The sequence below is a fragment of the Onychomys torridus genome, chromosome 9, assembly GCF_903995425.1.
Source record: "Onychomys torridus chromosome 9, mOncTor1.1, whole genome shotgun sequence".
Taxonomy (NCBI): domain Eukaryota; kingdom Metazoa; phylum Chordata; class Mammalia; order Rodentia; family Cricetidae; genus Onychomys; species Onychomys torridus.
Genome location: NC_050451.1, coordinates 41,237,501 through 41,359,396, shown reverse-complemented (window position 1 = coordinate 41,359,396; position 121,896 = coordinate 41,237,501). Strand labels below are relative to the sequence as shown.

The following is a 121,896-nucleotide window of genomic DNA, read 5'->3' as shown; positions in this document are numbered from 1 at the left end:
CTTAATGTATGTGGATCACAACTGTAGACAAATCACATGAAGTATGTTGATTCTGAAGTTTGTGTTTTGATCTAGAAATTAAGATTTTTTTTAAAAAAAAAACATGCTTTGGTAAATTCTTTGGGTATATTAGGCATGCATACAACGTATGTCAGCCATACTCACTCTCCATCTATCTCCCCGCAGATGCTGGGATTTTGAGCAAGGAAGGCGAGGATGTTTCCGAGAGCAGGGAGAGAGGTCACTTTTGGTAGACCGCACAGCTGTGGTGGTTAAGGATGGATTTCTGTTAAGAAGAAGCGGTGTTGGGAGAGGGCAAGGCCACTAGATGGCAAGACAGCACCAAGGACAAGTTCACACAGGCCTCCACTGTGTTTTCTCTGGGGAGGTTTGGCCCTGGGGAGACAGAGCTGTTCACTTCTTTGTTGAGGTGTCAGAACTTCTGGATAGAGTATTGTGTCATGCTGCTGTAAATACACAGGCACAGGCAGACAGACATGTGCGTGTGCGTGAGCACACACACACACACACACACACTCACACATATATACACGCACGCATACACACATGTGAATACATAAAAAGAATCCACATTTTGTTTTTCATACTTATTTATTGGGTGGGGGGAGGAAGAAGAAGAAGGATAAAGACAGAGCTATGAGGTGACGAGGTCAGAGGACAGGTTGTGGCAGTCAGTTCTCTCATTGCACCATATGGATACCAGGGACTGAGCTCAGGTCGTCAGGCTTGATGACAAATGCTTTTGCCCACTGAGCCATCTCCTTGGTCCCAGAACCCATGCGTTAAAGTAGGCCATGGACCAAGTTCGTATTAGCTCGGTCCAGTCCTGCCCCTGGAAGTGCAGGCTCCGGGTGGGAGGAGGGGGCGGGAGGCTGTAAGCTCATTAAAATTCTTAGCTTGGAGTCCTTTGCAGATTTCCATTCTCCCCAAGTGTGATGCTTCCAAACAATGATCCGAACGGCGCTGTTTTCCTGTCACGGTTCTCCTACTTGCTTCTGACTCTGCTATTCTGGGCTTTCCAGAAGGTTGCCTTCCTACTGGGTGTAAATGAGATAAACAAGGCTCCACTGTCTCACCCCAAAGGGACAAGGCACGGAGCTTCAAGTCTGCACACAAAAACTGAAGCAGGAAAGTAAAAACCCACAGTCTGTGAAGTTCAGGTCGGAACCCTTGTCTGGAATTTGGCTTTAATTTTATTAGCCTACACTAACCAGCCAACTTGCAAGATCGGCTTCATTTTGCACTTGGTAGGAGGATGATTTTACCGCTTTGTGTTCATTGCTTTCATGGCAAAAGGAGGAAAAGATGAGAGAAGGAGGATAAGGGTAAGAAGGAAAGAAGGCAGAGTCTAAGACGGAGGGAGGAAGAAAGCCTCACCCTGACCTTCCGCGGTTACTAGTCACTGCTGTCGGCCCAACTTCTTGCCTTGTGCTTGCTCTGTCTCTCTGTGTCTGTCTCTCTGTCTCTCTCTGTCTCTCTCTGTCTCTCTGTCTCTGTCTCTGTCTCTGTCTCTGTCTCTCTCTCTCTCTCTCTCTGTGTGTGTGTGTGTGTGTGTGTGTGTGTGTGTGTGTTGTTAAGGTTAGTGTGGGTGTTAAGAAAATTCCAGCAGTGCCAGGTGGATCACTGCCTGTGTCCCCACAGGACAACAGCTGCTGCTTCCTCTAGCCTTCAGTGGGAGGGAGCAAAGGGGTGGGGAGAGAGAGGCTGGGCTTGGATGAGCGCCCACCCTTCAGAGCCAAGCCTTTCTTCCGGAGTTCCACACAGCCTCTAGATACCAATGGGAAGCCCATGGGAGAGTGTTTCCCTCCAGACAGGAGCAGATCCAAGTTCTGTCAGCCTGATGTAGATCTTGGATAAATAAGGGGAATAGGCTCATTTTTATATTTGGAGAAAGTGAAACATACTGCAAAGTCAGGGTCAGCTGTGGGACTCTTTTCAGGTCTTTGGATTCCCATGACCTTTCCTGGAACAGCTGTGGGTTTGGAGGAGGCAGCCTTGACCAAAGGTTAGAATCCTTGGCTCCCAGACCTTTAGACAAGCTAAGACATAGGAGAGAGGGACTTGGTCTTAGGGTGAGGTTATCAGGTTGATCTGTGCCCTAAGCCCTTTCCAGTGCCCCACTCCTTAGTTATAGCCAGAATAAGTTCCTTAGCCCATACTCGGGCCTACCACTGTCTGGCAGACCTTTCTAGCTTTGTCTCTGACTTTTCTCCCACTTAGTATCTTAGCCATGGGCAGACATGATTTTCATAATCTTTTTCTTTCATGCTACTGAACTTCTAACTGGAGACCTGTACACATGTGCACACACCTACATTCAGACACATGTACACACCTACACATAATTTAAAAAATAATAAAAGTAAATCTTAAGAAAGAAATTGTTACTGTGGAATAATCTTTTTGAACAATGTGAAAACGAGTCCCGGAAACACAACTGTAGGGAAAGTGAGTGTGAAATGCTCAGCCCTAAATCTTACATCCATGTCATGACCTCTTCCCTGCAAGGCTCTGGGAATATCAAGGATATAAGAGCCAGCCATCAGGGAGCTGCTGGAAAATGCTGTCTTCTGCACAGGACAAAGCTGTTGCTCTCAGGAACTCACAGCAGCTGTGGCTGCCTCCACGAAATCAAGTCAGCCAAACTTCCAGCATGAAGGAGAAGAGGCTTATAAAGGCCCACCTCTTACTGAGGAGCTGTTGGCAGTTGATGGTTGCTGGGGGGCAGTCAGTTTTCTTCAAGGGTGTAGCTAGCCCCTGGTAGGGATGCCCATGCTCCTAGATATCCCTACACCCATGCATGAGTGGCACTAATTGGATTTAGTAGATTATTATTATTATTATTATTTATTTATTTTGGTTTTTCAAGACAGGGTTTCTCTGTGTAGCTTTGCGCCTTTTCTGGAACTCACTTTGTAGACCAGGCTGGCCTCGAACTCACAGAGATCCGCTTGCCTCTGCCTCCCAAGTGCTGGGATAAAAGGCGTGTGCCACCACCGCCCAGCCTAGATTACTTTTTTTTAAAGGACTTGGTATAGAGATGGGATCAAGGCAAGGGCAGTCTGGGAGGTGTTGGTGGGGGGATGGGGCAAAGTATGGTCTACATACATGTATAAAATCTTCAAAGAATAAATTAAAACACTTTTTTAAAGATTCATTTATTATTATGCATATGGAAGAGGGCACCAGATCTCATTACAGATGGTTGTGAGCCTCCATGTGGGTGCTGGGAATTGAACTCAGAACCTCTGAAAGAGCAGTCGGTGCTCTTAGCCTCTGAGCCATCTCTGCAGCCCAAATTAAAACATTAAAAAAAAAAATTCTGTCATAGTAATCACTGGAAACCCTGTGGAGACGAGTCCCAGAGGCTTAGTCTAGAGGGGTCTCTGGGTTGGTGGCACAGGGCTGTAGATTTGTCATTAGGTCTGCTTAGGGAATAAATAAGGCTCTGAAAATGACAAAGTGAATTAATGTAGAACCTAGGAAACATGTTTCCAGTTACCTGTCTACATATTCTTTAAATAAAATAATTAAAAGGCATTTTATATTTATTGTAACACATTATTCACAGCCTTCTGAACTAAGGGAGGTGTTATGTCATCTTACAGAAGATGAGACAAGAGCCAGGAAGTGAACCCCTTCCTCTATAATGAGCTTTTAGATTTTGGAATCTTGTGTGCACAGGTGAGTAGCGGTGGGTGGAGGGACTAGAGAGTGGAGATGTAGGAGGTGACAAGAGCAAGGAAAAGCTCCAGCTGCAGCCTGGAGGGAGTAGGGTTGAGTTGGCATGGCTGAAACCGGGACCGTAGACTTTGTGGTTGACGTCCTTAAAGCTTCCACCAGCCAGACTTAGACGCCATCCTGCAGCCTGAAGGACAGGCCCCTTGCCTCTGCGGGCTTTATCCTCACTTGTCTGAATTGTGCACAAACCTCAGGGGAGGTCTTCTAAGCCGAGAATTCTGTAATGAGACCCCAGGACTGTCCTCATAGGCACTGGTTATGGGATGAATGGGGGAAGAGGGGAAGAGGAGACAGCATGGGGGCATGGGTGTGGGATGCAGCACAAGGTGGGAAGCTGGCGGGGATGCAAATGCAGATAGAGACACAGACAAGAGCCAGACCATGACAGTCTCGTGTCCTATGAGATGCTGACTGGATTATATATTGAAGAAACGTGAAACCGTTGCAAAGGGTTAAATAAAACAGGGAATTTGAAGATTGTTTTTAATGTGTACAAGTATTTTGGCCTGCATGAATGTGTGTGTGTGTGTGTGTGTGTGTGTGTGTGTGTGTGTGTGTGTGTGTATATCACCTGCATCCCTGGTGATAAGGCCAGAAGGGTGTCAGATCCCCTGGAACTGGAGTTACAGGTGGTTGTGAGCCATCGTGTGAGTGCTAAGAACCGACTCGGGTCCTCTGGGAGCGCAGCCAGTGCTCTTAACTGTTGAGCCATCTCTCCAGCTCCATGGAAACTAATTTCTTTTTGGAAGTTGAATGAAAGGTACTGAGACTTAGTGGAGCTGAGTGCCTTGTGTCCAGGTAAAAGGAGAGGCTGAGCTGGGAAAGAAGTTTGCAAGAGAGGGATAGATTTGGGGAGAATATGGCTTATGCATACTGAGAAATCACCGCAAGCCAGGTACTGGGCAAAAGCTCATGACTTACATTGTCTTGAGTTCTGATACCATCATGAGGCGTAGCATTCTATCCTTATGAGCAGATGAAGCAGAAGCTTGGAGAACTCACGTGATGACACATGCTATAGAAACTATTGAGCCTTGATGATTTTACCATCATGCCTTGTGGTTGACGGTTAGGGAGACAGAGAAGCTTGTCACAGAAAACTGAGGAGCATACATACAACCATGATGGTTAATGTCAACTTGACAGGCTCTGAAATCACCTGGGAGATGGGATCCTGTGCATGCCTGGAAGGCACAGTCCCGATGGCATTAATTGAGGTGGGCATCACTGTTTCCTGGCTGGGATGCTGAATTGTGTGACTGGAGAAAGGGAGTTGAGCACCAACATGTGTTCCTTCATACCTGCTTCCTGACTGGATTCTATGTGACTGCTGCCTTGACCTCCCCACGCTGGTGGCTCTCCTTGATACGTGAGCCAGAATGAACTCTGCTCCCTTCAGAGGCTCTTGTCAAAGCTTATCATAGCAACAGGAAAATAAAGACAATGACACATGACACAGAAGAACTAAGTCTGAGGAGAACAGATTTAATTATGGACCCTAGTTTGTGCAGCCAGAAAGAGCAAATCCAGAGGACACCAATATGTCTCTCTCTGAGACCAACTCCTCTGCTGGGGGGATGTCTTTCTGTACACTGTGACTATATGTTGTTCCCATTGGTTAATAAATAAAGCTGTATTGTCCTATGGCAAGGCAGCTGAGAGGCAGGCGGGAAAATCCAAGGAGAGAGAGACAGGAAAGAGAAAGGTGAAGTCCGGAGAGATGCCAGCCACCACCAATGGAGAAGCAACATGCCAACAGACCAGTAAGCCATGGAACACGCGGCAAAACATAGATGAATAGAAATGGGTTAATTTAAAATGTCCGAGCTAGCTAGCAAGAGGCCTGCCATAGACCATGCAATTGGTAATTAATATTAAGCCTCTGAATGATTATTTTATAAGTTGGCTGCAGGTCGGGGATGGGAGGTAGGGAGGGGGGCAGGCAGGACCCGAGAAACTTTTGATGACACTCCTCCTTCCCGAGCTCCATGGTGAGCCCCAGAGCACCCGGTGCTCTGCCTACTGACTCCTGTTTCTGCTGCTGCTGAAGGTGAAGAGGTTCTCCTAAGAGCAAGCCCAAGGAGCTCGATGGGGCGATACACACCTGTGTTTCCAGCACTCAAGAGGCTGAGACAGGGGGATAACCAATTTGAAGCCAACCTGGGCTACATAGTGAGACCCATGTCACCAAATAAAACCCTAAAATGTGCAAATGTGGAGAAGGCCTGTGGGACAAAAGGGCTAGACCTAGCAGGTTCTTGGGAGCTAGGGTGTTGACTTTGATGAAGATCCAGACATTTGATAAAAAAGCTGAGGAACTTGTTAGCCCTTTTCTCAGCAGGACAAGCTACCACATACCAGCCAATACTAAGAATCTAATCTGGCCAGGTGGTTCACATTCTCTCAAGTCCCAGGTAGTGCTCTCAGAACCAACCTGCCAACTTTGAGGCTTCAGAGGCAGCATGCAGAGATTTCTAGCAGGGCTCTGGCCTGATAGGCCCTGAGTCATAGGTGCAGGGTGTTGGCACAAGCAGCTGGGAATTGATGAGGACTGTGGGAAGTCCTTGTGGAGGTTCTTTGTTCTCAGTCTGTCATTTCTGTGGGAAGTGCCCATGCACATGGCCCCCGGTGCTTATAAGTGGGATGAGACATTGATGAACCCTTGATCAAAGGTAAACACTTTGTTCTTCAGCAACAAGATGGTTCTTTCCTTCCCACTTTGCTGAAAGCAGGACCAGTGGACCAGAACAAACATCAAAGAAGATCCAGGGACTTAGGGGTTTCTGGCCAGGAGGTTGGAACTAAGTGTTCTGAGGACACCAGAGAGCAGACCAGACAGCAATGTGTCTTTCCTCCTACCCATCTAACCCACGAAGCACAGGGCTTCTTAAACTCAGGGGACGCTCCCTCCTTCCAGACTGGTCTTTATCCAGAAACCTTTTTAGCCTCATCCCACCTCTAGACTGTAAGTGGCCTTAGGCAAGGCACACCTCTGCCTCCTACTCTCCTCCCTGACTTCGGTTTCTTCCTGCAGAGCTTTCTGAGACTGCCACTGCGGTCTATTCTCCATTCCTTCTGTATTTACCAGAAGGGGTGCCTGGAAACAGGGAGAATCCAGCAGCGTCTCTCACCCAAGGACCCGCTGGACCTCTGATTCTGTGCTCCAGCCCAAGGACTGGGTGAGACTGAGACTCAGTGGCGAACCACGAGAGAGAAGGGTTAGCTGTAGATGGCTGGTCTGAGGGGTGGCCTTGAGCAGGTGTCTCTCTGGAGTGTCAGGATTTGTAAGTCCCTGAGCAGTTCTTAGAGGACAAGGGAGGCATATAGGGGAATTGGGAGAATACTGGCAGCTCTGGGAAGGGTGGACAGTCTCTTTAGGCTGAATGTGTCTCTAATTACCATAACTTTGCCAGCAGAAGGCATGGCACGGGATGTGGTCTGGCTCCTTTTCCTCCAGCTCGTCTTTCGGCCAACTCTGGTGATAGGCATCAACATGCAGATGGCCATCAAGAACTTCCGCACCTTACACATTGACTACCCCATGGTTAAATACCCGAAGGGTTTCCACGGGTACTGCAATGGCCTCATGGCCTATGTGAGGGGCAGAGTACAGGACTGGTTCTGCCCTAAGATCCACTATGTGGTACACGCCCCCTGGAAGGACACCCAAAAGTTCTGCAAATACAGCGAGAGCTTCTGTGAGAACTACAATGAATATTGCACCCTCACTCAGGACTCCTTCCCCATTACAGTCTGCACCTTGGACTCTAAGCAGCCACCAACCAGCTGCAGCTACAACAGCACCCTGACCAACCAGAGGCTGTACTTGCTCTGCTCCAGCAAGCATGATGCTGAGCCAATAGGTATCATTGGCATCTACTAGGGACTTAGCTCGCAAACCTGTCCCACCTCGTACAGGTCTCTACATGCCACCCCAAAGCCTGTTCCCAAACTCGGAATCTGGCTGCATGTCTTCCTGACTTCTGAGGCAGAGCCTTTGCCCCCCTTCAGGTTCTTTTCACCTTCTCACCACCCCCACCACAGGCCTCCCTCTCCCAGTGACAGTAAAACCCACCCAAGAAGCGGATGGTGTCCAGCTGGCAGAGCCTGTCTAGCCACTGGGCCAGATCCCGACGTCTGGATGGAGGCCCAGGTCCCAACTCACACCATAGCAACAGGCACCCAGTTCCAGTATTTCTCCCTTTCCCTGTTTTGAGTGTCCATCTCCCACATTTCCCTTATAATTCCTGCCACTCTTCAGCAAAAGGAACCTCCCTACGACCCGACCCGGAGACCCCTCTGTCTCCAGCCTGCACTTCTCTGTGATCTCCCCTTCCCTAAGCCTACCCTTCCCCCACCTCCCTCACTGTGGAGTGTTGCCCTACACTCCCAACCACTCATAGCCTTGCTGCCTACCTTCTCCCGACCTCTGTCATCCCTCCTTCCTTGGCCCATCAGCATCTCAAGTTATCTTTTCTGTTCTTCCCAAGGTCCCTTAGTCCCCTTTCCTCCCTCATCTCTACCCAGCATTTCCCAGACTCCAGGGTCTGTGCCACTCAGGTGGCAGATGATGAGGCTGGCCCAATTTCCAGTCCTATAAAGTGGAAGAACCATGAGGGGAAACCAGGCAAAAGGTTCGGGAGCTCCTTTCTGTATTGACTTCTTGTGAATCTGTAACCATTTCCAAATAAAAAGTTTAAAAACACCTTCAACTCAAGTAAACTTGTGGTTTACTTCCCTTCCCTGCTTTTGTTGTCCTGGTGACCACCCATCTCTGACCATCCTTCGGAACTGCTCTTAGCAGCTGGAAAGTGTCTTCTGTTCTGTGGGCATAACAATGGAGGTGGAGGAGGGTAGAGACCTTCAATCCCAGCAGGTGTCTCTATGAGTTCAAGGCCAGCCTGATCCAGTGTACCAGGCTTCCAAGACAGCCAGGGCTTCACAGTGAGACTCCTTCTCAAAAACCAAACCAACCAAACAAACAAACAGAAAGATTCTCTTTCCCCTGCTAGAAAATACATTTGTGATTTGTAATAGTGTTAGGCTCCTCTTCCTGGTTTTTTATCTATCTCCCAACAAAACTTGGATTCTAACAGAGCAAGTTGGGAGACACACTGAAGGCCCTAAGAGATTATTTGGGTCATGGTATGTCAGATCAAGAACTATGCCTCCCTTTGGGGAGGTGGAAGGAATGGAGGCCACTGATGTGTAAACACAGTAAGTAAATGTTTTTTCTTCTGCATCTGATTTAACTCTTACCTCCAAATGCATTACCCAGTCCTGTTTCGCAGGAGCAGTTGCCAAGGAGACAACTACGTTATGGTTAGTATGCACGAGGCTTAGTAGGGAAAGGGTCCATGGCTGAAAACCCTGGCTCCTTGGGCTTTCTCTTCTCCCCTTCTCTGTCTATGGACCAATCTGGCCCTCACATTCATGAGACGGAACTCACTAGATGCTGCACACACGAAGTTTATTATCTCCTAGGGTTCCTGGTGTGAAGAACCCAGAGTCAGGAAACTAGCAGGTGAAGACGGCTCCTCTCTACTTGCTTTTTTGGTCATAGGTGCCGGCCCCCTTGTAGCCGCTCACATAGCCTGAGTTGTCCGTGGTCTCTTCCCGTCCTTCGATGCCCTTCCCTTTGCCGCTCTCGTCAAAGCGCTCCTTGTGGGTTCCAGTGTACTTACTGGTGTCTGTCAACCGGTCGACGCCGCCCACTGTTGTTGCTTTCTGCAAGCCAGGGGGTGGGGTGGGGTGGGGGTTGAGCCTTCCTCCTTTTCCTGCGCTACCACAGCCCTTCCCCACACGCAAGGCACATGCTGGGGGTCTTAGAGCCGTAAGGCCCAGGCTGGGAGCACTGGCGCTGCCTCTGGCACCGTGCTGCCTCCTGAGGCCCAGACACAGCTGTGGGCAGGAAACCTTGAATGTATGGAGGAGGAGGAGTCGGGGGAGCAGGCACCGAGTTCCTCCAATGCTAATGTGCCTCCAAAGCCGCGGAAGACTGAGGCGTCTAGATCAGACTTGAGACTTGAAAGCCAGTCTAAATCCCACTAGTGAAATAGCCATGCTGTGCCTAAGAGTGTAGCCAGTTGCATCTGGAGCCAGTCTCTCTTTCCATGCCCCAGTCCTCACCTCCGGAATGACTGCAAGGGTGCTAAAGTCTTCCAGTACAGGCTTTGCAGTCTGTCCCCTGAGTTACACTGCTGACAGGCCTCGGAGCCCTGAATCGGACCCGGGGCTGGAGCAGTAGTCTAGGGAAGTGGAGCTCCAGGCTGGAGATGAAGAATGCTATCCTGAAGGCAGGCGTGGCAGCACACACCTGAAATCCTAGCGCTTGGAAGGCTGAAGTACTGAGATCTTTAGTCTAAAACTAGTCTGGGTCACACAGCCAGTTCCAGGCTAGTCTAAGGTAACAGAGTAACGTCCTGCTAGACAGAAAGATAGACAGACAAGAAGGGAAGGAGGGAGGGAGGGAGGGAAAAAGAGACAGGAAGGAAAAGATCAGACAAAAATGAAGACCGTTACTCACAGTAACACCAGTGGTGGCGGGGTCCTTGCCTTCCATGAGTTTATAAATATTTTCCAAAGCCTCATCTAGGCTCTTCCCCTTGAAGCGCTTTTGGCCCAGCTCCTTCATCGCCTCTTGAAACTGCTGAAAGTTGATGGTTCTGGCATTCTTGGCCCTGGCCAGTCAGACAGAAATCCAGTAACTGGGGAGTGTGAAGTCATTGCCTCCCAACATCTACCTTTTTCTTAGTCAGGCATGGCCTCTTTTATCCTGCCAATGAATCTTGAGAATAGGGATCAGGACGGTGCCTGGCACCTGCCAGATGCTCCTTTTGAATCTTCCACCAGAAGAACTGTGCCATCTGGCTGGGCGGTGGTGGCGCATGCCTTAAATCCCAGCACTCGGGAGACAGAAGCAGGCGGATCATCTCTGTGAGTTCGAGGCCAACCTGGTCTACAGAGTGAGTTCCAGGACAGGCTCCAAAGCTACACAGAGAAACCGTGTCTTGAAAACCACCACCACCACCAAACCCAAAACAACAACAAAAAGAACTGGGCTGTGACCAACTATCTTTTCACTTCACCCCCCAGCTCTGGCCCCTTACTTCACTTTGCTGAACACAATGTCCACATCTGTGGAGGTCACCGCCTTGCCATCCATGATGCCGCAGTCTTTACAGAGTTTGGAGAAGTTCTTGTTGGTAATTTCGGTGCCGCTGCTGGATGTGTCTCCGAAGACAGCAAACCGGTGGAATGTTTTTTCTGCTTCTGAGGCCATGGTGACTGCAGGTGGGGCTGGGGAGGACAGAGAGTAGAGGAGGGGACTGGGGAGTGAGGGGATGAGCATGGTACACTGCGGCAGCCCCAGGAACACTGGTCCTCTCCCTGCTGCTTCCCACTGTCTTCCTCAGCTTTCCATCGCACTGATGCAGCTCCGGCACGAGCCTTCCCTCCCCAGCACCTCGGATCCCACTGGCAAGCTTAAACTCCCGTGCTTCAGTAATCCTCCCTCCCGGCCTCCCACTTTCCCATACCTGGGTGTTTGTGATTTTTGGTTACAAGTGTGTGCAGCTATGTGGGAGCCAGATGACTGGGAGGAAGGTGTGGTAACAGGGAGACAAAAAATGAGTGAAGACAGCAGAAAAGAAACACTGTGATGTCACAGTGTAAGGTGACATCACTTCTGGCTTGGCTGTCTTCCCTGCTGGCATCAGAAGCAGAGGTTGACACGTCAATGTCCTGCCTTTGGGGGGTTGTCCAGCCACGCATTGAGATGAGCAAGAGCGTCAAGCTGTGTAATGGCTGTGTGGAGTCACGGCTGGCAAGACAGGACCTTTGAACTGAGCACACTGCCAGCCTGTTGGCATTTTCAGATGATCACACTCCCCTGATCACTTCCACCCAGTTTACTAATCTTATGGGTTCTGGCCTCACTATGCCCTCATGTGGTAGAATCCCCTTGGCCATGATGCCACAGTCTTTACAGAGTTTGGAGAAGTTCTTGTTGGTAATTTCGGTGCCGATGCTGGATGTGTCTCCGAAGACAGCAAACCGGTAGAATGTAGTTTAGCAACTAGTCTAGTCCCTGAAACCTCATCATGAGCACCCCAAGTCCTTCTTAATGCCGTCATGTTGGGAGGGAGGATTTTAGCACGTGCACTATGGGGAGAGCCACGCACCGAGGCATCTGGGATGCAGTTGAACACTGCCCTCCTGCCTGTCCTCCCAGCTGTACTGATCAGCATGCAGAACCCCTCTGGCTGTGGAAAAACAACCGCAGCAGGGAAAAAGCAGAGAGCCTGGAGTATAATAGGTCTGTATAAAAGTAGTGTGGAAGGTACCAGAGAGCAAGTCTCAAACTCTCAAAATCCCCCAGATGTTTCTGAGCAGTCCCAAGTGTCCCTTAATGGTTCTTTTCTGGACAAAGGCCCTGTAAGAGATGAGCTTCAGGGATCCCATTGCAGATTGGTCGCTCTCTTGTCTTAGATAATCAGGCCCTAATTCCTTTAAACAGTCTGTAATCTTATGACTTCATTACTGTCAGAGGGGGTGGAGGTGGGGTGGGGTGGGTTGGCAGCGCATGCCTTTAGTCTCAGCATTTGGGAAGTAGAGGCAGGTTGATCTCTGAGTTTGAGGCCAGCCTGGTCTATAAATAGACAAATAAATAAATAAAAATAAATAAATAAATATTCCTTTTCATTCCTATTCTTGCATCCTTATTCAAATCGTTTTGCAAATTCATTTTATGTATATAGGTGTACTGCCTGCATCTATGTCTATGTATCAAGTGTGGGTCACGTCCAGGGAGACCAGAAGAGGGTATCAGAAAGGCATCAGATACCTTGGAACTAAGTTTACAGACAGCCAAGAGCTGCCATGTGGGTGCTGGGAATTGAACTCAGGACCTCTGGAAGAGCTACCAATGCTCTCAACTGCTGAGCCATCTCTCTAGCCTGATCCAGTCTTTTTACTTCACATCTTGAGGATTATCTGGGCCTCTTATCTGAGGCTTCCAAATGACCACTTTTCCAAATTCAATACTTTGCTCATTTCTACTCCACAAACTAGCTCTATTACCCTTTTCCTATTAGTGTAGTGCTCCCCACACAGGATTTTCTATACTCTATTCCTGCTCAAGAGCAGATTACAACAGGTGAGTACAGTGACACATGTCTGTAATCACAGAACTCTGGAGGCCAAGGCAGGAAGATGAGTTCAAGGCCAGTCTTAGACACATGGCTAGTTTGAGGAATACCTGATACCTTGTCTTGTAACACAAATCTTAAAAGGTCTTATAATAATAATAATAATAATAATAATAATAATAATAATAATAATAGTAATAATAATACAAACCAGAGCCAGATATAGGGGTGAAAGCTGAAAGATCAGAGAAACAGAACAAGCCAGCCACATTCTTTTTTTTTTTTTTGAGACAGGGTTTCTCTGTGTAGCTTTGCGCCTGTCCTGGAACTCGCTTTGGAGACCAGGCTGGCCTTGAACTCACAGAGATCTGCCTGGCTCTGCCTCCCAAGTGCTGGGATTAAAGGCGTGTGCCACCACCGCCCGGCGCCTGCCACATTCTTATGTCTACAAAATCCTCAGCTTCAAGAGCAGGAGTTCCTGTTTCCTCACGCCTTAGACACCTTTCGTGTCCTGCCATATTACTTCCTGGAATTAAAGGCGTGTGTCCTTCCCAGGCAAAGACTTGAGATCTCAAGTGCTGGGATTAAAGGTGTATGCCACCATGCCTGGCTCTCTTCCCATTGTGGCCTTGAACTTACAGAGATCCATCTGGATCTCTGCCTCCCAAGCAATAGGATGAAGGGTATGTGCACCACTGCCTGACCTCTCTTTCTAACCTAGTGGCTGGCTCTGTCCTCCAATCCCCAAGCAAGTTTATAAGGGTACACGATATATCACCACTCTGTCTCACAGAACGACTATGCTATGACTCAAGAACAGTCAGGACTGAAGAGATGTGTCAGTGGTTAAGAACACATAATGCTCTTGCAGAGGACCTGGGTTAAATCCCCAGTACCCACATCAGACAGCTCACAACTGCCAGTGATTCCAGCTCCAGACAGACCTGATGCCTCTTTCATGGGCATTGATTGCACTCACATGTATACACTCACTCAGACACATAAATAAAAATAAAACATCTCAAAAAAAAGCATGGCTCTTATTGGCAAATCTTTTTGCCTAGCAGTCAAGGGTGCAACTTGGCCCTAGTCTATCTCACCAAGTGTCATCCACCTCTCACTAACGCTGCTCTTAGCTGGGGCCCCAACAGCATAGTAGTGATACACTGAAGAGGCTACCTGGTGGAAAGAAAATAGTCCCCGGAGGGGAATGACTCTGGAGGGATTCACATCCTAGGTGTGTTATCAGCTGGTGGCCATGGGCAAGTCATGAATATTTCCGGGCTTCAGTTCCCACGACTGTACAGTTAAGGACAACAATACAGCGTTGGGATGGCACATATGACCACTCATACTCTTCAGGGTAGCTCTTGTTTTCTGCCTATGCTTTCTCTTCTGCTCTCTGCCTGGAGAAGACAGCCCTTTCCTCCCACTCAGATATCCCATTTCTCATCTGGGTGGTTCACCCTAGCAACAAAACCCCTTTCTTCTGAATTATAGGCACATATGGCTCTAACCCTGTGGGCTCTAGCCTCCTGGGGTTGGGGATTTCAGTACTGCAGAGGTGTAGTTGGAGCTTTTCTCCAGGTTCCACCAAACCCCCGTGGTCCCATAACCCACGTATAAAATAATCATACAGACACTTATATTATTTAAACTGCTTGGCCATTAGCTCAGGCCTACCATTGTCTAGCTCTTACTCTTATATTTAGCCCATTTCTGTTAGTCTATACTTTGCCACAGGGCTTGTGGCTTACCAGTGTCTTTACATGTTGCTTCTCATGGCATCGGCTGGCGGTGTCTCTCCCCTCAGCCTTCCTGTTCCCAGCCTTCTCCTCTTCCTTGTCCCGCCTACCCTATCTTTCCTGCCTGGCTACTGGCCAATCAGCACTTTATTTATTTTAACCAATCAGAGCAACACATTTGACAAACAGAACATCCCACAGCACTTCCCCTTTTCTTTTTTTTTAAAAAAAAGCAAGGTTTTAACTTTTATATAGTAAAATTTTAGATAATAAAACAATTACCAAGCAAGAATTACAGTTACAATATTAAAGAAGATATCTTATTTATCTTATATTTGTGAGTCTAAGGTTTTATATCTAACTTATCTTTTATTATAACTGAGGAAATTATAACTATCTAGTCTTTAACCATATCAAAGACCTCAGAAGGATATAATATTATCTGAGAACCAGGAGAAGGATGTAAGCAACTTTTGGGAGTCTTGTAGGGTAGACAGAGACAGCTGGCAGCCTGGACAGTCACCTAATGTTCCTTTGTAAAGTTGGGGCATCTGTCTTCAGCCCACAGGGCTAGAGTCTCTTGGTCACTTTTTTTTTAGTGTCCTGTAGAATGTCTGGCAGTTTCCTCTGTGAAGCAGGAACCTGAAGGACCATTTTGTCAAACAAAGTTTAGTGGTCACCTTTCTATGGGTCCTGTATGTCCAGTCGATCAAGCAGTCCAGGCAAGAACAGTTTCTTGCCCAAATGGCTATTTTTTGCCAAGGTGAAGATAAACTTCATATGAAGTGTCTTCAATACCCATCCTCCTCTCTGAAGTAAATTGGTGCTGCCAGGAGCAGATATGTCTCACTGTCCAGAAAGTCTAAATTTTAAAAATATTTTAAATGCCATATTCTGTAGACCTTTAAAGTGTTTGAAGATTACCTGTCTATCTGAAATATCTCTGTGTATACCTAGAAAACTTAACATGACTATAAGTTTGACTACCATAGAAGACTAATTGATCTGTATTTCTTAATTATCCATTACAATCTAAATGAGTTGCATAAACATAATACCTCAAATGAGAGTAGAAATATATTCACAGTATAACAAAATTAACTTTAAGTTTGTATCAATAGACTAAAATCTATACCAATGTAAGACATTTTAAACAAGTTGTTGTTCTTTAAAAGTAAGTTTATTAATCTCCCCTTTCATCCTACATCTATATCATATGCTCTTTTTTTTTTTTAAGAAAGAGATCACATTTATAATCAACCTGATTTAAATAAAAATATTGGTTTTTCTCTGTCCCACATCAGAGGTTCTTCTGATCTGGGACATAAGAATCTCTTAACCTTTTTTTTAAACAATATGCCTGGGTTTAGAGAAGGAGTGAGCCAATTCCATCTTTAAAACCAGCTGGGAATTTGGGCATAGTTTCTCTTACTACTTCCTGCTGGAGGGGGGGGGGCGCTGTATCTTATGGGGACATAAAGAAAATTTTAGGATTATGGAGTAGTCTGTGAGGGTAAACCTCTGGGCCAGTTGCCTTGAAACCATTTTGGATGTTGGATCATCTGGGCCATGGTGTCATCAGAGACCTTTTAGGTGGTCTTGGCTGATCAAACCTGATGTATCTTAATTTGGAACAAATCTATAGCCTCTGGCTTTTTGTAGAAACAAAAGCAGAGACTCTTTTTTAAAGCAACATATCCTTATATCCAAATTTTGAAGTTAAGGTATCTTTAAAATTTATATATTTGTTTAACTCAACAGCTTTTACGATTAAATCTTTTTTTGTAGTTAAAAATCCCAAAGACAAGACAAAACAGATTCTCTGTGTAATATTCATCTTTGTAAGATTGAAACACTGTTGTGGCTGCTGGCTCCGCCCACCTCAGCTTCCCAACATGGCAGTGGTACAGTTTACCGCCAGCTCTGGGTCTGGAGCCATGTGTTTTATCAACTATCAGAAGCAGTTCTATCAAAGCAGTGCATAGCCCAGAAACTTTTTTGTTTTTTTAACTATGCAAAGGCTAAATCCACCATGTAGTAGAGTAAAGTGCCGCTTATAGACTCCTCATTCCCACCACACTGCATGTCAGACGCACATGCCAGGAACCTGCCATAGTAGCTCAAACCAGCAGGCTGTCGCTAACTTGAGAGAGACAACTGGGAAGCTGCTTTTAGTTCCGTTTTAGAATCTTGTTTTTTAGGTTTTAAGTGGAAACTCTAGCCCCACATTGGGCGCCATTTGTAGTTGGAGAGCTTTTCTCCAGGTTCCACCAAGCCCCCGTGGTCCCACAACCCACGTATAAAATAATCATACAGACACTTATATTATTTAAACTGCTTGGCCATTAGCTCAGGTCTACCATTGTCTAGCTCTTACTCTTATATTTAGCCCATTTCTGTTAGTCTATACTTTGCCACAGGGCTTGTGGCTTACCAGTGTCTTTACATGTTGCTTCTCATGGCAAAGGCACATATGATTGTCAGAGTACTGCAAAAAATTACTTTCAAGTATTTCTTAATTTCTAATTTGTTCTTTCTACATCAGGGGTTACTAAAATCATCCTGGGGAAATGAAATCTCTTCTCTCCTAGTGGAGAGCAGTGGGGGTCTGCTATAAGACTTGTTCTCAGCCGGGCGGTGGTGGCACACACCATTAATCCCAGCACTTGAGAGGCAGAGGCAAGTGGATCTCTATGAGTTCGAGGCCAGCTTGGTCTACAAAGCGAGTTCCAGGAAAGGCACAAAGCTACATAGAGAAACCCTGTCTCGAAAAACCAAAGGAAAAAGGAAAAAAAAAGAAAAAAGAGAAAAAAAAGACTTTTCTCTCTGTACACTGATCTCATAGACTGTTTTCCCTAGCCTTTTCCTTCTTTTTAAAAAATGATTTATTTATTTTTATTTTATATGCACTGATGTTTTGTCTGAATGTCTGTGTGAGGGTGTCAGATCTCCTGGAATTAGAACTACAGACAGTTGTGAGTTGCCATGTGGATTCTCTTCAATTGAACCCGGGTCCTCTAGAAGAGCAGCCAGTGCTCTTAACCACTGAGCCACCTCTCCAACCTTTTCTATATTTGTATGCTTCCTCAATCACTGGATCACAAAACTGACCAAAGCATACCAGTTTTTAAAAGTTCATCTATCCAGTGGTTCGCATAGTGCTTGTGGTTGAAACTGTCGCTCAGCTGAAAGCACAGTTCGAAACTGCTTTTGGCCCAGATATTGTCTGTCTTGAGCCTGCCCTGGTGGTAATGCACAGAACAGAGCCAGCCTTCTTTGCCTCAGCAGGAGCTGCCTAGAGACCCCTAGGTCTAGGGAGTTACAGATCTCAGTGGAAATTTCCCACCTTCTGTCCTCCCCAAGCCCCTGTGTCTGGCCCTTATCAGGTTCCCCCTGAGTCATCCTGACCCAGAGACGAATTTAGATGCTGGAACCTTCCAGTCTATCCCTCCCCCTCTCTGAGTACGTCTAAATTAGACACGTGAAAGAAACCTGCAGGCTGAAGTGCTCCGTCCAGGTCCTCCTGATCTCTACCTGCCACCGGGGCTGTCCAGTTATTTCTTATCTTACGCATCTCTAGCTGTGATCTCAGCTCCAGCATTCTCTTGTCCAGGAGAGCATTAAACCTGCACGCTGGGGCTAGGCAGAAAGCTAGTGCCGGGTTCTGTGCCAGTTTCTGGGCCAATACTTACGAAGGGAGCAGAAGAAAAGAGCAGATGAAAACTTGAGGCTCCATTTGGGGGTATAGGAAGCTCTTTAGGTCTAGGGTGTTTTTTTGAAAGCTGGATTTGAGCCTACCCAGGTCTCCTCCTCCTCCCTCTTGGCCTCTCCTTCTTTCCAACAGACCTGCCAAGTGGGGATGAAAGGGGCATTGATGTTCCTTGGGGAGGGGGGTTGTGGGTGGTGAGGGTAGTTCCCAGGCAGGGGGAGGGCAGTTTTGGGGTCTTAGGGGGAGCAGTCTGTGCTGGTGTTGCAGTTGGCAGCTCCTGTTCCATTGGACATTGTTTTCAACTGGCCTGGCGCCCAGCCCCCGAAATGGCAAGTCTGGAACTAGGCTGAAGGGGGATGGGGTAGGGTTGATCCTGGGAGCAGGGGTGCGAGAACGAGGCCATGTGGGGAAATTCAATCTGGTTGCCCAACACAACTTTCAGTCTCCACAGCCGTCAACTATTCCACTTCAGCAAGCCTTCCTTTAAAGAGCACAAGGGAGGATTGTCTCCGATGTGACTCTTGTGGAAGTCTAGGATAGGGTGGTAAACCCACCTAAGCACGAGAGTCCGCCCAGGAGACAGCAGCTCAGGACAGAGGCATTTGCAACAGGGAACTCCAGCCTTTCGGAGCAGATCTCGCCCTCTTTTTCGGGGGTTGGACTGGGAGGGGTTAGCGCCTCAGCCACAGGGTCTCTTGGGTCTCAGCCCAGGACATCGAGTCCTCCCCAAACCCTTACTCCACCCCTGCAGGGTTAGCTCCGCCTCCGCGCCTGTTTACACAGGAGTCAGAGCCCTTGGGGGGTCCCCGGCCCCTCCCCTACACCCCTCCCTACCCACCCTCCCGCGTTGGGGCCTTGACCCGGGAGTCGCCGTTGGCCATCATCTTCCCCCTCCTTCGTTCACCCTCTATTTATAGCGGCCCCCAGCATTTCCACACCCCCCTCCCGCTCCTGCTTGTTGTCCAACTTCTCACAGAGCGGCCGGAGAGCAGGCGGCGGGACTCGGCTGAGGAGGTACCAGCACCCCATGCGCTCGGAATCCCTGCGCCCTCGACGCCCTGTCCCCAGACTCGCTGGCACCACTGCCCCTACCTGCCTGGAGACCGGGTCTGAGCGGTGGCCCTCGCCCACCTCCCCCTTCCTTGGCCTAGCTCTCTGCTTCCGGGCGGGCGGAGCTGAAATCTTGGGACGTGGGCACCTTGGGTTGGCCTCCCCGCTCGATCCGTGGCCGCCACTCAATCTGGGGGGGCTAGGAAGAGAGCCAAAAGTGAGCCTGGCAGAGCCAGGTCACAGTAGGGGGCGCCGCTGAGGAAGGGCGTGGGGGTCATTTGGAGGCTTATGGGGTCCCCACGCACAACCCCACTTCACGGGGCTCGAGGTCGTGGGGAGCAACCGGAGGAGAGCCTGCGAGCATCTCCCGCAGTGTGCTCCCTAGCCTCCCCCTCTCGCCCCTCCCCGAGCGGCCTGGGCGAGGTACCCTGGCATGTTTATGGGGGTCGGGGCGGATCTACAGGGAGATGGCCCAGGGGCGGGCCCGGGGCGGGTCTGTAGGGAACCAAAGCTTAGGGCGGACCTAAGTCAAAGGCAAGTGAAGGTGGCAGCGACCGCGGCGGCTGCAGCAGGTAGGGGGAGGGGCAAGCGCGCCGCTGGGCTGGGAAGGCGCGGGCCCAGAGGGTGGGCATTGTGGTCCTGGTCCCCGGGCTGCGGCTCCTCCGGGGAAGGGGCTGGCTGGCCAAGAGAGGCGCTCCGCTGCTGCGCACAAAGGCGGAGGCGCTGCAAAGTGCAGGACTTTGTTTGGGACGCGCTTGAGATGGTGTCCCCGGTCCTGGGAGCTACGTGTCGGCCGTGCGAGGGTGTTGGTCCGGAGGAGGACGGGCTGCCAGGGACTCATAAGGACAGGTTTCGGGTTCTGGGAGCGGCCAGTCACCAGTCCTACCCATCCTTTCCCGGCTGGCACATGCAGTCGGGGAAGTCCGGAGGTTACCGGACCGCCCCGTTCCCCCTCCGCTTTCTCCACTAGACCTCCAATTAGACTGGGTGGAGGAGAGAGAGAGAGAGAGAAGGCATGATGCTTGTTTGTTTTTAAATGGTGGAGGAAAACGTCATTCTGCACTACCCTCTTATCAACCGAGAGCTGTCAAAAACTGAGTAGTAACCGACCGGACAAGGTCACATGGTCGTGGCAGGAGGGTAGGACTCAGAGGTCCTGACACTGGCAGGCTGTCGCCATGTCACCGGCGCGGACCTGCTCGTGTTGCCCCGCATGCCTCTCCAGCTTGTATTGATTGAAGCTTAGAGAGGACGTGTTCTCTGGACTCAGTGGAGATTAGGGTTAGTGACCCTGGGAGTCTGGGTCTTGGCTGTGTCGGTATGTCCCTAAAAGACCCAGTCTGTCTCCCATGTCATTCACCTCGTTCCTGTGTTTTCTCGGACCCCAGAGTCAGGACTAAGAACCCTGACCTCTAGTCTCACCGCACCCAACCAATAGGAGCTCAGTAAATTGACCCCCCCCCCCCCCCCCCCCCTAAGCTTCAGGCTTCTTTCTTTGCAAGTCCGTACAGGTGCTCTGCTGCCCTGTAGACCTTTCAGTGTTGATGTACGCCCATTGTCTTGTACTTTGGAAGGGAGACGTTGGTTGGATTGGATATCTGTGTCCCTCTGTTGAGCACTTCCAGTTGGTCATTGCTTTGGTCATTTTTAGCCTCTTGAGATGCTGACATTGGAGCTATAGTTGAAGGTCATAGTCAACTGTGAACTCTCACTGCCCTGTCCCTTGGTACACTTAGAGTGTACCCAGTCAGTGAGCTACGGCAGAGTGTGGGGTGTCCCCTAAATATAGCTTAAGAAACTGGAGCCACTTTGCTTCTCCACCCTAGTGTTTCCCTCCAGGATAGGAGAGGGTGCTGTGGAATATTCAAGAGGGAGGATCGCCCCCGGGGTGTGAGTGTTAGAGGTGGAGGGCAGCCGAGGGGCTGGCAGTGGGAAGAGATGTGCTGTCCTGATTCTGTCATCTTTGGCAGCCCTCTTAGTTACCCTGGGAGTGGGAGAGTGGGGGAGGGGAGCCAGAAAAGCCCTCTGTGTTGGAGTCTTCAGCTCTGGGTTTCCCCTGCACCGGCACTGACCTGGGCTGAGGGTACAGAGAGAGGTCGAGTGAGGTTGAACAGTCTCCCAGTCTTACTGTTTTCTTCTTTGATTTTTTGAGACAGGGTTTCTCTCTGTAGCCCTGGCTGTCCTGAAACTCATTCTACAGACCAGGCTAGCCTTGAACTCACAGAGATCTGCCTGCCTCTACCTCCTGACGAGGTAGAATTAAAGGCGTGCACCACCACTGTCTGGCTGGTTTATGGTTTTTTTTTCTTTTCTTTTTTTTTTTTTAAAGATTTTATTTATTTATTATTATACAGTGTTCTGCCTGCATGCTAGAAGAGGGCACCAGATCTCATTATAGATGACTGTGAGCCATCATGTGGTTGCTGGGACTTGAACTCAGGACCTCAGGAAGAGCAGCCAGTGCTCTTAACCTCTGAGCCATCTCTCCAGCCCGGTTTATGGTTTTCTTAATCCTGCCAGGCCACCATGGCAGAGCTGCAGGAGGTGCAGATCACCGAGGAGAAGCCGCTGTTGCCAGGACAAACGCCTGAAACTGCCAAGGTTAATGGTGACTTTTTGACTTCCCTGCCTCTGTCCCACACTCTGGAAAACCCCGTTGCCTCCAGCTTCCCCAGGCCCATGGCTCTCAGGCTAACACACATCCCTCCTTTATCCATCTCCTCCGTCGTCTCTTGTCGTAGACATTGTAAACGGGAGCCCAGACCTGGCTCGTCACTAACCTGCATCCTCTCCTGTCTCGTTCCTGTCCATCTTCTGTGTCTGGTGTCTGTTGGTCTCTCTTTGCCCACCTCGTTGTGTCTTCACTTGTTATTTTCTGTGCTGTGTGTCTGTGTGTGTCTCTCCAGGAGGCTGAGTTAGCTGCCCGAATCCTCCTGGACCAGGGACAGGTAACTGTGGGGCCAGGGCCAGGGCGGGAGGGCGAGCTCTTCTCTCCCCCAATATTGAGAGGGCCCCAATCTGGTTCTTTACAGCCCCCCCACTCCCCACCTTTCTCTCCTTTGAGTTTCTTAATCCCCAGTCTTTCATTATTTTCTGCCCTCCAACCCAGTTCCACTGTCGTGGTTTCCTAGGAATCCATTGATTCTGTGTTTAGCCAACTGTTCACCTCTTCTTTCTGCCTTTCCCCCTTTTTGGAAATTTTCTCCCTGATGGTAACCTTTTTTCTTACAGACTCACTCTGTGGAGACACCTTATGGCTCTGTCACCTTTACCGTGTATGGCACCCCTAAACCCAAACGCCCAGCGATATTCACCTACCATGATGTAGGACTCAACTGTAAGACCCTCGTTTCTTCTCCTTTCTGGAAAGAGGCAGGGGAGGGGGCAACCCAGTGTGTCTGGGGGCGGTTGTCAGTGTGGCCAGCCAGGGAGCCCAGTGACACACCCGAGAGAATTTCTCCTCGGCTTTAGCAGGCATCAAAGCAAGAGAATGGGCTGTGGCGTGAAGATAGTTTTTTACTTCTGATTTTGTTGTTGGGGGGAATGTGGATTCTCTTTAGATAAATCTTGCTTCCAGCCACTGTTTCAATTCGGGGATATGCAAGAGATCATCCAGAACTTTGTGCGGGTTCATGTGGATGCCCCTGGAATGGAAGAGGGGGCTCCTGTGTTCCCTTTGGGGTAAGAATTAGTTCCTTACCCCTTTTTATAAGCAGGGGTGTGGTGAAAGGGAGTTCACAGTGCACTCTGGAGGAGGCAGAGAAGACTCTGGCAGAGGATATGGAGCTTACTCCAAGGAAGAGATATATGAGGGCAGCTTGGTAACCTCAACATTTCTCTCTTTTCTTTTTTTTGTTTTTTTTTTTTTTCTTGAGACAGGGTTTCTCTGTGTAGCTTTGTGCCTTTCCTGGAACTAGCTTTTTGTAGACCAGGCTGGCCTCGAACTCACAGAGATCCGCCTGCCTCTGCCTCCCGAGTGCTGGGATCAAAGGCGTGCGCCGCCAACGCCCGGCTCATTTCTCTCTTTTCTAGGTACCAGTACCCGTCTCTGGACCAGCTTGCAGACATGATTCCTTGCATCCTGCAGTACTTAAAGTGAGAAGCCCTGGCAGTCCTTCAAGCCAGTTTTCTTTTCAGCATAAGGAAGCCTTAGAATGTGGTCACCATGGCTCCTGGGCTAGCTCTGGTCCCAGTATAACCTTCCTCTTCGATGCTTTTCACCGTGGTCATTAGGAGGAAGGGCAGTGGGCTTGGAATATTGACTGGAACTATCAGAGTGGTCCCACTACTAAGTGAGAGAAAGGGGATGAAAGGGCAGCTTCTCTGATCTGGAAGTCAGGCAAGAAGAGGTCCAGGTGTCTCATCCCCGAGGAACAAGATAGACCTGTCTTGGGCTCCATTCCTGTCTTCCTTAGTCACATTTGTACACCGGGAGCCAGGTGTGTAAGACAGAGGGAGACGGAAGATCAGCCTCACAAGGGCCCTCCTGGCCTGCAGAGGAAGATACTGATTTTGGGGTGTTGTCTTTCTCTCTCACATTTATTTATTTTTATTTTATGTGTATGAGTGTTTGCCTACCTATATGTATTCATTGCCACATATGAGTGGTGCCCACAGGGGCCAGAAGAGAGTATTGGAGCCCCTGGAACTTAAGATATGGATTCTTGTGAGCTGTGATGTAGGAGCTGGAAGTCCAGTCTGGGTTCTCTACAGGAATAGCAAGTGCTCTTGACTGCTAAGCCATCTTGCCAGCCTGATTCCTGGGATCTTTTCTTGGCTTAGCTTTTCCTGGGCACACTGGTCCTCAGTGACTCTGGTTTACCTCCTTGCCTGTCTCCTCCATCCTTCCAGTTCAGGAACATCACACCTGTTTCATATTTTGCCTTAAAATCCATAGTTCCCGTTCCTCTGTGGAATCAGGATTGAGAACAAGTTTGAACTCATTTCCGGGAGTTGAGAATGAATAAGCTGTGTGTGTAGGAAGAGATGTGCTTCTTTTCATGACACTAGTTCTCCAAGAGGAAGCTGAGCCTAGACTTCAGGGATCTACACTAAGTACCAGGCATTCGTGGGGCCTTTCTTTTTTTACTTCCCCAAGGGGAAAGGCTTTTGCTGTTCCCTTTTGTGGCTATGACCTCACCTCAGGAAGGATGGTGAGGAGTTTGAAGAGATTGGGCTGTGGCAGATTTTGGCTGTCAGAGCCTGTGATGCCTACATTTCCCTTTTACAGTTTCTCTACAATAATTGGAGTTGGTGTTGGAGCTGGAGCCTACATTCTGTCAAGATATGCTGTAAGAAGCAAAAATTGCCAGGCTGGGGAGTGGAGGTGCCCCATATTAGAGAGAATATTGTAGGCATGGTCCACACTCCTGTAATTCCAGCATTTTGGAAGGAAATAGGGAATAGGGTGGAGAGTATATGTCATCTAGGAGTCCGGGGTGGGGCTGGGGGGTAGGTGGGGCTCAGTGAGGCAGAGACACAGGAGTGCCTGCTTCTGATCTCCCTGTTATCCCTTAGCTGACCCACCCGGACACAGTTGAAGGTCTTGTCCTCATCAACATTGATCCCAATGCCAAGGGCTGGATGGATTGGGCAGCCCACAAGGTTTGGAGGGGCTTTCATTCTGACATCTAGGGTGGGGACACTGCCACTGTAACTGAACAGATTCAGACATTGAGGGAGGGCACAGTGGGGTACAGAAATGAAGCTCTGTCGCTTTGCCCGGGTCTCTTTCCCCACAATATGCTGAACTTGTTCGCCTGCCCTGCAGTTAACAGGCCTTACCTCTTCCATTCCGGAGATGATTCTTGGACATCTTTTCAGCCAGGTAAGTGGTTGTGGAAGGCGGAAGAAGTAGAGGTGGGTGACCAGCAGGGACCTGAATGTTTTGTGTGCGTGGGGGCGTGGCTTCCTTAGCTGGGATAGGCTCTGGGGTGTGAAGATAGTTTCAGCCATGGTTGGCTTCCTTTTCCAACCCTACTTCATCTCTTCTGTGCTTCAGGAAGAACTTTCTGGAAATTCTGAATTGATCCAAAAGTACAGAAATATCATCACACATGCACCTAACCTGGAGAACATTGAGCTGTATTGGAACAGTTACAACAAGTGAGTGGGCTGTGTGCACTCAGAGAGATGGAAGTGGAGAGAGGGTCGTGTGCAGTGTGCAGGGCAGACAGGGGTCCGAATGCAGCTTCAGGACAGGAGCAGGGGGATCTCGAATTTTTTTTTAAAAATATTATTTTATGTGCATTGGTGTGGGGGTGCCAGATTCCCTGGACCTGAGTTACAGACAGATGTGAGCTGCCATGTGGGTACTGGGAATTGAACCTGGGTCCTCTGGAAGGGCAGCCAGTGCTCTTAACCACTGAGCCATCTCTCCAGGCCCGGATCTCTCATTCTTGTGCCCTTCCTCACCCTGAGCTGCTTCTGACCAAAGATCTAGGGCACAAGTGATTATTGGTGATGTGCTTTTAGCATGTGCCTGCCAGCTTCCATGGTCTCCCCTCCTCCTATTTTAACTGTGGGGGATCAAACCCAGTGACTTGTGGATAGATGTTATGCAGGTACTCTACCACCAAGCTGTAATCCCAGCATTCGGGAGGCAGAGCCAGGCGGATCTCTGTGAGTTCGAGGCCAGCCTGGTCTACAGAGCTAGTCCAGGACAGGCTTCAAAGCTACAGAGAAACTCTGTCTCAAAAAAACAAAAACAAAAACAAAAACAACAACAAGAACAACAAACAGGGATAGGGGGTGGGGATTTAGCTCAGTGATAGAGCACTAGCATAGCAAGCATAAGGCCCTGGGTTCAGTCCTCAGCTCTGGGGAAAAAAAAAAAAAAAAAAAAAAAACTGGATGTAGGCTTTTTAGGCATTTTAAAAAGGCCGGGCAGTGGTGGCGCATGCCTATAATCCCAGCACTCAGGAGGCAGAGGAAAACAAACAAACAAACAAACCGAGATAGCTTCCTATGGAGGAGGTAGCTTATCTAGATAGACAGCATTGCCCATCAAAAACAATTTCTCTTTGAACCCTCTCCAGCCGTCGAGACCTGAACTTTGAGCGAGGTGGTGAGACGACCCTCAAGTAAGACGTTGGTAGATACGGCTTTGCCCTGTCCCTGGACTGTCCCTGGGTAGCAGCACCCTTAACCTTTGTAGAGAACTCACCTGTCTCTGACTCCCTTCTGTGTAGTGAGTTGCCTCCCTTTGGGCCCTCCTGCTGAGGCAGCTGGAGAAAGGCGCTGGTTCCTCCTTGGAGCCAGACATTTCTCCAGCTGCTCTTCTGGGAAGTGGTGGGTGAGGAAGGGCAGGGCTCACTGCCTCCTTCCCGACCCTGTGCCTCTAGGTGCCCTGTGATGCTGGTGGTAGGAGACCAAGCCCCTCATGAAGATGCCGTGGTCAGTAGTGACTTTTGGGGCAGTGAGGGAACGTTGGGGTCAGGAGTGGATCATGCCAAGGGGCAAACTCTGGGACAGCTTTAGGAGTTTTTATTTCTATTAAGAGTGTGTGTGTGTGGGGGGGGGGGTAGGGTCTCTTGGAGGGGAAGGGCTGTGGGGAGGGCAAGCTCATTCATCCAACCTCTTACTTATTCAAGGTGGAATGTAACTCAAAACTGGACCCCACACAGACCTCGTTCCTCAAGGTTAGTAGTCCTGCTCCAAGCCTTGTTTGCTTCCTGGCCCCCTATCCGGGACCATACATACTCTAAACTCCCTGCCTCTAAGCCTTGAGGGTTCATGATGGGTCACCGAAGAAAAGAACAAAGGGACGTAAATGAGGAAGTTGGTGGGAAAGAGCCCCGTTCCCTCTGCATGGGTCATCTGATATGTCTGTGTGTCCTTCTTTTCTGGGTGGCTCTTTCCTGAGCAGATGGCTGATTCTGGAGGTCAGCCGCAGCTGACTCAGGTGAGTACCCTGCCAACCGTGGAATGGGGGAATGGGATGAATTATTAGTGTCCCTGCTGTGGCCTTGAGCTTTCATGGTGTCTAACCATGTCTCTCTGACTCCCCTCTCTCCTTATCATATGCCCACAGCCAGGCAAGCTGACTGAGGCTTTCAAGTACTTCCTGCAAGGCATGGGCTACAGTGAGTATTGGGACAGAGGCTACTATGAAGAAGGGAAAGGATGGTCGTGATGAGGGTAGACCCATTTTGGATAGACTCTTGGACTCACATTTTCTTACAAGTCAAGCTCACTGACTCACTTTTTTCTTCGCCTAGGCACCCACTTGAGGTGACCAGCTCCCTTCCCCATGCATCTCTGATGGCTGGCTTATCATTCTGTTTCCACAGTGGCTTCATCCTGCATGACTCGCCTGTCTCGGTCTCGGACAGCATCTCTGACCAGTGCAGCGTCCATTGATGGCGGTCGGTCCCGTTCCCGCACCTTATCGCAGAGTAGCGAGTCTGGGACTCTCCCTTCTGGACCCCCGGGGCACACCATGGAAGTCTCCTGTTGAATGGTCCTCATGGCCCTGGTGTGGGAACCCAGCCCTCACCTCCTGCAGCACTAACCTGAGAGGTGTATCAGGGCATTGGGCCAGAGTAAGCAAGGAAAATGGGCCGATCATGCAGGGAGATGACCTTGATCTTTAATTGCTACCCTAATCTTGACCTTTAACCTGTGATTTCCTTTATCTCTTAGGAGAGATGTCCTAATATCTCTTAGAGATCCAGGCCCCCTAGATTATCCCCTCTCCCGTTTTGGTGTTGAGAAGTCTTGGTCTTCTCTCCCTGACTTAGGTGTCTGGAGGTGAGGAATAATAAGCAGTTATAGCTGCCACGGGGCCTCCATCACCTCCTCTCCTCATCCCATATTTGCAAGGGTAGGAGAGTTGTTGGTGTGTGTGTGTGTGTGTGTGTGTGTGTGTGTGTGTGTGTGTGTGTGTAAGGGTGGGAGATGGGGAGCTCCATTCCCCAAAGCTGATAGTGGCTTTGCCTTGACTCTTCAGGCCTCTGAAGGCAATGGGCCTACATGAATGTCTGGCGGTGGGGGGCTTGCTGGTGGGTCAGTGGTCCTTAAATGTGACAGAAATGTCCAGCATGTAAAAGGAAAGCTAGAATGGGGGTTGGTGGACCTTGAGTAAGAACAATGGCAGGACAATGGAGCTGGGGCAGTAGAGTGGGGCCTGCGCCATTTGACTGCACTAACTTTGGTAGCTGTCAGAGTGGGGCTAGGGGAGAGAGCTTAGGTCAGACTGCTTGGGGCTTGGCATAAGGGTGGGAAGGGCTGCCTCGGGCTCTGACCATACTGTTATGTGTAGAGCATGACCTCCTGTCTCCCACAACTTCTGCTGTGACAATAAACTGTAGAGGAAACTGAGCAGCGTTATTAATCCTGGTCTGAATGTGCCTGCAGCCTGCCCCTTTCCTGCCCTCTCCTTGCTCCTCTTAAAGTGCTGTAACCTGGGAGATGGCTTGTGCAGTATAAACACTTCACACAATGTGATCATGGGATCCAAGAAAATGATATTGGTCTTTCTAGTAATAATATTTTTAAGTTTGGGAAAGGGGACTATTGAAGACATCCTTTTTTTTTTTCTTTTCTTTTTTTTTTTTTTTTTGGAGCTGAGGATTGAACCCCGGGCCTTACACTTGCTAGGCAAGTGCTCTACCACTGAGCTAAATCCCCAACCCTGAAGACATCCTTATTATTTGTGGATCCTTGAGAAAGACTAGGACTTGGGAGATGTCATCAATATCATGCTCTTTAAGAAAGCTGACTGAGGGGACTGGGAAGATGGCTCAGTGGTTAAGAGCACTGATTACTCCTCCAGAGGACTGGGTTCAATTCCCAGCACCCACATGGCAGCTCACAACCATCCATAATTCTAGTTTGAGGGGACCCAACGCCCTCTTCTAGCCTCCGAGGGCACTAGACATTGGGAAGACTCAAGAAAGTCACAGTAAAAGGGGACTTCCTTTGAGGATTTTATTCACTGGTGGAATCCAGGGGATCTGGTAGCTAAACTATGCATAGTTCTCCAAGAGCCTGTTAAACAAATATGAGTAACAGTCAGTGGAGATTCAGATGTCTTGTAGCTGTTGTAGGTTGATTCTTGGGCTCTTGAGGCAAAAGGAGGAGGGGCTGGGGAGATGGCTCAGAAGGTAAAGTCCTTGGGCAAACATGAAGACCTGTGTTCAGATCCCTGGTACACAGGGAAAAGCTGGGTTTGATTGTGCACCTGTAATCCCAGTGCTGGGAGGCAGAGACAGGAGGGCACTTGGGTGCTCACTACCTGGCCTGTCTAGCCAATCAGTGGACACCAGTTTCATTTGGGACCTAGTGTTGGGAGAATTTTCGAGGGTTTGGAACTAAGCAATATCTAGTCCCTCCTTACGAGGTCCCAATGACAAACCAGAGTTCACCCTGGGAAACCAACTAAGCTTAGAGACTGTGGGTGACCTACGGCAGGCCGGCACACTGGCAGGTCTGCACCCAGCATTGGTGATGACTCCCCATTGCTGTTCAGATGGGGATCTCTCTTAGTCTTCCAAGGCCTCATGGAATCAGTACAAAAATGGTTGGGTGGAGTGGCTGGATTCTCAGGTGGGGGTCCAGTGACCCTGCTTCCTTCCTATGTGTCAACACACCTAACTATGAGGATCTTTTGCAAGCATGTGTGACGATGGCGACTGTTTGATTTAGAGGGTTGTGCTGGACAACACCCAGTCTCCAAAAATTAGGTGTAAAGTGATGGATGAACACACTCAAAGTCCACCTCTGGCCTTCACATATACTTAAACACTTAGGAGCACACAACACACACAACACACACACAAGTAAAAATGAGAAAGCACTTTATAGAACTGTCAGAAGGAACAATGTGGATAGAAAATTATGGGGTTATTAAAGTTTGCTTTATGGAAACCTCATTTGTACCATTTTCTCAATGACATTGACTTGTCATCAAGTGCTCACATTCAGACATGGTAGTGAGACCGGCTTATGTCCTCGATGCTGGTATTTTTTTCTTTTCCTTTCTTGGGCTGGGGATTGAACCCAGGACTTTGTACATGCTAAGCAAGTGCTCTACTACTGAACTATGGCCCAACCCTTAATCCTATTTAGATGTCGTCGGCCGTGTCAGAAGAGGGTTAGAGTTAGCTGCTGGATGGGGGTTAGGTCAGACAACAAAGATTGCTGAAATGCCACACTGAAGGAAAGCAAAGCGTGGCTATAACCACTGGGCTCATTCAGCAAAACACGAGGAAAAGGCGAAGGACTAAGGCCTCAAATAGCCTTTACTGGTATTGCTGCTCTTGTGTATTATAGAAGGGAAGACGGATCTTTGCTTGGTGTCTGCCTACAAAGGCCATGCATGCTGTTAGCAGAGGGATTTTCACAATTGGGAACAAATTTCAGTAAGTGTACATGTACCTGCATACAGCTATAGATGTTTCTGCTCCTCCAGAAGTCTAAGGTAGGAGAAAAATGTTCTGCAGGAACTGGGGGGAGGGCATTTACTGTCCTAGATTGACCTTATTAGTTGGCCTGCCATGTTCTAGTTCATCCATGGAGACACAGTGCCCCCCTGTGGTCAGCAGGGTCCTTCATAACTTTACCTGGCCCCTCCCTTTCCATGCTTTACAGCCCCATTGTTCTTCATAGTTGAGTCTAGCCCTGTCCCGAAATCCAGGCCTGTTAAGAACTCAGAGGCTCAGGGGGGCGCGTACAATTTGACAGAAGCAGAGTCACAAAGTCCCTGCTTACTCTCTCCTCTTTAGATTTGGGATTCCTTTTTTGAATCTTGTTTTATTCCCAAGGAATGTAAATGTACACCAGACTTTAGGGGCAGGTAAGGTGAGAGAGTACTCAGTGAGAATGAGAAATCAGAAGAACAGAGTGAAAAGGAGACTTACAGTTTAAGTAGAAAACCTGGGGAGGTGGTGGTGGCACACGCCTTTAATCCCAGCACTCGGGAGGCTGAAGCAGTCGGATCTCTGTGAGTTCAAGGCCAGTCTGGGCTACCAAGTGAGTTCCAGAACAGCCAGGACTACACAGAAAAATCCTGTCTTGAAAAACCAACTAAACCACCACCAACAAAACCCCACCAAAACTAACACACACACACACACACACACACACACACACACACACACACATGCACACACACGCACACATACATACACACTTTTAGACATTTTTCAAGGAACAGTTGTAAGCGTCATAATGGCATTTTGGTCAGGCCAATATATCTATCATTGCATATGTGATGTTGGCTCCGTGAGATCCTCTTACAGACTCCAGAGCTTTCTTGGTTTGCATAGTGCATTCTCTAAAGTTTCACAATGACAAACAAGCAAGAAAAAAAAAATCATCTAATGTATGTTTCTCAGAACATATCCCCATTGTAGCATGAATCTTAAAAGTTCTTATTAATAGGGGGCTGGAGAGATGGCTCAGAGGTTAAGAGCACCAACTGCTCTTCCAGAGGTCCTGAGTTCAATTCCCAGCACCCACATGGTGGCTCACAACCATCTGTAATGAGATCTGGCACCCTCTCTTGTACATAATAAATAAATAATTCTTTAAAAAAAAAGAATTCTCATTTCGTTTATTAAAAAAATTCTTATTAATAAAATCAAACCTGAGGCCAGTTATTGGGGTGAACACTGGAAGATCAGAAAAGCAGAACAAGCCATAGATTCCTCACCTCACCAGTTCCTCAGCTGATCCTGTTTCCTCAGACTGGAAGCCTCTGTGTCCTCATCCAAATGAATCTCAGCTGAACTGTGCTGCTCAAAAGCCTAAAACCTTAACTAGCCAAATGCTTCTAGTTCCTGGTCTTCACGCCTTATATACCTTTCTGCTTTCTGCCATCACTCCCTGGGATTAAAGGCCTGAGTCACCATGCTTAGCTGTAAAGTTGAACAGATGGATTTCTGCCTCTGGAATGCTAGGATTAAAGGCATGTGCTACCACTGCCTAAACTATATGTTTAATATTGTGGCTGTTCTGTCTCTGACCCCAGATAAGTTTATTAGAGTGCACAATATTTGGGGGAACACAATACTACCACACCCCATCTTTAAGCAATTATGATTATACCAACAAAACAGTGAATTATAGTAGGTAGGGTAGAAGTAAAAACATAGGGGAAATATTGGAGTAGGAGATAGCACTTTTAAAAAAGAGATTTAGGAATAACTGGAAAAGAGAGGTTTGGTGAGGAAATCTGGTGCCCAGAACAATGTAGCTTATTTTTAACTAGATGTCTCTGCTGGTAGACTCTAATGATGAGTCCCTAGGAAATGTAGAGCACGCTCTGTGTTTGACATACGACAGAGAAGAGTCACTAAGAACATAAAACAAAAAGTATTCCACAGCCAGGACTTTGTAAGCATCCCCACAGACTGCCCCTGAGAAATAATGCGTTTGCCTTTCCTTTGCTAGCAGCAATGGGCTACCCTCAGGTCAGCTAGGGAACTAGAAGGTGTCCACACACATCCCATTCCACTAAGTTCTGGCAGCTGTTCATTGTATCTAAGAACAAGGGACTATCCTCTGTTTTGAGGGAGACCAGTTACTCCACAACTTCTTCAGGGAAGGACCAGGAGGCACGAGCTACCCCAGCAGAGTGAGTCTGGGCTTTAGCTCATCCCTCTCTTTCTGTGGTTCTGGGGATCAAACCCAAGCCCTCATGCACACCAAGTTTTCAAACATGAGGATTCCTGGCTGACAACCTGCCCAGCTCCAGTAAACCCTCTCAACTCTGGTTTATTTCGCATTCTTCATAAGTTACCTTCCTGTGACTGCAACATCCAAACCAAACGAAACCTATCCCCCAGCCTCACAGCAAAGGAGAGGTAGGAAAGCTCCCAGAAAGGTTACTTCAGAAGACAGCGCATTGGTAGCAGAAATAGAGAGCTGGCTCTCTGCAGGTGGGTGGGAAGCCTAATTCTGGAGTGTTCTCCCTAGGTATGTACAAAGTCCACGCAGGAGTGACTCTGAGAGATGGTCAGAGGTAGTGTGAACTGAAGTTCCTGGAAAGAAGTTCACACACTGCACACTTTACGAGGCTGACGAACTGTTGGGAACTGAAATGACTGTGGCGAAGTTGGAATGTTGCAGGTCTGGTGCATAATTACAGTGTGTCCTCGGCTATCTTTAGCCCCTAGATAGCTATTCATTTCTTGCCTTTGTGTCTCATTTATACCTTTCTGACAACCGGGTAAAATCTTTTGGGATGAATTAATAAATCACCAACTTTCATTAACCCTGAAAACTAAGAATGTCATTAAACTGCATCTGAGGCCTTTGAAGTTTTAGTTTTGACTTATGACTTTGTCCTATTATGATATAAAAAAAAATGATGAATGCTGGATATGGTTTTGCACCCCTTTAATCCCAGTACTTGGGAGGCAGAGGCAGGTGGATCTCTTTGAATTTGAGGCCAGCCTGGTCTATATAGTGAGTTCCAGGCTAGCAAAGCTGCATAGGAAACCTCTGACTTAAAACGAACATACAAAAACCAAACCAACAACAACAACAAAAAAAACCCAAAAACCAACCAACTCATCCAAACAAAAGCAACTACAAACCAGGAAGCTGCCACCATGGTGGAACACGGAATGTAGGGTAACTTCAATCTTTTCTGGGCCACAGCCACGCCTATGTGGTCCCAGAGAAAACTTCCTCTGGGTTTTACATCATCACAGGAAGGTGTGAAAATTGTCCCCCACACACATTCCTGATTATCCCACTAGCCTGGATCCTCTTTCCTCCTCTTGAGGTCTCATGTTTCTAGTCATCTTCTGTTCCGGCCATCCTAAGGCTGCACCAGCCGCCGCCCGCAGCTGCCTGCCTTCTTTCTGCTGTGGTTCTTAGGCTGGTTCCTATTTCCTGTTGTTTTCATTTGTGCTTTCTGAAAGCAGTCTGTCCTTCTGTTGGTCCAGACACTCTCTCTGATTCTTCATCTGGTGTGCTCCAGATGGAGCCACCCTCTAGCTTTATGTCTGCTCTTGACACACTATTCTTCCAACTAAACCCTTGTCTGGCCCTGGTTGGTGAGAATTTGGGGGAAAAGAAGGAAATCGATTGGGGAGGAAAGAAAACATTGGTGGCTTTGGAGAGGAGGCCAAAGGGGAATCCAGAGTTCCTGGGAGGGACGAGGACAGAGAGCTCACGACTCACCAGCAGCTTGAGATACCGAACTCTACCTTATCTGCCTCAAATGCTGACAGCACCAGTGATCCAGAAACAGGGAGAGAGCCACAGCAGGCCAGGGCGCCCCTCCTTCAGGTTCCTTTCATATTGAGACACGTTCTGGCGAGAAGGGTAATTCTCTAGCTTCCATACAACCACAGCTCTTTCAAGTTACCCTGCCAAAGTTCTGGCAAGATCATTTCAATGTAAACATAGCAGGCCCTGATGACGTGCAGGACAGCTCTGTTCCTGAGGCTTGACCAGAGCAGTACCAGCCATTTCTAGCCTCAGGATTCTGTTTGGTTTTACTCAATAAGACATTAGCAAATCCGAACAAAAAAAAAAAATAGTTTATTTTAGCACCTTCCGGCTTGGGTCCCTGTAGATCAAAGACACAGCTGTCTGGGCCGGTCCTTTCCAGTTTCTACTAACAGCATGCTGGTTACTCAGCTCCAGGGTATTGTACAGTCCTTTGTACATTCCTTGCTTTGTCTGAACCCTGCCCCCACATACCTTACTGAATACCCTTCCATTCAGCTTCCTCAATTATGCTGCACACTCTCGGAGCTGATCTGGGATTCTAACATACAGGGTGAACTTGGCAGTTTGGGAGGAAAACCACAAGGAAGGAAAGACTATATGGAGCTTTTCATCCAGTTATAGGAAAGTGAGTTTTGAGGCCCCACTGGCTAAGAGATCCAACTATTTAGCTTTTCTGAATGCCAGTTTTCCCGGGTCACTAGAGGGATAATGTTGCTGCTGGAGTTGTGCAGGTGAGGTGATCTGTGTACAAACAGTGCCACAGCACCTGTCACGCTGCAGGAGTTCCCTGCCAAGGCCAGTGCACTGGCACACACCAGGTTCTCCTGGGCACCTCACTCCCTGCATCTACTGCTGAGAGGACACCAGGACAGTGCTCCAGGGAGAATGTCTCCCCTCCCCCTCTCCTGGTTTTGCCCACCCATTGCTTTCTCATGGATCCTGGGTTGTGGAGACCGGATTTAGATGTCTCACTTTTTCAGGAGGGGAATAGGGCAGAAAGGAGACAGAGACTGAGGCAAGAAGGATTCAGGAGAGTCTGTTCACGGTAAGGCTATTCAGGCTATCACATTGAAAATCACAAGAAGGGGCAAACTGGTGAGGGCCAGCGAGCTTACGGGCTCATCTTTCCTTCCTTGTCTCTTCACCAAGTGTGAGATGCCAGGCGAGGGCAGGGAGCAGTTACCCTGTCCCTCCTCAGGTCCAGGTGAGCTGCTTTGGGCACCGTCCTTAGTAGCAGTTGCTCAGGCAGGAGGAGAGCCACTAGGTGCTCACACCACAGAGTAATCACCCTAGGTATTTGTCTGGCGCCGGTCCCCCTCTGCAAACACTGGCTTTAATCCTTCAGCCTATGGCAGCCAGAGAGAGAGCAGCTCAGAGAAGAGCAAGAGTGTCCCTGAGGCCACACAACACTCTGTGTGAAAACAGGAACTTGGTGGGGATGACAGGCAGACACTGAGAGTGGGTGAGGTAGGGAGTGCAGGAAAAATGCCCCTGGTTTCTGGTTTTCCACGCCCTTCCTCCTCTAAATGCTGTTCTAATTCTCAGCTGCCATGGGTAAGGGAACAAAGGGCTGTTGAAGTTTTAGCAATCCTCCTATGTCTGGGGGGAATGGCCTTTGACCACTGAAATGACTACAGGTCCCAATTCTACCCACCTTCCCTTTCCCCTGTCAGAGACGTGATTTACAGCATGGTTGAAGGGAAAGGGAAAATGGGCATTTTATTACACACAATAGTAACTCTGGAGTGATGGTCTTGATACCAATGTTCCAGTTAAACAGGCATTCAAACAAAACATCCTTTCTAAGTCTTGAGCAAGAACAAGATCTCACCCATATAAAATCTGGGGTAGTCCGTACCTAGTAAATGCTCAGTCTCACTGAAAAAATGTCTGAGGACCAAAGTCAGTTGGGGTGTCCTCAGGAGAAGCCATCCTAGATAGGTCCATCAGAGCAGTGAGGAATCTCTCAGGCCCACAGTGCGATGAGAGCCATGAAGGCAAAACCAACTGCCACACAGCCATACTTGACCAGAGGGGCCTCAGGACAGGCCAGCTCCCGGGGCAAAATTTCTAGGAAGGTGACATACAGGAATGTGCCAGCTGCTACTCCCTCTAATAGAGCCTGGGCTAACCCCTGCGCTGGTCCTGAGGCCCCTCCAGCTACAGCCATCCCTAGAACTAGGCCCACAGGAGACATGAGGGCTAACAACAGTATGCAGAACACGGCCCACCATGTTCCAGTGCCGATCTTCAGTAGCCGGAGGCCTACACTGAACACCACAAGCCCCTTATGAGCCAGAACGGCAACACAGAGCTGTATAGTAGCGGCCACTGATGTCTGCAGTCCCACAGCTAGACCTTCAAACACCGAGTGAAAGGACAGAGAGAGCAGGAGAATGAGGGCACGCAGGGGACCCAGTGAGGGTGAAGGCACAGGCGGGTGCTTATGGAATCCAAAGGCATGGGTCCCTCCCCATTCCTCTTCCTGCACGGTGGATCTTCTAGCATCCCCATGACAGTACTGCAATGCCAGCGACTCCAAAAGGAAGACAAAGAAAAAGCCCAGGGAGATGACCAGCTCTCCATAGGGATACTCCACCTAGGAACAGAAAGAGGGACTGTGAGCCAGGCAGGGAAGCAGGCAGTGCCCTGGATGGACCCGGGTCAGGAGAGAGAAGACAATGGGGAAATGGGGCCACAGGACAAGACAGGGAACGAGGCTGAGTAGGCATGCAGAAGTGAGAGACCTAGAGGGGCTGAGGGGCCAAACGCCACCTGGGTTAGACACAGTGCAAACTAACGTGAAGTATGTTAGAGGGTCCAGGGCAGGACGGACAGAGTAAAGCAGGAGCTTTCTCTGAAAGTCCACCAACGAAGTGTTGGGCTGGCGCCTTCTTTCTTTACATGATTGGGGCTGAGAAGAGATTCCTGGTACTCCTCACAAATCAGAAGGGCATGAACGGTCCCTGGTTCTCTTCACTCTCCAGATAGGCGCTAATAGATACTTACGGAACTGGAAGTAGCATCATGAGAAGAATTTCCCTCACTTCCTGTACTATTCTAGGGAGACAGAAACAGAAATTAGACGCAGCGCTAACTCCTGTCCCACCCTTTCAGCAATCAAGCTTTCCTTGAAGCCCAACCTGACCACCGTCCACCCTTCTATCAACAGCTGCTGACCTACTACGCTCTGTGTGCTACCCGCTCTCTTCCCAGTCTCTGGAGATCATTCTGGCCCCATAGCCCCGTCCCTTGAGTTCTCTGCTACCCACCCACCTGCACCATGAATTTCTCAATTTCTGATTCAATTCCCTCCAGGGCTTCAGCAGTCATATGCATCAACCCTGCTCCCAGAAAGACCCCGGCAGAGACGCAGCCCAGGAGGCTGAGAACTCTGTAGTGGTGACCTAAGAAGACAGCAAAAGTGATTCTTCAGTTAGCAACGAGATAAATGGGAATGAATGAAAGCAGCAGAGGGCACCCAATGTCTTTGGGGGCTGTGAGAACCCGAGCCAGATGTCAGGGAAGGGCTGGAAAAAGTCTTGGTGTAAGGGACAGGGACAGAGTGGGGCTATACCTGTAGCTGCATCCATCTGGAACCATTTGAAGCAGATGGGAGTGAGGCCACAGCCCAGTGTGAGAACCAGAAGGGCAAGCAGGCAGCCAATTTTTACTCCCAGAAGTACCTCCATCTTTGGGGTGCGGGATAAGCAGAGACCTCAGAATGACAAATGCAGTGAGCCGCAGTTGAGGTGACCAAGGTGGAGTGTCCCTGGCGTGAAATCAGGAGACTGTTGATATCCTTTGTCCTGGCGGGTCTGGGCTTCCACAGCCCTGGGCGGCATAGCTGACTAGGGCTCAGCTCCAGGCTCCAGCCCTCCCACTAACTCCAGGCCCCTCCCCTGCCTCCCGCCTCCCTGAGCTTCCAAACCAGAAACTCCAGACTCCCTGCCAGGTGAGGCTCTGTGAAATCTTCCCTTCAGTGCTGTGACTAATCCAAGAGCTCTGAGGAGTCTTAGTTCACGTCTGGGGTTGATCTAACCTCAAATGGGACAATCTATGGCAGTCACGTCCCAGCTAATTGACGTGTGGGGCAATGTGGTCCTGCCGCAGACAGGACCGTTCATCTAAGCCTTCCATACTCTACCTTACCCCAAGTCTTACAGGCTGCTATGCTGATACTTGAACTGAACCCTTTCAGAGAGGATTTGGGGCCACTTGAGGGTAGAGGGGGTGGGGTTGAGCAGAGGGCTGCTACTCTTCTGTGGGAACTAGCTAGTGAAGGGATTCCCCTTTCCTCTAATTCCAGAAAAATAGCCCCAGGCCTGGAAATCTCCAGAGTGGAGATTCCTAGTGTTACCACATAGATATACTGTCCCCTTTTTTTTTTTTTTTTGAGACAGAATCATTGTGTAGACCAGGCTGGCCTTGATAAACTCAGATTCCCCTGCCTCTGCTTCTCCAGTGCGGTGATTAAAGGCTCGGGCCACTATACCCCAGCTGTCACCATTTTGACTGTGTTGTTCCTGTAATGAAGCCTGACCGATGAAAATGTCATTTGTTTTTTCCTGGTATGAAAGTTTAAACACTCCCCTTTCTCTAAAGATTAAAGAAACCCACAAACTTCAAACAAAAAGACTCAGGCAGAGCGTCTTCCTTTTGGTCAAGATAAGCTGTGCCATGTGCCTGTTGCTATTCCCGTAATTATCAACTGTTAAGCTCGTCATTTTTGTCACCCAGGACACTTTACAAGCTGGGTGTACAGAACCTCAGGTTGCTCAAGGTCCACCAGCTGTCCATCAATGCCAAGAGATCCAAGAACCCTGATTTTTATCCAAACCTGTGACGGTACCAACTTGCCACTTCTCCTTTGTAGCTCATAATTCCTCTGAGTGAGAGTACCCCTGCCTTCCTGGTGGGTGCCTCCTGACCGTTTCGGGGGTTTGTTAACATTTCCTGCTGTGAACTGGGGTTGTTCTAGAAAGGAAACCAACTAAATAAACAGAAGCATTCTGATGAGATCTAGATAAGGGTAGAGATGGAAGGTTTAGTTCTGAAGGGACCAACCTTGAGAGAGACAGGAGGCAAACTCCAGGGAGGGCTACCTTGGCAGAGAGACAGGGGTAAAGAAGTCAGCTAACTGCTAGTTCCCACTTACTAGGCCCACAGAAGCACAGGTTGAGACCTGGGGAGCCAGTTCTCACAGGGCCTGAGGTGTCCTTGCCCACCACACCAGCCATCTTTCAAGGAAGTGTCTCTGGTAGAAGCAGAGAGGTCTTACTGACTGACTGAGCGCTCAGCTTTCCCTTCATTATAGATAGGCCAGGACAACTACCCCCTGTATCTTTAAAAAATCATAAAATCCACCTCTGTTTGTAAAAAAAATTTATTATGAAAATTTCAAACAATTACAAGCACAGGGTACCAGCACTCTCTTCCTGGACACCAGGTAGCGTCGGCCTTGGCAGGTGTGATGGTAGGAGACACTTGCCACACACACATCCCTGTCAACTCTCGGTGGGCTCTTTAGCAGGGGACAGAGGAAATGAAGACGGAGCAGTCACAGGTAAGAGGTCTCCCCAGGAGCTGACTCGGGCACAGCGATACAAATCCCTAGGGCACGGGAAAGAGGTATTAACATGGGCTGTCGGTTCTTGTTACATTTCACAACTGGTCGTATCTCCTATACCTGCCATGCCGACGGGCTGTAACCACAGCATGCTGCATGTGCCCGTCTGGACAACAGAGGTGACAGTGTACATGGCGAGGCCGTTTAAGGACAGGCTGGGTGATACGGGGCCAGCGATTAGCCTCCTTTGGAGAACCCCTGGCCAGGATTACCATAGAGAACGTTTCCTCTTTCGGCTTCTTGTTCTGAAAGAAGAATATAAGGGCTGTCTAAAGGGAATGAACCTTTTAGCTCCCTTCCCCTTCCGTGCCCGAAGTCCTTTCTCACACTCTAGAAATCACACAGAGCTCCGGCTCTTCCCATACCTCTCTCTCTCTCTCTCTCTCTCTCTCTCTCTCTCTCTCTCTCTCTCTCACACACACACACACACACACACACACACACCTCTCTTTCATGGTCTCCCAGGCTATTTCTCCTTGTGCAGCACTCCGAGCATACATACCCAGCTGAAGGGGATCGGATGGTAGGCCTGGGAGAAGCTGCAGGCCAGTGACTTGGAGGCTGCCAGCTGAGGACAAGGAAGCTCATGGGGACACTGTGAACACACACAAGACCCGTCCATGGTGTGAGGGCTGGGAATGGGGAGAGAGGGGGCTCATCTGGCAAAGGTGCTTGCCACACAACCTAACGGCCTGAATCGGATCCCTTAAATTCCACAGAGAAGGAGAGGGTGGACTCCCGGAAGCTGTCTTCTGACCTCCACAAGCACACTGGAGCATGCACCCATGCACCCATGCACCCATATCATACACACAATGAAACGTAAAAGAAATGTAAAAGTATCTAGAAATAAAGACTTTAAAAGTACATGTAAAATAATACAGTGTCAATGGGGCCAGGAAGAAGGGCGCCCAGGAGCGAGGGGCCGGGAAAGCAGCGGCAATCACCTATAGAGGCAGTAAGGACAAAGGCGGGGAGAATGGGCTGCTCTTCTCGACAACAAGACAGAACAGGAGGAAGTGGTACTTACCGGGGCGAAGACAAAGCCAGGCTGAAGGTCCAAAGGGGACTTCTCTTTTTCCTGCAATCAAGGAAATACAGCTGAACCTGTGGGCGGTGCCTTCATAACCCAACCTCTGCACACGGAGAACCCAGGGCTCCTCACAATAATCCTAATATCGACAAGCCAAGTTCGTCAAGTTAAGCTGGCCACAGCTCTAACGTGCCAAACAATGACCTGTCTTCACGACAGCAGAAGGGCAAGGACTTGGCACTTGGTACTGTACTATGCCATCAGCAACTCAAAAAAATCCTCATTTGCACACAAATTTAAGAGTCTATATTGGCTCACACGGTTGCACTGAGACAAGGTTCTGGCATCAGCAACACCTCCCATCAGGAGTCAGCAAAGTAGTTTTTGAAAGGACCGAGGAGGAGGAGTTGGGGATTTAGCTCAGTGGTAGAGGGCTTGCCTAGCAAGCACAAGGCCCTGGGTTCGGTCCTCAGCTCTGGCAAAAAAAAAAAAAAAAAAGAAAGGACCGAGGAGTGAGCAACCCCTGTCTCTGAGGTACTTAACTGCAGTCTGTGGTGTGAACGTTGTCACAGACAGGAATATATGCACAGCTCCCAGGGCAACAGGTGCTGTGCTGGATTTGACCTAGAAATTCTCATTGGCCAACCACTTTGCTTATCATGAGTCACCATTACAAATGTGTGACAGTCACCAGCTCCCAAGGCAGTAACAGTAACTTAGGAGAGAAGGGTGGAGGACTGAGGAACCTCACCTGGAGGACCAGGTCCCTGGCATCCATGAGAAGACGGTGCCCAGCTTTTGTTCCGTTCTCCACCAGCACCTGTTTACAGACAGAGAAAACAAGCAGGCACTGTGAATCCCATGAATCAAAGGTCAGTAGCTCCGTCAGGGCATTGTGTAAAAAGAGATGGTCCCCCGAGGAAGTGCACAGAGACCTATAAAAGAGAAATACTATGTGATAACGAGAGGGCAAGGCGCAGACCCACAGAACTCGAGAGGAAAAGGATTTCAACTCACCAGAAAACGGCTCGTCTTACGCCACAAGTTCTGAACTACCTCAATGCGATCAGCCTTGCTTGGCAGTTCACTGAGGGCGAAGGCCGACACGACCACATCAAACTGGACCTGAGGACCCAGACAAGGGACGCAACAGACTTGACATCTCCCTATCCCAAAGCACAACAAATGCCTCGCCTTGAAATCCTCCTGACTGCAAGATATCACATTATGCAACCCAGCTTGGACCCGAATTAATGGTAATCCTCCTGCCTCAGCTCCTGAGTCCTGCGATTACAGGTGTGTGCCACGATGCCTAGTTTTAAATTTCCTCTATTGCTTCTTTATCTTCCAACACACCACGATGGATTTCAAGGCTGAAACCACAGCTGTCTATCTGCCACACTATGTCTGAGAAGAGCCTTCTTGCTACTTGCCTTGGGTGACACAGGTAGAAACTGTCTGAAAAAGACACCCGGGATACAGGGCTTCCCTGATTCTGAACCACCTATGGAAGAAAGATGAGGCAGCTAAGAGCAAACATGAACTTCACAGCCAGAAGCTTACAGTCAACTAAGAGACATGCCTCCGATGGTAACACCAGCCCAGAGGCGCAGGACTGTAAGGGAATATTAACAAGGTGGCCCACTAACCCCATCCAACCATTCCGAGTCCCACGAAGGCCTCTAACAGCGTTTCACTATAATAATGGAAGAAGCCCAGATTATCTTAATTTATAGCTTTCTCTTCTATGTCCCAATAACTCCTTTCCTAACTCCCTCAATTTTTGGGAATCCCTGGATTAGAGTTTTGTCTCACCTTTTAGTAGCTTTTCAGCCAAACCCAACATGGCAGCTGAACTGTCCACACACACATATTCACGGAGGCTCTGGCCCCAAGTACTGTGAGCAGCCCTGAGATGGCAAGATGAAAACCACCAATTTTTATAACACACAGACATTCCTCCAAGAGACCTACCTGCTTTCAATCCCACCCCGGGGGAATCAGGGCATTACATTCAAACAGATAAACTAACAGTGTTATTTTCTTAGTGCATTTACAACTTCTGAACTAAAAGGCAGATGATTAAAAAACTGACTTGTAGACAAAAAAATTTTGACTGGTATGTAAAATCTACTCCCCATACTAAATTGCTTTCTCTTTTAACCCAAGCACTGAGCCTTTTTCATGGGTTACTTCTTTGACTCCGACCCTAACACAGACATCTTCTTCTGCCTAGCCTAATCCGAGGGCAGCAACATTCTAGGCCCAGCTTTCTTGTTCTCTAACATCCCAGTTTCTTGATACTGAGGTGATATAGGAAATCTGACTCCCTAGAATTAGAAAAGACACGACTAAGGGGTTAAGAAAGTTATTTACCAGGCAACAGAACCAGTGCCACATCCAAAGTCCATCAATGTCTGTGGCTGGAACTCGGGAATTCGAGCCTGGATCTGGAGAAAGCACAACACCCCAGAGAAAGCTAAGTCAGTATGGAGAGCCTTAGTGGCGTTCAGGGGACCGTGACGGGGTTGCGATATGAATGCACTGTAGAAATACTTTGAGACAGGAAATACCTCAGTGATTCTAAACCTTTCTCAGGCCACAGAATTTTTCCCAAGGACAAATAGGATAAATTAATGTGTTCATAACATTCCAAGGACTCCTATCACAAAAGACTAATTTACAGATAATAAAACCAATGATAAAAAGGTCAGGTGGGAAGCTGAGAGACTTTCACCTCATGGAAGGCCCTGAAAACTGCCGCAAAGCCACTGTCCAATCTGGCCGCCATATATATCAGACTCAGCTCCTCATTATAGCTGAAAAAAATAAATAAAAAAAAAATATATATATCAGACTCAGTTCCTCATTATAGCTGCAATATATCTATATATCCCCACTAGGAAATAAACCCAGCCCCACAGTGACCCCAGAAAGTTTAGGAAATGAAAAATTTGCAAAGCACTCTTCTGGGTTTCACTTTCCAATACAGAGCAGTGTCCAGGGTGCGCTCTCAAACACAAGGTGACTGATTCTCTCAGTGGGCCTCAGAGTCAATGCTTCTTCTCTGTACCCTTTCCACCAGTCCTCACCTGAGCTTCTGCCAATGGTAGGTAGTCCTGCGCAGCGCCTGCAAGACTGCCCCTCGAAGTTGTTCCTCTGTCTGAGTGGAGTCTAGGGTGAGAGGGCTGCAGGTGAGGACCAGCGAGAACTGGTCAGATCCAGTGTAGTACACTGCCTACCCAATCCTCCTCCACTCCCACCTGAGAAAATGCTCAAAAGCTCAGAGAGGCCAAACCCAGAGAAAACCTCGGGAGAGAGTAAACCACCACCGTAGCCAGAGTGTATCAGACAGTATCCTGCCTCTAATAAGTACTTTAGTCAACTTAACCTATCCAAGTTTTGCTTCATAGCAAACAGAAGTCTGATAAAAATTTAAAAAGTTTTACATTTATGCATTGTGTGTGATTATGTCTGAGTCAACTCTTACCTTCAACCATTTGGTAGAAGGTCATCAGATTTGGTGGCAAGGACTCTTACACTGAGCCATCTCTCCTGCCCATGTGATAAAAATTTAAAAGCTAGAATAAGGGTATTTCTTATGGACATTTTCACTACCCTGACACTTAGGAGTGAGACACTCTCAATATTCCCAAAGAAAGGGGCTTGAAAGTCTAAGTCTCACCACTGTGTTGAGCTCAGTACCCCTTAGTAAAATTCTACAAACACCCACTGCGGTGGTTTGACTGAGTGTGTCCCCCCCCCCCAACCCCCAATTCATTGATTTGAATGCTTGGTCACCAGGGAATGGCACTATTTGAAAGTATCAGGAGGTGTGGCCTTTTTGGAGGAAATGTATCATTGGACGTAGGCTTTGAGGAAGTGTATCATTGGATGTAGGCTTTGAGGAAGTGTATCATTGGATGTAGGCTTTGAGGTTTCAAAAGACCACACCAAGGCCAAAGTCTCTCTCTTCCTGTTGGCTGCAAATCTGAATGTTGAACTCTTGGCTACTTCTCCAGCACCGTGTCTGAATGCATGCTGTCAAGCTCCTCACCATGCTGACAAGAGACAAAATCTCTGAAACTGTAAGCCAGCCCCAGTTAAAATGCTTTCTTGGATAAGAGTTGCCCCGGTCATGGCATCTCTTCACAGCAACAGAATACTAAGACAGCTACTCTGAACCAGGTATTGTGGGAAATGCAGAGGATACAAGAAGAATAAGGTGCAAATTTGCAATATGAAGTTCCCAATCTTGAAAATAATCTGAAATGTAATCATTTTCTACTCCTGAAGTGAGTTTCAGTACTTACTAGCCAGCCACCCATACGGCCTTTATTTTACCTGAATATACAGTAGTCATAATCTTCCGGACTTGAAGAGGTAGAGAAAAAACAAAAAATCAAGAAAACAAAAAATCCAAAGATCGAAATTTCTGACTTTTACCCACTCTCCAAGGGCAACCTCTGGCCCAGTCTACCTTCTCTTCTGGTAGGCATCGGATAACTGCTGTTACTACAACATCAAATAAGAAACAACAGCATTGATCTGATTTAAATCATTCCTTGCTCCTAACTTCTCACTGACATTTCAATCTGGTTTACTTTTAGTCTTACATCCTACCTTGGGTTTCCAGGAATTTTTTCTCAAGATCCGCAGCGCGTCTTTGCAACTCCTCGGGCTCTACGGGCAAATGTCGGCTCCAGAGATAGTTACTGAGCGCCTGCACCTGCTTCTCTATACCGCGGACGGGTCTCTCTGCGGCCACAGATGGAAAGACCCATCACTACGTGCTGGCCTCGTTTTGTCTCTTCGGTTCCCACTTCCCGCAGTTCCTCACCAAGCAGCAGTAACTGCGCGGCGTTAGCCAGCGCTTGCGGCAGCCGCACGTGCGGAAGACGCAGGATGCCGGGATGCTTACGATGGGGCGTCTTCCCCAGAAAATCGGAATTGTTGTCTACCTGGGACACACCGGGCACAAGGGCAGCGAATGCCTGCAGACCGCGAAAGAAACAGAAAGGGCGCAGGTGCTTGCTGCGGGAGGCATCGCCGAGGTCGCTCCTCCTCCGACGGATGTCTCTGGAAACCCAGCTCTCTGCTAGCAGAGGAAGGATGCACTTACTCGGGACTGGGGTCCTCGAAGGCTGCGGCACGATCTGCAGCACGTCAGTAGAAACTTCACCTCCTTGGCGGTAGCCATGGCTGCAGGACACACCGGAAACGGAAGTCCACGTGCTTGTGACCCTCAGCCCAAGTAGCTAAAAGCATCTTCCGTGGAACTTCGACCCGGACGGTATCAGCTAATGAGAAGAGGGAGTATTTGCTAGCAGCCAATAAGCGATTTCTATGAACATCTCTTTGCGACGGAAGCCGTACGTGGGAGGGGCTTAGTCACCAGAAGGGGCGTGGTCTTAAATTTGCGCCAGCCTGGGGGCGGGGACGAGCGGGGCAGGGGCGTGTTGTGGGCGGGGACCAGCGAGGGAGGGGCGCGTTGTGGGCGGGGACGAGTGGGCAGGGCCGGGGCGGGGCTGAGAGTTGGGTGGGCAGGTGAAGACAACGTGTTGACTTCCTTTGTCTTCGTTGGTGCTGGAGAATTCTGAGCCTTGGCTCGTTTCCCTGTGAAGGCGGGGGAATACCGTAACAAAAATCAGATTTAGGTGACCGGAAGCTAATAATTATTATAGTTAGCAATTTAATCAATATAAAGCCTAATTGATTTACTTTTTCTTCCATTTGTTAGTTGTCTTTCCGAGTACGCTCCAGGTTTTCTGTTAAGAACTTACACCGAATTCCCACAAACCCTCTGTTACTAACCTAATTTTTCGCGTGGTTAAACGTGCACACGATCATGAACTTATTAGGTGAATTAGACGCTGGGGAATTGAAAGTCCGACTTACACCGTTAAACAATGCATATACTGGGTCTTTGGAATGCAAATGAAGAATTTTATGCTAGACGTTTCAAAGTGTTAAGGAGTGGCATTAAAAAGGCCTCGCGGCGCTGTGAACTCCTGCTTCCTGGTAGGATTCCTGGCACCCAGCAACACTTGACACTGCTGTGGTTTCGGACTTAACCTCTTGGGGGTAGGAGAGTACCCTGCATAGTCATCAATCCAGATAGAATAATCACAGGACCACGTATGAGCAACTGTATTAGCTGGATCCTTAGATGTCTGGTTTGTATTTGAATCGTAGAGGTTTTATTTTATCAGCTGTGGAAATGTGCTATCTACTGCAATCCTTTTCGAGTTTTTCCTTTTCTTTCTTTTTTGTATTTGTGTGTTTGTTTTTTTTTTTCAGAGAGGGTCTCTCCATAGCCCTGGCTGTCCTGGAACTCACTATCTAGACCAACCTGGCTTAGACCTCACAGAGATCTGCCAGGCTCTGCCTCCCAAGTGCTGGGTTTAAAGGCTGTGCCACTATGCCTATGCCCAGCCTTCACTTTGCATTTCTTGAACTTTAGGTTGATGTTAAATTACTGGCTTGTGCTGAAACAATAACTATCATTGCCCCGTACAGGTCTGTCATGATAGAAGATTGACTGGGTTGTGTTGTTGTTGTTGCAGGTATCAGAAGGTAGGATAGAACCCCCGGGGCCTGGCATTTGACAGTGAGATTCTAGAGCAGACAGTTGATGCCTTCACAGGGTTGTTGTAATGACTAAATATGAAAATGTCTGGGTCAAAGTAACCCATCAATACATTTATTGCTACTGTTTTTATATGCACCTTTTGGAATTCAGAGGGACATGACTATATATTTAAGTTGTGATTCTTCATCCATATCATCTTGAAAACAGACATATAAACAAAACCCCAACAGTTTTGGGGCCAGGAAAGACTGAACACTGGGGAGTGAGAAGAAATCAGAGAATTGGTGGTGTCTGTGAATGGCACTCCTCTTTCCCCTGTCCAACTGCTAATAGAGATGTGCTTTCCTCCCCCTGCCCCCCAGTGGCCTACTTGGCATGGTTCCTTCTCATTGGAAATGTAACATCTCAAGACTTGAACGTGGTAGTTTGGATGGGAATGACCCCATGGGCTCAAATATTTGAATTCTTTGTTTTTTTGAGACAGGGTTTCTCTGTATAACAGTTCTGTCCTGGAACTCACTCTGTAGACCAGGCTGGCCTCAAACTCACAGAGATCTTCCTGCCTCTGCCTCCTGAGTGCCAGGATCAAAGGCGTGTGTCCCCACCTTGTGCTATGTTTGAATTCTTTGATCTCAGTTGGTTAGGAGGTGTGGCCTTGTTGGAGGACACAGTGTTGCATCACGTGGGGTGGGCTTTGAGGTTTCAGAGAACTGGTGCCATTCCCAGCATGCTCTCTGCTTTTGCTTGCAGTTCCATCTGTGAGCTTCCAGCTGTTCCTGACGCCATGCCTTTATTTCAAAAGCGTGGATGCGAATCCTCTGGAGTTGTTAACCTCAAGTCAACACTTCCTTTTACACATTGCTCTGATCACGGTGGTTTACCACAGTAGCAGAACAGTGGCTAACACACTGACTTAGATCAAAATGTGTGTGCCTTTTTGTGGTTGCTTTTTGTTTGTTTGTTTGCCGGAGCTGAGGACAGAACCCAGGGCCTTGCGCTTGCTAGGCAAGCGCTCTACCACTGAGCTAAATTCCCAGCCCCTGTTGTTGCTTTCTGAGACAATCTTGCAGTGTGGCCCAAACTGACTTTCAACTCACAATCCTGCCTCTGTCTCTGGAGTTCTGGGAGTCTAGGTACATGCCACTGTGTTCTTCTGCTTTGCTTTTGATTGTTTTGAGACAGGGTCTGACTGTGTATCCCTGGCTGATCTGGAACTTGATATGTAGACCAGGCTAGCCTCTAACAGAGATCTGTATGCCTCTCAAGTACTGGAGTTAAAGGTATGAGCTCTCACACCTGGCATTATCACCATATTCTTAATTCAAATTTTTGTTTAACTTAACTAAATAAATCAAAACCCTGCAACAGCATCATCCTCATGGATCCAGAATGCCCGGAAGATATATAAAACAACGAACAGAAGCCTTTGGATATTGAACATGCGTAATTAGCACTGAAATGCTATAAAGGGTCACTTCTGTGCCCAGCAATGGGCTGGAGCAGTAGCTCGGCAGGAAAAAGTGTATACCAGTCTTCCAGAGGATCCTGGTTCAGTTTCCAGGCCTTGCTGTGTAATCAGGCTGATCTCAAACTCAAGGCAGTCCCCCTGTCTCTGTTTCTCAAGTGCTGAGATTATAGGTGTGTGTGCACCACCACCATCAGCTACTTCTCCTCCTCCTCTATCTCCTCCTCCTCCTCCTCCTGCTCCTCTTCCCCCATTCTTCCTCCTTCCCCTCCCCCCTCCCCTCCTCTATCTTCTGTTGCTATTTTCCTACCACCCCCCACTATTTTTCCTTCTCCCCTCCTCTTTCTTGTCTCTGTCCCTGCTCCTCCTCATTTGACAGGGTCTTTCTATGTAACCTAGGCTGGCCTCGACCTTGTGACCCTTCTGTCTTTGCCTCTGGAGTGCTAGAATTTACAGGTACATGCTATCTGTGTGCTGGGAAGCTATCATTTGAAAAGAGAAGCCATATCATATAAATAATATATTTTCCAATAAATGTACCTTCTGTTTTTATTTCAGAACATCAATCGCTTTTGATTTTTTTTCTGTAAAAATTTGACTTATATCTCTTATGTAAAGCTCATCTCAGACTTTTGCTGCTGTACCCCCATGTTACAAGATTGTGCTTAGCTTTGGGGGGGTCAGGGCATGAGAAAGTGGTTCCATTCTTCAGAGGTCTGGGTAACATGGAACTGTGATGAGAATGTATAAGCCAACTCAACTGTTTTCTTTTCCAAGTTGCTTTTGATATGGGGTTTATCACAGCAATGGAAAAACCTAACTAAGACACCAGTTCCCGAATCTCTGGGGGTGGTGTGCTGTGGGATTTCCATGTAATCTGCAGCCCAGCGATGGACTCGTCCCATGGTGACTGGGATGCTAAATCAGAGAATAGTTTCCTTCAAGAGAAGTCAGGCCACTCCATGTGCCTTCTCTTGTAAGTAGTAGAGGCCCCTCAGCCTGAGAAACTGCACACAGAACCGGCAGACACTTACAGCCTCAGACCTGGGGAGCTCGGTGAAGTCCACAGTTACAGTGTCTTCGTCTGCTTCTTTTTCGTTTTTTTGTGGCAGGGTCTCGTTACGTAGCCCTGGATTTCCTGTAACTCACAGAGGTCTGAATGCTTCTGCCTCCTGAACTCTGAGTGCTGGAATTAAAGGGGCTGGAATGACTGAGTGCTCTGATCGAGCAAATGGAGTCTGCTGTGCAGTCTGGCTACCTAGGTGCTATAGCAGAAAGAGGTCATGTACCGCCCATGTTAGTGAGTTGTTTTTTTTTCAACTTGCAGAAGAGAGAACTTCAGCAGAAAAAAAATGCCCCCTTCAGATTGCCAGGGATGGGGGGGATTTCTCTTTCTTTCTTTCTTTCTTTCTTTCTTTCTTTCTTTCTTTCTTTCTTTCTTTCTTTTTTTTAAAGGAAGAAAGGGTTTTATTTTGGTTTTCCAAGATAGGGTTCCACTGTGTATCTTTGGCTGTCCTGGAACTCACTCTGTAGACCAGGCTGGCCTTAAACTTCAGCCATCTGCCTGCCTCCATTTCCTGAGTGCTGGGATTAAAAAGTGCCATCACTGCCTTGGCTGGGGGGGGGGCATTATTTCTTGATTAATGACTGATGTGGAAGGGCCAGCCCACGGCGGTAGGTGCCACCCTTAAGCGGGTGGTCTATGGCCTTTGCTTCAGTTCCCACCTTCAGGTTCCTGCCTTGATTTCCTTCCATGATGGACTGTCATCTTTGAGGTCTTGGAATAAACCCTCTCTTCTCCAAATTGCTTTGGTTGTGGTCTTTATCATAGCAACAGAAAGCTCAGCTGAGACATTGCTCTTCTGCAGAATGTGATATGTTCTACCAAGGTTAGGGAAAGAGCCCTTCCTGTAACCATAGGTTTGAGCCTGGGATATTTTACTTAAGGGAAAGGACTGGTATTTATAGCCAGAAGTTAATTAGCACTCATATCAGATGGAACTGCTTGTAACTCCACGTCCAGGGCTCCAATGTCTCTCACCTCTCTGGGCATCTGTACTCATGTGCACATTGCCTCCTTCCACATAAAATAAATCTTTTTTTTTTTTTTTAAGCTGAGGATCGAACTCAGGGCCTTACGCTTGCTAGGCAAGCGCTCTACCACTGAGCTAAATCCCCAACAACATAAAATAAATCTTTAAAAAAAGGGCGAGATGGCTCAGAGGTTAAGAGCACCGACTGCTCTTCCAGAGGTCCTGAGTTCAATTCCCAGTACCCACATGATGGCTCACAACCATCTATAATGAGGTCTGGCGCCCTCTTCTGTATACATGATAGATAGATAAATAAATAAATAAAAGGAAAGGAAATTTGGCTTTAGCCTTAGCAAGGTGTTGGAAAATGACATCTGTGTTATTAATGATTACTGTTATTCTGCATAGAGAAACTATACAGAAATAAGCATCGGAGAAGCTACTCAACTTTACTGTGAAGAAATGCATGTTAAACATTAGTGTGCAGTGTCATTGCTCTGCATTGTGAGTAGGTGTGAACTTCTTGTGATGTAACCAGAGCCAAGGGGATGACTATCTTCCTTTGATCCAGTGGTTCCAGTTTCGTCTACATAATTCTTTGTGGTAGATTGTTAAGTGTGAGCTTCATTCTTTTGCCCCCTCAGTATCATAGAAGACCTCAGCTCTCCCTAAGCCCCTGAAGTGGAGATCCTTGGTATTATAGAGGACCTCCGTTCTACCTGAGACCCTGAAGTAGAGATGGCTTCTTGAATATGAAAGACAGGACACAAGACAAAAGTCCCTTTATTTCTTATGTCCTTTCTACCTGGCAAGCACCCCTGGTGGGGCAGGAATACCTTCTGGAAGGGCCATGGACATGACTAATAGTTTGAGAATTATAAACTCAACAGGACAGTTTTTATGAAGGGCTTTAAAAAAGCAGCTTTGGAAAAGGAAGGAAAGCTTTGCCATGCCAAAGGGTAACATGAAGTTTGTTTTTATAATTTAATGTCCTCTGAAAATGGAACGAATGAAGAATGACCACAATTGTCTTATTGTCTCAAGGCTTTCAGGTTAAGAGGAGTGTGTTAAAAAGATCCTTGCTTGCCGGGCGGTGGTGGCGCACGCCTGCAATCCCAGCACTCGGGAGGCAGAGGCAGGCGGATCTCTGAATTCAAGGCCAGCCTGGGTCTACAGAGTGAGTTCCAGGACAGCCAGGACTACACAGAGAAACCCTGATAAAATGATATAAAATAAAATAAACAGAATAAGTGCTTGCTTGTCGTAAAGAGCCAGGTGGACACCAAACCGGGACCTGGGCAGCTGGAAAGCTTCTCAATAGAACTGTCACCAATCTGCCATGTGACGGGAGGCTAGCAGAAAGCGACATCTGCCTCAGGGACTGAGACAGCCCTTTGCCAGGAAGCATCCCCATTCCTTCCAGAAGAGAATTACATAGCTCGTGCTATTGATGGGCCAGGCATCACAAGTGAATATTTTGCATTAATTTCCTAGGAAAATAATGATTCCTTCATGAGCTTTTGTCAGATCAAGGTGGGAGCTTTCTTAATCACAAGAGAAGCGCTGAATCCTGGGGGAAGGAGGCCAGGCAGGGAGGGATGAGTTGGATGGCCGGAAGAGCCAAATAACACAAACAGAGCCTGGCCTGAGAGAGTGCTGGGCCATGGTGCACAACCAGGTGGTAAAGATTAGATGATGCCATGATTGAATCTTGGTGGCTCACTCTATTATTTATTTATTTGTTTGTTTATTTATATCTGTCTGGCTGTCTTTCTTTTGATTTTTTTGAGGGTTTCTCTGTGTAATAGCCTTGACTGTCCTTGAACTCATTCTTTAGACCAGGCTGGCCTGGAACTTAGAGATCTGCCGGCCTCTGCCGCCTGTGTGCTGGGATTAAAAGTGTGCATTTCCACCTCCCCGCCCCTGGTGCCTTTATAGGGAGAGAGACTACAACACACGCATGCCCTCTGTCTTTTGCCTTGTGATGCCTTGTATCACCTCAGGAGTCTGCCAGCAAGAAGGCCACCACCAGATATGGCCCCTCAGCTTTGGACCCTTCAGTGAGTCAAAATAAATTTACCCAGTCTGTAGTGTTGTGTTATTAGCAACAGAAAACAAACTATAGAGCTCAAGGCCAGCATGGTCTACAGAGCGAGATCCAGGACAGGCACCAAAACTACACGGAGAAACCAAAAAAAGAAAAAAAGAAAAAAAAAAAGAAGAAGAAGAAAGAAAAGAAAAGAAACTATAAACAAGGCCTTTTCCCATATGACCAATGAGAAAAGCCGGGCTCAGGGAGCAGAGATAGTTCTGTAGAGAACCTCAGAGTTAGGGATGCCTCCATTTATTTCCCTCACCTGCCAATCATGGGAGTCTGACTCACCCTGGGGTGGTTAGGTGTCTGCAGATCTGTCTCCCACACGCTGTGGGAGCACTCATTTAACTGCAAGCATGGGCAGCATCAGTTTCGATTTCCTGGAAGATAACAAGTTAGTACTCAGCCCCACCGCCTGCTCCTCACCACTGCAGGACACTATTGCATATTGGGAGGAGTCAGGTGTAATGCCGCTCCAGTTACAGGGTCCCCGCTCGTGATTTTGTGCGATCCTCAGCCTAGAGTTGGGTGAAGAAGGGTGCATGACATCAAGCCTGTGAAGGTGGAGAATTCTCACTAGAGGGTGGAGGCAGCTGTGGGGACTCATCTGTGGTCCCCGGGAGAAGAACCCGTGGGCAGCAGGCAGGGACGGGAAAGGGGCGGAGGGCAGTTAGAAGACGAGGTTAAGCGATCTCTTTCTTCCTCCGCCTTCCCACTCCTGTTTCCTTTCCTTCTCTCTCTCTCTCTCTCTCTCTCTCTCTCTCTCTCTCTCTCTCTCTCCCTCCCTCCCTCCTCCCTCCCTCCTCCCTCCCTCCCTCCCTCTCTCTCTCTCTCTCTCTCTCTCTCTCTCTCTCTCTCTCTCCTTTCCCTCTTGTCTCCTTGCTTCCTTCCCTTTCTCCTTTCCTCTCCTTTTCCTGCGGAAGTACTCAACCACTGGGCTACATCTCTGGCACTTTTTGTATCTTTTTATTTTGAGACAGGATCTTACTAAGCTGCCCAGGCAGGCCTTGAACTCGTGCTCTTCTTGCCTCAGGCTCCACAGTGGTTGGGATGACAGGCTTGGGGCACCGTAGGTTGAGCAGAATGAAGTAAGATTCTAATGCAAATGCCAGAGCTCTTTATTTCATGGGCAATTGGAGAGACTCACCATTGTCTGACTTTGATTAAGTGATTGAAACAGCCTGAGGCTCAGTTATCTCCTCATACAATGGGATTGTGAAATACTTGCTTTGATTTACAGGGACATGGGGAGATCTGAGGTAAAAGTGTAGGAAGCCGGCCAAATTATCTATCCTGACTGAAACAGGAAACCGGGGCATTCAAGGCAAGGGATTGCACATTCAGTGCAAACTGTAACGGCTGGTTCATTTTTGTTATTACAGCTCTTTTGATAACAGAGCTACAAGTTTACATTTCAGCAAGCAACCCTGATTAGCAGAACAGCATTTTCAAGCTTATGATGCATAGCAGTGTTACTTTTTTCCAGAAAGACATCTGAGGCATGGGAACGTCACTTGACCTAACTATTCTCTAGAAGTGGAGGAAGGCTGCAGGCATTCCTGTGTTCCGTCCCGCATTTGTTGGCATTCCAAATTCCCTCCATGAGAAATATGATCCCTGTCCATGTCATAAATTCGTTATATCCCCAGAACCGTAATTCAAATCCCAACATAAAAGAAAAACTTTCTACTCCCCAAAGCAAGTTGCAAATGCAGGCTTGGCATTTATTGAGTAATTCAGGTGAGAATCAACTGCCCTTTGGGATGGGGGAGTCTCTTGTCCTCTGCTTAGAGGGATGTGGCCCTTTTCTTGGGTGATAGACCCCATCCACTCGTCACCATATCTGGGAGCAAGAACCATGATCGGCAGAGGCTGGAGAATGACTGAGCAGACAGAGAGCTCAGAGCACCAGCTCCTGTTGAGGAGTATAGCTCAGTGCCCAGGACCCACAGCAGGTCATTCATAATAACCTATCACTCCAGCCCCAGGGGACCTGACACCCTCATCTGGCCTCTGAGAGCACCTACCCTCACAAGCATGTAAGCCTCCTGTGAATACACACACACACACACACACACACACACACACACACACACACACACACACACATTTAAAAAATATGATTAAGAATATTCTGGGGCTGGAGAGATGGCTCAGAGGTTAAAAGCACTGCTTGCTCTTCCAAAGGTCCTGAGTTCAATTCCCAGCAACCACATGGTGGCTCACAACCATCTGTAATGAGATCTGGTGCCCTCTTCTGGCCTACAGGGATATGTGCAGACAGAACACTGTATACATAATAAATAAACCTTTGGCTCGGTGGTGGTGGTGATGGCGCACGCCTGTAATCCCAGCACTCGGGAGGCAGAACCAGGCGGATCTCTGTGAATTCAAGGCCAGCCTGGTCTACAGAGCTAGTCCAGGACAGCTCCAAAGCTACAGAGAAACCCTGTCTCGAAAAACCAAAAAAGAAAAGAAAAGAATATTCTGTCCATGGCAGAGACATAGAAATAAAGAAGGACCACTGAAGATGGAAAGGAAGAGGGTGACTAGCCAGGTCTAGGATGGTGAAGAAGAGAGAGTAGGAAATGTGGGAGGAAGGAATTCTAGTGGAGGCATTTTGCATAAGGTATTTCTTTCTTTCCTTTAAAACACTTTTTAAAAAAAGTCTGGCAAGGGTTTATTAGGAAGCTCATTAGTCACAGTGAGTAAAAGCCATGAACAGAAGAACCAGCGTCTCCAGATTCGAGCCCTGAGTTTACAACACAAGTTAGAAGCAAGTAAATACCAAGGAGGACCCGAGGGTAATCTCCAGGAAGTCTCAGTTCTTACCCCAACCAGGTCACCCACACAGAGAGAGGACTTCATGCTCTCGAATCTGCTTGGTTAGACAGTGAGAAGGGACCTCCCCCAAACAGTCAATTACCAGGAGACTCCTTCCTTTCCAACCACCATCATGGGACACTTGTGCATGACATATGACACCAGCTGGGCACCCTGACACAAATGCTGAGCAATGTCAGGGAGGAGGAGCAAGCAGGGACATGTGTTTCTAGTTGGAGATCTTCCTGACGGCTAACACAAACACAGAATTCCTGCAGAAGGATTCTTGCAGCCGAGAAAGCTTCCTTTAAAAAAAAAAAAAAAAAGACAAATCACACAAATAAACCTGCCCCAAGCAACAAGACCCGTGGGATCCCATGGCCACCCTGACTGGAAAAGCAAACATTATTCATGACTGCCAGATGCCACCCAGTGTAAGCCCGTTTCTACAGTGACTTAGAGAACGTCTGTCCCTTGGCTCCTGGTGGTGAGGACAGTTTCCACAGGCCAGGTGCCTGCAGCAACCCCAAGACAGAGCCTGGCCGAGGCTGTAGCAGGCAACTCTTGCTGGAGCCTCCTCCGTCCTTCCCAGCAGGTGGTCAGACATCTTCAGTGACAGTGCATCTGAGGGAGCCTGGGCCCAGCCCTTAAGAAATGGAGTGTCGGTGTGACCTGATGGACCCGGTGATCTGCTGGGTTAGCTGATGCTTCATAATTGCAGACGGTCACCTCATGCCAGGGAAGCTCAGTCCACGCTCCTCTCAGGCCAGGATAGAAGATCTTCGTGGTATCTGCTCCATAGTTTTTTGAACTATGAATAGAGAGATGATAGACATTTGAACACCCGGGATTTTTTGTAGCACATTCTAATTCTCCTGTAATATCTCCGTTCGGACTGAAGGTCTGATCAGGTTCCCTTTGTGTATCATCAAAGGACATCTGTGCAATGTTCTTGTGCGGTCTCATCTCAGGGGGTGTGAGTCATCGTCCTCTTCCGTTAAGATGAGGCCTTTGAGCTTGACATTGCCCATAAGTGGAATATTAGACAGAAGCTCTTCATCTGCATCACGTTCAACAGCCTTGGAGCGGTCAGTCTGCTCCTCCCGGGGCTTGAAGATGGCGCATTGTTGAGGCCCCGCAGCCGCTCCAGATCCGTGTGCAGGTACAGCTCCAGCGCCAGGCTGCGCTGCTGGGGCTGCTTTTCTCGATTGGCAGCCACATGGTGACACTGCCTGCCTGCGACTCCCGGGAGTCAGTGCTTGCTCGGCTCCTCAAAACAGCTTTTTAACATTCATTCATTCATTCATTCATTCATTCATTCATTCATTCAGTGTGTGTGTGTGTGTGTGTGTGTGTGTGTGTGAGAGAGAGAGAGAGAGAGAGACAGAGAGAGACAGAGGCTACACATAGGCACATGTATGGAGATCAGAGGACAACTCATGGGAGTTGGTTCTCTTCTTCCATTATGTGGCTCCTGGGGATCAAACTCAGGTCATCAGGCTTGGTAGCAAGCACCTTAACCCACTGAGGCATCTCGCTGGCCCTGGCATTTCTTGACAATGAGAGGAAGGAGAAACCAAGAAAGGGACTGTTTCTCACTTCATGACTTTCAAAGATAGGGCTTCCACAAAGACCCTCCCCTTGCCTCTGCTCCTAGATCAGATGTTCTTCTAACCCAAACTCTGTGCAGACATGGTCATGCCTCTTTAGCATGCAGGATCTGGGACAATTTCAACCAGTGCTGTGATCAGGAGCAGAGAAGGGTCTCCAGGGTCTGCAAGCCCCCCAATACCTTCAAATACAGGAGAATAAATGACATGCAGCACTATACCTACCAGATGCTGGAATCCTTCAATGAACCAAGGAACTCAAGCTAACCAACACGTGGGTTTCTCCGCAGGGTCCCATCATGGAGAGCTGGTCTCCTGGGCGGCCAGGTCCTACAGGAGGCTGTCTAGGAACCTCAGTATTGATGTCCGCAGTGGCTGGACTGGTTTACATGCCCACCAGCAGTGGAGAAGGCTCCCTTCTGTGTGCATCCTCACCAGCATTTGTGGTCATGTGTTTCCTCGCGTTCTGAGTGGGAATGCCATGAAAACATCGCTGGCCTCAGAAAGCGCAGATTAAGCACAAGGCTGTCCTGCAGCCCACAGGCCACAGGCTTACTTTCTTGTTGCTTTGGGACATTTATTCTCTGTTGTGGAATAATCTTTTTGTACACTATGAAGACGTGTTTTTGCCAAAGGTGCCCTCTGATTGGTTTAATAAAGAGCTGAATGGCCTAGAGCTAGACAGGAAGAGGTTAGGTAGGATTTCCAGGAACAGAGAGGACTCTGGGAAGAAGAAAGGTGGGGTTGCCAGCACACTCAGAGGAAGCAGCATGGGCAGTATGGAGAGATGAGGTATCAAGCCACATGACAGAAATTAAATTAAATTTAAACAGATTAAATTAAGTAGATTAAAATAAATGGGTTAATTTAAGATATAAGAGATAGTTAGGAATAAGCCTAAGCTATAGGCTGAGCTTTCAAAATTAATAAGTTTCTGTGTCATTTGGGAGCGAGCTGGTGACCCAAAGAAAAATCTGACTATAATCCTCTTCTCCAAAAAATAGACAAGTCTAAGGGACATCTTTGCATCATGAGCCTCAGCTGTCTCAGTGGAGCAGACATAAAGAAGGAAAGGAGAGGAGTGAGGGCGTGTGTGCAGAGAACCTTGCTCTGTGGCTTAAGAGCAAAGCTTCTGGAGGCCAGACTGTGTGGCATCATTTTGACAGTGCCAGGGTTCATTTCACAAGTTCTGCAGGGTTTGGGATTTCTGTTCCCACAGACCCTCTTCCCAGGCTCAGAGGGAGAATGTGGAACAGATGTTTGGCCATTTTATACATACATACATACACACACACACACACACACACACACACACACACACACACATATATATATATGTATTGTGTGTATATATATTAAAGAAGTATACACAGTACAAAGACATATTTTATGTGTTTATAAAACTACGTGTAAATTAAGTATGTACAATGAAAGCATGTCTCTCTCTCTCTCTCTCTCTCACACACACACACACACACACTCATTTTATTCATAGTTCCTGGGTTAAAATTTCCTTCCCAAGGCAGGCCATAGAAACTACACTTTCTCTTTTCTAAAATGGAACATCAGACCTTTAATCCCTCGCATTTTCTCTCTTGGAGCTAACCATAAAGAAAATTACTGGCTCAGTGTGGTAGTGCATGCATTTAATTGCAGCTCTTGGGTGGCAGAGGGCAGGTAGAGCTCTCAATTCCAGGCCATCTGGTCTGCAGAGTTCCAGAATAGACAGGATAACAGAGAAATCTTGTCTCAAAAACAAAACAAGGCTCAGAGGCTAAGAGCACTGACTGCTGGCTGCTCTTTCAGAGGTCTTGAGTTCAATTCTCAGCAACAAGATGATGGTTCACAACCATCTGTAATGAGATCTGCTGCCCTCTTCTGGTGAGTAGGCACACATGCAGACAGAATACTATATAAATAAATAAATCTTCTGGAGGAAAAAAAAGCCGGGCAGTGGTGGTGCACGCCCTTTGATCCCAGCACTTGGGAGGCAGAGGCAGGCGGATCTCTGAGTTCAAGGCCAGCCTGGGCTACAGAGTGAGTTCCAGAACAGCAAGGACTAAACAGAGAAACCCTGTCTTGAAAAACCAAAAACAAACAAACAAAACAAAACAAAACAACAAACAAACAAACAAACAAAAAATAAGAAAGAAAGGAAAGGAGGAAGGGTGGAAGAAAGAAAGAAGGAAGAAAGGAAGGAAGGGAGGGAGGGAGGAAGGAGGGAGGGAGGGAGGAAGGGAGGAGGGAGGGAGGGAGGAAGGAGGGAGGGAGGAAGAAAGGAAGGAAGGAAGGGAGGGAAGAGAAGAGAAAAGATAAAGAAAAAAAAGAAAACTTTCTGAACAACCATGTGTAACAGGGGGTGTAAAGACCCTTCACCTCAGGAGAGATCTGGCTGCACTCTCAGGAGAAAGGAACACTGTACAGAAAAGCCAAGAATGTGGACAGACGGATGTCTGTGGATTTCTCCACGAAGGCTTTTATCATCAGACAGCGATGTTTTGTCCAATCCTATTCGTACGTTGTCATACACGCTTCCGTCATGACTACGCAGTGAGGTCTCCACAAGAAAGCCAACAGGACTGCTGAACGCGTGGCAGTTCCTGAAGGGAGGCATGCTGGAGAGGGCATGGAAGGCCATGTGCCTGGCCCCATGCCTCACCCCATACAGCTCTCCATCCTTACATTGGGGGTATCTTCTATAATAAGCCAGGAGTTGTGCCACCCCGAGTTCTGTGGGCCACTTGAGGAAATAACTTCCTGAGGAAGGCTTTTCATCACTTCCAGTTTATGGACAGAAGCATAGGTAAAGTAACTGGTGCTCACAACCACGTGAGAAGTCAGCAGAGGTGGTTTGGGGGACTGAGCTCTCACTTTGTGGCTCTGATGCTGTGTCTGGGTAGGTAATAACAAGTGTGTTGAATTAGAGGCCAGTCAGCTGCTGCTGGTTGGGGATCTGACGGATTGCTTGCTAGGGGAGAGAAAACCCCGCACAGTGTTGCTGTTGAAGTGATGTGTGGCAAGTATCTAGCAGAAGAAAGTGACTTTGCTCACAGATGATGTTCTCTGGTGTTTGTTTTTCAGAGTCCAATTTTCTATCCTAAAAGTACTAAGTATTTAGTTTTGTGTAGCCTTTCATAGGTGTCTACATACATGCTTAGGTATTTGCATATGTAAAGACCTGTTGGTGTGTGTGTGTGTGTGTGTGTGTGTGTGTGTGCATGTGTGTGTGTGTATTCCGTTGTGTGAGTGTTGGGAGCTGGAGGATGGCAACACCAATACAGACTGTGTCAATGGCCCTGAGGAATCTGGAGGTGATTATTTTCAGGGGAGAGTACTTCCACCTTATCTACAATTTCACTTTATGTGGTTTCAGTTACCTATAGGAAAGCTGTGTTTTGGAAATATTAAATGGAAAATTTGCCAAGAAGATGGATAATTGTCAGCTTTAAATTTTGCACTGCTTTGAGCAGTGTGATGAAAACATGCATATGTCATCAATCAGGCTTTCCCATTCCCCCAGAGACCCGAGCCACCCCGTTGTTCAGGGTGTCACACTGTCTGCACTACTTGCTCTCCCAAGGCTGCACAGTGCTTGAGTCGGAGTGCATACATAAAGGCGTGTGTGTGTGTGTGTGTGTGTGTGTGTGTGTGTGTGTGTGTGTGTGTGTGTTCCATTGTGTCGAAATAATTTCTCAGCTTTAAGCTGTGCAGTGCTTTGAGCAGTGATGAAATCATGCTCTGTGTCACTCAGTCTTTCCCAGTCTCACTGGGGCATGAGTCACCCTTCCGTCCGGCCTGTCACCCTCTCTGAACTGCTTGTCCTCCCTTAGTTCAGACTGTCAGAATTGCTAGATCAGCTGCCAAGGCTCACAGTGCCTGAGTTGGAGCACCTTCTGTTTTCCTTAATGATGCTCCCTCTCCTGAGTGGGCCAGTCAGAGGGTTCAGCAGATAAAAGACTCGATCCCTGGAACTCCCATGGTGGAAGAAGAGAACCAAGTCCCACAAACTGAATACTGACCTCCACAAATGAGCTGTGATGCACGTGCATGGGGAAGTTACACACAGTCATACCAAAAAATGTTAAACCAAACAAACAACAAACCCCCCAATCTCCCGGGTTTAAGAACAGCTGCTGCTGGCTCTTTGGTTACGTCAAAGAGAAGCCACACTGTGCCTCCTTTTAGCAAGAAGATGAACATCCTTGACTTAAGAAGAACACCATTGTATGGTAACGTTTCTATGGGTTACATAATGAAGAGATCTATTTGTACACTTGTTAAGGAGATGAAAGAAAGCTGAAGACATAGATCTGTGGAAAGGAACTTGCCTAGAATGAACAAGGCCCTGGGTTCAATTCAAAGGCCCTGGGTTCAAAGAGAGAGAGAGAGAGAGAGAGAGAGAGAGAGAGAGAGAGAGAGAGACTCATGCTGACTTTAATGTGTAAAAGTTATAGCCGAAGCCTGAAATCAATACCAGCATGATAAGGTTCTGATGAGGGCCTCTAACACTACAGAGAACTACACCTTGCTGTACCTGCACTTGGTAGAAAGAGCTAGAAGGCTTCACTCTAATGACGACTCCCCAGAGTCCCTAGTTTGGGGATTTCTGATACCATTACATTGTAGGTTAGAATGTTTCTATAAGAGGAAAACACAGTTTGCTTTATCTTAGTCTAGGGGGGACTGAGAGCTGAGAGCAAAACTTCCCTGCTCTTGATATTTCTGGGGAGAAATGCTATCAAATGATGTTTGTTAGCCGGGCGGGAGGCAGAGCCAGGTGGATCTCTGTGAGCTCGAGGCCAGCCTGGTCTACAGAGCAAGATCCAGGACAGGCACCAAAACTACACAGAGAATCCCTGTGTCGAACCCCACCCCACAAAAAAAAATGATGTTTATTGATATACTGACCTCCCCAGGCCACAAACAAGTCCATTACTCTGGGTGGTTGGAGAGCTTACTCTTAAAACTGTTCTTCAGCCTTTTGGGCCACTCTCTAACGTGGACTATTGGGGTCCAGCCCCTCGATAGTCCTCTCCCAGGGTCTGGGAAGACTCCACAACCAGCTGATAATCTAATCTTTGACAATGTGAAATGACTCTACGTACACGCAACTCTTTAGTCCATGTACTTTATTTTTCTGAGTCCGTTCTCTCTCCACACAGCTTCTTCTCAGCTCTCACACTTAGCTCCTTTCTTGCCTGATTCTCTGTACACCTTTCTGCTGGCCCTTCATCTTAGTTCTGCCCCTTCTTGGTCTTTCTCATCTCGTTATTTCCCATCTTAGCGCCTCTTCATCCGTAGTTCCTCTCTATGATCTTCTAAGTTCTCTCTCTCATTCTTTCCCATCTCCTTAAGTTCTTCCCACCTATTCTTACCCACGCCGTTCTTCCCCACCTGGCTCTTCCTCATCTTCCGTCTCGTTCCTCTGGTACTCTCTTCTAGCCTTTCAGTCCAGTTCTTTCTCATCTCAGTTTGTTCCTCTCCAGTTCTTACCTACCTCGTTCCTCCATTCTCTTCTCTCTCCTCCGTCTTGTCTTCCTAAGTCTCTGAGGTTTACAGTTATACACCCATGCAATAGCAATGCCCTGGTTAAAGCGAGGTCACCAGGCTGGAATTCCCTCAGGGTCAAAGAAGGGGCAATAAGATCCACACAAAGAGCAGTAATTGCCAGCCATTGTCTGCAACCCAAAAGGGAAGAGGGCTAAATTCGGTTAATATCTGAGCAAGGAGGATTTTATGTGCTTAACTATAATCTTAGAAGTGGTTAGTTAAAGTGTTAGGAGTCATCAGTGATGTGTGAAAATAAAACTGCCTTCTTTTCCTTTGGGAGTGTACTGGATGCCTGGGGCAGCCTGAGTCAGCTTGAAGTCCCTCTAAGTAGAAACGCTTTAGTTCTGAGTTAATAGTTAAAGGTAGATCCAAAACTAGAGATACGACTTTGGAAAGGGAGAAAGTTAAGCTTAAGTAGCACATCTGAAAGGCCTTCTCAAAAGGATAGTCTGGATGCTTAAGTCTGTTCTTAGAGAGTACAGATGTATCTCTGATAAGATACTTTCTTCCATCTGGGGATGGTCCTGGCTGGATGCTGCTAATGACGATATTACAGAAAGGACTGAAATTTAGGTATCCTGGCTGCATTACCGCACAGAAGGTTATCTAAATATCCCTTTAATAGAGGGGAAATAGTGCCCAGTAAATGATGGAAAAGCTACGCGAGGAAGTCATAGCAGGAAACAGCCAATGATCAAAAGCCAATATCACCAAGATTCCTTGAGCCTTGACTTCAGGAAGGCCCTTGGCTTGTCTTAATCATCTAAAATCCCACTTCATATTTTTGCGTCTTGCAGCAACCCCCCCCCCCCCCCCCCCCCCCCCTGTGTGGCTGCCTATGCTATTAGACCACAGGAGGATATCTGGTCTACCCTGCTCTTTCACCCTCTACTTAATTCCTCTGAGACAGGGTCTCCCACTGAACCAAATGCTAGGCTGGCATCCACCAACTCCTTGGACATGCCCATATTTTCACAAATGACAGGGTCGAGTTATTGCTGCATGCACCCATACCTAGCTTTTTACATGGGAGCTGGGGATTGGAACTCATGTCCCCATGCTTGAGGAGCAAATGCTCTGATTCACCCTACTGTCTCCACAGTTCCTTTTGTGCTCAAGCTTCTTGTTGTTGTTTTGAGACAGGGTTTCTCTGTGTAGCCCTGACTGTCCTGGTACTCAAGTCTGTAGACCAGGCTGGCCTCAAACTCAGAGATCTGCCTCCCTCTGCCTTCTGAGTGCTGGGATTAAAGGCATGCGCCATCATTCCTGGCTTTGTGCTAATCTTTTGTTTTGCTCACATGTAAATATATTTCTATGTATTAAGCCATAACATAAGTCTCTGTATTTTAATATGTAGAAACTTAAGTTAAAACACACACACCTAAGTGTTGTGGAACTTTAGTTTAAAATGTATTACATTTGTTTATGCTGTGGAATATTTGTTTAATGATGCAAAGATGTGTTACATTCTTTTATATTGCATTTGTTTAACTCTGTGAAGCTGGGTTACTGTGCCTGCTTAAAACACCTGATTGGTCTAATCAAGAGCTGAATGGCCAATAGCTAGACAGGAAAGACAAATAGGTGGGGCCGGCAGGCAGAGAGAATAAACAGGAGGAGAAATCTAAGGGAAGAGAGTGAGAAGGAGAGAGAAGGAGAATAAAAGAGAGAGGAGATTGAGACAAGCTCAGGGCCAGAAGCAAGGCAGCCATCAGGCAGATACAGAGAGAGCAAGGAAGTAAGAAATGGAAAAAAGCCTCCAGGCAAAAGGCAGTTAAAGAGAAACAGGTTAATTTAAGTTAAAAGAGCTAGTCAGGACTGGATGGTGGTAGCACATACCTTTAATTCCAGCACTCAGAGGTGGAAGCAGTCGGATCTCTGTGAGTTCGAGGCCAGCCTGGTCTACAGAACTAGTTTCTGGACAACTAGGGCTGTTACACAGAAAAACTCTGTCTTGGGGCGGGGGCTAATCAGAATTGAGCCTAAGCTAGGCTGAACCTTTAAACCATTAAGTGTCTGTGTCATGATTTGGGAGCTAGTTAGTGGCCCAAAAGAAAAAGTCTGGTATACATACCTAAGGCTGTGCCAGTATTCTACAATTAGAAAAATCAAAGATTTGAACTAAATCCCAAAGCTTTTTACCCCCAGGATCCTATTCATATAACTAAGATCCTATCATGGGCTCAAATGTCACTATTACAGTTTGTGAAGTGACCCTTTGTATGCCATCTGTTCAGGGGAATCACTAGATTGTCGACATTTCCATCAGGGCTTCCTGTCCGGTCTGTGTAGGGACTTTGTAAGACATCTATCTGTGTACCAGGATGAGAGAGAGGAAGAAAGGGCCCCAGACCATCTTCCCTGGAAATGTACACATGGCTCCTTCTAACATGACCTCTCTTTAACTGTGTACCCCAGCGCTCCCTCCAACTGCAGTAGATGCTGGATGCCGCTGGAGTTGCTGGGTCTGAGAGGCAGTGCGCTTGCCTCCCTCCACTGTGTGACCAGGGGATACCTTAGGGAGGCATGGACGGATCGTTGATCCTCAGAGCAGGAGTCATGGCCACATAGAACTTCTTTAGAAGTGCATCATGGACTGTATTGCATCTGTATCCTAGAGGTAGAGCTGAGTAGTGGACAAGTGCTGCTAGTCTCCCACATTTCTTCTGGGGAACAGACTCTGACACAGACCAAAGTGGTCATGGCAGTGAAAAGATGTCTGAGGACAATTATTCTCTTATCAGGCGGGCAAGACAACTGGACATCAAACCTGATGACCTCATATGCAGTCCTGCACAGAAACAGACAACAGAGAACTGGCTGGAGGAATCTATCAATATGTTTGTGAATCACTGAAAGTGACTTACCGGTCACCTAACGAGAATACTGTCTAGAAAGTGAAGAAATGTGAGAAGAAAGAATCAGTTGTGGGTTGAATGAGACCCTGTCCACACCACCATCACCCCACAACCACCCTCACCCCACCACCATCACTTCCCACCACCCCACCACCTGCCACCACCTCCACAACCATCACCACCACCAATACTTTCTACTCCCCCACATCCACCACCTCCACCTCCACCACCTCCACCTCCACCACCTCCACCTCCACCACCTCCACCTCCACCTCCACCTCCACCACCTCCACCACCTCCACCACCTCCACCTCCACCACCTCCACCTCCACCTCCACCACCTCCACCTCCACCACCTCCACCACCTCCACCTCCACCTCCACCACCTCCACCTCCACCACCTCCACCTCCTCCACCACCTCCTCCACCACCTCCACCTCCACCTCCTCCACCACCTCCACCTCCACCACCTCCACCACCACCACCTCCACCACCTTCACCACCTCCACCTCCACCACCTCCACCTCCTCCACCACCTCCTCCACCACCTCCACCTCCACCTCCTCCATCACCTCCACCTCCACCACCTCCACCACCTTCACCTCCTCCACCTCCACCACCTCCACCTCCACCTCCACCTCCACCACCTCCTCCACCATCACCACGACCTGCCATCATCCTACTCTCCTACGTCCTGGAATTACAAACATGTGAAATCCCTGGTCCATATTCAAGGTGAGACAAACTGAAATTAGGTCTTTGAGGAGGTGTCATAGCATCTTCTAACAAAATTAATCTGCATACATTTTCACTATATTTCTCTACTGTTTGACAGAAATGTGTGTGTGTGTGTGTGTGTGTGTGTGTGTGTGTGTGTGTGAGAGAGAGAGAGAGAGAGAGAGAGCTATAGGAGCTGCTTCTCTCCCTCCTCCACGTGGGTCCCAGGAACTGGACTCACTGTCAGACTAGGCCATCAGCTCCTCCATCTTGCTGGCTCTCTTTTTCTATTCCTTTTTTATTTAATTTTGTATTTGAGTGTTTTGCCGGCATGGGTGTACGTGTACTGTGTGTGTGGCTGATGGCCATGGAGGTCAGAAGAAGATACAGAATCCAGCATAAACTGGTGTTGCAAATGGTTGCGAGACACCATGTGGGTGCTGGGGACCAAACCTTGTTCCTCTTTAAGAGAACAAGTGCTCTCAACCACCGAGTCATGTTTCTGGCCCCTCTTTATCTTGTAACTTGAAAATGTCATATTATTATTGATAAGGAAACAAATATAGATCTAGTTAGGCCCGAATGCAGACCTACTGGCATCCTGCTTTAACACCTTGTTCTATGGAATGACTTGATTCCTTTGGTGACCAAGCAATGTGGGAAGCCTTTTCATACACGACAAAGGTATAAAGATGGGGTGAGAAGCAGCCCTCTGGGGATACTTATGATCTCAGCAGATGGAAAGAAATACACCTGCTGTAGAATATTATTTTAAGATGTGTTACATTGGTTTATGCTGTGGAACATTGTTTAATGATGCAAACATGTGTTGCGTTCTTTTATGTTGCATTTGTTTAACTCTGTAAAGCTGTGTTTTTTGCCTGCCTAAAACACCTGCTTGGTCTACTAAAAAGCTGAACAGCAATAGCAAGGCAGGAGAAAGGATAGGCGTGGCTGGCAGGCAGACAGAATAAATAGCAGGAGAAATCTGGGATGAGAGGGAGAAGCAGCAAGGTAAGAAGGAGAGGAGGACATCAGGGGCCAGCCACCCAGCTACATGGTGAGACAACAAATAAGAAGGAAAGAAAGGTATACAGAAGCAGAGAAAGGTAAAAGTCCAGAGGCAATACATAGACAGGAAAATTTTTTTAAAAAAAGTTTTATTTATTTATCATGTATACAGTGTTCTGCCTGCACGTATGCCTGCAGGCCAGAAGAGGGCACCAGATTGAATCATAGATGGTTGTGAGCTACCATGTAATTGCTGGAATTGAACTCAGGACCTCTGGAAGAACAACCAGTGCTCTTAACCACTGAGCCATCCTTCCAGCCCTAGGTGGGATAATTTAATCAAGTTGGCTAGAAGTAGCCAAGCTAAGGCTTGGCATTCATAAGTCAGAATAAGACTCTTAATTATTTGGGAGCTGAGTGGTGGGCCCTCAAAAGAGCAAAGAACAAAGAGCCAAAAGAGCAATCATCATCATCATCAACAACAACAACAACAACAACAACAACAACAACAACATGTACTAGGTGTTTATCTCATTATTCTTTTGAGACAGAATCTCAGTTTGTAATCTATGCTGGCATTGAACTCACAGCAATCCTCCTGCCTTAACTTCCCAGTGGCTGGGATTTCAGAAGTGAGCCACCAAGCCTACTTATACCAAATGTTTATAATATCAGGCAAAGATTACATCTTGTAGCCACAAGTGTTTTTAAAAATCTTTTCAAAACAATATTTTCAGCTGGGGCACTGGTGGCACACACCTTTGATCCCAGCACTCAACAGGCAGAGGCAGGTGGATCTCTGTGAGTTCCAGGCCAGCTTGGTCTATAGAGTGAGTTCCAGGCCAGCCACGACTGTTTTATAGACAAACCCCGTCCCCAAAAGCTAAAACAAACAAACAAATAAACAAACAACGACAACAAAAATAATATTTGGATCAGTATTTCTAAAATATTCACTTTGAAAAATCAGATCTTGATTTTCCCTTAAAAATAGTTAAAAATGTGACCACATTAGGGCACCATTGTCACACTGTGATTTTTGAATTAGTTCCAAGTAGCAGCTCAGTCTTTGTAAGCACTTCTTAATCAGCAGCTCTCTGTAAAGCCACTCACCTAATGCTGGAGTTGCGTTTATGGCCACAGCAATGTCCTGAGAAATGACGTAGACCATCAGCCTGATCCTTTGCCATCCTTTAAAATTGTGTTCAAGAGCTATGTTCAAGAAATACCTCCAAGCAGGTATTTTCTGTATGGTTAACTGCCCTCCATTGCTCTAAATTACATCCAAATGACCCTGTTGACAGAAATAAGTTTGCTAAAGACCCATTTACCTGAAACAGGGACTTAATAAAAACACATGTGAAGGAATATACCCTGAGTTCTCAAGGTGATTTTTGTCTTTAGTGCTAAATATTGCTGAATGCAGGCTTGTTCCGTTATTTTATTAGCTTAAACACCAGATCAGTGTCAGGGAGGCAACTGGACTGTTGAGTGACGTCATTAGGCCATTATCTGTACTCACGGATGTTGTCAGATGGTAGTCTCAGTCTTCTGACTGATGTCAAGAGAACCGCTGAGGACATTGGTCACAGGGTTTGCTTCTCAAGGCCACTTTGGTGGCCAGCACTTGCCGCTTCCTAAGTTGTGGGCACTCCTGTGTGCCTGCACACTAGTTGCTGACACGGGATGCCATCCTCCAGCACCAGCCCGCACACAGCTTTCCCTGACTCGGTGCACTTGCAAAACCACGAGAGGAATTTTATACTAACATGGTCCGGGTTAATCCCAACGAACGGAGGAGACTGAGGTGAGCTCAAAAGCCATTTGGTGAGACAGGTGGTGGAGATGGGACATGGGAAAATCAGGGTAGACCTGAACTGGAAGCTTCTTCCCTGCTGGCTAGGTTTCAAGGTGCCAGGTGATGTGCAGGCCGCTAGGGGAAGGCAAGTCACTGATGGGCTTGGCTGTGAACTGTGGAGCTGCAACACCAACCTCCCAGGCAGGATGTCTCCACTGGTGCAATAGTGTCCTGACTGTTGAGGGGCAGCTGCTGCCTTCTCATTGGATCTGGGGCCTGTTCCACAGGAGGGAATTCCTGCCTGCTCTGCAAACATCATCAAAAGCCTGTGTCTGGGGAAGTCACAGGTTGGCGGGGTGCAGAATCAACGATGGTATTTTACTAACTGGACACGCTGTCATGCTGCCTCCTGAATGCTTGTGTTTATGTCCATAGATTAGCACTGCTGTCAACCTTTGTCAGAATGGCTTTCTGCAGTGGCCACCAGTCAATGCAGAGATTCAACCTGGACAAAGGGCTGAGGATGAGTGACCACTGAGTGCTCAGCCCAAATGGGACATCTGTATCCTCCCGCTCAAGACTCAGGGAACACTGGGCAACGGGTTGGGTGGGAGGAGGATAAGAGCCAGAGTGTGACAAGGAGTGCCATGAAATGCTGTCCTCTGGACAAGGCCATGGACTCATGGACTCACAGCAGCCGTGGCTACCTGTACAACATTGAGCCATCAATCATCCAGCATGAACAGGAGAATGACTCATGAGGTCCCCCCTCTAGCTGAGGTGCTATTGGCAGTGAGTGGCCGCTGGGGAGCGGGGAGCCATTTTTCTGCAGTGGTGTAGCCCCTGGTAAGCTATCCCAGCTTCCACTAAATAACCCCTCAACCATGCTCATGCGAGCAGCCCTTGTTAAACTTAATGAGTCGTTGAAACAAAGAGAGACATGAAAATAGGTGGGTTCCTGTTGGGAGGGAAAAGGAGATCTAGAGGGAGAGAGGAGGGGGAGAGAGAGAGGAGGGGAGAGAGAGAGAGAGAGAGAGAGAGGAGAGAGAGAGGAGGGGGAGAGAGAGAGAGAGAGAGGAGAGAGAGAGGAGGGGAGAGAGAGAGAGAGAGAGGAGGAGGAGAGAGAGAGGAGGAGGAGAGAGAGAGGAGGGGGGAGAGGGAGAGAGAGGAGGGGGAGAGAGAGAGAAGGAGAGAGAGGAGGGAGGAGAGAGAGAGGAGGGAGGAGAGAGAGGGGGAGAGAGAGGAGGGGGAGAGAGAGAGGAGGAGGAGAGAGGAGAGAGAGAGGAGGGGAGAGAGAGAGAGAGAGAGAGGAGGGGAGAGAGAGAGAGAAGGAGAGAGAGGAGGGGAGAGAGAAGAGAGGAGAGAGAGAGATGGAGAGAGAGAGAGAGGAAGGGGGAGAGAAAGGAGGGGGGGGGAGAGGGTAATGGAGGATGAATATGATCAAACATAATTATATCATTAATGAATTGTCAAAGGTGAAATAAAAACATCAAAAACAAACCAAGGAGCAGCTCCCCAAATAGACGACAATGTATATTTAAGAAAGATAGCCTTCTGTTAAGGCTATTACAAGCCTTTTACAGCCTGGAGGAGAACACAGCACCTCCCCCCCCCCCCCCCGCCCCCTGTGGTGGCTGCCTATGCTTTAGACCACAGGAGATATCTGGTCCTACCCTGCTCTTTCATCCTCTACTTAATTCCTCTGAGACAGGTCCTCCCACTGAACCAAATGCTAGGCTGGTCATCCACCAATCCTTGGACAATGCCCCATATTTTCCAATGACAGGGTCGAGTTTATTGCTGCATGCACCCATCCTACTTTTTACATGGAAGCCTGGGTGATTGGAACTCATGTCCCCTATGCTTGAGGAGCAAATGCTCTGATTTCACCCTACTACCCTACTGTCTCCCACAGCTCCTTTTGTGCTCAAAGCTTCCTTGTTGTTGTTTTGAGAATAGGTTTTATCTGTGGTAGCCCTGACTGTCCTGCGTACTCAAGTCTGTAGACCCAGGCTGGCCTCAAACTCAAGATCTGCCTCCCTCTGCCTTCTGAGTGCTGGGATTAAACGGCATGCGCCATCATTCCTGGGCTTTGTGTGTCTAATCTTTTGTTTTGCTCACATGTAAACATATTTCTATGTTAATTAAGCCATAACATACAGTTCCTGGTTATTTTAATATGTAGAAACTTAATGTTAAAACACACACACCTAAGTGTTGTGGAACTTTAAGTTTAAAATGTGTTACATTTTGTTTATGCCTGTGGAATATTTGTTTAATTGATGCAAGTGTGTTACATTCTTTTATGGTGCCTTTGTTTTTAACTCTGTGCAAGCTGTGCTACTGTGGGCCTGCCCTAAAACACCTGATTGGTCTAATCAAGAGCCGAATGGCTAATAGCTAGACAGGAAACAAATAGGTGGGGCCGGCAGCGAGAGAAAATAACAGGAGGAGAAACTAAGGGAAGAGAGTTGAGAAGGAGAAGAGAAGGAGAATAAAAGAGAGACAAGCTCAGGGCCAGAAGCAAGGGCAGCCATCAGCCAGATATAGAGGAGAGCAAAGGAAGTAGAATGGAAAAAAAGCCTCAGGCAAAAGGTCAGATAAAGAGAAACAGGTTAATTAAGTTAAAAGAGCTAGTCAGGACTGGATGGTGGTAGCAACATACCTTTAATCAGCAACTCAGAGGTGGAAGCAGTCCAGATCTCTTGTGAGTTTTTGAGGCAGCCTGGTCCTATAGAACTAGTTTCTGGATCAACTAGGGCTGTACACGAAAAACTCTGTCTTGGGGCGGGGGCTAATCAGAATTGAGGCCTAAGCTAGGCTGAAACCTAAACCATTAAGTGTCTGTGTCATGATTTGGGGAAGCTAGTTACGTGGCCAAAAGAAAAAGTCTGGTATACATACCTAAGGCTGTGCCAGTATTCTCAATTAGAAAAATCAAAGATTTGAACTAATCCCAAAGCTTTTTAAACCCAGGATCCTATTCATATAACTAAGATCCTATCAATTGGGCTCAAATGTTCACTATTAAGTTTGTGGAAGTGACCCTTTGTATGCCATCTGTTCAGGGGAATCACTAGCTTGTCGACATTTCATCAGGGCTTCCTGTCCGGTCTGTGGTGGGGACTTTGTAAGACATCTACTCTGTGTACCAGGATGAGAGGAGATGGAAGAAAGGGCCCCAGACCATCTTCCCTGAAATGTACACATGGCTCCTTCTAAACATGACCTCTCTTTAACTGTGTACCCCACGCTCCCTCCAACTGCAGTAGATGCTGGATCCGCTGGAGTTTGCTGGTCTGAGAGGCAGTGCGCTTGCCTCCTCCACTGTGTGACCAGGGGATACTTTAGGGAGGCATGGGACGGATCGTTGAATCCTCAGAGGCAGGCGTCATGCACATAGACCTTCTTTTTAGAAGTGCATCATGGCACTGTAATTGCATCTGTATCCTAGAGGTAGAGCTGAGTAGTGGACAAGTTGCGGCTAGTCTCCCAATTCTTCTGGGGACCAGACCTCTGACACAGACCAAAGTGGTCATGGCAGTGAAAAGATGTCTGAGGACAATTATTCTCTTTAATCAGGCGGGCAACACTTGGGACATAAACCTGATGACCTCATATGCAGTCTGCAACAGAAAGACAACAGAGAACTGGCTGGAGGAAATCTATCAATATGTTTTGTGAATCACTGAAAGTGACTTACCGGTCACCTAACGAGAATACTGTCTAGAAGTGAAGAAATGTGAAAGAAAGAATCAGTTGTGGGTTTGAATGAGACCCCTGTCCACACCACCATCACCCCACATACCACCCTCACCCCACACCATCAAACTTCCACCACCCGCCACTGCCACCACCTCCACACATCCCACCCCAACCAATACTTTCTACTCCCCACATCCACCACCTCCACCTCCACACCTCCATCTCCACCACCTCCACCTCACACCACCTCCACATCCACCCTCTCACCTCCAACCACGCATCCACCAGCCTCCACACTCCACCTCCACCACCTCCACCTCCACCTCCACACCTCCACCTCCACCACCTCCACCACCTCACCTCCCACCTCCACCACCTCCAACCTCCACCACCTCCACCTCCTCCACCACCTCCTCCACCACTCCACCTCCACCTCCTCCATCACGCTCCACCTCCACCACCTCCACCAACCACCAACCTCCACCACCCTTCACTCACCGTCCACTCCACCACCTCCACCTCCTCCACCACCTCTCCACCACCTCCCCTCCCACCTCCTCCATCACCTCCACTCCACCACCTCCACCACCTTCACCTCCTCCACCTCCAACCACCTCCAACCTCCCTCCACCTCCACCACTTCCTCACCATCACACGACCTGCCATCATCCTACTTCCTCCACCCTAAAACCCGTCTGGAATTACAACATGTGAATCCCTGGTCACCACTATTCAGGTGAGACAACCCAAGCTGAAATTAAGGTCTTTTTGAGGAGGTGTCATAGCATCTTCTAACAAATTATCTGCATATATATATATATACTATATTTCTCTAACTGTTTGCACAGAAATGTGTGTGTGTGTGTGTGTGAAATGTGTGTGGTGTGTGGTGTGTGTGAGAGAGAGAGAGAGGACGAGAGAAGAGAGCTATAGGAGCTGCTCTCTCCTCCTCCACGTGGGTCCCAGGAACTGGACTCACTGTCAGACTAAGGCATCAGCTCCTCCATCTTGCTGGCTCTCTTTTTCTATTCCTTTTTATTTAATTTTTGTATTTGAGTGTTTTGCCGGCATGGGTGTACGTGTAACTGTGTGTGTGGCTGATGGCCATGGAGGTTCAAGAAAGATACAGAATCCAGCATAAACTGGTGTTCAAATGGTTGCGAGACACGCATGTGGTGCTGGGACAAAACCTTGTTCCTCTTTAAAGGAACAAGTGCTCCCACCACCGAGTCATGTTTCCTGGCCCCCTCTTTATCTTGTAACTTGAAATGTCAATATTATTATTGATAAGGAAACAAATATAGATCTAGTTTAGGCCGCGAAATGCAGACCTACGTGGCATCCTGCTTTACACTGTTGCTTTGGAATGATGACTTGATTCCTTGGGTGACCCAAGCAATGTGGGAAGCCTTTTCATACACGAAAAGGTATAAAAGATGGGTGAGAAGCAGCCTCTGGGGATACTTATGATCTCAGCAGAATGGAAAGAAAATAACACCTGCTGTAGAATATTATTTTAAGATGTGTTACATTGGTTTATGCTGTGGAACATTGTTTAATTGATGCAAACATGTGTTGCGTTTCTTTTTATGTTGCATTTGTTTACTCTGTACGCTGTGTTTTTTGCCTGCTAAAACACCTGCCTTGGTCTACACTAAAAAGCTGAACGCAATCCAAGGCAGGAGGAAAGGATAGGCGTGGCTGGCAGGCCAGACAGGAATAAATAGCAGGAGAAATCTGGGATGAGAGGGAGAAAAGCAGCAAGGTAAGAAGGAGAGGAGGGACATCAGGGGCAAGCCACCCAGCTACCTGGTGGAGACACACAAATAGAAGGAAAGAAAGGTATAACAGAAACAGAGAAAGGTAAAAGTCAGAGGCAATACATAGACAGGAAAATTTTTTTTAAAAAAAGTTTTATTTTATTTATGATGTACAGTGTTCTGCTGCAAGTATGCCTGCAGGCCAGAAGAGGGCACCAGATTGAATCATAGATGGTTGTGAGCTACCATGTATTGCTGGAATTGAACTCAGGAACCTCTGGAAGAACAACCAGTGCTCTTAACCACTGAGCCATCTTCCAGCCCTAAGGTGGATATTAATCAAGTTGGTAGAGTAGCCAAGCTAGGCTGGCACTTCATAGTCAGAATAAGAACTCTTAATCTATTTGGGAGGCTGAGTGGTGGGCCCTCCCCAAAGAGCAAAGAACAAAGAGCCACAAAGAAGCAACATCATAATCATCAAACGAACAACACAACAACAACAACAACAACAACAACATGTAGCTAGGTGTTTATCTCATTATTCTTTTGAGACAGAATCTCAGTTCGTAATCTACTGCTGGCATTGAACTCACAAGCAATCCCCTGCTGAACTTCGCAGTGGCTGGGTTTCAGAAGTGAGCCACCAAGCCTACTTATACCAAATGTTTAATAATAATCAGGGAAAGATTACATCTTTGTTAGGCCACAAGTGTTTTTAAAAATCTTTTCAAAACAATATTTTCAGCTGGGCACTGGTGGGCAACATTCCCTTGATCCCAGCATACCAACAGGCAGAGGCAGGTGGATCTCCTGTGAGTTCCAGGCGCATCCCCGCTTGGTCTTATAGAGTGAGTTCCAGGCCAGGCCACGACTGTTTTATAGACAAACCCCGTCCCCAATTGCTAGATCAGCTGCCAAGGCTCACAGTGCCTGAGTTGGAGTACCTTCTGTTTTCTTAATGATGCTTCCTCTCCTGAGTGGGCCAGTCAGAGGGTTCAGCAGATAAAGACTCGATCCCTGGAACTCCCATGGTGGAAGAAGAGAACCAAGTCCCACAAACTGAATACTGACCTCCACAAATGAGCTGTGATGCACGTGCATGGGGAAGTCACACACAGTCATACCAAAAAATGTTAAACCAAACAAACAACAAACCCCCCAATCTCCCGGGTTTAAGAACAGCTGCTGCTGGCTCTTTGGTTACGTCAAAGAGAAGCCACACTGTGCCTCCTTTTAGCAAGAAGATGAACATCCTTGACTTAAGAAGAACACCATTGTATGGTAACGTTTCTATGGGTTACATAATGAAGAGATCTATTTGTAAACTTGTTAAGGAGATGAAAGAAAGCTGAAGACATAGATCTGTGGAAGGAACTTGCCTAGAATGAACAAGGCCCTGGGTTCAATTCAAAGGCCCTGGGTTCAAGAGAGAGAGAGAGAGAGAGAGAGAGAGAGAGAGAGAGAGAGAGAGAGACTCATGCTGACTTTAATGTGTAAAAGTTATAGCCGAAGCCTGAAATCAATACCAGCATGATAAGGTTCTGATGAGGGCCTCTAACACTACAGAGAACTACACCTTGCTGTACCTGCACTTGGTAGAAAGAGCTAGAAGGCTTCACTCTAATGACGACTCCCCAGAGTCCCTAGTTTGGGGATTTCTGATACCATTACATTGTAGGTTAGAATGTTTCTATAAGAGGAAAACACAGTTTGCTTTATCTTAGTCTAGGGGGGACTGAGAGCTGAGAGCAAAACTTCCCTGCTCTTGATATTTCTGGGGAGAAATGCTATCAAATGATGTTTGTTAGCCGGGCGGGAGGCAGAGCCAGGTGGATCTCTGTGAGCTCGAGGCCAGCCTGGTCTACAGAGCAAGATCCAGGACAGGCACCAAAACTACACAGAGAATCCCTGTGTCGAACCCCACCCCACAAAAAAAAATGATGTTTATTGATATACTGACCTCCCCAGGCCACAAACAAGTCCATTACTCTGGGTGGTTGGAGAGCTTACTCTTAAAACTGTTCTTCAGCCTTTTGGGCCACTCTCTAACGTGGACTATTGGGGTCCAGCCCCTCGATAGTCCTCTCCCAGGGTCTGGGAAGACTCCACAACCAGCTGATAATCTAATCTTTGACAATGTGAAATGACTCTACGTACACGCAACTCTTTAGTCCATGTACTTTATTTTCTGAGTCCGTTCTCTCTCCACACAGCTTCTTCTCAGCTCTCACACTTAGCTCCTTTCTTGCCTGATTCTCTGTACTCCTTTCTGCTGGCCCTTCATCTTAGTTCTGCCCCTTCTTGGTCTTTCTCATCTCGCTATTTCCCATCTTAGCTCCTCTTCATCCGTAGTTCCTCTCTATGATCTTCTAAGTTCTCTCTCTCATTCTTTCCCATCTCCTTAAGTTCTTCCCACCTATTCTTACCCACGCCGTTCTTCCCCACCTGGCTCTTCCTCATCTTCCGTCTCGTTCCTCTGGTACTCTCTTCTAGCCTTTCAGTCCAGTTCTTTCTCATCTCAGTTTGTTCCTCTCCAGTTCTTACCTACCTCGTTCCTCCATTCTCTTCTCTCTCCTCCGTCTTGTCTTCCCAAGTCTCTGAGGTTTACAGTTATACACCCATGCAATAGCAATGCCCTGGTTAAGCGAGGTCACCAGGCTGGAATTCCCTCAGGGTCAAAGAAGGGGCAATAAGATCCACACAAGAGCAGTAATTGCCAGCCATTGTCTGCAACCCAAAAGGGAAGAGGGCTAAATTCGGTTAATATCTGAGCAAGGAGGATTTTATGTGCTTAACTATAATCTTAGAAGTGGTTAGTTAAAGTGTTAGGAGTCATCAGTGATGTGTGAAAATAAAACTGCCTTCTTTTCCTTTGGGGAGTGTACTGGATGCCTGGGGCAGCCTGAGTCAGCTTGAAGTCCCTCTAAGTAGAAACGCTTTAGTTCTGAGTTAATAGTTAAAGGTAGATCCAAAACTAGAGATACGACTTTGGAAAGGGAGAAAGTTAAGCTTAATTAGCACATCTGAAAGGCCTTCTCAAAAGGATAGTCTGGATGCTTAAGTCTGTTCTTAGAGAGTACAGATGTATCTCTGATAAGATACTTTCTTCCATCTGGGGATGGTCCTGGCTGGATGCTGCTAATGACGATATTACAGAAAGGACTGAAATTTAGGTATCCTGGCTGCATTACCGCACAGAAGGTTATCTAAATATCCCTTTAATAGAGGGGAAATAGTGCCCAGTAAATGATGGGAAAAGCTACGCGAGGAAGTCATAGCAGGAAACAGCCAATGATCAAAAGCCAATATCACCAAGATTCCTTGAGCCTTGACTTCAGGAAGGCCCTTGGCTTGTCTTAATCATCTTAAAAATCCCACTTCATATTTTTGCGTCTTGCAGCAACCTCCCCCCCCCCCCCCCCGCCCCCTGTGTGGCTGCCTATGCTATTAGACCACAGGAGGATATCTGGTCTACCCTGCTCTTTCACCCTCTACTTAATTCCTCTGAGACAGGGTCTCCCACTGAACAAATGCTAGGCTGGCATCCACCAACTCCTTGGACATGCCCATATTTTCACAAATGACAGGGTCGAGTTATTGCTGCATGCACCCATACCTAGCTTTTTACATGGGAGCTGGGGATTGGAACTCATGTCCCCATGCTTGAGGAGCAAATGCTCTGATTCACCCTACTGTCTCCACAGCTCCTTTTGTGCTCAAGCTTCTTGTTGTTGTTTTGAGATAGGGTTTCTCTGTGGTAGCCCTGACTGTCCTGGTACTCAGTCTGTAGACCAGGCTGGCCTCAAACTCAGAGATCTGCCTCCCTCTGCCTTCTGAGTGCTGGGATTAAAGGCATGCGCCATCATTCCTGGCTTTGTGCTAATCTTTTGTTTTGCTCACATGTAAACATATTTCTATGTATTAAGCCATAACATAAGTCTCTGTATTTTAATATGTAGAAACTTAAGTTAAAACACACACACCTAAGTGTTGTGGAACTTTAGTTTAAAATGTGTTACATTTGTTTATGCTGTGGAATATTTGTTTAATGATGCAAAGATGTGTTACATTCTTTTATGTTGCATTTGTTTAACTCTGTGAAGCTGTGCTACTGTGCCTGCCTAAAACACCTGATTGGTCTAATCAAGAGCCGATGGCTAATAGCTAGACAGGAAAGACAAATAGGTGGGGCCGGCAGGCAGAGAGAATAAACAGGAGGAGAAATCTAAGGGAAGAGAGTGAGAAGGAGAGAGAAGGAGAATAAAAGAGAGACAAGCTCAGGGCCAGAAGCAAGGCAGCCATCAGCCAGATATAGAGAGAGCAAGGAAGTAAGAAATGGAAAAAAGCCTCCAGGCAAAAGGCAGATAAAGAGAAACAGGTTAATTTAAGTTAAAAGAGCTAGTCAGGACTGGATGGTGGTAGCACATACCTTTAATTTCCAGCACTCAGAGGTGGAAGCAGTCAGATCTCTGTGAGTTTGAGGCCAGCCTGGTCTATAGAACTAGTTTCTGGATAACTAGGGCTGTTACACAGAAAAAACTCTGTCTTGGGGCGGGGGCTAATCAGAATTGAGCCTAAGCTAGGCTGAACCTTTAAACCATTAAGTGTCTGTGTCATGATTTGGGAGCTAGTTAGTGGCCCAAAAGAAAAAGTCTGGTATACATACCTAAGGCTGTGCCAGTATTCTACAATTAGAAAAATCAAAGATTTGAACTAAATCCCAAAGCTTTTTACCCCCAGGATCCTATTCATATAACTAAGATCCTATCATGGGCTCAAATGTCACTATTACAGTTTGTGAAGTGACCCTTTGTATGCCATCTGTTCAGGGGAATCACTAGATTGTCGACATTTCCATCAGGGCTTCCTGTCCGGTCTGTGTAGGGACTTTGTAAGACATCTATCTGTGTACCAGGATGAGAGAGAGGAAGAAAGGGCCCCAGACCATCTTCCCTGGAAATGTACACATGGCTCCTTCTAACATGACCTCTCTTTAACTGTGTACCCCAGCGCTCCCTCCAACTGCAGTAGATGCTGGATGCCGCTGGAGTTGCTGGGTCTGAGAGGCAGTGCGCTTGCCTCCCTCCACTGTGTGACCAGGGGATACCTTAGGGAGGCATGGACGGATCGTTGATCCTCAGAGCAGGAGTCATGGCCACATAGAACTTCTTTAGAAGTGCATCATGGACTGTATTGCATCTGTATCCTAGAGGTAGAGCTGAGTAGTGGACAAGTGCTGCTAGTCTCCCACATTTCTTCTGGGGAACAGACTCTGACACAGACCAAAGTGGTCATGGCAGTGAAAAGATGTCTGAGGACAATTATTCTCTTATCAGGCGGGCAAGACAACTGGACATCAAACCTGATGACCTCATATGCAGTCCTGCACAGAAACAGACAACAGAGAACTGGCTGGAGGAATCTATCAATATGTTTGTGAATCACTGAAAGTGACTTACCGGTCACCTAACGAGAATACTGTCTAGAAAGTGAAGAAATGTGAGAAGAAAGAATCAGTTGTGGGTTGAATGAGACCCTGTCCACACCACCATCACCCCACAACCACCCTCACCCCACCACCATCACTTCCCACCACCCCACCACCTGCCACCACCTCCACAACCATCACCACCACCAATACTTTCTACTCCCCCACATCCACCACCTCCACCTCCACCACCTCCACCTCCACACCTCCACCTCCCCCCCCACCTCCACCTCCACCTCCACCACCTCCACCACCTCCACCACCTCCACCTCCACCACCTCCACCTCCACCTCCTCCACCTCCACCTCCACCACCTCCACCTCCACCACCTCCACCTCCACCACCTCCACCTCCACCACCTCCACCTCCTCCACCACCTCCTCCACCACCTCCACCTCCACCTCCTCCATCACCTCCACCTCCACCACCTCCACCACCACCACCTCCACCACCTTCACCACCTCCACCTCCACCACCTCCACCTCCTCCACCACCTCCTCCACCACCTCCACCTCCACCTCCTCCATCACCTCCACCTCCACCACCTCCACCACCTTCACCTCCTCCACCTCCACCACCTCCACCTCCACCTCCACCTCCACCACTCCTCCACCATCACCACGACCTGCCATCATCCTACTCTCCTACGTCCTGGAATTACAAACATGTGAAATCCCTGGTCCATATTCAAGGTGAGACAAACTGAAATTAGGTCTTTGAGGAGGTGTCATAGCATCTTCTAACAAAATTAATCTGCATACATTTTCACTATATTTCTCTACTGTTTGACAGAAATGTGTGTGTGTGTGTGTGTGTGTGTGTGTGTGTGTGTGTGTGAGAGAGAGAGAGAGAGAGAGAGAGAGAGCTATAGGAGCTGCTTCTCTCCCTCCTCCACGTGGGTCCCAGGAACTGGACTCACTGTCAGACTAGGCCATCAGCTCCTCCATCTTGCTGGCTCTCTTTTTCTATTCCTTTTTTATTTAATTTTGTATTTGAGTGTTTTGCCGGCATGGGTGTATGTGTACTGTGTGTGTGGCTGATGGCCATGGAGGTCAGAAGAAGATACAGAATCCAGCATAACTGGTGTTGCAAATGGTTGTGAGACACCATGTGGGTGCTGGGACCAAACCTTGTTCCTCTTTAAGAGAACAAGTGCTCTCAACCACCGAGTCATGTTTCTGGCCCCTCTTTATCTTGTAACTTGAAAATGTCATATTATTATTGATAAGGAAACAAATATAGACCTAGTTAGGCCCGAATGCAGACCTACTGGCATCCTGCTTTAACACCTTGTTCTATGGAATGACTTGATTCCTTTGGTGACCAAGCAATGTGGGAAAGCCTTTTCATACACGACAAAGGTATAAAGATGGGGTGAGAAGCAGCCCTCTGGGGATACTTATGATCTCAGCAGATGGAAAGAAATACACCTGCTGTAGAATATTATTTTAAGATGTGTTACATTGATTTATGCTGTGGAACATTGTTTAATGATGCAAACATGTGTTGCATTCTTTTATGTTGCATTTGTTTAACTCTGTAAAGCTGTGTTTTTTTGCCTGCCTAAAACACCTGCTTGGTCTACTAAAAAGCTGAACAGCCAATAGCAAGGCAGGAGAAAGGATAGGCGTGGCTGGCAGGCAGACAGAATAAATAGCAGGAGAAATCTGGGATGAGAGGGAGAAGCAGCAAGGTAAGAAGGAGAGGAGGACATCAGGGGCCAGCCACCCAGCTACATGGTGAGCCAACAAATAAGAAGGAAAGAAAGGTATACAGAAGCAGAGAAAGGTAAAAGTCCAGAGGCAATACATAGACAGGAAAATTTTTTTAAAAAAAGTTTTATTTATTTATCATGTATACAGTGTTCTGCCTGCACGTATGCCTGCAGGCCAGAAGAGGGCACCAGATTGAATCATAGATGGTTGTGAGCTACCATGTAATTGCTGGAATTGAACTCAGGACCTCTGGAAGAACAACCAGTGCTCTTAACCACTGAGCCATCCTTCCAGCCCTAGGTGGGATAATTTAATCAAGTTGGCTAGAAGTAGCCAAGCTAAGGCTTGGCATTCATAAGTCAGAATAAGACTCTTAATTATTTGGGAGCTGAGTGGTGGGGCCCTCAAAAGAGCAAAGAACAAAGAGCCAAAAGAGCAAACATCATCATCATCAACAACAACAACAACAACAACAACAACAACAACAACATGTACTAGGTGTTTATCTCATTATTCTTTTGAGACAGAATCTCAGTTTGTAATCTATGCTGGCATTGAACTCACAGCAATCCTCCTGCCTTAACTTCCCAGTGGCTGGGATTTCAGAAGTGAGCCACCAAGCCTACTTATACCAAATGTTTATAATATCAGGCAAAGATTACATCTTGTAGCCACAAGTGTTTTTAAAAATCTTTTCAAAACAATATTTTCAGCTGGGCACTGGTGGCACACACCTTTGATCCCAGCACTCAACAGGCAGAGGCAGGTGGATCTCTGTGAGTTCCAGGCCAGCTTGGTCTATAGAGTGAGTTCCAGGCCAGCCAGGACTGTTTCATAGACAAACCCCGTCCCCAAAAGCTAAAACAAACAAACAAACAAACAAACAATGACAACAAAATAATATTTGGATCAGTATTTCTAAAATATCCACTTTGAAAAATCAGATTCTTGATTTTCCTTAAAATAGTTAAAAATGTGACCACATTAGGGCACCATTGTCACACTGTGATTTTGAATTAATTCCAAGTAGCAGCTCAGTCTTTGTAAGCACTTCTTAATCAGCAGCTCTCTGTAAAGCCACTCACCTAATGCTGGAGTTGCGTTTATGGCCACAGCAATGTCCTGAGAAATGACGTAGACCATCAGCCTGATCCTTTGCCATCCTTTAAATTGTGTTCAAAGAGCTATGTTCAAGAAATACCTCCAAGCAGGTATTTTCTGTATAGTTAACTGCCCTCCATTGCTCTAAATTACATCCAAATGACCCTGTTGACAGAAAATAAGTTTGCTAAAGACCCATTTACCTGAAACAGGGACTTAATAAAAACACATGTGAAGGAACATACCCTGAGTTCTCAAGGTGATTTTTGTCTTTAGTGCTAAATATTGCTGAATGCAGGCTTGTTCTGTTATTTTATTAGCTTAAACACCAGATCAGTGTCAGGGAGGCAACTGGACTGTTGAGTGACGTCATTAGGCCATTATCTGTACTCACGGATGTTGTCAGATGGTAGTCTCAGTCTTCTGACTGATGTCAAGAGAACCGCTGAGGACATTGGTCACAGGGTTTGCTTCTCAAGGCCACTTTGGTGGCCAGCACTTGCCGCTTCCTAAGTTGTGGGCACTCCTATGTGCCTGCACACGAGTTGCTGACACGGGATGCCATCCTCCAGCACCAGCCCGCACACAGCTTTCCCTGACTCGGTGCACTTGCAAAACCACGAGAGGAATTTTATACTAACATGGTCCGGGTTAATCCCAACGAACGGAGGAGACTGAGGTGAGCTCAAAAGCCATTTGGTGAGACAGGTGGTGGAGATGGGACATGGGAAAATCAGGGTAGACCTGAACTGGAAGCTTCTTCCCTGCTGGCTAGGTTTCAAGGTGCCAGGTGATGTGCAGGCCGCTAGGGGAAGGCAAGTCACTGATGGGCTTGGCTGTGAACTGTGGAGCTGCAACACCAACCTCCCAGGCAGGATGTCTCCACTGGTGCAATAGTGTCCTGACTGTTGAGGGGCAGCTGCTGCCTTCTCATTGGATCTGGGGCCTGTTCCACAGGAGGGAATTCCTGCCTGCTCTGCAAACATCATCAAAAGCCTGTGTCTGGGGAAGTCACAGGTTGGCGGGGTGCAGAATCAACGATGGTATTTTACTAACTGGACACGCTGTCATGCTGCCTCCTGAATGCTTGTGTTTATGTCCATAGATTAGCGCTGCTGTCAACCTTTGTCAGAATGGCTTTCTGCAGTGGTCACCAGTCAATGCAGAGATTCAACCTGGACAAAGGGCTGAGGATGAGTGACCATTGAGTGCTCAGCCCAAATGGGACATCTGTATCCTCCCGCTCAAGACTCAGGGAACACTGGGCAACGGGTTGGGTGGGAGGAGGATAAGAGCCAGAGTGTGACAAGGAGTGCCATGAAATGCTGTCCTCTGGACAAGGCCATGGACTCATGGACTCACAGCAGCCGTGGCTACCTGTACAACATTGAGCCATCAATCATCCAGCATGAACAGGAGAATGACTCATGAGGTCCCCCCTCTAGCTGAGGTGCTATTGGCAGTGAGTGGCCGCTGGGGAGCGGGGAGCCATTTTTCTGCAGTGGTGTAGCCCCTGGTAAGCTATCCCAGCTCCACTAAATAACCCCTCAACCATGCTCATGCGAGCAGCCCTTGTTAAACTTAATGAGTCGTTGAAACAAAGAGAGACATGAAAATAGGTGGGTTCCTGTTGGGAGGGAAAAGGAGATCTAGAGGGAGAGAGGAGGGGGAGAGAGAGAGGAGGGGAGAGAGAGAGAGAGAGAGAGAGAGGAGAGAGAGAGGAGGGGGAGAGAGAGAGAGAGAGAGGAGAGAGAGAGGAGGGGGAGAGAGAGAGAGAGAGAGGAGGAGGAGAGAGAGAGGAGGAGGAGAGAGAGGAGGGGGGAGAGGGAGAGAGAGGAGGGGGAGAGAGAGAGAAGGAGAGAGAGGAGGGAGGAGAGAGAGAGGAGGGAGGAGAGAGAGGGGGAGAGAGAGGAGGGGGAGAGAGAGAGGAGGAGGAGAGAGGAGAGAGAGAGAGGAGGGGAGAGAGAGAGAGAGAGAGAGGAGGGGAGAGAGAGAGAGAAGGAGAGAGAGGAGGGGAGAGAGAGAGAGGAGAGAGAGAGATGGAGAGAGAGAGAGAGGAAGGGGGAGAGAAAGGAGGGGGGGAGAGGGTAATGGAGGATGAATATGATCAAACATATTATATCATTAATGGAATTGTCAAAGGTGAAATAAAAACATCAAAAACAAACCAAGGAGCAGCTCCCCAAATAGACGACAATGTATATTTAAGAAAGATAGCCTTCTGTTAAGGCTATTACAAGCCTTTTACAGCCTGGAGGAGAACACACTAAGGTCCTAACAATGTTTCATCTCCTCCCTTTTGACAAAGACCTCTTGTGCTGACTTGAGGGGACTTAAGTCACAGTGTCAACAGACTGCTCTCAGTTTTCCCTTGTCTCCTAGCTCCCTGTAACCTCTGTCAAAACAGCAGAGGTGAGACACAGAGCCTGTAGTGTATGACAGGCTGAGCTTCTGAAGGGATGAAGTGCACGCTTGAGATGCCAGAATGGATATTGGCTCAAGAGACCCCCCCACTCCGCCAGCCCCACCGGGGGTGGTCTCCGTATGACTCTAAGACACGGAGAGCAAGCAGCTGTTTCTGAGGGACTTTTGCCCACAATTCTGGCAGGCCTGTTGGGAATGTATCTTCCAAGAGATTATCTTGTTGTCATCTCTTTCTGAGTGAGAAAGTCCCCCTTCAGTAATCTCATAAGACTTGGGGCTTCTGAAGACACGCTTAGATAGTTATCCATGATTGGCTTTCTAGGCATTGAAGGACATCCTCCTTCTAGGGCCAGCAATTAAAGTCCTGGGTTTTAGAGAGCTGACTTGACTCTGGGGTGGGGGAGGCCAGCTTCAGGGTCTCTAAATCTGCTAACAACTGGCTGCCTAGCAGTTAGCTTCTGGCTCCAGACTTCCTGGTTACTTCTGAATGGGAAAGAGTTCCCCTCCAGCACCCCACTTTCTCAAAGGGTCAGAGCAGAGACCCTAGTGTCCACAGACTTTCTTCCCTTCATTCTGTGAAGATGAAGAACAGTCCCAGCACCTAGTCAGGAGCGTTTCTGCAGTGTTGAGAGAGCAGAGCCTGCCTGGGTTCACCTCTCTTCTGAGTAGACGGGAGCAAACACATCTTTGCCCCCGGCCTTCATGCTGTCCCTTATCCTCAGGCTCTTCAATCTTCTGTGAAAACACATTTCCATGTAGAACTGTTCAGGTTGAAGTCAGAGACAAAGCTATGGAGAAAAGAATGAACTCCGCACCACGAGGCTTGGTGAGGTGACTGGTAATAAGGGTGCACGTTATTTGCTTCACTGACAGAAGTCTGGCCTCATTCTCGGGGGTGATCTTGGGCACTGAAATTGGAACAGAAGTCTTGGATGAATAGCTTGCTGCACACCTGCGTGTATGGATGAAGAGAGCACTGCACACCTGCGTGTATGGATGAAGAGAGCACTGCACACTTGCATGTGTGGATGACGAGAACACTGCACACCTGTGTGTGCATGGATGAATAGAGCACTGCACACCTGCGTGTGTGGATGAAGAGTTTGCTGCACACCTGTGTGTATGGATGAAGAGAACACTGCATATGTGTATATCTGCACTAAGAAATTACAGCACTTGGCCGGGCGGTGGTGCGCACGCCTTTAATCTCAGCACTCGGGAGGCAGAGCCAGGCGGATCTCTGTGAGTTTGAGGCCAGCCTGGTCTCCAAAGCGAGTTCTAGGAAAGGTGCAAAGCTACACAGAGAAACCCTGTCTCGAAAAACAAAACAAAACAAAACAAAACAAAAAAACAAAAAAAGAAATTACAGCACTTGCATGAGTATAGAGCTGAGGAGAGTATATATACTGACTACTGAAATGTGTGTGTGTGTGTGTGTATGTGTAAACGTGTGTGTGTGCCTCTGTGTGTGTATGTGTATGTGTGTGTGTATGTGAGTGTGTACACGTGTGTGTGTGTGTGTGTGTGTGTGTGTGCGCGCGCGCAAGCACATGTGTGAAGAGACAGCTGCACACACGGGTATAGATGAGGATAGTTTTCTTTCAGACATTTCTTCTAAGTGTATGTACAACTTTTGAAAAGATCAGACTTCCTTAGTAAAACCTTCCAGGATTGGCATTTGCATTTTCTGTATTCATTCCTGCACACGCATGCCCTTGCTCATGCGCAGACACTCAATCAGCGATTCAGAGAACTGCAGAGACTCTGACAGGGAAGCAATCTGTGAGGTCTTTTATTACAGCTCCTCAGTCCACAACAAATGACCAGAACCTGGGGTGAGGTAGGCGGCTGACGCAGAATGAGACACGTGGTTCCCTGAGCTGGGGGCTGCACAGCACCTGTAACAACGTCAGGCACGAGGCAGAGAACTCCGGAGTGTGCAGACTCAGAGTGGTCTGATGGAGGGTGCTGAAGCAGGGTGCCCACGAGGAAGGAGGAGTGGGCAGGGTGAGTTCCCAGGGACTAGCCCGGAGAGGAGAGAGGTCTATAAGAGCCAGCAGAGGGCAGGAGCAGGCTGTGCATGCCTGTGCTGGCAAAGGGCCACAGAATGGAGGGCCTGGCAAAGACATGATGGCCCCATTGCCTCCTGCAGCACAGAAAACACAGCTTAGATGAGGATGCTCTTCCTTCTGGAAGCTTCTCTACTAGGCTCTCTCTTTCTAGACTTCTCTAACTCTCAGTGGACTGCCCAGCCTCCTCAGCCTGTTAATAGGGTAACTAATGAAGGGGCGCTGCTGGCATCTGACAGGAGACCTCCTCCCATGGGACTGACCTTCCACACTCAGCAGCCTCCCCCCTGATGACACTGCCAGGGAAGAGGCCTGCTTGTAACAAACTGGAGAGGAATGCAGTTAGGATAAGTCCTGGTGCCCATGGGGGACAGTCATTTAGAGGCTGCATGTTGGTCTCTGGGACACTCCTACCTCCTGGCTCTTCCCTAATCCACAGGGCTTTTATTCTCAGTGCATCCATAAAAACACCCTTTTCACCTTCGTGCTGACTGCTGGGATCCCAGGGGTCTGCAGCTGTGGATCAGCTGCTCTGTCTCCAGCACAGGCATGGTTGGTTTTTCCAGTCTAAGGGTGTGGATGCCACCAGCAATCCAACTTCTCCCTGATCTCACCTTCAGCCAGCTCATTCCCTTTGAACCAGGACTGGCCCTGCCGTCCATAGTCTACTCTCTACTAGGAACCTTCACTTGGATGCCCGATGCAGAGGTCAAACCATCTCAAATAGAAATGATTGTTTTCTTCTCCACGTCTTCCCCAAAGCTGCTCTATCCCAGCATTTGACTCTGAGATGAGAGCTTTCCCACTCAAGGGCAACACCTTCAGTGTAACTGTGGATTCACCTTGCTATCATTCTTCCCTTCTGTCTGCCTCCCAGCCTGTCGGTTGCATTGTCCCCTTGAGAACATGTCTAGCCCGGGGTTCCTCCCACTGTTGTTACTGCTACCATTTTGTCTGCCTGGGCAGCCTTGGCCTTGAACTCTGCTTCTCCTCTTGGTCTCACACCATGAAGCTGGAGAATTCCTGTCAGAAGACAACACAGATCATGGATACCTGCTCAGAACCAGCAACTGTGTCTTCATTATCTCAAGTAAATGTGTGGATGCTCAGAAGAAATCTCCCCATACGTCTACTTCTTAGGTAGATCTGTTGTCCCTGTCCCTGTCCACTTGATGTCTGCTCTCTGCTGTTCCCAAGAGACCCAGGCTTATTCTGCTTTCAGAGTCTCCTCCCTGGATGTGGGCACGGAGAGCTCACCCAGGTCTTTAGAGTGCTTAACCGTCCCCTGCGCTGTGGCTTGGGGATGGTCAGATGTTCAAGTTAATTCCTGTCGTGAGGTGTTAAGGGAGTGGAAATGCAGTAAGACTATGGTGAGTAGAGATGGCCTGCAGAAGGTGTTTCTGTCTAAATAAGTTCTTTGGAGTGAAACCCCATGATCGGATCCTTTAAAGAATAGGGACAGAGGCCAGCTTTACAGACCTTAGAACACCATGTAACTCAGACTATGAGAAAATCCTGAAACCAACTGCAAGTTGCTGATTCAAGACTGATCCTGCTGAGAAGGGCCTGTGTCCTCCCTGCGCGTCAAAGGAGCCTTTGATGAGGGACTGGTTATGGGACTTGAGGCCGTTCTCAGAGGTGTCCCCTCGTGTACTTAGCTCAGGACTCCTGAAGGAAAAGCAGTCAGAAGAACCCCACCTTGTGTTCTCTCAGCACCCAGACCATCTTTCATAATTCTCAAGTACTGTGGGCTTAGTTGCTCAGAGACTGGCTGAGGAATTCAGTATTGGCTCTAAGTACAGCAGCCACATTTGAATGTTTCCCACATCTCAGCCCTTATAGGGACTGGAATAAAAAATTCCACCAGGAGAAAGAAAGGCTAAAGGAACGAGTGAGTAGTAAGGGGAGGTTGGAAGGAGCCTGCATTGCAGGGAAGAGGGGGAAAGATGCATTATGGGTCGAAGGCTGAGGAGTAGAGTGGATTCTTGAACATGGTATTGCTGAATCTGTCCTTTTTAATAAATATTATTAATCAGATGATCATGATGTGTCAGGCAGTGGTATGTGGGGATACAGTTTGCCTTTGTGAGCCTAAGGCTCTCAGGGAGAGTGTAAAAATGATTCAGTCCATAATTCTTCCAGGAAAGCCTTCTGTGACTGCTTGAGTCCAGGAACCACATTCAGAGAACCATGTTCCTTCTCCTTATGTCCTCATCCTGTGTGTATTTGAAAACTTATTTTGTGATTATCTTATGGATATATGTGTTCCATATAAGATGGTTAGTTCCATGAGAGCAGAGTTTGAGAGAGAGAGAGAGAGAGAGAGAGAGAGAGAGAGAGAGTGTGTGTGTGAGTGTGTGTGTGTGTGTGTGTGTGTGTGTGTGTGTGTGTGTGTCTGTTTGCAGCCATACTATTTTTTTTTTTTTTTTGGTTTGAGACAGGCTTTCTCTGTAAAGCTTTGTGTCTTTTCTGGAACTCACTCTAGCTTAGGTGGGTTTTGAACTCACAGAGAGATCTGCCTGCCTCTGCCTCCCCAGTGCTGGGATTAAAGGCATGCACCACCACCACCTGGCTCTCCATAGTGTTTTAACATACTAAAACTCAAAAATATTTACTGAGTGAGTGAATGAAATGCTTGCTACATAAGTAACTGTTACACCTGTATATGTGAATTCCATATAACTAAATGCTTTCACAGCTGTATGACAAAAACTTAAAACACAAAACTCTCTGATAAAAGATGAAGTCATGGGCTGGAGAGATGGCTTAAAGGTTAAGAGCACTGACTGCTCTTCCAGAGGTCCTGAGTTCAATTCCCAGCAACCACATGGTGGCTCACAACCATCTGTAATGAGATCTTGTGCCCTCTTCTGGCCTGCAGTCATACAGGCTGTATACAAAATAAATAAATAAATCTTAAAAAAAAAAACAAAAACCAAAAAACCAGAATCAGCCTTTTAAAAAAAGAAAAAAAAAGATGGAGTCATTTATCACAGCACAGATGATGTATTATAGAGGTGATGCAATAGAGAGGTGATGTAATGCAGAGGTGATGTCATGCAGAGGTGTTGCAGTGCAGAGGTGATGTAGTACAGAGGTGGTAGAATGCAGAGGTGATGGGATGCAGAGGTGATACAATACAGAGTTGGCATCTGAGTCACAACATTGTCCTGATCCTTTATGCAGTGATACCCAGGTGATAATGGTGAGAACAGGGATGTTTTGCATTTTATTTTATGAGCACTGGTTAATTATGCATATGTGTTTATGTTGTAGTGTCCAAGCACACAATTATCCATGTGTGTGAGGCCAGAGGTCAAAGTTGAGCCTCTTCCTCACTAGCTCTCCATTTTTTTGAGTCAGGGTCTCTTACTCAACCTGGAGCTCACCAATTTGTCTCTGCGGGACGGACAGCCAGTGAGCTCCAGAGATCAACGTGTCTCTGCGTGCCTGGACTGGGTTACTGACTGAACCATGTCTTCAGGCCCTGGGGACAGGATTGTGTTGTTGTTGCTGTTTGTCCATTTGTTTGTTTGTTTAGTCCTGGCTGGCTTGGAATTTGCTGTGTAGATCAGGCTGGCCTCAGACTCACAGCGAGACACTTGAGTTTGCCCCCCCAGTGCTGGGGGTAAGGCTAGTGCTACCAAGGCTGTGGGAGCCCAGTTTCAGGTTTCCTAGTGGCTTTACCCAGCAGGCCTGCATAGAGAGGATGATTGGACCACAGGCCTGAGTGCAGGTGTCTGAGGTGGTCTGCACTGGGCTGTGCTGGGGGAGGTCTTTTGCTCCATCCCTTGTCAATTCTATAAATATCCTGGGGCAGAGACAGGGCCTGATGGAATAGGTTCCAGGCCCTCTTGAGGCTATCCTGTGTTTTCTATCTGTTTCTCCCCCCTCTAAATCCTTCTATCTAATATTTTCTGCTACTCCTACTCAAGAGCACTCTGGGGAAATGTGGGGGTGGTGGGTAGGCACCCCACACATGGCTACTTCAGATTCTACTGGGTATGGCCTTCAAGAAATTTAGATTCACACTGCCATACTTCTGATATCTCAGAAGACAGAAAGAAAGATGTTTTAGGTTGAAAAATCTAAGTCTTTTTATTTTGTAGCTAATTAAAAAACTTATAAAAGGACAGTGTAGAACAGCCAGAACATGGCTGTGGGCATCAGCACTCTACTCCTGCTTTGTGAACATAATCTTTGCTTTATATTTCATGTCCATATCGTCCCCCTTTCCAGAGACTGAACTTCCAGGGAGAATGGTACAGCTAAGCACCGAGGACGGTCCGTGGAAATCAGTTAGGCTTATCACCACATTGCTATGGACATCCCATTAGAAGAAGCTCCCTGTCCCAGCAAATATGACCTGATCATCAGGTCTTTTGTGTTAAGGGAAATGCAGAGAGGTCACTCGGGGTGCACCGAGGACACGCCGGACTGCCCCTCCTATGCTTCCCAGCTCTCCTGCCTGTCCCCATTCAGCCTCCACTTTCATCTCCTGCCAGCTCTTCTCTTTGGAGTTGTAGTTCCTTAAGGTTCCTCCTTTTCTCTCTCTGTAGCTCAGGCTAGCCCAAACTCACAGTCTTTCTGCCTTTAACTCCCTGAGGGCTGGACTCCTGGCTGGAGCTGTACAGCCCAAATGTTCTTCATATTGGTCTACATGAGATCTCTTGTTGCTACACAATGGAATCGAGAGTTAAGGGTGGTGAGAAGGTTCAGCTGGAAAAGCACTGAGGAGAGAGGGTGGGGTGAGGAAGGGAACCTCAGGGGAGTAAGGGGAGCCTATGACTGAAGTACATCATGTACTGTATGAACAGTCCTTATAGAATTCAGTGTAATCAACAATGAGTATTTATAGTGAAGTCTATAGTAAAAGCTTCTCTAATGACAGCAAGAAAATGATACAGCCCGGAGTTCTAATTAAAGTTTATTGTGAAGTCATTCCTTTTATGCACTTTGAAACTCATGCCCCACCCTTCCAAAAGAAAAAAAAAAAAAAACCTTAAAAACCTTGTCTTTCTGATGTCCTAAGAACATCACAGTTAAACTGACCTAAGCAACAGTGTATCGTTATGGGCTAACAAGTCAATTATCAGAGCTTAGGTGATGAAAGCAGAATTCAGTCTCTTCCTCCACTCCCCTATTGCTTCTGTCTTGGTTTGGTTTTCAGGCAGGTGTCCCACATGAACTGGTAAGGTGGTGCTTTTGTGGGAATCTTTCTGGATTAGCACTCTGACTCCTGTGAGATCAAAAGAGAGATGGTGTCACCAGTGTCCAGAAACCAGGATAGCTCCTAGAAGGCTGGATCCCGGGTCTGTTTGTATTCTGTTTATACTCTAAGACCCCAAGGTGGGGTGGGCAAGCCAGGAAGACTTCACAGAAGCATACTTGGCAGTCAGCAGGTTAGAGGTAGCCAACCATTCTTTCAGCCAGTTCTCCAGGTCATTCTGTTTCAGGTAACAAGGGAAGTCATGCTTGGCAAATAGGCAGAAGAATCAGTGTAAGTAAATTACTAAATAAGTCAACAAATCAGTATTTAATAATTGCTTTTTTTCTACCTTTTTCTACTTCATCAGAAGCAGCTCTCAACCCTACAGGGGCTCAAGAGTAAGTAAAGTGGGAAAGGCTCCCACCTCCCTCCCCAACACTCTCAAGCCAATGTTTGTGAATGTCAAGGTTCTCTCTCAGAATTAACACTGGGATCCAAGTAGCACAAAGAATTGGAGTCATCCTAAGCTATAAGAGACCCCGTTTCAAGACACATGCAACCAAAACCCATTGAAGTAATTCCGCAAACCAAATGAATACAAAACAAAACATAGAATTACTTCAAGAAAGTATGATACTCATGTGAATATACTATAGTAAGCAGTTTATATGACTTGGTAGATTTAAAATACTTTAGTTTTAGTTCTAATTTTTGTTTGTTTTTGTTTCAAGACAAGGTTTTCCTTTTTTTTTTTGTTGTTGGTTTTTGAGACAGGGTTTCTCTGTGTAGCGCCTCTTCTGGAACTCATTTGGTAGCCCAGGCTGGCCTCGAACTCACAGAGATCCGCCTGGCTCTGCCTCCCGAGTGCTGGGATTAAAGGCGTGTGCCACCACAGCCTGGCTCAAGGTCTTTCTTTGTAGCTTGGCTGTCCACAAACTCACTGAAGACCAGGCAGGGCTTGAATTCAGATAATGCCTGCCTCTGCCTCCCAAGTGCTGGAATTAAAAGCTGTGTGCCATCACTGACCGGCAAGGCTTGACAATTTTTAGAGTATAAAATGACACCATGATCCAAATGTATATGGGGATAAGGATGGGGCTGGAGCGAGGTGGCTCAACCAGCAAAGTTCCCTTCCCATTCAAATCTGGCAATCTGAGTTTGATTCCTTTAACCTATGTCATGGATGAAAAAAGAAACTGATTCCATAAAGCTTACCTCTGACCTCCACATCCCTCCAATAAAATAAACAGAAATTGAGAGAACAGGCTGAAGAGACGACTCAGTGGTTAAGAGCTTGCCGAAGCCAGGCAGTGGTGGCACACGCCTCTAATCCCAGCACTTGGGAGGCAGAGGCAGGCAGATCTCTGTGAGTTCGAGGCCAGCCTGGTCTACAGAGTGAGATCCAGGAAAGACACAAAGCTACACAGAGAAACCCTGTCTCGAAAACCAAAACAAACAAACAAAAAAACCCCAAAAAACCAAAAACCAAAAACCAAAAACCAACCAAACAAACAAACAAAAAAAGAGCTTGCCGAAGACCCAGGTTTGGTTACCAGACCCATATGGCAGCTGACAAGCATCTGTAACTTCAGTTTCTGGGGATCCAATGCCCTTTCCTGGCCTCTGTGAACACAAGGCACAAACATGGTGCATATGCATCCATACAAGCAAACACTCACACGGGGAAATCCTTTGCTTTAAAGAGAAGAATATTAGGAGCTGGAGCGTTGGTAAAGTCATTGCCACATAAGCTCCTCGGAAACCTTGGGGAAAGGCTGAGGGTGGTGTGCACATGAAAAACAGCTTCCTCCAGTGAAGATCCACCTCACAAAGGTTTTACAATCTTCTTCGAGTACCTCCCTCTACAGACCAAGTGCTCTAACACATGTGCTTATGGGGGGTATTTCACATTCAATTCACAAAACTCAGCAATGTGTAGACAAGGAGGCTTTGAGAGACCCTTGTGTGAAGCTGTGAAGCTGAAGATTCAGTGAAGACCCCAGGATGCTGGCGATGGTAGGACCATGGGACATCTGCTGAAAACAGCCACAGATGTGGAGTGGAGCCAAGAGAGACTTTGTGTGTGCTTCAGGGGGCAGAGTTGAGGGGTGGGGCTTCCTAACGTTTCTTTAATCTAGATGATCCCAACGTAAGTCCCAGATGCCAGACATGGAGTGTCAGGATTTAGAATTACTTGCTGGGTTTGTTTCAAATTTCTTTGCTATGCCCAGCTACTCCCCGTGGGAATCGTAATGTGTTCTTTGTACAATGTGCCAGTGTATGTTGGTAGCATGGGCCTTGCTTTTGATTTTAATGGGAGCTCACAGTTAAGAGATGTCCTTGTGTGTCAGATGAGATGTGGACTTCAGACTTCTAAACATTGCTGGGCTGTTGTAGGCTATGGGGCATGGGGCATTTTGCATCATGAGATGGCCACAAATCTATTGGCACCACAGGCAGACTGTCGTGTTGAACACAAAATGTACCTCTTAGGTTCACATTGAATCCTTTTCTCTAGCTGGTTGTGTTGTTTGAGAAGGTTGTGGAGGAAGTGGGTCTTTGGGGCCAGTCTTGAGGCTTCACAGCCGAGTCCGGTATCTGTTCACTCTCTGCTTTCTGAAGTGGACACTATGTGACCAGCTCTCCTTCTGCACCTACTGCCATGACTACCCTGCCTGCTGTCATGACTTTGGCAGATGCTGACTGTATCCCTCTAGAACGGTAAGCCCAAATTAACCCATTCTCTCACATTCCTTTTGCTCTATTTTATCACAGCAGTGAGAAAGTGGCCCAGGCCGCAGTTGTTTGCTTTCGAACAGGAGTTGGTAATCACTGGAGATTGCCAGCAATTCGCTTGGACAGTCTTCCCTCAATGGTTCAGGGAAAGCCTCTGTCTTTTGTTAGGGAATTAGAATAAATGTCTTAGGGGCCTAGCTTAACCACAAGGAACCATTCTAGACCATATAGATGATCTTTTGATATGGATCCCTCCTAGAAAATTTCAAACCAAAATACTATTAGTGTCTTCAACTTTCTAGCCTCTTGTGGTTCCCAGGTCTCCCAGAAAAAGACCCAGAGAACTTAGCAAAAGCTACCATATCTGGTCTGTATCTCAGTTTCTGCAGCACAATGGTAATCCCATTGTAGCTTTTTTGCTTTGTATTGTTTTTTTGAGACAAGGTTTCTCTGTGTAGTTTTGGTGCCTGTCCTGGATCTCACTCTGTCGAGAAGGCTGGCCTTGAACTCACAGAGATCCACCTGGCTCTGCCTCCCCAGTGCTGGGATTAAAGGCGTGTGCCCCCACAGCCCAGCTCCCATTGTAGCTTTGAGTCACTATTGAACCTGGTACACCAAAAATAAAGATGTTCTTTGCTCCTTTTGGAGGCCGCTGGATGTTGTTGAATCTGGGTTCCCAGTTTTACATTAATGGAAAAAAACCTCTCTATGAGGATATCAAGAGCTCAGACTTGGGTTCCCTTAACTGGGAGGGTCAACTGGAACAATTTTTAACCATATGAAGCAGGTAGAAAACCAAGACCTTGCCCTCAGTTCATTGATGCTAATAGTTGGGGACAGAATGTGTGGTCTGTTGTATATTTTTCAAAGAAATTAGTTTCGCGATGGCCCCCTGTCCCAATGCTCTGGCAGCCACAGCATTGCTAATTGAAGATGCTTCCAAGTTGTCTTTGGAGTCAATAATTAGAAGCTCTCATACCCCACCAGGTCAAGTCCATACTAGAAATAAAGGGCTACATATGGTTAACTGGAAGTAGACTAATAACCATCAGAGGAGCTTCCTAGACAACTAGAGGTAACAATCAAAACCTTTGTTAGCCCAAATCTGCTTCACTTGTCCCCCTGGAAGTGACTTCCTGTGTGGTACATTGTATGCTGAGACTGTCTCCTCCACCTGTGCTAACCAGGCTGACTCAGGATAAGCCCCTGGAAAATTTGGGGTATGTGGAAACTGTTTCCTAATTAGGGAAGTTATCAATAATTGCATCTGCCACATTATCCCCTCTGATTCTGAATCCAAAGACCTACTAAACTGTAATATTGGGACTCATTCTAGGGCAAGAAAAAGAAAGCATTAGTATCTACACTGCTTTTTAAGTATGTCCTCATGATGTTGCATGCCCATGCTTTCATCTCTGGAAAATTTGAAGGAGGTTAACAGCTAACAACTCACCCATAAAACATAAACAAAAGATGCTAAACCTATTGGAAGCTATCTAACCTCCTGATCAAGGGTCAGTCATCTGCTGGAAGGCCATCAGTAGGACATGTCTGATAATATCCAAGGCACAGAGATAGTCAAAGATCCCCTGAGAATCAGCACTTCTCCTTCCAAAGACAGATGATGTAAAACCAAACGTCTATCATTCATCCAGGTCACAAAGCACAAGGGCACAACTGAAACTGGCCAGGGACCAATGTGGGGAATAAAATACTGTCCCTTCCAGGTCCTCCAGTGAAGACAATTCAGGCAATGCTTGTCTCATTCCATCAGGAGGATGCTCCTCTAGAAATGGGGACTTGACTCTTCCTGGGGTAGAGACTGACCCCCAGTAAAGCATGTATGTCAGACCTACACTCTTCACAGCTCTGCTGCACCCATCCTCTCCCACCCCTCAGACAAACCCAGAGGAGAGGCCCCTGTTCCTGTGAGGACTGACAGAATGTACTCCTTTGTCTCCTTGGGCCAGCTTCAAACATCTCTTAGTGTTTGTACACACAGTCCTGTGGATGGATAGAAAACTTTACCCACTGGGGTTGAAAAGACCACAGAGGGAGAAATGTCCCCCTAAAGGACAATGTCCCATGGTTTCGTCTCCCCTGGTCATTAGAGTCATTAATGGACCTTTCTTTACACCACAGGTGACTCAATCTATGTCCAGGACTCAGGGATAAAATATTACCCTACACTCTGATTGGAAGCCCCAAGCCTCAGGCAGTGTTGAAAGACTTAACCAAGCTCCTTAAACAGATCCCAGCAGAACTTTGCCAAGAAACCTCTCATAATGGCTGAACCTGCTCCCATTTCCCACAGAAGAGTTAGAACAGCTCCACAGTCGGGTGGTGGTGGTGGTGGTGGTGGTGGTGGTGGTGGTGGTGATGCACGCCTTTAATCCCAGCACTGGGAGGCAGAGGCAGGCGGATCTCTGTGAGTTCGAGGCCAGCCTGGTCTTACAGAGTGAGATCCAGGACAGGCACCATAGCTACACAGAGAAACCCTGTCTCGAAAAAATTAAAAAAAAAAAAAAAAAAAGAACAAAAAGAACAGCTCCACAAACTGACACCAAGTACAGTCCTGTTGTTGTACAGAAGGCTTTTCCTTCCATATGATCTGGTATTAGGCTCTGAGGCCAATCAGATAACTCAGTACAGCACTCTATGTACTGGGGCAGGTCCAACAAACACTATGGGAATAAGGGAACAATGCTGTAAACACCCAGTCTGGAGGGAGCTGGATTCTCCCAGTAAGGTCCACAGATGAGTTGACTCCTTTGTGGAAGGGACCTTTCCAGGTGGTCCTGAGAACCCCAATGGCCGTCACACTGCTGGATGTTAACAGCTGGGTTATAGTTTCAAGATCAAACCAGAGCTGCCAAGCCCGAGACCCCACCTGAAGACATGGAGGAATACACCCACCTGTGATCCAATGAAAGCTCTCAAACTTCTCCTCAGTGAACAGAGAGAGGACCAGTGAGGTGGCTCAGCAAATAAAGGCCCTGCTACAGAGCCTGATGACCTCAGTTTGAGCTCTAGAACCCATATGCTGGGCGCAGGGACCAACTTCTGCTAATCGCCCTCTGACTTCCACATGTGTGTCATGACATGTGCATCCCCTCTCCCCAACACTAATCAATGCATGAGGGCTTGCTTATTTTGGCAAAATGGAATACTTTCTCCTGCTCAAATAAAAGAAAATCCTCGATGTTGATTCTCCTGCTTTTATTATTTTTTCTTGTTCTGTAAGGGATAAGAAATCTCTGTTTCCTGTTTTAAACAAGGTGACTGATCTGGCCAATTCCTCAGATTGCTGGCTTTGTCCTAAGCTAAAAAAAAAAAAAAAAAAAAAATGGAGTGTCTATCCTTTAGAGGCTCCCAGTCAGTATGTAGGCCCACACAATAAAACCATCAACAGTGCGGATAAATTGTCCAAGATTTAAATATTCAAATTGGAAGGTTGATCCCTCAGGATGTGTCTGAGCTAGAAGGCCACATGAATTTCTTGGTTGGGGGTGTGTGGGGTGTGGTTTTGTTTTTTATCATTTTGTGGAAGCTGTGCATTTATAGGGATGCTCAATGTCTCCCTGCACAATTTGTATGGAAGGAAAAACGAGGACCACAGGGGGAACCAGAGACTGTGAGGTGCCAGGCTAGGAGTCCTCTTATCTGAACTTCCTGGGTCCTGGGCAAAACTGATCTCTGAGTAACCATTCTGAATCTGCCTTATTAACTGGCGTACTGGGAAAGCCCTGTGCATTCCTCTCTCAGAATACCAGACTGAGATGTCCCACACCATCACAGCAAAGGCTACCCAAGACATGCCCCACAATTCACTCTTTCTCCATTGTCGTTTGGAACCTGGCCTGCCAAGGTCCCCACAGGAGCATCACTTCCCCTCCAGTGTGTAAGGACGATTATTTCTTTAGAGACTACCTCTTCTATTGAGTGTTGGGGAACATGGAAACCTGCCTCTCACCTCAAACCTTTCTATATATGTATCTTTGAATATACATTTGTGTGTGTATTGGTGAAATTATTAAGGCCACTCCACATAGTTAAGAGGGAGGTTTATTTTGTGGGGTAACTTACAAATGAAGGGATAGGTTGTAGGGTCTGGCAAAGGTATGGTGCAGTCTGGCGGTGTTCTCTGGAGAACTCTGCTCGGTCTACCTCCTGCATCCAGTGTCCCAGAACCAAGAGAGAGCCCTCCTCTCGATCTTGGGCCTTCTGCTTCCTCCTCTGCCCCACCTTGTGAGCGTGACTATTACTGAAGCCTCAATGGGGGTTGGAACTTCCAGGCCAATGCTGGGATAGCTATCCACTACATCTCCCCCTTTTGTCTAAATAAGAAAGTTCTAACCTAATACAAGACTATATACAAAGAGATGGTTATCAAATATTGTCCAGGAGTAATAAGGGATAGTGACCTAGATAAGTTGGAATTACAATACGTGCAAACAATATCAAGCAAAAAACACGTAGTAAAATCCAGGGAAGTCTAGAGCATGGGTAGGTGGCATGTTACAAAGATCATTCCAAAAGGTGTCCTATCCTAAAGAACCTGAGTCTAATACTTAATATATTCTATCTAAGATATTATATATGTATATATACTAAGTTGTAACTATAACTGCTAATCTTCAACCTCATCAAAGACCTGAGAGGGAATATAATAATACCTGAGAAATGGGAGAAGGACGCAAGCAACTTTCAGGAGTCTTGCAAGAGTAGACAGAGACAGCTGGAAGCCTGGACAGTCACCTAATGTTTCTTAGCATCATTGGTGCATTCAAATTGGGTACAGGCCTAGAGTATCTGACAGACCATTTTCAGAAGCAGGAATTCTGAAAGACCATCTTACCCTGTCTTGGCAAAGTATAGTGGTTGCTTTCCTTATGTCCTGCTTGTCCAGAAAGGACAGCATTTGTACTGTCAGCAGTTGAGGCAAGGGCAGGTCTTTGCCCAGTAGGCCATTTTGTGCCAAGAAGACAAACTTCCAAATGGAAATGTCTTAGAAGCCCAACATTCTCTCGGGATCAAATTGGTGCTGCCAGGAGCAATTGTGTCTCATGTCAACAGAATTCTAAGTTATTTAAATGCCATATTCTCTAGGTTCATGAAGTGTTTGAAGATTACCTGTCCATCCGACCTATGTATTTATAAATCTGGATAACCTAACTAACATAATTATAGAGATGACAAGCATAGGTGACAATAACTCTATAAGTCTTATCTACCTAAACAACCTAAGGACTAAGGCTTCCTATAAATAAGGCAAACAGTCTGTAAGCCAATGTACAGTAAAAGGACAATGACTTTAAATTGTGACAATACACAAAATATCTTTAACAGAGGCAGGAATGTATAGTGCAATATGCAATATGATAATAATTCTAAATATATATCAGTACACAGAATATCTTAAACAGAAGTAGAACATACATACAGTATGACAGATATAAATTCACATTTGTATCAATATACAAATATTTCAAATAAGAGTAAAAATATGTGTACAATATAACAAACATAGTTCTGTATTTGTATCAATATACAAATTATCTTAAATAGGAATATAAAAAGTTTATATTTGTATCAACATATAAGAATTCATAACAGTGCAAAGGCTGCTATATTGCTAAATTTGTTTACTAATGTATATGATAGTCTACTATAATATCTTATACCTATCTATTCCATTTCTTCTTTTCCCCCTTTTTTTTTTTGAGACATATTTTCTTTCCTTAAGGAGAGTACTGAGTTTAACAGTTTCTTCCACCCCCAACCCTAGAACCATTATCCATGACCCTGAGAAATATGAAACCTTAGGGATAAGGGGCATCGTTTTCTTAGAATTGCTTCCTGCTGTTTAGGGGGTGATGGTATCTCTCTCTGTTGGGTATTGTGAGAAAGCTCAGATAGTTAAATCTCAGTTAGACTAACTGTAGATTCTGCAGCAACTCTAAGAGTAATGGGTAAGATTGTCTGAAATTCTGGCAAGAAGTGTAGTATGATGATGATTACCACGGCAACATTCTGGATTGGGTAGAGTTGTTATTGTTGGGGCCCCATCTTCCTTCTGTAGACTTCATAGATTGCTATTGGAAAAAAACTTATTTTTTATCAGAATGGAAGGTTTGTGTGTGTGTGTGTGTGTGTGTGTGTGTGTGTGTGTGTGTGTACATATTGAAATACATTTGGGGCCAGGGACCACCTACCAACCTGCCACTGTAAGCTTATAGCACACTGGATACTTCTCATGTGGAACAAGGATACTTTCTGTCCTCCCTAGATGGGAAATGGATGTTTCATTGTGCCTATCAGTTGTGAGGTATCCACCAGAGAAGACCATTGGGATTCAGGTTCAAGCCAATAGAAAGTCTTTATTAGCCTCTTTACTAATAAACAGAGTCCTGCTGGGACTGTTCAGCAGTTCAGTCCTGAGTCTTTCTCAGGATGAGCTTTTTTTTTTTTTTTTCTTTAAAGATTTATTTATTTTTATGTGCTCTGGTTTTTTGACTGCATGTATGTCTGTGTGAGGGTGCCAGATTTCTTAGAACTGGATACCAGATGCCATGTGGGTGCTGAAAATTGAACCCGGTCCTTTGGAAGAACAGCCAGTGCTATTAACCCCTGAGCCATCTCTCCAGCCCCCAGGATGAGCTTTTAAACACATACACACAAAAATACACATCCTGGGCTGACACACCTCAGTAAGACCCCTCAGTCGGAAGAAAAACTACAGAAGCCAAAATGTACACAGACAGACAGGCGGGCAGGCAGGCAGGCACACACACACACAGATATGCAGAGATCCAGATGAGTATGTAAAGGTGTTTATTGAGTAGAAAAGATCTGTTCAGCTACATTTGAAGGGAGTCAGGGACAGGCTTCACAAGGACAAGTGCTCACGGCAACACAGACAGAGGAATTGGCTCTTCAGTACCACGACCGTGAAACTAGCAGACACAGAGCGAACACAAAGTGCTGGTCCTGGAGCTAAAATATCCCATCCAAGTGAACGGGAACCACTAGATAGGTATGATTGTCCCGTGGCGTTCTATAGTCACAAGCAACTCTGTAGAACTTCCTTGCCTGGGTCGTTTGGTATTGGCATTGTGTATAATTTAGTCCTGGAGCTGTGAGGTTACAGAATGTTAAGGATACCTGAGTTGAACTATTATGACAATTTGTACGACCATTATGACAAGTAGTATTTACACTGCCACACACACCAACAACAGCAGCAAAACTCGTGTGAAGGAAAGTATTTAAGTTCTTGCATTGTCCTGTATGCCGGTTAACACTCCTCATTGCAACGTTACATCGGGGGCTGGTCATAGTTACATGCTGGATTTCAAACCACTGGGACGGGGTTAAATTCGGTGGGATCTGGAGTGAGGCCACCACAATGACAAGTGCCAGCAGCAGCAGCAGGAGACAAAGTCGGGACTCCAGCAGCTTCACACCCATGTTTCCTGTGAGAGCAGAAGAGCAGTGATGACTCCCCATCTTGGCTCACTTTTTCCTAACTCCTGAAGGCCCTCTGCTGGTGCTGTGGGCCCACAGTTGCCTTTCTCCTGGACACTGGCCCACCCCTGCCCATCCTGTCCCAGTCTTAGAGCTCAGGGTCTTACCCAGTCTGTGTTGTGGCTCCTGTGAGAATACAAGGCTGGTTGTCCTGGAAATGAGGGATAACGGGTGAGCTCCACTTGGGCCCATACATATAGAGCAGCCCTGTGGGTGGGGCTGGCAGAGCCAGGTGGCTGGAGTCTTCAACATGCAGAACCCACAGATTGGCACATCGCCTCATTGTGCAACCAGCCTTCTGTGTCTTCACTTGGCCAACCAACGGATGCCCAGGCAGCAGTGCTGTTCGCTCTGCTGTAAGGAATCTAACTCCAGGTCATCTTGCACAGGGCAGTTTGAAGTCTGACTCTGAACTCTGCACAAAGATCTGTGTGTCACCTGCCGAATGACTATAGATTTTGTGACTGTGACCAGGTTACAGACAGAGCAAGGTTCCTAATAGCCTGGCTAGGTACTTAGAGAAAACAGAGCCTTGGAAAGCCAGATTCCTAAGAGATATTTACATTTCTGCTCTCAGTTTTGAAATCATATGATATTGAGAAAAGGCTCAGTGGATAAGGGCACTTGCTGCTCTTCCAGAGGACCCAAGTTTGGTCCCAGCACCTATGTTGGATGGCTTACAACTTCCTGTAACTCTGTTTCCATGGGATCACAGGTCCTCAGATAGCTTCTGTTGGCATGTACATACACATGTATACAGACCCTCAGATACACACAAATAAAAATAAATCTCAGGAACTGGTGAGAGGGCTCAGTGGTTAAGGACACTTCCTGCTCTTCCAGACGCCTGTTTCAGAGGACTCAAGTTTGTCCCCCAGAGCTCACAACTGCACAGAACTCCAGCTCTGACACCTTTTTTGGTTTCTTTTAGTACCTGCACACGTTTCAAACACACACATACACACACACTCATACCAACACTTAAGTTAAAGTTAATAAATACATGTTAAAAACCGTATTCAGAAACAATAACAAAAATTGTGCTAATGCATGCCACATAATATTTTCTGATTATTTCCTATATAAGATTCCTTTGCGCTGGGCGGTGGTGGCACGCCTATAATCCCAGCACTCGGGAGGCAGAGCCAGGCGGATCTCTGTGAGTTTGAGGCCAACCTGGGCTACCAAGTGAGTTCCAGGAAAAGTGCAAAGCTACACAGAGAAACCCTGTCTCGAAAAGCCAAAAAAAAAAAAAAAAAAAAAAAGAGTAGGTCTTTAGGGGTGGGGATTTAGCTCAGTGGTAGAGCGCTTGCCTAGCAAATGCAAGCCCCTGGGTTCGATCCTCAGCACAAAAAAAAAAAAAAAAGATTCCTTTGCACATTTCAAACTACCCATATCTGCCTCAAGAACTAGTATAAATGGTCTAGTTTTACATCAAGAACCTTCAGGAGAACACCTCTTTGTCTAGCATTCATGAGTAACAATAACCTAAAGTTAATCAAAATAAACTAAACGTTCACATGAATTTGTATGTGTTTGTCTTTGTTCTGAGGCTTGAACCTGGACCCTTGTGAACTCTAGATAAATGCTCTGACACTGAGCTACACTCCCAGTGATACATGGATATGAGTTTTGGCTTCAACAGAATAAAAACCCCTCTAATTCTTTTTTTAAAAAAACTTCCCTTGCATTCCAATCAGTGGAACATTTCCAGATGTTGTGAAGTACATCCAGAATTACACCCTAGCAGTAAGCAGTTATTTAAACTTGATGAATGTCATAAGGTGTATCAAGAAATACTTCCACACTTGTCATGATATCCACAGCGAGTGTTTTGCTTTCCACTCGATAGACATTTCTTTGTGTAGATTCCACTGGTGAGAGTGGGTGTCCAACACTGGGAATTTCTTCCACCCTGGGATACTGTGGCAATGACTGCTCTTAACCTGCTGACTGGCAGATGCCCTTGACCACAGCTCTGCCAAGTGCAGGGCTGTCCATGGAAATGACAGCGCCCAGCATTTACAATATTGTCATACTGACCTGGTTTTAGGGACACATTTTGGGGGGTGCTTAGGAAGTGTTGAGACAGTGTCTCACTCTGTAGCCTAGGTTTGGTTTAACTTTCTTGGAAGCCCAGAATGGATTCCAATTTACCATCCTTCTGTTTCAGCCTCTCAAGTGCTGGGGTTATAGACCTGCACCCTCCACACCCAGCTTATGAGCCAGTTTTTAAATATTTCTGAAAGACTCATGATAAATGCTTGCCCACAGCCTGTGGTACTGTTGGTGGGTGGTAACCTTTGGAGACAGGACTCAGCAGAAAGAAGTCAGGACACTGTGGGCAAGTCCTTGAAGGGCATATCGGGACCCCAGGTGCTCTTTTCTGCCCCCTTTCTTCTGCCATGGCCTTGGCATCTTTGATTAGCATGTGCTTCTCACCATGCTCTCTTTTCTACCACAGACCCCCAAACCAGGAGCCAACTGATCAAAGTAAATCTTTGCTTTTTTCAAGCCATTTGTCTCAGGTGTCTACCAAACAGTGGAAAGCTGATTTGCACAATGGTGCAAGTTAATTTAACTGTGATTTATTTCCAAAGCTCAAAGAACATTGTTGCACTGAGCAGTAAAACTGTCTTCTTCATGTTCTGGGGCCTCTTACACATCTCCTTGGAAGGCTACTGAACAAAAGCAGATCTTGAACCTTTGATCAGGTTTCTGGAATTGCACAGGCACCATAGAGGGACCTCACAGGCAGATAGGGTTCTGGGTTGGTTGTGTCTGTGAAAGGCCTTGCATCTCCCTTGTGCACACATGATTCTGCAGAGTGACTCCATGCATGCAACTCCAGGGGGCCCCTACATCACCTGTCACTCCATACTTGCTGTGGGTGATTGGAACCCCCATTTATTGGCTGTGGTCAGGTAGAACAAGTCCTCACTCTGGGAGCCATGACTGGTGCCACTGAAGGCGTTCTTATGCTACTCATTGAGGGGCGCCTGTCACACCCCACACAGTGTGCGCAGATAGAATGGATGGTGGAATACTCTGGCCCTAGCCTGGCAGTCACCCCTTTGGTTGGGATTTTAAATGGAATGGCATTGAATCTGTAGGTCAATCTGAAAAAAAAAAAAAAGTATATATGCTTTTATGCATCTCTGTATGGAAACTTCCATTCAACAGAGACAGAATTGTTGGTATCCAGATGGTCTGCAGTTCCTTTCTCAAGCACTGATCCAGATGTGGTCCCTTGACTGGGTCAAACCTGCAGTTACAAGATCTAGCTCCTAGGAGGAACTTCCTCCAGGGCAAAACAAGGCCACAAGGGCAGGGCAGGGCAGAAGGAAGAACTCTGATAAGGGGCCCAAAGAGACTCTTTGCTCAAGCTCTGCCTGTAGTGAGATTTCTGGTAGCTAGCTAGATCATATATAAACAGCAGTGGGAAAATAACAATTGTTTATTCTTGAAGAGAACCCAGAGTTTTGTGTCTCTGTCTACCATTACCTACTCCCAGGTCCCTGTGATGCCCACAACTGTGCCACTGAGGGCTAAACTGATGCATAGTTTGGTTTCCTAGCATTCTCCTCACTTCGGCCTCATGATTCCTCTCAGAAAACCACGTCACAGGATTGTTTACTGAAAGTGTGCATGGCCCCATCCCTTAGCACAACTAAGGCCATAAAACTCATCAAGTAGACATCACCACTGGCAAAAATGGAAACTAAGACCCAGTCCATCCAAGTCCATAGTCCTGGGCAAGTCTCTAAATGTTCTAACCTTACTTTTTGTCTCCTGTAGTTCTGCTTCTGGCCAACTGTTCTTGTTCACTGAGGTGTGTCAACCTAGGATGTGCTTTTTGAGCTTTCAAGCTCATCCTGAGAAAGGCTCAGGGCTGCAGTGGGATCCTAAGCCCCCAGGATAGTCACCGGCCATCTACTAAAGACTCCTTTGGCTTAATCCCACTTCTGAGCAGTCTTCTTTGACGAATACCCCACAAGAAGAGCAAGTCTTCACAAATTACCCTCTCTGAACAGCATTACAAAGAATTCTCGGATTGGTAGTGATCTTTTGGGGTAGACACTGAAAGTCACCACAATCTCATGTCCTGGTCCTAAGGAAGCTCTGACTCTCTGCTTTGCTTACTCTCTAAGAACATGTCTTTCTTTCCTGCTCTTTTTCTGAGACAGGATTTCCCTGTGCAGCACCCTGGCTGTCCTGGGACTTACTCTGTAGACCAGGCTGGCCTTGAACTCACAGAGATCCACCTGGCTCTGCCTCCTGAGTACTGACTGGGATTAAAGGCGAGTGCCGCCGCCGCCGCCGCCGCCACCGCCGCCACCACCACCACCACCATTACCACGCCCCTACAAACTTGTGGCCACCTGCTAGGATCCCAGAGTGGACCTGACCAGAGTCCATCCTGATCAGGATTTAATTAAAGCTTGCTTCAAATGTGGCTCACAGTTGTGGAACTGGTCTTTCTGTCAAGAATCTCAGAATTAACAATAATTAAATCTTTTTTCTCTCTCCCAGAAGTGTTTTATGTTGAATGGGGAAGAATGGGAGTCTTGAATATAACAGGATTATATTACCTCTACTGAGCCAGCAATAATTTAGGAAGTTAGGATGCTAGACAATCAATGGCCACCAAGCCACCCTGAGGTAGTGGCTTCCAGGTGCCTGGTCTCAGGAATTTGAAGAATGAATTTAATGGAAGGGAGTTTCCCATAGGAATGTTACTAGAGGTGAGAATTTGATAGGAAGTGAACAGCTCCCATGTAGCAGGAAAGGGGATTGTGCAGCAGGCCCCCGGCTCAATCCCTCGCACTTCAAATGAGTAGTTAAACAAATAAACAAACAAACAAACAAACAAATGTTTTATACTTTTCAAATTTTTTTCCACCGAGACAGGGTTTCTCTATGTAGCTTTGAAGCCTGACCTGGATCTCACTTTGTAGACCAGGCTGGACTCCAACTCACAAAGATTCACCTGGCTCTGCCTGCAGAGTGCTGGGATTACAGGCGTGCGCCACCACCCCCTGGCAAAGGGACAGTATCTTATGTCATAACAAAAGGCATCTCCACTCCACCCAGGAGATTTCCAGGCCTGGGGCTATTTTTCTGGAATTAGAGGAAAGGGGAATCCCTTCACTAGCTAGTTCCCACAGAAGAGTAGCAGCCCTCTGCTCAACCCCACCCCCTCTACCCTCAAGTGGCCCCAAATCCTCTCTGAAAGGTTCAGTTCAAGTATCAGCACAGCAGCCTGTAAGACTTGGGGTAAGGTAGAATATGGAAGGCTTAGATGAACGGTCCTGTCTGCGGCAGGACCACATTGCCCCACATGTCAATTAGCTGGGACGTGACTACCATAGATTGTCCCATTTGAGGTTAGATCAACCCCAGACGTGAACTAAGACTCCTCAGAGCTCTTGGATTAGTCACAGCACTGAAGGGAAGATTTCACAGAGCCTCACCTGGCAGGGAGTCTGGAGTTTCTGGTTTGGAAGCTCAGGGAGGCGGGAGGCAGGGGAGGGGCCTGGAGTTAGTGGGAGGGCTGGAGCCTGGAGCTGAGCCCTAGTCAGCTATGCCGCCCAGGGCTGTGGAAGCCCAGACCCGCCAGGACAAAGGATATCAACAGTCTCCTGATTTCACGCCAGGGACACTCCACCTTGGTCACCTCAACTGCGGCTCACTGCATTTGTCATTCTGAGGTCTCTGCTTATCCCGCACCCCAAAGATGGAGGTACTTCTGGGAGTAAAAATTGGCTGCCTGCTTGCCCTTCTGGTCCTCACACTGGGCTGTGGCCTCACTCCCATCTGCTTCAAATGGTTCCAGATGGATGCAGCTACAGGTATAGCCCCACTCTGTCCCTGTTCCTTACACCAATGCTTTTTCCAGTCCTTCCCTGACATCTGGCTCGGGTTCTCACAGCCCCCAAAGACATTGGGTGCCCTCTGCTGCTTTCGTTCATTCCCATTTGTCTTGTTGCTAACTGAAGAATCACTTTTGCTGTCTTCTTAGGTCACCACTACAGAGTTCTCAGCCTCCTGGGCTGCGTCTCTGCCGGGGTCTTTCTGGGAGCAGGGTTGATGCATATGACTGCTGAAGCCCTGGAGGGAATTGAATCAGAAATTGAGAAATTCATGGTGCAGGTGGGTGGGTAGCAGAGAACTCAAGGGACGGGGCTGTGGGGCCAGAATGATCTCCAGAGACTGGGAAGAGAGCGGGTAGCGCACAGAACGTAGTAGGTCAGCAGCTGTTGATAGAAGGGTGGACGGTGGTCAGGTTGGGCTTCAAGGAAAGCTTGATTGCTGAAAGGGTGGGACAGGAGTTAGCGCTGCGTCTAATTTCTGTTTCTGTCTCCCTAGAATAGTACAGGAAGTGAGGGAAATTCTTCTCATGATGCTACTTCCAGTTCCGTAAGTATCTATTAGCGCCTATCTGGAGAGTGAAGAGAACCAGGGACCGTTCATGCCCTTCTGATTTGTGAGGAGTACCAGGAATCTCTTCTCAGCCCCAGTCATGTAAAGAAAGAAGGCGCCAGCCCAACACTTCGTTGGTGGACTTTCAGAGAAAGCTCCTGCTTTACTCTGTCCGTCCTGCCCTGGACCCTCTAACATACTTCACGTTAGTTTGCGCTGTGTCTAACCCAGGTGGCGTTTGGCCCCTCAGCCCCTCTAGGTCTCTCACTTCTGCATGCCTACTCAGCCTCGTTCCCTGTCTTGTCCTGTGGCCCCATTTCCCCATTGTCTTCTCTCTCCTGACCCGGGTCCATCCAGGGTACTGTCTGCTTCCCTGCCTGGCTCACAGTCCCTCTTTCTGTTCCTAGGTGGAGTATCCCTATGGAGAGCTGGTCATCTCCCTGGGCTTTTTCTTTGTCTTCCTTTTGGAGTCGCTGGCATTGCAGTACTGTCATGGGGATGCTAGAAGATCCACCGTGCAGGAAGAGGAATGGGGAGGGACCCATGCCTTTGGATTCCATAAGCACCCGCCTGTGCCTTCACCCTCACTGGGTCCCCTGCGTGCCCTCATTCTCCTGCTCTCTCTGTCCTTTCACTCGGTGTTTGAAGGTCTAGCTGTGGGACTGCAGACATCAGTGGCCGCTACTATACAGCTCTGTGTTGCCGTTCTGGCTCATAAGGGGCTTGTGGTGTTCAGTGTAGGCCTCCGGCTGCTGAAGATCGGCACTGGAACATGGTGGGCCGTGTTCTGCATACTGTCGTTAGCCCTCATGTCTCCTGTGGGCCTAGCTCTAGGGATGACTGTAGCTGGAGGGGCCTCAGGACCAGCGCAGGGGTTAGCCCAGGCTCTATTAGAGGGAGTAGCAGCTGGCACATTCCTGTATGTCACCTTCCTAGAAATTTTGCCCCGGGAGCTGGCCTGTCCTGAGGCCCCTCTGGTCAAGTATGGCTGTGTGGCGGCTGGTTTTGCCTTCATGGCTCTCATCGCACTGTGGGCCTGAGAGATTCCTCACTGCTCTGATGGACCTATCTAGGATGGCTTCTCCTGAGGTCACCCCAACTGACTTTGGTCCTCAGACATTTTTTTCAGTGAGACTGAGCATTTACTAGGTACGGACTACCCCAGATTTTATATGGGTGAGATCTTGTTCTTGCTCAAGACTTAGAAAGGATGTTTTGTTTGAGTGCCTGTTTAACTGGAACATTGGTATCAAGACCATCACTCCAGAGTTACTATTGTGTGTAATAAAATGCCCATTTTCCCTTTCCCTTCAACCATGCTGTAAATCACGTCTCTGACAGGGGAAAGGGAAGTGTGGGTAGAATTGGGACCTGTAGTCATTTCAGTGGTCAAAGGCCATTCCCCCCAGACATAGGAGGATTGCTAAAACTTCAACAGCCCTTTGTTCCCTTACCCATGGCAGCTGAGAATTAGAACAGCAGTTAGAGGAGGAAGGGCGTGGAAAACCAGAAACCAGGGGCATTTTTCCTGCACTCCCTACCTCACCCACTCTCAGTGTCTGCCTGTCATCCCCACCAAGTTCCTGTTTTCACACAGAGTGTTGTGTGGCCTCAGGGACACTCTTGCTCTTCTCTGAGCTGCTCTCTCTCTCTGGCTGCCATAGGCTGAAGGATTAAAGCCAGTGTTTGCAGAGGGGGACAAATACCTAGGGTGATTACTCTGTGGTGTGAGCACCTAGTGGCTCTCCTCCTGCCTGAGCAACTGCTACTAAGGAAGGTGCCCAAAGCAGCTCACCTGGACCTGAGGAGGGACAGGGTAACTGCTCCCTCCCTCGCCTGGCATCTCACACTTGGTGAAGAGACAGGGAAGGTGAGGGGGTCCAGAGATATAGGAATAAAAAATTGTAAGTTTAAGAAATGGAAGTGGACAGCCATCAGCTTTGCCAACAAATAGGGATTAACCTTTAGGCCTTTCTTTGTTTTACTATGGGCAGCTCTGTCAGCAACCCAAATGTTAGTTTGCAATGATTGCTCTCTGCAGTCCTGGGGTTAGCTGTTTTCAGTCACCCCTACCAAAGCTCACTTTTAATAGTTGTTTCTACATGACTCCTAGCATGCATACCATGCATGCTGCTTACATTGGCTGTGAAAAGGGGCTTGAAAGCCACCCCTTTGCCAAAGCTTCAGAATCCCAGACTCTAACTGTGGTCCTAGTTAATTGGTAAGCTTTTATGTCCCACGGTGATGTTCTTTTTTTCTAATAAAGTTGGCTTCTGGTTTAATAGACTTCGGTGGTCTGTTCCCCATTATTGTGGGACCCCAGACCCAACAGAAGGAAAGATGAGCCCGTAAGCTCGCTGGCCCTCACCAGTTTGTCCCTTCTTGTGATTTTCAATGTGATAGCCCGAATAGCCTTACCGTGAACAGACTCTCCTGAATCCTTCTTGCCTCAGTCTCTGTCTCCTTTCTGCCCTATTCCCCTCCTGAAAAAGTGAGACATCTAAATCCAGTCTCCACAACCCAGGATCCATGAGAAAGCAATGGGTGGGCAAAACCAGGAGAGGGGGAGGGGAGACATTCTCCCTGGAGCACTGTCCTGGTGTCCTCCCAGCAGTAGATGCAGGGAGTGAGGTGCCCAGGAGAACCTGGTGTGTGCCAGTGCACTGGCCTTGGCAGGGAACTCCTGCAGTGTGACAGGTGCTGTGGCACTGTTTGTACACAGATCACCTCACCTACACAACTCCAGCAGCAACATTATCCCTCTAGTGACCCGGGAAAACTGGCATTCAGAAAAGCTAAATAGTTGGATCTCTTAGCCAGTGGGGCCTCAAAACTCACTTTCCTATAACTGGATGAAAAGCTCCATATAGTCTTTCCTTCCTTGTGGTTTTCCTCCCAAACTGCCAAGTTCACCCTGTATGTTAGAATCCCAGATCAGCTCAGAGAGTGTGCAGCATAATTGAGGAAGCTGAGTGGAAGGGTATTCAGTAAGGTATGTGGGGGCAGGGTTCAGACAAAGCAAGGAATGTACAAAGGACTGTACAATACCCTGGAGCTCAGTAATCAGCGTGCTCTTAATAGAAACTGGGAAGGACCAGCCCAGACAGCTGTGTCCTTGAGCTACAGGGACCCAACCAGGAAAGTGCTAAAATAAATTATTTTCTTGTTCTGATTTGCTAATGTCTTATTGAGTAAAACCAAACAGAAGCCTGAGGGTGGAAATGGCTGGCTCTGCTCCAAGTTGGGTTTGCTGACTTCCAGTTTAGTCCAGAGAACATGAGTCTCAAGTTCAGAGACCTTGCCTCAGAGGACCAGGCAGAGTGCAGGACACCTGATGCCTTCCTACACATGGACAGTCACAAGTACTTGCACATATGAGCACACACACATATGCAAATAAACAAATCTTTTTAAAAAGTTGCAGCTGATCAACAGCAATAGCCTTGCTAAATTGGTATGTATTTGCTTATCAGTAAAATAAATGTAGATGTTGCATGAATGGTGTATACCTAAATTTCTCTCCATATTGCCTGTACTTTGACATTCTGAAGTTTAGAGTTCCTTTTACAAGAGATTTATTTATTATTTTCAAATTTTGTGTGTAGGAGTGTGATGTATGCAAGTATGTATGCACTGCTGCCCTGGAGTCCAGGAAAGGGGCTAGATGCTCTGGATGGAGCTGGAGTTACAGTTAAGTGTGAGCCTCCATGTGAATGCTGGGAATAGAATCCGGGTCTTCTGCAAGAACAGCAAGTGCTCTTAACCTCTGATCTGCATCGAAAACCCAACTTTAGAGCTATTTTTCTTCAGTTATTATTCAAATTAAAACACATGTCCTTTCTTCTTATAATTCTTGGCCAGAATGTTCTTCTAAGTCCTTGAAAGCGATATAAGAGATGTGTGGCAACCCTTTCTTAATCACCTAGGCCAATCCAAGTGAGTCTCCAACCCTATAGAAGCATTTTAACAGTCCCATGCCTTTTTTTTTTTTTGACACCCAACATTTAGACTGAACTATGTCAACTTATTTCAGCAATATGGAAATCCATTAAGTACAAAATCTAATTTGTACCTAGCATCCATGTCTCTCTGTGGTAGAGTGCTTGTCTCAAGCCCTGGGTTCAATCCCCAGGAAAAAAGAAGAATTACTTATTAATTAATTTAATACTGACTGTACCTCTCACTTGACTTTCAGAGAATTAACCTGAGAGATACTGAGATTCCAAAACATTTAAAAGACAAGATAGAAAATCAACAGATAGAAAAGGGATAATAAATGAATACACATTCATAATCCATGACATTCCCATTATTAAGGGAGTATACACTCATCCATGGTGTTCTAAGACCTTCCAGGCTCTCAGTAACCAAGATTGTTTTGTTCGGTTGTTGTGTGGTAGGTATCCACCAGAGAAGACTACCTGGACAATGTTTTTGTCAAGTCTTTGTTAGTCTGCCTGTGGCTACACTGGGTGTTCCTGATCCCAGAGTCATCCTGAGCATCTCACGTTAGGCTTTTAGGCATTAAAACCATATCCTGGGCTGACATACTTTAGTTAACAAGAACAGTTAGCCAGAAGTGAAACCACAGAAGCCAAAAGGCAAGGTTGGAACATTTAGAGACTTTTCCAGCACTGTGGAGTTTGTGGGATTAGGTCTTTGTTTCTGTTCTGGGAAGTGGTGCTGTCTTCATGCTGAGTTTTATGGCCTGAATGCTACTTCCATCATGGAGTCAGTTGTGCTGAGGTCTGGGGGCCTTCCAAGTTACAGAGGCCTGTCACATAATGAACTTTTCATTCTTGTGTGAAGACAATAAAAAGTCATCCTTAGATCATTAACATGTTTAATTAACATTCTGGTTACTTTACTATGACAAGCTCTGTGCTGCAGTGCATACACTGTAGGAAATTCTGCCATTACATATCTTGCCTCCAGTAACCCTGAGGAGTACATGGCAGACACTGGGTAATAAATCTACAAAGTAATTCTTGAGTGAGGATGTTATCTATTAGCCACAAACAGTAACAGTGATGTCGGTATGGATGTCACTAGGGATCATAAAATGGGGAATACGGGGCGGGATGTGATCCTTGCTTACTCTGCATACTCTCCAGCATCACACAAAACTGGCTGTGGTGCTCCACACCTGCAACCCCAGGATTCAGGAGGTGGAGGCTGGTAAATCTGAAGTTCAAGCTCATTCTGAGCTATCCTTGGCTACACAGTGACTTTCAGGCCAGCCTGGGCTACCTTGCAGTGAGAGAGCACCAATGAATGGACGCCTCCCACACTGGTTCTCAGTTGCAGCTTCTTCACTGAGAAAAGAAAGCCCCTCCCCTTGCAACTGTCAGGGAGCCAAGGAACGCTCACTTTCCTCACCAAAATCACTAAAGACGCTAAAGGAAAGAATCTTCTTGTCTTGGGCACCAGAAGAGTGGGACCCCCATGGGTGGGTGTATCTGCAGCGTGAGGACAAACCTCTTGGCCAGCCTGGGAAAGGTAAAAGGCAAAGGGCTTATAAACACAGTGCAGGTCTCCAGACAGCCCTGCGGGCCTGAGAAGGTCACAGAGGCATCACCAGGAATATTAGGTAACTAACATAGTCCACCAACCACAGCTCAGAAGGGCTTCCTTACCCTCTATGGTAACTATTCACCTGTCTATGGAGATACCAGAATGCTAAACCGGGAAGGCCCGTGCTCCAGATTCTATCCCAATAGAAAAATGAGGAAGCCACCTCAGCAGAGGGAAGTGGCAGGAGCCTTCCAAAGCTTGGCTGACTGAGGCGGCCACTTGAGGGCAGTACTCTGAAGAGAAGGAATCACCCCTTCCCATGTAGCCTGTTTACAGTGCCCTGTCCCAGCAGGAGGAGTGAGTGGACCTGGGAATGAGGAGTAGAAACCACGGATCCCACTTACTGACAGCTCCACTGGGACTACAAGAACTTCATCCCAGGGAGGGTCGCGGTTAGACTGGATTCCAGGAAAGCTCTTTCCGGTGCAGCCAAACTGGAAAGCTTGTCACACCAGCAAACACACACAACTGCCTTTGTGCAATCTGAAGGGAGCAAGTTCGGTACTAAAGCGTCTGGGCGCGTGGTGGCTTTAACAGGCTCAGAAACCTGTTCTTTGCAAGTTAGACTATGTTCATGCTTCACAGATTTTTTTGTTTATTCGCCTATTAACTTCCAGACCTCTGCCAATAACCAATAAACCACTACCTTGTTAAGGGAGAGTTCTAGACTCCTTGTCGGTTGCGGGGAAAGCCCAGACAAGGAAGCAAAAGAAGGTAGGGCAGAAAGACCTTGAGAGCAAACACAGGCATGCAGGACTAAAATGGGAGTGGAGCTAGAGCAGCCCCTGGGCATTCCCTGGAACAACTTTCTTAATAAGGTCATTCAAAGCAGACCCATATTGGTGACACCTTGGGTTGGAACTCAGGTAAAAAGAAGGGGAAGAAAGAAACTTCTTGCCCGCTTGTCCTCACCCTCACCCTGGTAAGTTTATCTACCTGTTGCGATAACATTTCTTCGCCGCTCTAAGGACCAACTTCTTCCGTCTCCAATGTAGCCTGACAACCAGCAGCTCTCCAGGAATACTCCAGCCTTCCACCTCAGACTGGCCGCTGAGACATCCAACCTTGTGGACTAAGAACTACGAGGTTCACAGCCTCTCCTAAGACATTCGTTGGGGTACCCAGACTGTCACTGTTATGTTTTGTAAAACAGTATGCCCATGTGTGTGTGTGTGTGTGTGTGTGTGTGTGTGTGTTCCCTTTAGAAGACCCTACCAGAACATGTACAATCCAATTTATATACACATGGTCTTGCAATCAACAGCTGTATAATTAGAGACCACAACGTGAGAGTTGAAAGAGCATTCATTAGTCTACACATCCACATTGTAGAGATGAGGAGTAAAGGGCTAGAGCCAGACTCAAATTCGATGAGACGGGGGGGGGGGGGGGGGGGGGGAGTTGTAGTTGTTTTTGTTTTGTTTTGTTTTGTTTTACTCTTTAGGGGCGGGTCACCCAGCTCCCAGATAAAAACACAAAGACTTATTCTTACTTATGAATGCCCAGCCTTAGCTTGGCTTGTTTCTAGTCAGCCTTTCTAACTTTAATTAGCCCGTTTTGCTTTAACTATGTTTTGCTTCTGGGCTTTTCACCCTTCTTTACTCTATATATCTTTCTTTCCTTCTCACTCTGTGGCTGGCTGTGTGGCTGCGTGGCTGGCCCCTGGTGCCCCCCTCTCCTCCTTTTCTCACTCCCTCCTCCTCTCTCTCTCTCTCTCTCTCTCTCTCTCTCTCTCTCCTAGATTTCTCCTCCTATTTATTCTCTCTGCCTGGCAGCCCTGTCTATCCTCCTACCTAGCTTTTGGCCATTCAGCTCTTTATTAGACCAATCCGGTGTTTCAGGCAGACAAAGTGACACAGCTTTACAGAATTTAACAAATGCAACATAAAAGAATGCAACACATCTTTGCATCATTAAACAAATGTTCCACAGCATAAATGAATGTAACACATCTTCAACTAATATTCCACAACAGACCGTTTCTAATAGGCCTTAGCTTTCTGAACATTTGCCATTACCTCCTTCATAAAATCTTCACAGGACATTGAAGAAAGAACTGTTGGCTTCTCTTTAATCAGATTCCACCCCCCCATCAACAAGTTGCCAAAGTGGTCTCAGGCTGTCCCATGGTGCAACACCCATGTTCTTTGCATATCAGACAACAAATTGAGCAAGAAACGTTACAATCGGTGCAATCAGGGTTCCTTTCTTCGGGTTGTTAGTCTCACTAATGAGAGAATTTTTAAATATACTCAAAGAAAACTCGTTTTATTAGAATTTAGGAGAAAAACTACAGGGCAGGCAAGCTGACAAGAGGCCAGCAGCCACTAAGAGGAAATGATGAAGACGAGGAAGTCATGCCTTCAGAACATGAGGCAGCAGTGTAGAAAGGGGTAACCCAGAGAAGGAGCGAGAAAGCTCAGAGTGTCAGGGCAAACGTGCTTAGGATTCGGGTCAGTAGCCAAAGGGAAAGCTAAGGGGTTTTTGTTTTGTTTTTTGTTTTGCTAAAACTCGGTAAAGCAGGCAGGCTTTGAAGTAGAGATCTGTAAGTAACTGCCTTGAGGAAAGGGCTGGAGGGATGTATTAGTGTATTCTCTCATTAAGGGGATAATTATCCTTCCATCTCCTTAGTGTTTCTTCCAGTGACTCAGCTGAGGAGTCGTTTCTATTGTAACTTACACAACAGGGTAGGTTCAGAGAAAGCTGCTGATAAATCATCCTTCAGGGAGCTTATTTGGAGAGCCTCATGGCCCCAGGCAGCCATGATAGCATCTTGAAGTAGGAAACTATGAGGGAGGAGAGATACCACCACATCATGGCCACAGGCAGCCAGAAGAGGGTCTCCAGGAGAGAGACGGGGAGATTTCCTTCAATTCCAGAGGACAAGGAGGCCCTCTGAATTATATATACAATGATCTGATCTTGGGAGCAGATCACAGGGTCAAGTCTCCACCCAGGGCAAGAGGCAGAATTCAGATTCAATTCTTTTTTTTTTTTTTTTTTTTTTTTTTTTTTAGTTTTTCGAGACAGGGTTTCTCTGTGTAGTTTTGTGCCTGCCCTGGAACTTGCTTTGTAGACCAGGCTGGCCTCGAACTCACAGAGATCCGCCTGCCTCTGCCTCCCAAGTGCTGGAATTAAAGGAATACGCCACCATCCCCCAGCCCAGATTCAATTCTTTTGACCAGCTTTCCTTCAATGGGCCTGAAAAAACCCATTATGTTAAATGAGAGGTGGGGTCCAAAGCTAATTATGAGGAAAAATCCATCCTTATGGCCTCCAAGCCTGCTAATGCTTACCTAGATACCTAACACTCACATAGCTCTGCACAAAATGTCATTGAAATAGGAGAATCTCTGGAAGTAAACTGCATGAAATGGAGGTAATTGGTGATTGCCTTCTCCTGACTCCAACTGGGTTCTTGTCCTGTTCTCCTCTAAGAATGGAGTGGAGAGAGATCAAAGATTACATGTGGGAGGTACTTTATTGTCAGTTCAGAATTAACCACCTTAAATGGGGTGAAGCGAAACAGACTGCCATGTGTTATGTCCAGATCCCAGGGACCCCCAAAAGACCACCACAGAGACTGAATCCCATATGTAAAAGCAAAGAACCTTTATTCAAGCTTGAGCTTAGACTCTCCATCTGCCTGTCAGACACAGCAGTGAGAGCAGAGAGTGCTGAGCCCAGGCAGGATGGGGTTTTATTATATCAGAGGTTGTGGGGAGGGGATTTCCAGGGTTCAAGACCCTGATTGGCTGACTTTTGTCTAGCGGTATCTGTAAAAGGGGAATAGGTGAGTGCTAGGCTCAGGGACATCTTATCTAATCTTATCTGAGCGTTGGAATGTTTGGGATACCAGGGCCTGTGATAGTCACCAGAAGCACCAACCACAAAGAAATGGAGCAGGCTGGGATCTAGAAGGCAGGTTATGTTTATGCTGCCAAAGAGATGATCCAAACCCCTCAGGGAGACCCATAGGATTGTGAATAAATCCCAGATATTGAGCTGTGAATTCTTTACACTGTTGGAACTCAGTGTTGCCTTTTACAAATTATGGTTGTGCTCTATGTCTTCATTCCTGAGGTAAAGAGGCGCTTTATTTTGATATTGCAAGAACACACCATTAAAGCATTTTAAACTTCTTTAAGAGGAAATTTTAGAGTTTTTTTTTTAAATTTAAAAATAAACTGGATATATATTTGTGTGTGTGTGTGTGTGTGTGTGTGTGTGTGTGTGTGTGTGTGTGTGCGTGTTTGAGACAGGATTTTTCTCTGTAGCTTTGGAGGCTGTCCTGGAACTCGCTCTGTAGACCAGGCTGGCCTCGAACTCACAGAGATCCACCTGCTTCTGCCTCCTGAGTGCTGGGATTACAGGCATGCGCCACCACTGCCCGGCTTAAACTGGATATTTTTAAGAAACAGTTTTTAAAAATGTTTAGGGTTGGAGATCCAGCTCAGTGGTAGGGCACTTGCCTAGCAAGCACAAGGCCCTGGGTTCGGTCCTCAGCTCCGGAAAAACAAAAACAAAAAGTTTAAATTTATAAGGTATTTTATTAAAATGTCTTTATTAATATATGATAAATAGGTAAATAAAAGACCAAAACTTAGGACCATAGTTAAACACCAGAGACTGAGGTATTCCTATCTTATGCAGTAAGACAATGACCTAAGCAGTCTGACTAAGAACTTGGAACCACTGTCTTAGAGAATGTCTCGCCTTACTTCAGGTCTATTGAAGCTAACAGAGACTGGTTTAAAGATGTATGTCTAACCTTCTTTTTTGTTTGTTTGTTTTTTTGCTAGCATTGTTAAGCCATAGTTATTTTTGATAAACTGAATCATACTGAGAACTCTTATGTTCTATAATGGTACACTATGTAAGGATCAGGAAAGTTCCAAGTTTCTTTATGGACTATGTATGTAAATAAGTCTTATCTTGATACTAAATGAGCTTCAAACCAGAAATTGTTATTTTTATTATACACTGTTAAAGATGATTAGGTCTTAAGATGTTTGGGACTATATTTTATAGATAATGATCTTCAAACTGTCAAAGACTTGCTGAATATGGATGGCATTTAAGATATTTAAACTTGTATAACAAACAAGACTCCCAGATCCTAGCAGTGACCTCCAAGTTCTCCAAGAAGACAATAGACACAGTGATGGGCCTCGACTCCACCTGCCCTATGGTAATGCTAACCAGTGGGCAAGACTGCCCCAATGCCTTGCCTGCAGTCAAGGCTTGGTCCAAACCATGGTCAAGAAGGACACTGGAGAGTCGATTGCCCCACTTTGCCTAGGCAAAGTAAGATCAGTCTTTCCCATGCTTCTTCTCCACAGGAAAGCCTCTTATCTTCGGGGCTGGCAGCCCAGCTGTCTTGCTACCCCTGCACCCAATGCCATAGAGACCACAGGAGCCTGAGGAAACAACTATGGACTAGTCTCTGTCATATGGGTCGGTCCTTCTCAGATCTCTGACACTGACCACTAAGCTAACTGTAGCTCTGTCAGCTAAGCAGCCCCAGGCAATCAGGTTCTTCCCCAAGGCTGCAGCCACCTTGTTAGTTCATTAGTTAGCTCATTAGTTAGTTAAACTAAGTTTCTTTTTTAAAAAAGGCAGACAGGTTTGCCTTGTTCACAGGCTACATATTAAAGACAAACAGGTTTCAGATGTAACTTTTCACTAAAAGACCATACCTTATAATGACTGTTCTCAGTAATAACTACTTGTGTCTCTGGTAAATGATTAAAATCCATATAAGGTATGTAAGAGTCTGAAGATATAAAGACTTAAGTAAATTCCAAGGGTCTCAAAAATGATTGAAGATATATTAATACAAACTGTAAAGATATATTGTTACACTGAGATTTCAAAGGTTCAAACTTTTAACATGGACAAATGGAGTTCTGATAAACTGAAAAAACACTGACTACTTACTATTCAGTCACAAGATCAAGATTTTAAATTTCCTCTGGTTGTCTTATAAGCATAGACTTAAAGGTACCTTTCATTGGGCTGAAATATATATCAAGCTTTCTAGACATAGGAAAAAAATGTTCATGCTTTTTAACCCAAAGCCATAACCTTTGCCCTGACACCAAGCTGTAAATCTGTTTCAATTGCTTTACAGACACCTGTTAACTGTTTTTTTTTTTTTTTTTTCTACAGTGTGGACTTCAACACAGTGGTTAATGCTAATGTACTTAAAACTCTTATCTCCTTTGGTAAACTAAAAGTCATGTAAGCTTCAAAGAATCAAGGTCATAAAGCTTGAATTCACCTGTCAACAGGTCAAACAAAAAAGTTTCTAAAGTGAGGTTTTTCTTTAAGGTCCTGAATTTTAT

At 47.1% G+C, this 121,896-nt stretch overlaps 7 protein-coding genes and 1 pseudogene across 12 annotated transcripts; 3 read left to right on the top strand and 5 right to left on the bottom strand.

The window, feature by feature from the left end:
* Window positions 1–6,876: 6,876 nt before the first annotated feature.
* On the top strand, window positions 6,877–7,698 carry Rnase13 (ribonuclease A family member 13 (inactive)). The gene is made up of 2 exons (XM_036198662.1): window positions 6,877–6,941; window positions 7,179–7,698. Exon 2 carries the CDS (start codon window positions 7,184–7,186, stop codon window positions 7,643–7,645), a length of 462 nt encoding a protein of 153 aa, XP_036054555.1. The 5' UTR covers window positions 6,877–6,941; window positions 7,179–7,183; the 3' UTR covers window positions 7,646–7,698.
* A 1,517-nt stretch (window positions 7,699–9,215) lies between these two features.
* On the bottom strand, window positions 9,216–19,898 carry Tppp2 (tubulin polymerization promoting protein family member 2). 3 transcript variants are annotated; one of them, XM_036198805.1, is made up of 5 exons: window positions 19,458–19,898; window positions 18,349–18,502; window positions 10,872–11,061; window positions 10,289–10,442; window positions 9,216–9,489 (listed from the first exon to the last, which is right to left on the bottom strand). In XM_036198805.1, the coding sequence occupies exons 3-5, from the start codon at window positions 11,042–11,044 to the stop codon at window positions 9,304–9,306; spliced, it is 513 nt and encodes a 170-aa protein (XP_036054698.1). In that variant the 5' UTR covers window positions 11,045–11,061; window positions 18,349–18,502; window positions 19,458–19,898; the 3' UTR covers window positions 9,216–9,303. The 3 variants fall into 3 exon arrangements, with proteins under 3 accessions (XP_036054698.1, XP_036054699.1, XP_036054700.1); XM_036198806.1 differs by lacking the exon at window positions 19,458–19,898 and adding an exon at window positions 18,920–19,183; XM_036198807.1 differs by lacking the exon at window positions 18,349–18,502.
* Ndrg2 (NDRG family member 2) lies at window positions 19,297–28,736 on the top strand. Of its 4 annotated transcripts, none has more exons than XM_036198804.1 (16): window positions 19,297–19,379; window positions 21,936–22,016; window positions 22,322–22,363; window positions 22,647–22,752; window positions 22,976–23,096; window positions 23,448–23,510; window positions 24,646–24,706; window positions 24,933–25,019; window positions 25,186–25,242; window positions 25,417–25,520; window positions 26,453–26,497; window positions 26,759–26,810; window positions 27,008–27,055; window positions 27,283–27,318; window positions 27,448–27,499; window positions 27,707–28,736. In XM_036198804.1, exons 2-16 carry the CDS (start codon window positions 21,942–21,944, stop codon window positions 27,871–27,873), a joined length of 1,116 nt encoding a protein of 371 aa, XP_036054697.1. In that variant the 5' UTR covers window positions 19,297–19,379; window positions 21,936–21,941; the 3' UTR covers window positions 27,874–28,736. The 4 variants fall into 4 exon arrangements, with proteins under 4 accessions (XP_036054697.1, XP_036054695.1, XP_036054694.1 ...); XM_036198801.1 differs by lacking the exon at window positions 19,297–19,379 and adding an exon at window positions 19,833–19,987; XM_036198802.1 differs by lacking the exon at window positions 22,322–22,363 and having other exon boundaries at window positions 19,309–19,379.
* Window positions 28,737–36,570: 7,834 nt separating this feature from the next.
* LOC118590914 (zinc transporter ZIP2-like) lies at window positions 36,571–38,296 on the bottom strand. Its single transcript, XM_036198737.1, has 4 exons — window positions 38,182–38,296; window positions 37,881–38,011; window positions 37,614–37,664; window positions 36,571–37,203 (listed from the first exon to the last, which is right to left on the bottom strand). The coding sequence occupies exons 1-4, from the start codon at window positions 38,294–38,296 to the stop codon at window positions 36,571–36,573; spliced, it is 930 nt and encodes a 309-aa protein (XP_036054630.1).
* Window positions 38,297–39,972: 1,676 nt separating this feature from the next.
* Window positions 39,973–46,570, bottom strand: Mettl17 (methyltransferase like 17). The gene is made up of 14 exons (XM_036199897.1): window positions 46,389–46,570; window positions 46,107–46,260; window positions 45,890–46,024; window positions 44,359–44,440; window positions 44,004–44,085; window positions 43,643–43,716; window positions 43,082–43,176; window positions 42,700–42,770; window positions 42,284–42,391; window positions 42,018–42,086; window positions 41,264–41,314; window positions 40,736–40,828; window positions 40,294–40,478; window positions 39,973–40,217 (listed from the first exon to the last, which is right to left on the bottom strand). The coding sequence occupies exons 1-14, from the start codon at window positions 46,464–46,466 to the stop codon at window positions 40,112–40,114; spliced, it is 1,383 nt and encodes a 460-aa protein (XP_036055790.1). The 5' UTR covers window positions 46,467–46,570; the 3' UTR covers window positions 39,973–40,111.
* Window positions 46,571–56,883: 10,313 nt separating this feature from the next.
* Window positions 56,884–63,293, bottom strand: LOC118590710 (annotated as a pseudogene).
* A 39,728-nt stretch (window positions 63,294–103,021) lies between these two features.
* LOC118590862 (eosinophil cationic protein-like) lies at window positions 103,022–103,495 on the bottom strand. Its single transcript, XM_036198634.1, has one exon. The coding sequence runs from the start codon at window positions 103,493–103,495 to the stop codon at window positions 103,022–103,024; it is 474 nt and encodes a 157-aa protein (XP_036054527.1).
* Window positions 103,496–109,289: 5,794 nt separating this feature from the next.
* Window positions 109,290–111,015, top strand: LOC118590899 (zinc transporter ZIP2-like). Its single transcript, XM_036198700.1, has 4 exons — window positions 109,290–109,404; window positions 109,575–109,705; window positions 109,922–109,972; window positions 110,383–111,015. Exons 1-4 carry the CDS (start codon window positions 109,290–109,292, stop codon window positions 111,013–111,015), a joined length of 930 nt encoding a protein of 309 aa, XP_036054593.1.
* Window positions 111,016–121,896: the final 10,881 nt, after the last annotated feature.

Bases quoted from the DNA above. Each gene is read 5' to 3' on its own strand.
- Rnase13 (XM_036198662.1), top strand. From the start codon at position 7,184: ATGGCACGGGATGTGGTCTGGCTCCTTTTCCTCCAGCTCGTCTTTCGG.
- Tppp2 (XM_036198805.1), bottom strand. From the start codon at position 11,044: ATGGCCTCAGAAGCAGAAAAAACATTCCACCGGTTTGCTGTCTTCGGA. The intron at 10,443-10,871 runs GTAAGGGGCCAG...CTGACTGGCCAG, and splicing joins ATTGTGTTCAGCAAAGTGAA to GGCCAAGAATGCCAGAACCA. The intron at 9,490-10,288 runs GTGAGTAACGGT...CCTGGCTTGCAG, and splicing joins CCGCCACCACTGGTGTTACT to AAAGCAACAACAGTGGGCGG.
- Ndrg2 (XM_036198804.1), top strand. From the start codon at position 21,942: ATGGCAGAGCTGCAGGAGGTGCAGATCACCGAGGAGAAGCCGCTGTTG. The intron at 23,097-23,447 runs GTAAGAATTAGT...TCTCTTTTCTAG, and splicing joins GCTCCTGTGTTCCCTTTGGG to GTACCAGTACCCGTCTCTGG. The intron at 25,521-26,452 runs GTGAGTGGGCTG...AACCCTCTCCAG, and splicing joins TATTGGAACAGTTACAACAA to CCGTCGAGACCTGAACTTTG.
- LOC118590914 (XM_036198737.1), bottom strand. From the start codon at position 38,296: ATGGAGGTACTTCTGGGAGTAAAAATTGGCTGCCTGCTTGCCCTTCTG. The intron at 38,012-38,181 runs GTATAGCCCCAC...CTGTCTTCTTAG, and splicing joins CCAGATGGATGCAGCTACAG to GTCACCACTACAGAGTTCTC. The intron at 37,204-37,613 runs GTAAGTATCTAT...TTCTGTTCCTAG, and splicing joins ATGATGCTACTTCCAGTTCC to GTGGAGTATCCCTATGGAGA.
- Mettl17 (XM_036199897.1), bottom strand. From the start codon at position 46,466: ATGGCTACCGCCAAGGAGGTGAAGTTTCTACTGACGTGCTGCAGATCG. The intron at 43,177-43,642 runs GTAAATAACTTT...TTGCCATCTCAG, and splicing joins GGCACTGGTTCTGTTGCCTG to GGCTGCTCACAGTACTTGGG. The intron at 41,315-42,017 runs GTGAGGTTCCTC...CCTTGATTGCAG, and splicing joins CCAGGGACCTGGTCCTCCAG to GAAAAAGAGAAGTCCCCTTT.
- LOC118590862 (XM_036198634.1), bottom strand. From the start codon at position 103,495: ATGGGTGTGAAGCTGCTGGAGTCCCGACTTTGTCTCCTGCTGCTGCTG.
- LOC118590899 (XM_036198700.1), top strand. From the start codon at position 109,290: ATGGAGGTACTTCTGGGAGTAAAAATTGGCTGCCTGCTTGCCCTTCTG. The intron at 109,405-109,574 runs GTATAGCCCCAC...CTGTCTTCTTAG, and splicing joins CCAGATGGATGCAGCTACAG to GTCACCACTACAGAGTTCTC. The intron at 109,706-109,921 runs GTGGGTGGGTAG...CTGTCTCCCTAG, and splicing joins TTGAGAAATTCATGGTGCAG to AATAGTACAGGAAGTGAGGG.